At 35.4% G+C, this 116,827-nt stretch overlaps 1 protein-coding gene across 1 annotated transcript; it reads left to right on the top strand.

Annotated features, from left to right (window-relative positions):
- The first annotated feature begins 14,106 nt into the window (after positions 1-14,106).
- Positions 14,107-111,089, top strand: Bre1 (E3 ubiquitin-protein ligase Bre1). Its single transcript, XM_089086528.1, has 16 exons — positions 14,107-14,148; positions 31,506-31,675; positions 33,467-33,653; positions 38,494-38,685; positions 54,283-54,404; positions 58,873-59,106; positions 61,777-61,902; positions 70,104-70,277; positions 74,245-74,502; positions 80,665-80,808; positions 87,569-87,708; positions 90,816-91,083; positions 94,521-94,712; positions 97,164-97,356; positions 101,461-101,555; positions 106,749-111,089. Exons 2-16 carry the CDS (start codon positions 31,520-31,522, stop codon positions 107,025-107,027), a joined length of 2,760 nt encoding a protein of 919 aa, XP_088942654.1. The 5' UTR covers positions 14,107-14,148; positions 31,506-31,519; the 3' UTR covers positions 107,028-111,089.
- The last annotated feature ends 5,738 nt before the right edge of the window (positions 111,090-116,827 follow it).

The following is a 116,827-nucleotide window of genomic DNA, read 5'->3' as shown; positions in this document are numbered from 1 at the left end:
TCCAGCTTACAGTCCTAGAAATATGTATAAGCCAATAAAGAAGCTCATTTGCTATCTGATTTATCTATCTTTTTATGAAATTGAATAGTAAAAAATTTATGCAAGGAGAACTTAATGATATATAGCACAAAGTAAAACATATTCGCATAAATAAGATCTTCTATCTCCCATACATCCTGACGGCAAAATAAATCGGCTTTTAAAGCCCTCTTTATGAAACCCTTTTTTGACGGAGTAAGAAGTCCTGAAGGTAGTTTTTGGGTATGAAATCGATGTCAGTGCATTTCAATGGTGGGAAAGGGCTAAAATGGGATCTTTTTCTCTCCGTGAACATATCCTGTAAATATAAGCCGCTCTGAAGAGAGAATCAATTCACACAATGCTATTTGTCATATGTAGATGTAACCAGCATTCAAAATATTGTGTCTTTTTTATATCTATCAGTGACCAAACAAATTTTGAAACAGTTCCGGGTACTAAGAATCGATAAAGACAAAATTAGTTTCAATGGCGGTCACTTTTACTTAGAAGTTGCTGCAACAGAACGGGCATCTTCTAATCGTAGGCTTAAATCTATAGTCGAGGGTTTTCAACCTTAATTTAACAAGATTCTCCGTTAAATTCTTTGATATACTTTTTCCTCTCGCCTTTTCATATTTTAAAAGAAATAGAATTCTTTACATTTTTGAATCAATTCTCTTTTTTAGCTCATCCCTTGCTTAACGAACTTACTGCTCATACAAGCTCTTCATTTGTACGGCCTCTGCTCCTTGGCCAAGGAACCGCTTCATTAGTCAACTTAAATAAAGCAAAACCCAACCAAGAATTACTTTATTTTAACCTCATCAGAGGCAACGCTGTAACATTGCCTATAGTAAAGGCCGTAAGGCTCCAAAATTTTTTTTCCCAGAGGCACTTCGTATGGAAGAGGTGGTCCTAAAAACTTTGAAGGGGGCTCATTTGATCGGAAATTGGAATTTTTGGTGCACTTTTTAGATTCAAAAGGGATTGGAGGGCAACTAGTCCCCCCACCCCACGCCCTTACTTCCCAAATTTATCTGATAAAAATTTTGAGGTAGCCATTTTGTCCAAATATTTCAAAGATCAGATAGCAAAAACTCCAGGGTCGGCACAACACAACCCTCCAGGTCCCGGGAGCAAGTGTTGTATGTTTTGCCCTGGAAAAACATATGGTTTTTATGGAAAGGATGATCGCATAAACTTCAGATGGGGATTATTCGATTGAAAATCGGAAGTTCTAGTTCATTTTATAATATTCAAAAGTGATCGGAGGGCAACTAGCCCCCCAGTGACCCTTTTCCCCGAAATGTAGCTCAGCACAATTTTGATGTAGCCCTTTTATTCAAAATAATTCAAAGATGAAGTTACAAAACTCCGGAGTCAACAGCACCCCCCAGAGCCTGGGGGTAACTGTTGTAAATATTGCTCCGGGGGTATATATGGTTTTATGTAAGGGGTGGTAAACTTCGGAGGGGGCTCATTTGATTAAAAAGTCAAAGTTCTAGTTTACTTTTTAAGAGTCAAAAGGAACTGGAGGACAATTACCCCTCTACCTTCTTTCCCAAATCCGTCTGATCGGATCTTTTAGATAGCCATTTTGTTAAAATAAGTTCGAAAATCGGATAGCAAAACTCCGGAGTTGACAAAACCCTCAAATGCCCGGGGCAAGTGTTTCAGGTTATGCCCTGGGAGCATATCAGGTTTTTATGCGAGGGTTTTTAAAAGAATTTGAATATCAGAAAAACACGACCCCCACCCCCACTAAAAAAAATTATTATCGACATTTTTTCCAAAGCCTAAGGGAGTGGACCTCTGGCCCTCTCTCCATGCTCCACCCCCCTCCAAAAAAAAACAAAAAACAATCAAACTCATTGGCGATATTTTAGTCCCAAAATTATTGGAACTCACCTATGGCCCTCCATGGCCCGACCCCCCCCCTCCTAAAAAATTACTAATTATAGTTTATTCCAAAGCTTACTAAGCTGACCCCTGGCCCTCCATGGCCCGATCGTCCTCCCCCATCGCCTGAAAAACATCAATGATAAATCATGGGAGGTATCCTGTAGTCCTCCTTTCATGACCAGGCCTCCCGTCTCCTAAAAAAACAACTTGTTGACGATTCTTTATTCCAAATATCATGGGAGCTGACCCCTGGCCTTCTTCCATGGCCTGACATCCCAACCTAAAAAAACTTGTTAAATATATTTTATATTATAAGTCATGAGAGCTGGCATATGGCCCTCCTTGCATGGCTTGTCCCCCCGCCGCCCCCCAAAAAAATATTAAAGATATTTTATTCCAAAAATTATGGGAGCTGACCCCTGGCCCTCCTTCCAATGCCCTTTTCCCCCTCCTCCTTCAAAAAAAAATAACGATATCTTAATAAAAAGATCATGAGAATTCAGTTTTAATTTTATTAGCTCTTTCTAAGATTGTTCAAGACATCTATAGTTTTCTGTAAGAACAAGAATTCGGCTACTGGTCGTTTCCCTAACGGTAAAGCATAAAGTCTACTGCCTATTTGGCGCTTTACTAAAATGACTTATACTACACATGTTTTCTTTTGTACTTGTTACAACATTAAAAATAAAATGAAAATTGTGGTGATATAAAATCTTTAACTGATGAGCTTTAAGCAATTAATATCAATATATATCAAATATTCAATTTAATTTTAACAGTTCTTGTCAAGACTGTTTGAAGACACATATAGTTTTTTTTTAATTTACTTTGGAAAAAAGTATTATCCTAGAATAGGGAGTTTTAAGAAACTCGAAATTTTTTCAATAAAAAACGAACAGAAACTAATTAAAAAAAAAGTTTCCGAAAAAGAAGTTTTTGAAAGAAATTATAGGCTATATTAAACTTAAGATCAGAAGAAATAAAGACCTACAATAACTCAAACTCAAAACGACCACAAATTACTATTAAAGAATAAATGAAACCCAAAACGAACAGAAAACAAATGAACAATCATAGCAAAAAAATATACAACAGGTACTAATATACACCGGCGAATCTAGAGGAAAATCTTGGGGGGGGGCCGCGCCGGACACAGGGCGCCAAAAACTGATTATACAGGACTAATTTGATAGCTCTTTATTTATATGAAAACACTGCCAAATATGCTCATAAAGGTAAAACGTAACAAAAGAAAATAAAAACAGTACCACACTACACAACTAAACTCAATCGGCGAGCTTTTCTGAGAGCGAACATATCGATAGCATCGTCTGTTTTCGGCAGTTCGTCTCTGTAAGTCTGCATGAGTAGTAGAGCCTCCAACCTCTCTTCAGTCATCGTGCTTCGTATTGATGAACATGTCCTGTCAACCTTTGAAAACATTCGTTCTGCTTCACAGGTTGACACAGGAAGCGTCGTGAGAATTGTCAACAATGCGAAGATGTTGGGAAATACATTTTCCTGACAACTGTTCAGCGCTGAAATAGCTGTTTTCGGTTTTTGCACGGTTTCCTTAGACCAATACTTGTTCCAAATCTCGAACTCGGTTTTAACGTCTATCTCCGTACCCACGAGCAGCTCCTTGTACTTTTCGTACCCTGGCTGAACGTCCTCCCAGCGTTTGCCATTAACCACAGCCGGGATCAAAGCTGAAAGTTTTGCAGCATTCGTAAAATGGCAGCTGAACCGCTCCGTAAAATCAAGCAGCATGGCGTCCAGGGCTGGAATAAATGCCGCCATCCTATAATGACTTTCTGGATCCATCTTGGGTACCCCTGCCCGGTATGTAGAACGTGAAGCTATGCGTGGCTGCGTTACCTTGATGGTAGCATCAATCTTTTTGGCCATTTTCAGAAGATCTTCGTAAAGCAGTCTGAATTTGGTTTCGGCATGTGATCGCATATCTTCCAGCATTGCCTTCACGCTGCTAATGAGGGACAAGGCTCTCACGAGGTCACCATCCTTCTGTTGTAGTGACTCGGCCAAAGGTTTCATGATCGACGAAAACGAATTCAGGCAAACCAGTCCTACGAGTGTATCTGATTTTTCAATGCAGGATCGTAATGCATAAGCTCTGCTACTTGCCTCTCGATCGTGCCATCCTTCCATCTCCTGCAGAGCAGAAACGATCGACGGAAGGGAGTCCCAAAACCTGCTGATTGCTTCGTGTCTCTCTACAAATCTCGTGGTACAAAGACTGACGAGTGTCTCTGTTTTAGCTTTGTCCGCGATAAGATGCTTTTTTACAAGTCTTGTTCTCTTGGCACTTGAGCTGAAGTGAGAAATTGTGTCTCGAACAACGTCTTGGGCATTGCGCAGAATGGGAACTGAAACTATCTTTGAACATGAGAGATTTGTGGCATGGCTCACACAGTGGAAGTAATCTGCCAGTTCACACTGGCGTTTAACTTCAGCAGCAGCACCATTTGTCAAGCTTGCCATGCTAGCAGCTTTGTCGCATCCTTGACCAACGCACTTTGACAAATCCAGATTTGACTTCCAGACCTCACTCAACAGCAGCTTCCCGAGGCTCTTGCCGTCTAGCTTCTCTTCGATGCTTCTACCGTCGTCACTTTCCTCATCTCCAGCGAGTCTTGACAGGGTTTGAAAGGCATCGACAACTGCAAAAGGATCTTCTCGAATCACGTATCCCTGCTCGGTTTTACACACATAACGACAAACAATGACCATCAGCTCCCTGGTCTGCCTGTCTGTTGACTCGTCCGCAAGAAGACACCAAACCGTTGCTTTGTTTGCTTTTCTCACTACTTCGGTTTTTATCATTTCCCCAATTGTTCCAATCAGTTCATTCTGGATCTGTTTACTCGTATATTTGGCGTTGCTCGGTGCATTTTCAAGTAAATTTTTAAGTTGCGAGTCTCCACTCTGAATCCGATACCGAAGTAGGTGGCGGAAATTCCCGTCGTTTACTGCTGTAATGACATCAGAGTCTTGGATATCAAGTTTGCCATCATCACGGTGGCCACGAAGGGGGATATTCAGTGCCCCGCAAAGCTTGACAGTTTCAACAACGCTTCTCAAGAGTGCACGGTTCTGCTGTATTTGCTTGACCCTTTCACAGTCTAGAGCATTCCTGATATCTTGATCTTGACTACCGCGCTGAAACGTTGTTAGCAACGCGGCAGCTTTTTCCTGGCAGTGTTTGTGAAACTGTGCTTCAGCATGGTTTGTCAGCGCACCATCTTTCCCGGTAAGTTTCGAATAGTCTTTTAGCGGTTTCAAGACCAACTTTCCCATTTTTTGCCCTCCGCCGCCTCCAGATAAAGCCGACCATCCTCCTCCGCTTTCGTTGGTCCTCATCAAAACACAAACACTGCACCAAAGGCCTTCGTGGTCTGGATGACGACTCACTGCGAGCCAAGGATACCGGGCAAGATGTTCGGTATTCAAGCGAAGCTTGACTTCGCCACCTTTTCTCTTTTGTGTCGAGACTGGAAGATCAGATTGTTTCTTCGGCTTCCACCTTTCGTTCATAAAAAACATAATTTCGCCAGAAGACAACTGATTTCGCTCTTTCAGCGCTACTGCAATACCAAAGTCATTCGACGGCGTGAAGTCAGTTTCAGGCGAAAAAATAGCGCTTTGATTCTGCTGCGGGAGCGGGGACTGTGAAATCAGTGTTGGGCTATGTACCACCAAGGTTTGAGTACTGCTTCTTGATCCTTCAGTCAGCTGATCAGTGTGTGTCGTTTCGCCGAAGTTTGTTATGAAGGCCGTCTGTGAAGTGGACGGAGTTGTTGGTGACAGTTCGTTCTCCTGGCTGAATGCGTTTTTGTGCATTCCGACCGTCGACTCAGAGTGGGCATCAGAAGTTGCCGTCGTCTCAATATCTAACAAAAAAAGTTTCTCTTTTAAAGTTTGTACAAGACATTTATTGTAAACGTATATACACTTTGTATAATGGCTTGCTTTAGTAGATTTAACTCTCAACATGGTGAAGGCAGAATTGGAACTAAATTTGAAAATAAACTGAATCACCAACATTAACTTTAAACTCCCCCAACAATCTTGAACTTTCATACCCCAAAACTATTTCTAGGAAACCCGGACTTTAAATAAAATACCACCCTAAACATCACTAATTTAATCTGCAACCCCAAGAACCGATCCCCGACATATGCTAACAAATATTTTTCAAGAGCTGAAACCCGAAACAATTATCACCGAAGTTTACAAGGCTAAAGAGAGAGCTTTAACTGCAAGAATTTGAAAGATAATTTCAGAGCTGACACAGTGTGTCGGTAAAAATACTGCTTTAAGCCAATATCATAGCCGTCAGGCGAGACGAGTGGGTTGGTAAAAATCAGGTCAAACGCTTCGGACAAATTGCATACGAAGAACACTGTACAAGAGGGACCGTATGCAATATATAACAACAAAAGCAGCTGGTACGCGATGAAGCTTGACGAATGAGCCTTATCAGGAAAGCTCTCCGACAATGGACTAAAGCTAGAAATTAGAAGTGTTGATACCCACTTTAAACGACACTCCTTCCTTATTGTTCTATCTTTAAAAGCTTACCTTTAATCTGATCTTTCTTGGCAAAATAATCAGTGATGTCCCTAGATCCTTTACGGCTTTCCGCCATCATTCTTTGTTTCTTCTCTGTTCTATATTCATGCCCTGATTTTTTTTTTCCGATCCATTTTAAATGCGTTTCCGTCTAACTGGTCTAACACACGGAGCAAAATTACTCCGAAGGCAGTGGCAGGGTCGCTCACGCCTAGCCTCCCGCCGGTTGGATCTAACCACCCACGCAACTCCCCAAAGACATGCGTTTCTCGTAAGCATTCACAAAATGTTTTGCTCGTTTAGCACGTCCCAAAAATAAACCCAATAATCATGATTCGTGCAGTGTCGGATTTGAACTTTAGATAATGTGATAAAAAGAAAGTAAAAAATGACGGCGTATCCGATTTTTTTTTTAGCGTCGGCCTTAGTTGAATCATTCACAAAAAAGGGTCGTTTGCACGATGGATGAGAGGGCGCCAGAAAATCTCGGGGGGGGGGGGGGAGGGGGCCCCCCCCCCCCCCCCCCTGGATCCGCTGCTGCTAATATAACTGAATAAACAAACCTTAAAACGACTAAAGTTAAGTTGAATATACAAATCAAGCTTAAAACGAACAAAAATGTTTTGCTATTGGAGTAAAATGAAACCCAAAACGAACGAAAATCAAATAAACAAGTAGGAAACAAATTAAAACGTAAAAAAAACAAATAAATAAATCTCAAAATGAGTAAAGCTTAAACCGAATATGGAAATCAAGCTTAAGACAAAAAATATATTTTGCAATTGAAGCATAAATAAAACCCAAAACGAACAGAAGTTAAATAAGCAATAATAGCAAACAAAGAGACAATAGAATCGACGCTAATATAAATGAATGAATAAATCTTAAAACGAGTGAAACTTCAGTTGAATATACAAATCAAGCTTGAAGCGATCAACAATCACTATAAACCAAAGTTTGGATACTGTCTCCTTCTCTCACTGTAAAAGTCTAAAGCCTAATGTGCCATTGGCGCTTTACTGAAAACTATATATTATTGAACAGTCTTGGAAAATACAAATAAAATAAAACTGAATATTTGATATATAATGATATTAATTGCTAACAGATCATCAGTTTAAAGTTTTATTTCACTGTAATTTTTATTTTCATTTTCAGTGCTGTAATAACTGGAAATGAAAATATTTGTAATATAATTCGTTTTCAGTGAAGTGCCAATGACGCAGTAGGCTTTAGACTTTTAGAGCTAGGGAGGGAGAGAGTATCCTAGCCCTTGTTTGTTTTGGCACTAGTTTTGTTTTGAACAGTCTGGGAAAGAACTAATAAAATTGAATTGAATATTTGGTACATACTGGTTTTATTGCTGAAAGCTCGTCAGTTCAAAATTCAATTTTACTGTAATTTTTTTGTTTATTTTCAACGTTGTAACTTGTTTGCTACTGTAATTTTTATTCCATTCCAGTGGTTTTGAGCCCTACTCATATTAATTTATACTCCTTTTGGGTTTCATTTATTTATTGATGCTGATTTGTGGTAGTTTTACTCATGGTAGATTTTCTTATTTTATTTTTGAGCATTTTTGGTTTAATTTGTACTTTGCTGCAAGACATACAAAAGAATGTACATTGTCAATTTAATATACACCTACTGATATTTATTCCTATTTTTTTCTTAATCTAAAAAAAAACTAGAGCCTTTTCATGGGTATCTCTAGGTTTATTTAAGAAGGCCAGGGCAAATTTTCAATAAAGGAACCCTAGGACCGTTGGTTCGAAGGGATCACCTCTGAAAAAAAAAGAATAAATACGCTTTTTTTGCTTTTTTACCAAAAAATACAGAATTCACATTTTTATAGCTTTAGACCTCTATAGTAGGGTTCTCTGATATGCTGTGATCACTGATGGTGTAATCTTTAGTGAGGTTGCGATCTCGAACATCATGCAAATTTTCTCAGGCTTGTAGCTTTTGATGAGTACTATGAATACAATAAATTTTATATATTTGGAATCGGCATACAAATCGGATTCTTGTGATGTATCTATTGTTATCAATATTTTGTTTTTTAAAGTTTTGGTTACTATTAGCCCAACTCGATCCTTGCTTACTGTTCGTATACACGAACTCTTTGATATAATAGAATAATAATTATAAAATGACAAAAAATAACTCATTCCTTCAAAACACGAATAATCGATTGGCAAAAATGATGCCCTCTGCTTAAAAATGTCATTTTGTCTTCGTTAAAGAGCCAATGACAATAGCTATTTGGGGGAGTTGTGTGATAGTAGCAAGAATCATTTTTGTGGTCATTTTCTGTTTCTATTCGTGCTTGATTTCTTCATTCAGAGTTGTCTGCTCTTTTTGTGTTTGACAACTTAGAGGAGTTGATTTATGCTCCATGTAATGTGTAAAATATTGGTTTTTAGCGGTCCATTCCAGGGTTTTGAGCCCTACTCATGTTAATTTATGCTCGTTTCGGGTTTCATTTATTTATTGATGCTGATTTGTGGTAGTTTTACTCATGGTAGTTATTTTATTTTATTTTTGCTCATTTTGGTTTAACTTGTATTCCCTGAATACTGCTGAAGACTTTTGTATTGTGGGTTCTGAATTTTGGGGATTGAAACATCTAATTGTAGAGAAAACACCAATTTAATCATTTAAAATGCCTAATTGAATAATTATTAAGTACTTTAAAGCCTTTTTTTGTTTGACAGGTTTGTGCAAAATTATTTTTTGCCCTTCAAAAAATTGTAAGTTAAAAATTTATTTTTTAAATTTCTATATGATAGTAACTACTCCATGCGTAAGTGGTATTTTTGAACAATAACATAAAAGAGATCATATTCATAATTGAAATTATTGGAACAACTTCAAGGGGAAGTGACTGTAAAAAGAAACAACAGGCACCACAGGGTTGCAGTACCTGTTGATAAACTTCAGCCGGTATGCGGTGCCCATCAGCGGTTAGCTAAAAGGGTTATACCTTTTTTTTTTAATATGTACAGCAAAACCCAGGAGGTTTAATTAGTGTTTTTTTTTTTGCTAAATATTCAATTTTTAATGTGACTATGATGTGACTATGCTTGTATAATATGACTAATACTTTTTAATGAGACTATACCAAAGAAATTTGGCAGTGCCATGAAGATTTTGGTGAAAATAAAAGTTTGTCTATCCATATCTATCTGTCAAGAAACTAACTTTTCTCCCATGAGCTTTTGACGAGGTAATATGTTTAAAGTAGGTAAATTGACTGACAACACTAAGTATGCCGGGAAGTTAAATAAATTTACTCTTTTCTGTTTTTTTTAATTAAAAAAGTTGAAAAAAAGTTATTACTTTAGCCTCCCCTCTCTCTCCTAAACTTTCATGCATTGACTCCACTGCTGGGCTGTAAAAGTCGTTGTTTTAAAATCGCATCCTTACAAAATTTAAAATTTTCCTCTGAAAGTTATGATTCTCATGCTCCAAATGCACGATAAATTTCGAGACAGCCGATGGAAAATCAATCATGTCAAACTTTCTGCTGAAAATTTGATGATGGTTGGTGTAAGTGGAGGAATAACACAACTCTTTTTGTATTTCCAATCAAACGCTTGGGAAATATTTGTTTGACTCAACATAAAAAAAAATCTAAGCCGGTGCACATTTTCTGCTAGTGCAATAAATAAGCAAAGAATGTAAGAGAGGTCCTGGACTTAATGTTTGCCGCAAATCAACTATAACGAAAATCATTAAATCTTTCGTGTTAGATATATAAAGTATACCAACCATATCTGCTGTAAAGTCGGAAACAGGAGATGTGGAGATCATTGAAGGGTTTGGTTCCAGTTTAGTCTGTAGTCTTTCTAACTGTGCTAAAAAAAAAAAAAAAATGGGGAAAAGGATGTATCTAATCAAATTTGAGCTCCAAACCAAGCCGATTGAGGTCCTTAGCTTGGTTGCGGTTCAAACAAGATTAACGTGTCTGTATTCTTGCTGAAAAGTTTCGGGTAGGATGGTGTCAATTTGGCTGTTCTTGGACTGAGTACTGACATGATTTTCCCACCTGTCTTGCAGATGTGAAAGATTCTTATTAAAGTGTGACATACCTGTTCATGTTTCCCAGGACATAATTGCTTGCGAGTGATAATACCTTGTTAAAAAGAACGCACGTAGACCTTAACCCCCAGGGCAGGGATGACAATTAGTGAAGAAAGAAGACTAAAAAAATACCTTTTTCAAAATCTTAATTGGTGAATTGACATAATCGCTTCAAATTAGTGTTGAGAAGAGGCCATTTTGACAGCCTAGATGCATCTAGTGTCTTTTTATTTGGTTAATCCTCTCAGCATCTACTGAAATTTCCAAATTAATGTCCTCATCTGTTCATGAAATATTGTAAATGCGCCCATTTTAAATATTAAATGTATCAAGTGTTGCCTTTTTTTATTTAGTTTCTCCCCTCAATGTCTCCTGAAAGTTTCAACTTGATACCCTTAGCTGTTCCTGAGATATTGCACATAAGCCCTTTCGAAAGCCTCGACATACGAAATCTTTTTCATCTAGTTCAGTGTCTCTATCAGCTTTTCCTGAAAGTTTCTACTGAAGATAGTTTCTTCTTAAGATGCTAGAGATACACCTTTTTACAACCTGGATGCGAATAGCGTTTTTTTTTTATTTAAGTCTGCCTCCCCCCCCCAAAGAAGATAATACCTGAAAGGGACAGATTGATACCCTTAGATTTAATTTCTTTAACTAAGTCCCATCCGTCCATGAAGATTGTTTTGGGGGCTCTTCTCTCACCAGTTTGTTGATGTAACTCATGTATGAACCTCCATCCTCTGCCAGGCGGAAAAGGGGCGGTAAGTTAAGTGGCAAGAAGTTATATTGTAAAAGCGCCCATTTTAAATATTAAATGTATCAAGTGTTGCCTTTTTTTATTTAGTTTCTCCCCTGAAAGTTTCAACTTGATACCCTTAGCTGTTCCTGAGATATTGCACATAAGCCCTTTCGAAAGCCTCGATATACGAAATCTTTTTCATCTAGTTCAGTGTCTCTATCAGCTTTTCCTGAAAGTTTCTACTGAAGATAGTTTCTTTTTAAGATGCTAGAGATACACCTTTTTACAACCTGGATGCAAATAGTGTTTTTTTTTATTTAGGTCTGCCTCCCCCCCCCCCAAAGAAGATAATACCTGAAAGGGACAGATTGATACCCTTAGATTTAATTAATTTAACTAAGTCCCATCCGTCCATGAAGATTGTTTTGGGGGCTCTTCTTTCACCAGTTTGTTGATGTAACTCATGTATGAACCTCCATCCTCTGCCAGGCGGAAAAGGGGTGGTAAGTTAAGTGGCAAGAAGTTGTTCTTCTATCTCAGTGGGGGCGTCCTCCAGGTTGAGAACCATGCGCCCGCCCTTCAAAGCCTATCTTCAGTCGGGGGGGGGGGGGGAGTGTTTTTCGTACGTTGTATCTGTCCCAGCCATCTAAGCTGCAATGGTTTTATTCCGTTGAGGATGGTTATCTTGACTTTGAGATTGTGGAGAGGCTTGATGTAGGAGATTCTATCATGGCAAGAGATGCCGGCAATACGTCGTAGTGATTTTGTTTCAAAGGCAGCAAGACGGTACAGAGTCAAGAATTCACAGGCAGAAATGGTGACAAGGGTTATGTTGATCCACCTACAAAGTCTCGTCCTCTCTTCAGCATCTCTACTGATTTTTGCGAAATAAACTTGCATTATTGTAATATTGATAGATGATCCTTTCAGTTTCATCATAATAAGTCGTTCACATATGGGAGTTGTATTAATCAGAGATTTTCTAGTCTTCCTGGAAAGTAGAAAGCCGACTCCTTGTCAATATTTCTCAACATCAATTTAAAAAATAAACTTTCCGAAAAAGAAGTTTTCTAAAGAAAATTAAAGGACATACTAAATTTAAGATCTGAATATATAGAAACCTGCAATAACTGAAACTCAAAACAACCAGAAATCATAGGCATTGCGCTAGCGCTGCCTAAGTAAACAACGATGTGTGCACAATGTGTTGTTTTTTGGTTCTCCATACCCGGGCACTTCGTATCAAAGGAGTTGTCGTAGAAACTTCGAAAAGGGCACATTCGATTGGAAATTGGAGTGGCTAGTGCCCTTTTAAATAGTCGAAAGTGATTGGAGGGCAACTAGCCCCACCCCACGCCCATCATTCCCCCAAACACATTCAATCAAAATTTTGAGATAGCCATTTTGTTCAGCGTAGTTGATTTCCAGATAGAAAATATGTTTTTGAGGAGGACACTCCCCCACAACCCTCGGAGCAAGGGTTTTAAGTTATGCCCTGGGGGCATATAAGGTTTTTATAGAAGGCGTTGTCGTAGAAACTTAAAAAAAGGCTCATTCGATTGGGAAATTCAAAGGGCTAGTGCCCGTTTTAATTGTCGAAGTCGAAAGTGATTGGAGAGCAACTAGCCCCCACCCCCCCACGCCCATCAGTCCCTCAAATACATCCAATCAAATTTTGAGATAGCCATTTTGTTCAGCGTAGTTGATTTCTAGATAGAAAATGTGTTTTTGAGGAGGACACTCCCCTACACCCCAGGGGGCAAGGGTTGTAAGGTATGCTATGGGGGCATTTAAGGTTTTTATAGAAAGCGTTGTCGTAGAAACTTCAAAGAAAGGCTCATTCAATTGAAAATTCAAAGGGCTAGTGCCCTTTTTAATAGTTGAAAGTGATTGGAGGGCACCTAGCCCCCCCACGCCCATAAATCCCACAAACACATCCAATGAAAATTGTTAAATAGCTATTTTGTTCAGCGTAGTTGATTTCCAGGTAGAAAATATGTTTTTGAGGAGGACACTCCCCCACAACCCTCGGGGCAAGGGTTGTAAGCTATGCCCTGGGGTCATATAAGGTTTTTATAGAAGGTTTTGTCATAGAAACTTCAAAAAAGGCTCATTTGATTGGAAATTCAAAGGGCTAGTACCCTTTTTAATATTCGAAAGTGATTGGAGGGCAACTAAACCCTCTCTTACGCCCACCTTTTCCCCCAACACATCCGATCTAAATTTTGAGATAGCTATTTTGTTTAACGTAGTTGAAAGTTCTTTTGAGGATGACAACCCCCTCCCAGCCCTCAGGACAAGGATTGTATGTTATGCCCTGGGGGCATATAAAGTTTTTATTGAAAGTGTTGTCGTAGAAACTTCAAAAAGGGTTCATTCGATTAGAAACTGAAATGACTTGTGCCCTTTTTAAGTTATCAAAGTTCTGTCTATTCTTTTCGCCTACATTGGAAATTAAGGCCCTCATGCCGCAGTAATAAAGATGTAGTATCTCTGAGAAATAATGAATAAGGTTTTTGGCTCTTTATTATAAGTAATACTAGAGTGATGTCTGGCTTTATTTGCAGCATATAGTAGTTGTTCTTTTTTTTAAGTAGAGTAGTAACCAACTGTAATCCTGACCTTAAAAGTTTTTGTTTTTTTGTCACCAAGATTAACATCAGATTATTACAGTTATTTTCGAATCATTTTTTGATGATAGACATCTTTATATATCAACAACCGTTTTTGATAGGCTGCGCTTTCTGTACGGGAGACATCAGCAACCAAGGTTCAAATAAAATCCTTGTTAATTTCTGGAAGATCAGGTAGGACTTTTTCTGATGATCGAAGATACAGGGATAGTTATTGTAATATACAATTTTTGCTGTTTTTTAGCTTTAAATTGATCTAGAGGCTAAATTAGCGTACTTTTTTCCATTAAAATGTTTCCTTCAGAGGAGTCATAACTCCAATGTCTCACATCATAAAGTGGGGAATACACCATTTAGCCTACCCCTTGAAAAAGTTCTGACTTTTAATGAAATTAGAGAAAAATTGTTTTTTATAAAGGTTAAACTTCCATGAGTAAGCCTAGGTCTACAGTGCACATTTGATTAGGCTAACCCTCTAGGCCAATATTGAGCAGTCCACATGTCTGACATATGAATAAAGTAGACATGCTACTTGATGCTCTTTCTGAATATGAGCTGAACATAATAATTGCTTTTGGTGCTAATTCAGTTTTAACCAGTAAATATTTCACCATTCATATAGGCTAAGGCCTATTGACTTACAAATAAAGTGAACATACCACATGATGCCTTTTTTATGCTGTTTACAGGTATAATAATTGGTAAAGTTCTTCAAAATCATATTATTGAGTTAGGACTAAAGTGAATACATCATTCGATGCCTTTTTTTATGCTGATTACGAATATAATAAGCATTTCTATGGGAAATGAATATCAGCCCCCCCCCCTATATAGGCCAATTCAGGGTTAGGTTAGGTATGGCCTATATAGGGGGGCTGAAATTCATTTCTGATAGAAATGCTTATTATATTTGTAATCAGCAAAAAAAAAGGCATCAAATGTTGTATTCACTTTATTCCTAACTCAATAATATGATTTTGTAGAACTTTACCTAATAATAATTTGGTAAAATTCTGCTTTGGCTATCTTGGAAAGGGGTTAGGTTAGGAAAATAAAGCGCTAGGAAAAGTACTAAATTATGAAAGAGCATAAAAAAGTGTCAAATGATGTTTTCATTTTCATTGTAGCTAAATTATATGGCCTTCTGCAAATTTACCATGAACTATACCCCCATCACCCCCCCCCTCCCCGCACTGGGGAATTAAACTCAACTTTGCATGTGGAGATGTTCCCTAAGTGGGTAAATATCTACCAAATCATATTATTGAGTTAGGAATAAAGTGAATACACCATTCAATGCCTTTTTTCATGCTGATTACAAATATAATAAGCATTTCTATTGGAAATGAATTTCAGCCCCCCCCCCCCTATATATGCCAATTCAGGGGTAGGTTGGGTTAGGATAGGTATATATAGACGGGAGGGGACTGAAATTCATTTCTGATAGAGATGCTTATTATATTTGTAATCAGCATAAAAAAAAGGCATTGAATGGTGTATTCACTTTATTCCTAACTCAATAATATGATTTGGTAGAAATTTACCCCTAAGTGACTAAGGGGGTATCTAAGTGACTAAGGGGGTATCTAAAAATAATACTGCTGTGGTTAAGGTAGAAAATGTGGTTAGTAGTTGGTTTGGAATTAAATCAGGAGTTATATGGGATTGTGTTCTATTCCCATTTGTAAGGTTGTCTCTGATGGACTTTGTCTTAAGGTGAACAGGAAAGGCAATGGGAGAACATGTAATCAAATTGGGAAGTAAAATTTTCCTGGACTTGTATATGCTGATGATTTGAGCATCCTAGATGAAAATGTGAGCAAAATGAATGAACTTTTAGAGGTTTGCAAGTTCAGGGTGTTAGAATAGGTTTGAAAATTAATATTAAGAAGACTAAGTTGCTAAGGCTAGGAATAAGTGAAAATGAAATGGTTCACTTACCTTGGTGTTATTATTATTATTAAGACTACCAAGGAACTAACCAGAGAGGACTATGTGCATAACACTAGTATTACCACTACTACTCAGGTTAAGGTCATAGGGGTGAAACTTTCAGAGAATTTTGAGTGGGGTGCTATACCAAATCAAAATTCTATGTGCATGCAGTTTGTGAATAAGATATTTATCCTATCACAAGCCCCAAAAGGACTGAATTTGTATTTCAGAGTCATAAGAAACAATATAAGCAAAAAAAAAAAATCATAAAAAGCACAACAACTAAAAACCAGCAAACAATGCCACAACAACAATAGCAGAATGACAAACCATTCTTTAGTCAAAATAGAAAACTAAAAAAAGAATGAAAATAAAATATACATTAAAAAGGGTTTAAAAAGCACATATAAAAAGGGGGAGGGAACAAGACAAACAAAAAAACATAAAACTTGGGTATCACCAGTGCTAAATAATAATAAAAAAAAAATCTAGCTGTTTATTTTTCCACTAAGGAAGGGGACAAAGATTCTTTAATATCTGGAGGTAAAACAGACAAATGGGGGATCAGATTAAAGCAGGTTCAGATATAGTCTGTGGCAGACAGCATCCGGGTGGGGAGTCTCTTTTGGGGAAAACATTTTCTTGGCAAGGGTTTGTTATTGCATTTTATTTTCTTTTACAAAATGGAGGCACACCATGCCTCTCTTGTGCTCAAGTGTCTCCAACCTGGCCTTTTTTAAAAGGAGCACAAGATGTAGGTAGACAAAGGAAGTATAAATCCTTAAAGAATGGGAGGGAAGGATGCTAAACTTATTTGAGAGCTTAGCTCTCAAATAAGGAAGGAAATGGATGCATTAGCTCTATGGACAATATCTTTAACATGGATATCCCACATTAAATTAGAAGAAATTTTTAACCTCAAGTAATTTAAAGGATGACAGCTTTGAAGAAAAGGGATTAAGACAGTGATGAGGTTTTAAGAAAACATGTTGGCATTATCATAGATTTAGAGGAGTTTGCTCTCATGTCTAAGGCTGTTGTATTGTCTGCATATGGTTGCATATTAAGTTTCTGTAGCAGGTTTCAACAACCATTAGGTCATTTGCAAATTTCCACATCTCAAGAAATTCCTTAGCAGTGCTATTTATCATAACTGAAAACAGGAGGGGACCTAGGAGAGTACCTTGGTATACTCCATTGACGATGGGCAGGGGACTGGAATTATGATTCTGATTTTTGACTACCTTTGATATTTGATAAGAAGGAGGCAACCAATTTAACCTGGAAAGAATCAGTATGGAATTCAGTCACAAGTTTCTCAAGTAATTGTAGTTAAGTATCCTTGCTTTCAGCAAGGATGGAATTGTCTCAAAGGAATTTGACAGAGGGAGTACACTATATGTTAGATGAAATATCCAGGGAGGAATTTTATGTGAAGGAATGGGGATATATTTCATGGAAGGTGAGACAGCTTTACCAGTATTATATGAAAAACAATCAGAAATTAAATTAATAAAACAAAAATTTTTAACTGAAAGTAAAGAGCAACTTTACTTGGGGCATGTTATCTGTATGATGGAGGATAGACTTCCTAAAACTGTACTGGAATGGCAGCTGCAGGGATTGTGTAGAAGAGGATGGCTGAAAAATACACTTCATTACACCTACCAGCAGGACCTCAAACACATCAATAGGACAGTCCAGCCCCATTGGGAAGATATATGGGCAGCAGCACATATTAGGGAGGATTGGCAGGTCTTCCTGGATGCCCTGCCTGCCTCTGGTGGCACAGGAGGAATTAAGGTCTAAGGTAAAGAGCAACATTAAAACTCAAACTAAACAGAAGTTATTCTGTATATGAAGGGTTTCCCCCTCTTCAATGCAGCTATAGCATAAAGAGCAAGGTATTGGAAAGAGGGCAACCCTTCATATACAGAAAAATTTTTGCTCCTGATAATTCCACTATTTATGCTAATTAAATAAAAAAAAAGGTTTTTTTTAAACAGAAAGTAAGGAGCAACATTAAAACATAAAATGAACAGAAATTATTCTGTATATGAAGGGGGTTGCCTCCTCCTGAAAACTTTGCTCTTTACACTAAAGTTTTTTATTACTTTTAAATAAGTGTCTTATTGTTCTAACTAAGTGGCCCTTGTGTTTCAGCAGTCATTATTAAAGAATTGGGACAAAATTCAAACTTTAGCATAAAGAGCAAGGCATTGACTTGGGGGAAAGTAAGGAGCAACATTAAAGATTAAAACAAACAGAAATTGTTCTATATGTGAAAGGGGCTGTCTGCTCCTCAACACCTTGCTCTTTATGCTAAAGTTTCTATTGTTTTAAAAAGTAGAGTTGCAACAAAGAGTCAAACTTTAGCATAAAGAGCAAGGCATTGAGGAGGGGACAGCCCCTTTCATATATGGAATAATTTCTTTTTGTTTTTAAGTTTTAATGTTGCTCCTTACTTTCAGTTTAAAAAAATTATTTTTTTTGTTTAATAAAATCAAGCAGCCACAGATAAGTAAGACAAATAAAAGAAAGAATTCTTGAATAATCTTCCTGTATTTTAAAATACAGGTAGAATATAAGCTTTTGACTATTATATGATATATGTATTACTATTATAAGCTTATGTATAAGGTTTATTTTTATATTTTTATTCAATTTTTTGTTTGCGTTTTGGGGGGCTAGGGGTTGAGTTATCATAGCAGTATAATAAAAGCAGTGCCCCCTGAGGAAGTTATAGCATAGTAAATGACACAGCATTTGCACTATATTTTCATTAATGGATAATTCTTCTGGGCTTGATTTGCTGTGGTGGATGTTTTCAGGCTGGAAAACCTTCCTAGCTAATTTATCTACTATGGGTCATTCCCCTGTAGTTGCATCATGTTTGTCAGAATGAATATGTTATGAGTTACAGATAATAGGCTTGAGATTGTCTATGGAGGATTTCAACTCTTGTTGATGGAAGAGCATCACCAAGTACTGAAAACCGTTTTGTGGCAAAGATAGACCCAGGATTGCACAAAGCCTCCATTCAAGCTGGATGTCTTAGGGACTACATGCTATCTGTTTCTAATTTGACTTAAATGCTTCTGTGTAGACTTTAGAAGGTATGTTGGTTCCTATCCTGCACTGGTTCTGATACCATTGCATTCCATGAGGCCAAAATAATTTCAATGATTTAAAGAATATGAAAACTGCAACTTGGAATGTTACAACATTAAAAATAATTATCATAGCAACATTTTGATTGGCGAATTAAGATCCTTTGAACTGGACTTATTAGGAGTATCAGAACCTTATATCCCAGGGAGTAGGAAACATGAAATTAGGTGGTGTAGATTTTATTTACTCAGGCAGGAACAATGGCATACATAGACAGGGAGTAGGGCTCATGAATAAAGAAGCTGCTAAGCCCTTTTTAGGTTGGTAAGGTATTGATAATAGAATGCTAATTGTTCATTTTATTTACAACTGAAAAGTGCAGGGTACACTTCATAGTAGTGTGTGCCCCTGTGGCACCAACTGATGGAGATAGTAGTGACTCAGATGAATTTCACTTACAGTTACAGGAGCAAATAGACAGGGTCCCAGGTAGAAATATGATTTTTTTTTTATTAGATTTTAATGCCCAGGTTGGTATAAATAGTGATAGATGGTATCCTAACCTTGGTAAATTTGATGTTGGGAAAGAAAACAGTTATGGCTACGCACTGCTGCAAGTTAGTAGATATAACAATCTAGTTATAACCAATACAGTATATGGTCATAAAATGACCTATTATTTAACATGGTATTCATATGTTGTTAAGATGCTAATTTTATTGATTATTTTATTGTAAATGAAAGACTAACAGGATCAATACAAGATACTAGGGTATATACAAGTGCTGTTGCTAATAATAAAAGTAAAGGATGCCATCTAGTAGTCTGTAGGGTCAATTTAAAGCTGAAATTTTAGAAGGGTAACTACTTTCTGGGAAGATATGATGTTGGTAGACTCCAGTATGAGAATTTGTGAGAAACTTTTCAGAGAAAGTTGAATACTAAATTGGAGGGTATAATATTGGACAATGTTGAATATGAATGTAAAAATTTTAGAAGAATAATTTGTGAAGTTGTTAATAGTGTCTTAGGGAAGAAAGTTAGAAAAGTTGATAGGTTTTTTTGGGAAAATGCTTTATGTTTAATAGAGAGGAGGGGTCTGTACAAAAATTATCTAAGCAAGAGATCATATAAAAATAAGAGGATTTTAAAGAAAGTGGAGAATACATTAAAATGTGAACTAAAGAGGTACAAAGTGGAGGCCATGGATAAAACAGCCAAGAACCTTGAAGATGTAGCTAGATGGCATAGTAATAAAATATTGTACTGGTATATTAATAAATTGAGAGGGAGCAGTCAGTCTGGATTTGTCCCAAACAAAGATAGGAACAGGGCTGCAATTAGTGTTCAGAAAAGGTCTAAAGAGAGGTAGGCAGAGCTTTTTGAGAATTTGTTAAATCAGCGTAGAGTTACAGGAAAATGTACAGATGAAAATTAAAAAGTTTGTGACACCTTGAATGTGAAGGAAGATTTTATTTTGTGAGGAGAATTTGGTGACAGTACTAAAATTATTAATAAATAATAAAGCTCCAGGTGCAGATAGCATGGCAAATGAGTTTCTTAAATACTGGGATTATGAGGTTTGAAATAGACTTTCTGAAGTTACTGAGGATTGTGATATTTGAAAGTGGGTAAACACCTAGGGGCGTTTTAGGAAAACGCTAATTAAACCCTGTGTGAGAAAGGGGATAAAAGTGAGTATGGTAATTATAGAAGCATTAGCCCAATTTGTGTAGGTAGCAAATTACTTATTATGATGATACTTTTTAGACTTAGAGATCATGTAGACAAAGTTTTAAGAGAAGAACAGTGTGATTTTAGGAAAGGTAGGGGATGTGTTTACCAACATTTCACTTGTTGGTTAATAATTGAGAAGTGCCTGAGTCATCAAATACCTTTAGTCCTTAGTTTTGTAGATTATTAAATAAAAAAACAAGTGTTTTCAACTGAAAGTAAGGAGCAACATTAAAAATTAAAACAAACACAAATTATTATGTATGTGAGGGGGGTTGCCCCCTATTCAATACCTTGCTCTTTACGCTGAAGTTCAAATTTTGTTCACATCACAAATCCCTGAATCACCAAGGCCGTTTAATTAGAATAGATAGCTCTTTTGAAAGTACAAAAAAAAACTTTAGTGTAAAGAGCGAGGTATTGACTAGGGGGCCAACCCCCTCATATACTTAGTAAGTTTTGTTTGTTTTAAGTTTTAATGTTGCTCCTTACTTTAATCTGAGAGAACTTGTTTTTTTTTATTTAATTTCTGATCGTTTTTTAAATAATGCTGGGAAATCCAGCGCCCCCTTCATAGAATTGTCCCTTTCTCTGAGGAAACATCCTTGATGGAAAGATCCTCCCACGTAACCTCCGACCCCCGCCCACCACCAGAAAAATCCCTCCTGAAAACGTATATGTACTTTCCCAATAACCAATACTATATCATAGCCAGCGCGCCAGCGCTGCCTAAGTAAAGAACAATGTGGGCACAATGGTTTTTTTTCTCCATACCTGGGCACTTTGTATTAAAGGAGTTGTCGTAGAAACTTCGAAAAGGGCTCATTCGATTGGAAATTGGAGTGGCTAGTGTGCCCTTTTTAATGGTCAAAAGTGATTGGAGGGCAACTAGCCTCCCCCCTCCACAACCATCATTCCCCCAAACACATCCAATCAAAATTTTGAGATAGGTATTTTGTTCAGCATAGTTAATTTCCAGATAGAAAATATTTTTTTGAGGAGGACACTCCCCCACAACCCTTAGGGCAAGTGTTTTAAGTTATGCCCTGGGGGCATATAAGGTTCTTATAGAAGGCGTTGTCGTCGATACTTCAAAACAGGCTCATTTGATTGAAAATTCAAAGGGATAGTACCCTTTTTAATAGTCGAAAGTGATTGGAGGGCAACTAGCCCCCCCCACGCCCATCATTCCCTCAAACACATCCAATCAAAATTTTGAGATAGCCGATTTGTTCAGCATAGTTGATTTCCAGGTAGAAAATATGTTTTTGAGGAGGACACTCCCCATAACCCTCAGGGCAAGGGTTTTAAGTTATGCCCTGGGGGCATATAAGGTTTTTATAGGAGTTGTCATAGAAACTTCAAAACAGGCTCATTTGATTGGAAATTCAAAGGGCTAGTATCCTTTTTAGTAGTCGAAAATGATTGGAGGGCAACTAGCCCCCCATGCCCGTCATTCCCCCAAACTCATCCAATCAAATTTTTGAGATAACCATTTTGTTCAGCGTAGTTGATTTCCTCATAGAAAATATGTTTTTGAGGAGGACACTCCCCCACAATCCTCAGGGCAAGGGTTTTAAGTTATCCCCTGGGGGCATATAAGGTTTTTATAGAAGGCGAAGGGCTAGTGCCCTTTTTAATAGTCGAAAGTGATTGGAGGGCATCTAGCCCCCCCCCCACGCCCATCATTCCCCCAAACACATCCAATATAAATTTTGAGATAGCCATTTTATTCAGCGTAGGCTAGTTGATTTCCAGATAGAAAATATGTTTTGAGGAGGACGCTCCCCCACAACCCTCAGGGCAAGGGTTTTAAGGTATGCCCTGGGGGCATATAAGGTTTTTATAGAGGGCAATGTTATCAAAACAGGCTCATTCGATTGGAAATTCAAAGGGCTAGTGCCCTTTTTAATAGTTGAAAGTTATTGGAGGGCAACCAGGCCCCCCAAATGCCCATCATTCTCCCAAACACATCCAATCAAAATTTTGAGATAGCCATTTTGTTCAGCGTAGTTAATATCCAGATAGAAATATGTTTTTGAGGAGGACACTCCGACAGCCCTCAAGGCATGGGTTTTAAGTTATGCCCTGGGGGCATATAAGTTTTTTATAGAAGGCGTTGTCATTGAAACTTCAAAACAGGCTCATTCGATTGCAAATTCAAAGGACTAGTGCCCTTTTTAATAGCTGAAAGTGATTGGAGGGGAACTAGCCCCCCACCCCCCCCGCCCCTCATTCTCCCAAACACCTCCAATCAAAATTTTGAGATAGCCATTTTGTTCAGCGTAGGCTAGTTGATTTCCAGATAGAAAATATATTTTTGAGGAGGAAACTCCCCCCCCATGAATTTTGCCTATTGTTTACATCACAGTTTATAGAATTAGCAGTATGATCATTCCCTATCTCACCCATTATAAAAACCCGGACCCATATATATATATATATATATATATATATATATATATATATATATATATATATATATATATATATATATATATATATATATATATATATATATATATATATATATATATATATATATATATAGGGGGGCACCCCTCGCCCCCCTCCTATCACGGCATCACGACGCGAAAAAAAAAATGATAAACCATCCAATGGCGGATCCAGAGGGGGGGGCGAGGGTTGCCCCCCTATAGTAGTCTAAAGTAGCGTAGTTTACCTAATTAACGCAAGTTTGCATTAAACTTGCTCCTAACGTAAGTTTATCGAATCAACCTATTTTGCCCCCCCCCCCCTAAAAAATTCTTGATCCGCCCCTGAAACCATCACACCTATTCCATGAGTTATTAGAAGAAGAAAAATTCCTTATTTTTACAAATTTCATCAACCCCCCCCCCCCTTTTTTTATAAAAGCCTACATAGGCCAATCAGTTGAGTCTACTGTTTGTAAATAATAGATTAAGTCATAATTTGTATATAAATTAAGTCATACCTGTGAGATGGGACACTTGCAAACCACTTGGCTGGCTCACCAAGTTTTTTTCTGCTTTCACAATTATGAATGATACAATTTCGAACCATTTCTCATTGATTGACGCATACAGACTAACCCGCTAATCCATGAATAAGTGGGAGGAGGTTTTTGTTCGCACCGAGAATGAAGACCAGAAATGATCTGCGATAAACTTACTGGATAATTCTATAAACTGTGGTTTACATATTGATTAATTAAAAAAAACTTTTTCCACAAAATAAGTTTTGGAAAGAAAAGTAAAGAACTCCATTAAACAAAAAATGAGCAAAAATAAAATCAAATAATCTACCAAGCATGAAACTACCACAAATCAGCATCGATAAATAAATGAAACCCAAAACGAAAAGAAATTGCCATAAATAACCGAGTCAAACTCAAAACGAGCAGAAATTAACATAAGTTGGGCGCAAAAACCCTATGCCTTCCCAAGGCCAGAACAAAATTTGCACTTTACTGAAATAATACAAATGAATGTGCATTGTCAGTTTAATATACATATACTGATATTTAGTAATCAAAATGTCAATACTATTTGATTTATTAAATTTATACAAGTAAAAATATTTATATTTTTCGAAAATAAGGCAAAATTTTCCTGGCTCGTAACTTTTGATGGGTGAGACTAAATTTGATGAAACTTATATATTTGAAATCAGCATAAAATCCGATTCTTTTGATATATTTACCACAAACTGTTTGATTCAGCTGATATAAGAACCTTAGCAAAGGTCTTATCCTTGTGTGGTATAGCAGACAAACATGTTATGGCAATTAGTGCTATGTAAAAGAATAACATTGCTATGGTTAAGGTAGAAAATGTGGTTAGTTGCTGGTTTGGTATTAAATCAAGAGTTACGTGGTATTGTGTTCTGTTCCCATTTGTAAGGTTCTCTTTGATGGGTTTTGTCTTAAGATGCACAGTAAGGGCAATGGGAGAACATGGAATCAAATTAGGAAGTAAAGTTTTCCTGGACTTGATTATGCTGATGATTTGAGCATCCTAGATGAAAATGTGAGCAAAATGAATGAACTTTTAGAGGTTTGCAAGTTCAGGGTGTTAGAATAGGTTTGAAAATTAATATTAAGAAGACTAAGTTGCTAAGGCTAGGAATAAGTGAAAATGAAATGGTTCACTTACCTTGGTGTTATTATTATTATTAAGACTACCAAGGAGCTAACCAGAAAGGACTATGTGCATAACCCTAGTATTACCACTACTACTCAGGTTAAGGTCATAGGGGTGAAACTTTCAGAGAATTTTGAGTGGGATGTTATACTAAATCAAAATTCTATGTGCATGCGGCTTGTGATATAAGATATTTATCCTATCACAAGCCCCAAAGGGCTGAATTCGCATTTCAGAGTCATAAGAAACAATATAAGCAAAAAAAGCACAACAACAAAAAATTGGCAACAATGCCACAACAACAATATCAGAATAACAAACCATTCTTTAGTCAAAAATAGAAAACTATAAAAAAGAATGAAAATAAAATACACATTAAAAAGGGTTTATAAAGCACATATAAAAAGGGGGAGGGAACAAGACAAACAAACGAACATAAAACTTGGGTATCACCAGTACTAAATAAAAAAAAATCTAGCAGTTTGTTTTTCTAGTAAAGAAGAGGACGAAGATTTTTTAATATCTGCAGATAAAACAACAAATGGGGGACAAGATAGGAGCAGGTTCAGAAACAGTCTGTGGCAGACAGCGTCTGGGTGGAGAAGGCCTTTTGGGGAAGATATTTTCTTGGCAAGGGTTTGTCATTGGTTTTTTTTTTTTTTTTTTTTTTTTTTTTTTTTTTTTTTTTTACAAAACAGAGACACAACATACCTCTCCTGTGCCCAAGTGTTTCCAACCTAGCCTTTTTTAGAAGGAGCAAGTATAGAACCTTAGCTTCTTTCAAAATTAATCTCAGGGCTCTTTTTTGGATTCAATTATTGAAGAATGGGAGGGGGGATGCTAAACTTATTTAAGAGCTTAAGGAGGGAAATGGATGCATTAGCTCTATGGATTATATCTTTAACATGGATATCCCACATTAAATTAGAAGAAATTGTAACCCTAAGTAATTTAAAGGATGACAGGTTTTTAAGAAAAGGGATTAAGACAGTGATTAGTTTTAAGAAAACATGTTGTTATTATCATAGATTTAGAGAAGTTTGCTCTCATGTCTAAGTCTGTTGCGTTGTCAGCATGTGGTTTCGTATTAGGTTTCTGTAGGAGGTTTCAACAACCATTAGGTCATTCGCAAATTTCCATCTGTCAGGAAATTCCTTAGCAATACTATTTATCATAACTGAAAACAGGAGGGGACCTAGGAGAGTACCTTGGTGTACTCCATTGTGGATGGGCAGGGGTCTGGAATTATGACTCTGATTTTTTACTACCTTTGATCTACTTGTTAAGAAGGGGGCATTCAATGTAACCTGTAAAGAATCAATATGAAATTCAGTGACAAGTTTCTCAACTAATATATTGTAGTTAACAAGGTCAAATTTTAAGGGAAATTAAATTTAGCCAGCAATTAGGTTTTTGAGAATTTTCATTTAGTCATCAGACTGATAACTTTTTTGTTTTATTGAATTTCAAAATTTGCTTTAAATTGTATTAATTCAGTGCCTAGAACTTTATTAAGTTCATTGACCTTAAGTAATTAGAAAAGTTTCCCAATATTCTGTTAGGGATTAAAATATTAAGTGACCTTATTGTTATGGACTAATGCTTTGTTTGGATGTAATGATATGGTAACACCAACCGGTTGCGCCAACAAGATTTTAATTTCTGATATCCCTTCATTTGGACTAAGCTTGGATAAATGCTGTGGGGTGAGAGCCCCCTCGAATTGCAGAAAAAAAAATGTTTTTTATTTGTAAATGAAAGATTACATTCATATTCTTACTGGCACATAATATCAGGAGGGGGAGGGCATCATGAGTGCAGTCAGGAATTTCCAATGGGGAGAGATAAGTTTTTCCTGGAAATATGTCTTTATTGACGTTTAAATGGTAATATTGGATATTCTGATTATTCTTAAATGTTGAACAGTTTGTGGCTATGAACTGTAGGCTAGGTATGGAGCAACTTGTACTAATATTAATCAAAACTCTTCACAAAGGAGTTTTGGTGACAATATATACATTAAAAGAATAAGTGTTTTATGATGATTCCAATTAATAAAATTCATAATGTTTAAGGTACCTACAAAAAGTTAAGAGCCTGAGAAAATTTGCCCTGTTCTCGAAATAGAGGGAAAACACCATTCCCCCACTGGAGCAGATGATTTTGATTTTAGGTCACACAATTAAATTTGGCACATCAGATAGCATATCAGAATTTAATTTTTTTTTCTGAGAAGGATGATCATGTTTGTTATTTTTTTTTTAGTTCGTAATTTAGAAAATAATTTATTGGCGATTTTTCACCGAATTTGTTGCTAATTCAGTGACAGCCTGTGCAGAAGAGAGCGGGAACAAACACAAATACCAGCTGGATATTGTTCCTTAAACTACTGGGGAAAGGCGTTTTGGGTACTGGCACTTCCCACAGGTTTTGTTAAATGTGTTCGTTTTTTTTAGAAGATTTTAGTAGTTGATTATTATTCATCAGTATGTCATTACAAATTGTACACAGTACTCATTCACTCTCATTATTGGCCCCCAGACTCTCCTACCATGCTGAAGTTTCACTTCTCATTAATATTTTATCCTTATCTGGTCCTTTGACATATTCTTTTGTGTATCCTTTACTCTAATGGCTCTACATCTAAACTCTATATTGAATTTCCTCCAGTCAAATAGAATGCTGGATTTAGCTTTGCTGTCAAAAATTATGCTCTATTTTTTCGAGCTAGCTGCATTACGTGAAGAAAAATGGTACTTCTTGAACAAGTCTTTCGTGCATGAGTATCTCAAGTTACAAACAGCCAAAAAGACTCAGCAATTTCAGAAATATTGGAACTTCTAGCCGAATGTGACAGGAAAACATTCAGCTTCCAACCTTTGTAATCTCCCACCCTTGGAGTGTCCCACAAACTCCTGAAACAAATTTCTCTATTTTACTAGGAGAAATTCGTGACCTCAAAAGCTCAATGTTGGTGATAAAGTAATATACCACGGGTGTCAACCTGGCCTCTTCTTCATCAACAGCCACTGCTATACCAACAATGAGAGAGACTCCAACTTGCTCTGTAATCATAGAAGATGCTCCTTGCATGGACCCTTTGTCCAAACACCAGACATTTACTCAACTGCAATCCAGAGATGGGATCAAAGGGGTCAAGCAATTAAGAAACAACAAGCTACAAATCAAATTTAGTGATATTGTTAAAGCTAAAGTTTTTTGCAAGGAGGTCCCTACTGCTCTCTCTCTGCAAAATTCCTGAGTGGTAGCCCAAATAATATCAAATGCAAACTTAGAGAAGACAAACAAATTTGACATTGTACAAGGTCTTTGCATGTACATCAGATCAAGTTTACTGGCAGAAAACAACCCAAACCTCATGGAGAATGCCGTACGCCTTGGCCAAACCAAAACTGTCAAATTGACTTTTAAGAATAGGCAGTTATTGAACTTAGCAATTTCTAGCTTAATTAAATAGGGATATGATTTTTTCTGGGTGGTCAAGTACAAGCAGGCCCCACGAAGGTGCTGTTTTCAGGACAGGATTGCATTATCGCCATATCACTTCAGCAGGTCAAAACCGCTGTAAGAAAGCTCTGTCTAAAGCTAAGAATGGGATTAACGCTGACGGCCTTTCAATGATGCACTTTATAACTTCAATCAATCAACTGTAGACAATCAAGGCGTGTGTCCAGAAAATCTGATCATTTGCCCCTCATCTTTCTGGGTTGGGTTGACAATATATCCCAATCTTTGAAAACTTACCAGATAACTTCCATAGCTTCTGTTCTCATCTTCAACTTCTTTTCCAGATGTGCATCACCAGGATCGTTGTTCCCAATAGTTTCCTAAAAGGAATGATAACATCAATTGCAAAGAAAGGCAAAGACCCAATGATTATAAATCTTACAGACCTATTAGCGTATCCTGCATTGTGAGTAAAACGTTTGAATATTTTACTTTTCTCGAGCTAGACATCGGAATTTTCGGAGATAACCAGCTTGGATTCTGGGCTGGTTGCCCAGAGGCACATAGATTATTAGCAAATGTGCTAATGGATTTGGAGAGTAAAAGGTCACGTCTTTATGTGTGCACAGTTTATTTATCGAAAGCGTTCGATGGCATTAATCACATGCAATCTTTGGACGCCCTATTGCACAGCAGCGTAAGTGTGAGTATCATCAAAACTATAAAATTTTGGTACGCAAGTTCGACAGTGTCTGCCAAATAGAGAGGCACAGTTTCAGAACCAACTAAAGTCAAAAGAGGGGTGAGGCAAGGCAATGTTCTTAGTCCTGTCATTTTCAAACATGCAATCTCTTGGATTGTGAACCACATCTCTTCATCTATTCTACCTCACAGTACTGACTTATCTTATAGAGCTTATGCTGATGATGTTCTTCTTCTCAGCAGATCGAAGGCAGACTTGCAAGGAAACCTGAAAAGACTGCAAAGCAAATATCAGTCATTCAAACTTTTTATTAACATTCAGAAGGGCGAGTTTCCAACTTTCAATACAGCTAAGAGTGATAGTGTTTTCCTTGTAAATCATTCAGTCCTTGCTATGTCAGAATTGAAATACCTCGGGTTAATGATTTCTGAAACGCTCCATAAAACCAGGAAAACCATTGTGAAGCACACAACCGCCACCATTAAACGTGCTTACGGGACTGCTGTTCTAAATCAGGGGCGATACTCCAAGAAATCACTTGCTTCAATTTATCGTTCAGACTACCAACCTCACGTTATTTGCCTCGCCGGTGCGTCTAATCTACTTGCCGAGAGTGACATAAATAAAATAAATAAGTGCTATTTTAATATGCAGAGTTTATTGTTTATTCCTAACCGGCACCAAAATTCCCATCTCGAAAAGTTTGGAACTACGAATCCAGTCAAAGAGTGGCTGACAATCCGTAAGAAGTCTGGGAAACAAGCAACGACGTTTTTCTCCAATATTAACTTAAGTGTTTCTTTTTATTGGTGTATTTAGTTTTCTCCTTTTTATTTTTCCTTGCTCCACTATAATCTTTTTGTAGATGGCTGGTAAATAAATTGTTATTGCTATTATAGTTTCGAGAATATAGGAGTGAGAGAATTAGGACAAACACCTTCAAAACCAGGTTTTCTGTCTTTCTTTTTAAGGAGGTTACGAAGCCCTGTTTCCATTTTTGCGGAAATTTGCTAGACTCAGTAATCTCATTGAAAAGAACAGACAAGGGCTTTGAAAGGAAGTCGCTGAAAGCACTAATAAGACCAAATGGGATATCTAAAGGGCAAACGCTTGTTTTATTTGTTTCTCATTTCTTCTTTTGATCTCGGATGGAGACATATAGGGGAAAGAAGGTGAGAGATCATCTGTTGGTAATTGATAAGACAATACCAGAAGGCTCTTGACAATGGAATAAGACGTTTCAGCAATATTCCAGGAACAGCTTAGAGTGTTAAGCTGAAAATCTCAGAGTATGATGAGGGGAATGTTGAACTAGCCAAAAGGAACTATATGCATACTACTCTTGCCAATGTTACTACTACTGCTGATCTTACTAATACTATGATTACAACTCAGGGACTGATACAGAATTAATTTTTTAGGCATACAGATACAGAACATTGGTAAGTGTTTTCATGTAATTTAAGTAAATGAAAAGGCACTAGGTACATGCAGGTTGACAAGTAGGTGTATCAGTATTATCTTAGGAAAGGTGAGGATATTCAGTGAGGGTACTTCTACTACTAGTACTGCTGCGACTATTTATGGCTGCTACTGCGACTACATGCTACTGCTTGCAATGGCGACTTTGACTAATTGTGACTGCAAATACTCGCAACTGCAGCGTAATGTGACTCTGACTACTTGCGACTGCAACTCTGACTACTTGAGACTTTGACTATTGGAACTGCAATTATGACTACATGTGATCCAAGGGGTTAACCCCTTCCAAGATGCTGGTAGTCATTACTGGCTTTGATTCATTCCACAGAAGTTGTCACCACTACCCCAATCCAAAGACTATATAAACTGTGTACAAGTTAGAAGCATTTTCTTCCAATCTAAAGGTCTACATTGCAAGATTTTCGATCATTTTCCTGTGGTGACATGGTGAAATGGTAGTCCAAGTTTGCTAATGATTTAACAGATTATATCAGAAAAACCCCATTGGGAATATTTCTTTTATGTTTCTCTGCCCTGAAGAAGATTAAGGCTTCTATATTTAGGCATATTTTACAGGTTCTATCTTATTTGACATGGGTAAGCACAGCTAAAAAAAATTTGGAGGCATGGGAGGGGGAATAGATGAATTTTATCCCACTTCGACTCAATTTTATTGTTATTTTACTTTGAGTGAGAGGCTTTCTAAAGAAAATTTTTAAGAAAAAACTGCCAAGCTCTAAAAAGACTGCTAGCTTAGAGTATTTGATATATTTGTGGTAAGGGAGGGGACAGTCTCTTTTTGAATAGCTTCACATGCATCCCGTCCTTACCCATAAGAGAAATTTGAAAAGTTTCTCTCAACATGATATATTTTTTTTTCTGTACATTAAGGCTCTGACCCCCAAAATAATTCTCTTGATACCTTTATGCTAAAATGGTTGTTGAATAGCACATAAAGCAAAATTTTTTTACAGGATATATATCTGCGATGTCTCAGAAGAGACCAGTTGAAGACCAATCCAGTGCAGAGGAATCGCCTCCTGCAAAAAAGGTTCAATTTGAACCTGTCCAGATTGGCCAAGTATCTTCATTAGAAGAAATGGATATGAAAACGTTACAATTTCAAAACAAAAAGTTAAGCCAAGTAAGTTGCTTACTTGCAAATGCAGTCTCATTTATGTTGTTTTGCTATTTCCTGATATTTGTTGTTATAGCATTTCTATCTGTTATGTTAGTGATTGGTTGAAGCCAACTTTCCCCCCAATTTTGATTCTAATCCTGAATCTGCAATGTCTCAGAAGAGACCAGTTGATAACCAATCCAGTGCAGAGGAATCGCCTCCTGCAAAAAAGGTTCAATTTGAACCTGTCCAGATTGGCCAAGTATCTTCATTAGAAGAAATGGATATGAAAACGTTACAATTTCAAAACAAAAAGTTAAGCCAAGTAAGTTGCTTACCAACAAATGCAGTCTCATTAATGTTGTTTTGCTATTTCCTGATATTTGTTGTTATAACATTTCTATTTGTTATGTTAGTGATTTGTTGATACCAACTCCCCCCCCCCCCTCAATTTTGATTCTAATCCTGAATCCATCTCTGTCTTTGTTCTGATAAGATTTCTGCAGAGACTTTCGGTGGTTGCATTACCTAAAAAAGTTGGGTACAAACATGTTTCTTATGCAATAGATGAATATTAATTCTTTGCTGATTCTGAACTTCAGACTTCGAAATTAATCATGAAAATTTATCATAATATTCGAAAATAACTACTTAGGAACACTCAAAAATTAGTAATACTCAAAGGTTATTTGTTTGTCAGGAAGTTAAAATTCATCTTCATAAGTGGTTTAGCTAGGAAAAACAAAAAAAAGGGCTTTAAATAATATTATAGACTATATTTTTAATATTTATTTTATTTATTTATTATTTGTTTCATAAAACTAAACACAAAATAAACACTTCTATCATAGATACTTAATTGATCTAAATTATAATATGCATAAATGAAAAACGTCAGTGAGTTGGGGAAAACGAGCTAAAAAGACCAAGATGGATAAAGCCCTAATCGTTTGCGCTCTTCGTTTTCAAGTATATTCATAGATACTCACGAAAAAAAATCATTATTTTCGTCTTTTTAGTCTTCACTCAGACTAAAAATTATTTAGCCTTCTCTAAGACAGGAAATTGCCCTATCTAAGGATTTAAACTTCCGTTACCACAGCCACAGGCGAGTGGTATCTAGTCCTGTATAATAGTGTTTGTTTTGCACTTTTGCTCTACCCAATTACTCATTTGTGTTGTTTTGTTTTAACCAGTATACAAAAAGAGGAAATTTTAATGTTCTGTCATTGCACTGTCATCAGAATTGCATTTAATGGTAAAATTCGAAAGTAGTTTGACGTTCGAAAATGGCCACATCCAGACCCAAAACCTATTGGTTTTTTTTTATAATTATAATGTATTTCCTGTAACCAACAACTTATTGTTTAAGTAAGGCCCATAATTCAGAAGAATGCTCATAAGGCTCATATTTTGCTTGTTTACAATTTAAAAGCACACGTGGTTGTTTCCATTTCTGTGTAAAACAAAAGGAAAGCAAAAGTGCAGGATTTTTGGCTAAAAAGTGGACAAAGTATGGCATTTCAAGTTTGATGTGCCTTTTTTTTCTTTTTTTTTTTTTACTAATTTAATAAAAGTTACAGCCTGTAGTTGCGTCCAAGTTGGTCCCTATATGTTGTTATACAATTCCATTTTTTTGTTCTTCCATACTATAGTTTAGAATGCAGTTTCCTTGCTTTTGTCTTCGCTACTCGTTAACTATTATTTAGTTAATCTGGGATGTATAAAGGGCACTGGGACAATGTTGAGAAATGTGTATTTTCTTTTCAGTATTTCTAAGTTTTTAATATTTGCTAAAAAAAAAAAACATTCTAGAGATTAGAGCTGCGATTAAAGACCGAAGTTGAACTGAAACAAAGAATTGAACAGCTAGAGAAACGTCAAATTCAAGATGATACAGTATTAAATTTAGTTAATAGATATTGGAATATGTTCAACGAAGATGTACGCATCATTTTACAAAGATTTGATGCAGAAGTAGTCGAAGAAACGGACGCTAGTGGTAAGCATTTTTATTCATATTTTTCTCTGTCTTATTAGTTTTCCCACTTTTATCTAGCCTTGAAAGCGATTTTCTATCAGATGACGGTACATTTTCGAAGTGGAAACTACCAAGCAATGTTACTATGTGAATTATAGCTGGTATTTCCAATTGAAAGGGAAATTCTCTGAAGTTATCCTAGAAACTTTCTAGAGGAAAATAAACACTCATCTGAAAATTTCTCTAGAAAAACAGAACAATAGTACATTTACGAATAGTACATTTTACTGCTCCATAAATAAGAAACTATTAAAAAAAACACGATTTTATTGGCTGGGAAAAACGAACTGTCCAACTCTGATCCCAAACAGAAGCAAACCAACTGTTCAACAGTGCTAGGTTAATACCCCCCCCCCCTCCCAAGGAAAATTTCCTAGGAAAAATATCTTCTTCTCGGAAAATCCCTCAATCCAGGTAATTCCTCTCCGTGGAAAATTCCCCACATGTGAAATTGAGCCGCCTCTGAGCGAATTCGACAAATAGAAATAATGAAGAAAAAACGGGATTTTGGAATATTCTATCATTATTCTAAAATATAGGCAGAATATGTGGGGTAGAATGTAAGTATTTTGTTTTAATATCTTAATCTATTTTAATTCTTTTTTCGTGTTTTTGGGGGCTGAGTGATCATAGCAGGGTAAGATAAGTCTAAAATTGGGGCTATAGAGGTGATATCAACCCTGAACGCAAACATATTAGACATTTCGAAGTTTTTGAACAAAACAAGTATCTCATTTGATTCGATATCATAAGGGTTAGAGGAGGGCCGGATAGCAGAAAAGGAACCGGGAGGGAGGCTGATTGCCCTCCAATAGTTTACGACCTTTAAAAAGGACACACAAACTTTTTAATTTTGAATCGATTGATCCCCCTATCAAGTTTATAAAATAACCCTTTCCATTTGAAGTGGGTGGAAATTGTTTTTTGACAGTTTTCTGGCCCTTTTTTGGGCTGCATTATGAGGTAAGGCAACATTTTTTTTTCTATGGGGTCCTTTAGCCCAAAGCCTTATATAAGTTTTAGGCCAATCAGAAAAATTAAGCGCTTTTTGGAGCCCCTTTTGTGAGAGGAGGGACCAATTTCAAAGGGACGAATCGTTTGAATAAGTTTTTTTTATTAGTTTCCCTGGCCCAAGGACTTACGATTGGAAGTCTCAGATGGATCAGGAAAAAAGTTTTTGTGGCTCATTTCCAGGCTTCTAACTTCTTTCCCTTCCCACAGCCAAATGTTGATGATCGGTTTTACCAAAAAAAAGTCATTAAAGGTTCATGCCACTGGCCTCCCAAGATCAAATATACCCCACCCCCTCCTTTTCCCACTATAGAATATATCTGTAAAGAATTGACACTTTGTATTCCAGGGGCTCTGGGTGCTATGTCTTTCTTGTATGCTACTTAATTGATATTTTTAAATCTGAACAAAATGGAAACCTCAAAGTGTTGATCAGATGTTCTAAGGGATTACAAAAGGGCCAGATATGAAAAATGGTTGTGGGAAAGGGACTGGTTGTTCTCCAATCACTTTTGACTCAAAAAGCATCAGAGCTCTCATTTTCCGATACAACGAGCACCCTCCGAAGTTTCTACAACAACGGGGGGGGGAGAGGGTACAGCCTCTCATGTGAAATAAATTCTGCTTGTTTTAAGGTTTAATGTTACTCTTTACTTTCATCATAAAGGCCCAGAAATCAAGAGGCATTAAATACCATTTTTACCCCCCCTCCATAGAACTAATTCAATATATTTATTAAGGCCCGAGAAGAGTGCAGATGTCTTAGCATTAATATGCCCCCTCCCTCCGACTACAAAAGATCCACCTCCCTCCTTAATAATAACTGAAGCGCATTGACGCATCATTGCATATAATTAATGAAATATGAAGCAAATTAGTTTTGTTAAATGAAGTTTTCAAATAAATGTCAGAAATATTTTTCTGCAATAAGAAAGGAGGTATCACCCTGCAGGACCCTTATTCAGGCTTGGTCTAAATGAAGAAAGATTAAATTCTACAACCCCTCCCCCCCCCCCTCCACACACACACGCCTTCTTGTAAATACCTGAAGACTCTGGAGCTTTTGACAATTAGTGCATAGAAACGCGCTCTTTTAGGTATCTGACCCACCGCCCCTTTTCATTATTGCTGATGTACAATTGTATGCTTTTCTTCGTTCTTTTTATTTGTATTAATTCCCCTTTACTCGAGGACTCGAGGATAGGTGTAACGGTTTTTTATAGCTGTCAACGTGAAGACAAGGTGACAAGGTGATTGGATAGCCAGTAAAAAGAAAGTATATCGGTTGTGCCATTAAATAAGGTCAAATCCCATACGTTACGTGCTTTTTCGTAACAGTAATGTTCATTGATATCATCCTTTTTTTCTAAACCCTCAAGTTGCCTATATTTATTTTATTTATTTTTATTCTTTTGTCTATTGTCTTTCTTTGTTTATTCTGTTTGTTTATTCGTTTATTTATTTATTTTTCAATCTTTTGTTTCAAGTATCAATGAACGTTCAGCAAAAACTTGTTAGACTTTACTTTGAGTGAATAGAAAAAGAACAGTATTTGGAGTAGGTCCTAAGTGCTGTTGGCTTCTACCTCTACTGTACCCATCCTTCTTTTCGTCTTCTTCTCCAGGAGCCGTTCCCTATTCCTTGAAAATTCTGAGGAAATATTTGCCGATTCTCATGACATATCAGATTTGTTCCAATGAACATGGTTACCTAAATAACTTGTATTGTTTTAAGTTAACTTTATGTTGTTGTTTATGTTGTTTTATGCTAGTGCTCCAAATGTCATCAGTTGAGTAAACAGGGTCGAGTTTTAAGATTTATTTCAAAGAAGTGTTCGTCGTTTCACTCTAGAATCTCTGTCTATTATAATTGTTTATGGATATAATACCTTTCTAGATGTATATAGATCAGTTACAAAAGTTCAGAAGGGACGTTTTGATGCAGTTCCAAAGAATCTCGTTTCCTCAATCATATAGTTAAGGATTAACCTGTCAGCTTCTTGTTTTGATTAGTTTTTTCTATTAAAAAAGAAATCCCTATTTTAGGCAATTTTTTATGTAAATGAAGGGATTTTTGCTTACTTCTTTCGTAGCGTTAGTACTGTGTGCAGCAGAGAAATAATTGGGCATAGTTGCCTAAGTGAAGAGTCTCTGTCTCTTGTTTTCAGTGCAGCCATTAGTTGTTGTTCTGATCTTCATATTTAACAGCATGGCTTGGTTGAACTCTGAAAGCATTACTAGTATCAGGCTATATGCTAGACATTTTCAAAGTTTATTCAGAATCAACCTAAGTTAAAGCTACTAAAAGCCTACTTGAAGTCAAAATTACACTAAACGCACTAAAATGGTTTGGAAATAAAGAAAAAAATGGTACATGCGTATAAGTACGTATGGTCTCGTAAAATTTGAACAGACAGGACAGGTTTGGTAGACCTATGCTATCTAAGGAGAGCAGGAGGGAGGTTAAATGAAGCTTAATGTTGAAGATCAAACCAAATTCCAAAGAAAGAACGCGATCGGAAACGTGGAAAACGTGACGTGGAAACACTAACGTCTGCTGTTTTTCGCTGAAGGTCGGAAGGTCTAGTTCAGTCAGAAAACTGCCAACAATTTAAAGTTCAATTTTTTTATTATTACTTCGCTAATATAACCAAAAAACTATAGGTAAAGAGTCATCCTTGTCAAATATCCCAGCTTAACCGCCACATATTTCAAAATGTACATACTCTAAAATACAGGTAGATTACATGGTGTGGAATATCCTATTGTATTTGTTTTTATGTTTTTGTTTCCTTTAATTCTTATTTTTTTTTTGGGGGGGGGGGGGTAAGTTTGGGGTTGTGTGTTGAGTTACCATAGCAGGGTAAGATGAAGGTTTAAAGAACATAATTTACTTGCTCATTTTAGATGAGGAGTTCCGTACATTTTAAAATTTGCTTAGTTCTGACTTGGAGTTTTACTCCATGTTATTTAAATTAAATTAAAAGAAAAAAACTCCACTCAAAGGTACTTAAGACGGGAAATCTTCTGATATACGCCTTGTGGACGCGTTCTTGATCGCAAGAGGTGAACTGGCATCATGTACTATAGATGTCAGTGTCCGACCAAGTCCATGTGACGTAATTACTCGTACATCTTAGTCCCAGTCTGTACCTCGGTGCACCTCCATCATAGGGCACCCCTTCCACAGTTACCACTAAATTCATATTTCCAAATATGAAAGCAAGATCCTTCGATGCAATTTTTTTCGCATTTGAATTGTGTTCTTTATATGGTGAATGTATACCCGTAACTCATAAAAGAAATCAGGGAAAGAATCGAGACTATTTGAGGCTGTTAAAGAAGCAACGTATTCAGAAATTGTTCTGAAACAAATTGCGAGTGAAAACTATAGAATTGTGAAAATCAAATAATTGAAATTGAAAGTATTGAAATAAAATTGGTGATCATGTATATAAACACATATATGTATGTATTTATGTATGCTTGCTCGGAACGACCAAAATTTTGACAAAGACAAACATAAAAAAAACACACACAATTGCTAGAAAAGAATCTGACAAAATCTTAGAATTTTTAGGAAAATCTGCTGTAGTAAGATTTTCTAAACATCCAAACAACTCTTTAGAAGTCCAAAATAATAAAAAAAGGGAAAGCACTCAAGGAACTTATGACACCCCCCCCCCCCCAACTCAAAACAAGTTTAAGCATATATTTTGCACCGATGTAGAAGGAAGTGGTAAGATATACTAAAATAAAAACCAAATCAAAATGCCGTTTCTATCTTTCAGATGACGAGTCAACTAATTCTTTTCTTGCCCTGCTATCCACATGGGACAGGACGGAGCTTGATGAGAAGCTGGCTAGCCGTGTTCAAGTCTCGTCGTCTGCCGTAGCGAAAATTATTCGAGCCTTTGAGAGGCTTTTAGGAAGCAGAAATAAGTTGGCTTTGGCCCTGAAAGGGGAAAGCTTAAACGAAGGGGGTAAGATAAGTTTTGTAACCCGAGAAAGAATAATAATTATTATTATTATTATTATTTATTTGTAAACCACACTGTACAGAGGTACAGTATGTGGAGTATCACGAGGAAAAACACATAAAATGCAACACAAATCAATATATAAATCAAAGATTACCAATTACAGAGTAACACATAATAATTTAAAAGAAACTAAAACAAAAAAGAAATAACGGGAAAGGAGGGGAAAAAGAGGAAGAGAGAAAAAAAACTGACAACTTGCAGAGTCTAATAAGCAGTAATATGGAGAAATATGGACACAAGCTGTCATTATTATTATCATTATTTGATTTTTACTCACTCTTTACAATACTAAAAAATGTAGAATGACCAAACAGGGAAAAACAACTAAACAAATAAAAGAAAAATAACTTACGACTGAAAAAAACTGATAAGGTGATGGTGCGGAGAAAAACGGATACAAGCAATATTTGAAAAATTTCTGTGTAGTGCTTCCAGTTTTTCAGTAATATTAGGAACAAGAAATTTTTTAATAATTACCCCGTTTTTGGTCCAAGGTGGAAGAAACAACAAAAATTTACAAAATCTAAAATAATTAATCCGCATTCTTTTTAACTCATTTTTCTTAAGAAGGGGAAAAATTCCAGAAGCAAAAAGAATTGAATGGTCACAAAAAGTTGAGCAGAGCTTGGCCAACGTGAATTTATTATATTTACCTCTATTGGCAACAATCTTAACATATCCAAATTTAATTTTCATATTAATATCTGAGACTGTGCGCTGGCGCAAGCTCGGAAGACTATTAGTAATAGAAATACCGAGCCATCGAAGAGAATCTACGAGAGGGATAGTAAAGCCACTACAGCGAAGGGAAGTACTAGAAATGTTATTAAAAGAAAGAAATTTACATTTATGTACATTAAAAGAAAGGCCTATGTCTGAAAAAGAAGTGGAAACACAAGAAGCCATGATAGGTAAACCAGTTTTAGTACTGCTTATATGAAGCAGATCATTAGCGTAAGTCATGCATGAAACATCAGAAAAACTGGAGAGATATGTAACCGATATCTTTGCCAGAACTCCTGAAATACACAAATTAAAAAGGGTTGGACATAAAACTCCACCTTGCCTTAAACCTCTTTTCAATTTAATAATAGATGCTGGCAAAGATTTCAGCCGAAGAAAAGAATTAGAGCACCAGTATCGAAGAAGCAAAATAACCGATAGATTGACACCGCAAACACGAAGAGCAGAAAAAAGCTGACTATGACATACACTATCAAAAGTTTTTGATAGATCTAAAGTACAAAGATATATACTCCTTCCCTTAGAAGAATTTTCAAGGAGCAAAGAAGATAATACACGATGTGCGTGTTGACAACCTACTCCGGGCTTAAATCCAAACTGGTTATCTCTCTCAAGCATATTATTAGTTACAAAGGTAGTAATACATGCTCAAGAACTTTACTAAAAGTACAAGAGACAGTAACACATCTGGAGAAGTAGGTGTATATGGGCAATAAGGGGGGAGCAATCTAATAAAAGATGAAATCTAGATAGAACGTCATTATCAACATTATCTTATTTAAGTTTCATAATTGCTTCAACTATGAATGAAAGAGAAATGGGAACACAAAGACACTGAGATAGAGGAGTTATAAAAATAGCAGAAAGAGACGGAGTCTACAAAGAATGCATATAGTAATTAACGTTAGAAAAAATAGACGAGTAATGGCCATGCCAAGCAGATGCAGGAAGACAATCACTATTTGGTACATCACTTCCAATCGACTCAGAATTAATAACTTTTCGCCATTCTCTCTTCGTCACTGGAAAATCCATACCACGATAACGCATTGACTTAAGATATTTTTTATATTCACTACGCGTCTCACGCCTAAGGTCCGATGCACTTCTACAAGGTGGTCTATCATATTCATTCCAGACTTCTGACGAAAATTTTGCTTTATTTTTCAAACTCTTAAAATTAGGATCTAAAGACCAAATAGGTTTTTGAGTACCACGTCTAACATGTTGTAACGGCACTGCAACTGCCTCGGCATCTTTTAAACATTTAATTATTTGATTATAATAGCAATCCAGGTTCTTTTTGCAATTCACTTGTATAGAGCTCTGAAGCAGATGATAGGGAACTCGTATAGCAGACAGCAGGCTTGTTAGTGTAAACGCATAGAGAGGAACATCAGCTTTCTTCCAATTACTTTTTTCAAACCATTTTGAAGACCGGGGTACTTTACAAAAACTTGCAGGGTTTAAATTCAGCGTAAGAGTAAGTGAGTCTTGTTCTTCAGCATGTACAAACACTATTGATGTAGTAATACTAGGTGGGCAAATAATGTGATCAATATAAGATATATTGATCATAAGAATACGTATGATATATTGATATATAAGATATATATATATGATTTATAAGATATATTGAATATAAGAATACGGATGAGTTTTGGGTATAATATAAGATGGAAGGCAATCTAACAACAAATCACTTCTCACTGATGAGTTATTGATATCCGTATTGAAGTCACCAATGGTCATATAATCTAGAGAAATAGAAAGAATTTTTTCCACTAAAAACTTCAACATGTTACAAGCCTTAGCATGTCTAGCCATTGATCTGGATGGACGGTCATCACAAGGCAAGTAAGAATTAATGAAAACTATAGTGCCAATACGAACAGCCAAAAAAACTCATCTGAGTAAAACATCCCCGGCGAAACCAAATTGGGATTACGCTTAAAAACACTAACTAGCCTACCGGATGAATGGTCCCTTGTGGTTCTGGCAGTAGTAAAAAACACATCATGATAAGGGCTTTGACGTAAAACGTTAATGCTTAAATCTGTAAGAAGATTCCTCCTGTAGACAGACCAAATCAAAATCATTGTAGAGCTCATCAATAACGAAGTCCTTATCCTTTGTATCGTTGAAATACTATTGAAAACTCCAAAGTCATTGCAAAAAGTGGGAGCGCGACATTAGTTCCTTAGATACACGGCAGGACAAGCTATAAGAAGTATGATTCTTACCACAGTTAGGACTCTTGGGAGCAGCACTACAAGGACTATCCTTAGTGGAAAGATGTGGCCCAGCACATCTGGCACATTTCGGGACATTGCTGGTGCAAGCATTTTGAAAGTGATCGTATGATCGGCATTTGAAGCAGCATTTAGGTATTTCTTTAAATACGTGAATTTGAAAAAATTCATATCCAACTTTAATTCCTTCTTTGAAATAAGCAGACTGAGTGAAGGAGTCTTCAAATTCAGGTTTGACTGACATAGGCTGGGTCAGTCGATTTGCATCTATTATACCTTGTAGTCTATTAATAACTGAAAAGTCAACATCTAATGGAAAGCTTCTGAAAATCTCAAATAAGTCCGGACGTTATAAATCATCTGTTGCTCAAGCAATAAAGATTTGTTGCGATGTACAGAATTCTTCAGTTTCAGATGTTTCGATCTTGACATACTACCTCTCTTTAAAAGGTTTCGGGCTACAAACTAATTCATGCCCAGCTATTTGATCGAGAGCAGATTTGCGTTTAATCGGATCAGACAGATCCGAAGGCACTTTAGAGACAATAACTGTCGTATGAGTGTCAATTGCTGGGGTAGGTTTCGGAAGTGGAGATCAAGAGATCTTAACAGAGAAATAATGTCACTAAAATGATTAGAAAGTGCATTGTTCCCCTTACGTACTGGGCAATCCGATTCAGGTGCACTTATTTGCCACAGTAAACTTTTAGCTTCTTTGACTATGTTCACGTAGAAAAACTTCATACCATCTCTTTTAATAATATCCTCCTCAATTCCGCTTAGCACATTGCTTTGAATAAAATTCAGAACAGGAGAATATACAAGTTCAGGTGTTTCGTCAGAGCTTTTCATGGCTATAACAATCACCACACAAATTAAAAAGTCTCAATACTAATTCAAGAAAAAATACTGGATTAATAAATATCAAAATATATGTCAAATTAAAAGCAAAGTAGATTCCATTTTATAATCCTCTTAAAGTTAACTCAGGTCAACAACTCACTTGGAATAAATTATGACCTCACCAAAATAAATCCAGACAGGAATATCCAATTCAATTTTGGTGTTACCTCACTGAACTCTGAAACGAAACTGATGAGTAATCTGATGAGCAATTAGTATCTTCTGCTTTTCTTTTTGTTTATCCATGCTTTTGTTTTTTATTGTGTTTGTGGGCATACACTACTAGGTTCACATTCTGGTGCAAATCAGCAAGGGCGCAACGCAGGCAGGAAAAACGCTAGACGGCTATCAAAACGGACCGTTGTAATCGTAAAAAATGCATTCTTCTAAAAAGGAAACAACATCAAGTATAAAGCAAAAAAAAAAAAATATCAGTACCCTTTAAAGAGATGTTATTTGTATTTGTCGTAGATTATTATAGGTTTTTGTAACTTTTTTCCTAAAGATGCCATTTCTGAAAAGCCTATAGACAAACATTTTTGTTAATTTAAAACTGTGTTATATCATTTCTGCTACTCTTTTTTTGTCACAGAAAACAGCATAGGTTCTTTTATATTTTTTTGACAAAATTTTTATTAATTTAAAATGCGCTATTTGATTTAGGTGATGAACACCAGTCATTGTTAATATTGTTTTGGTCCCTGATATGGTTTCTCACCAGAGGCGGTTTTAGGGGAGGAACAGAGAGGGCACTTGCCCCAGGCTCAGAAATTTTAGAGTTGCAAAATGTCAAATAAATAATCTAACAGTGATTATCATTTTGTAATTTTATAAAATCTAATTTTTATTAAAATGAATTAGAGGGTGCAGTTAATATATGCCACGTAATTTTGGACCACACAGTTTTGGATCTGAGAATCAGAAAGTGAAGAACCAGGTGATATAAGAACCAGGCCAATAACTATTATTGGCCACCAGACTTAATTAAGGTAACACAATGATTGAAAATTAAATAAAAAATAGGTTAGAGTGGAGTTTGGCTCTTAAAGCTCATTTAGGTTAGACTTGTGTTGGATCAATTTCTAGACAGGACTTTTGCTATCTTGGGAAATAGCTAAGTTAGGTGAATAAAACTTACAGTAATTTTTCTAGAGCCTAAACATTGCCCTGTTAAGAGACTTTTTGAAAGAGGCCTGCTTACTGCCACCCCTTCGTCCCCCAAGAGGGCATTGGCCTTTCGGACTGTCCCTATTTTACTAAAGTGTGACACAATCCAAGTGTAGACCCAATCATCTCTCACTAGAGCCAGCCAAATGGGAATAATTTGTCATCCTTAATCCAATATGTGGTCTCTGTTTTGACAAGCAAGTGAAATGAAAAAGAATATGTAGGCTATTTAATACTAGTGATTTATAAAATAAAAATCAAGAAATAAAAGTTAAGAATCAGAAGACAATCAGCTTTTTGTTAATGTGTGAATAATACTGAAACACTAAAAATATATTTACATCAAAAGGGGATAGCCTAGGCTAATTGGTACCTAGGCTATTTCCAAAAAGAGGTCTTTCTAGATCTATCAATAAACTAATTGTTTTAAGTGAATGATCTTAAGAATAAAAATCAAAAAATAAAACTTTAGAATCATAAGACTATCAGCTTTTTGTTAATAGCCTATAGATCTGTCATGTAGTCAAATTTTAGGATCACCTAGAGGGAGAAGGAGTGGATGTAGGTACTTCAAAATACACTCCTGGGACATACTTTAGCCTGTAGACCCATCCCTGAAAGTTTCATTTTCCTAATCTAGGGTAAAAAACCAGTATCCAATTGAGTAAAATTGTGTAAAACTAAAACCCTCACATATTGTTACCAAAGAGGAATTGAGAAGGATTGGGTATATTAATGAATAGCTAAAAGTCTAAGCTAGCCTATGCATCAATATGGTTATTATTCAGATTATTTAAGATCAACCACTTGTTTTGTTTTTTAGTTGGTATAGTTTTAATATTCATAAATAAAAGGATCCTGATATAACTTAGATAGGCCTAGTCAGTGAGTTACACATATTTATAAGTAGTAGGTTAAATATGTCACTGAGTTATATATTTCTGTATATAACTTATATGCCTAGTCAGTGAGTTACACAAATTTATAAGCAGTAGGCTAAACATGTCACTCAGAGATATATTTCTGTATATAACTTAGATAGGCCTAGTCAGAGAGTTACACATATTTTAAGTAGTAGGATAAATATGTCATTCAGTTACATATTTCTCTATATAAATTAAATAAGCCTAGTCAGTGAGTTACATATATTTATAAGTAGTAGGTTAAATATGTCACTAAGTTATATATTTCTGTATATAACTTATATACCTAGTCAGTGAGTTACACATATTTATAAGCAGTAGGCTAAATATGTCACTCAGTAATACTTTTGTGTATGTAAATTAATTATGCCTATTCATTCAATTAGGCTATTCATTCATTTATTATGAGTATAAAAATTTAGATCAGTTATATAGCTCTGTATAATGATTAAATAGTCCAAGTCAGTGAATTACAAATAGTTGGATTGCGAAAGTTAAATTTGTCACTGAGTTATATATTTATGTATATAACTCATATGACTATTCATTGAGTTACACATATTTATAAGCAGTAGGCTAAATATGTCACTCAGTTATATATTTCTGTATATAACTTATATAGGCCTAGTCAGTGAGTTACACATATTTATAAATAATAGGCTAAATATGTCACTCAGTTATATATTTCTGTATATAACTTAGATAGGCCTAGTCAGTGAGTTACACATATTTATAAGTAGTATGCTAAATTTGTCACTGAGTTATATATTTCTGTATGTAAATTATATAGGCCTAGTCAGTGAGTTACACATATTTTAAGTAGTAGGCTAAATATGTCACTCAGTTATATAATTCTGTATATAACTTATATGCCTAGTCAGTCAGTTACACATATTTATAAGTAGTAGGCTAAATATGTCACTCAGTTATATATTTCTGTATATAACATATATAGGCCTAGTCTGTGAGTTACACATATTTATAAGTAGTAGGTTTAATGTGTCACTGAGTTATATATTTCTGTATATAACTTATTTAGGCCTAGTCAGTGAGTTATGTATATTTATAAGTAGTAGGTTAAATATGTCACTGAGTTATTGCCTTTGCAAAACAAAAGTGATCCGTTTATCTTGCCTCCCCCAGGCCATTCAGCATGTCCCCAGGTGGCGAAAGGGGAACGCTCTACAGATATGTAGGGTACCTCCATAGGAGGCATGGACCAAGGGGGGACCTTGTCCCTGGGGGTCCATAATAGAATCTGGGGCACACTTGCCCGGGGTCATAAATACAGGCGGAGGAGGAAGAAGGCCCCTCAAATGTACACTCAAAGGGCCCACTTGTTTATCCACAAGTTCCATGAGTTGCAAACCTTCTCCCAGCAATGGGTTAAATTGCATGGTGATGCAGAACACCATTGCGGGAGGATCCTCTATAGTAGGACAACTGCGGCAGGGCGGAAGATCCAGATCTATGGACAAAAGCCTCTGTTAACGGCTGCCTCGACCCTTTTGGGGTACCTGCAAGACTGGGGACCTTGAGGTCAACTCTATACCCACTTGAGGAGTGGCACCCCTCGAGGAAATTAGAGCCTGGTAAACGACACAGCATTCGCACGGGATTTTGACTAATGGACAATTCTTCTGGGATTGGTATGTTTTGATGGGCGTCTTTGGGCTGAAAAACCTCTTCCTAGCCAATTTATCTATTACGGGTTGCCTCCCCGTAGTAGCATAATATTTGTAGGCATGAATATATAATGAGTCGGAGGTAATAGGCTTGAGATTGTCTGTGCAGGATTTTGACTCTTGTTGATAGAAGAGCATCGCCAAGTGCTGAAAACCATGTTGTGACAAAGATGGGCCCAGGAATGCACAAAACCCCCCTTTATGGAGGCCCCAGGGACTTCTTGCTGTCTGGGTCTCAGCCTGCTTAAGCACTGTGGGGTCGACGTGAGACGAGATGTGATCCCTGTACTGAACTGGTCTACAGGATCAGTGCTTGTCCTTATACAGAACTAATTTTAATGATTTAAAGAACATGAAAATTGGAACTTGGAATGTAACGACATTAAAAAATGACTATCGTATTGAAATTTTGACTGACAAATTCATACGATTCGAACTGGATCTATTAAGAGTTTCAGAAACTCATATCCCAGGGGGAGGAAGCATGAAAATAGGTGATATATAATTTGTTTACTCAGGCAGGAAGGATGGGGTACATAGACAGGGAGTAGGGCTCATGATGAATAAGGAAGCTGCTAAGTCTTGTTTAGGCTGGGAAGGTATTAATAATAGAACACTAATTGCTCATTTTATGACTAGAAAGTTCAAGGTATCAGTTATAGTAGTATACGCCCCTGTAGAACCGACTGATGGAGATACTAGTGACTCAGATGAATTCTACTTACAGTTACAGGAGCAAATAGACAAGGTCCCACGTAGAAATATGATGTTATTGATGGGAGATTTTAACGCCCAGGTTGGTAGAAATAAGGATAGATGGTATCCCAGCTTAGGTAAATTTGGTGTAGGAAAAGAAAACAGTAATGGATACAGACTTTTGCAATTTTGTAGGTATAACAATCTAGTTATAACCAATACGGTGTTTGGTCATAAAATGGCTCATAAGCTAACATGGTATTCACGTGATGGTAAGACAGCAAACCTTATTGATTATGTTATAGTAAATCGAAGACTGGCTGGATCAATACAAGATACTAGGGTATATAGGAGTGCTGTTATTGATGTTAAAAGTAAAGATCACCATCTAGTAGTGTCAAGGGTTAATTTAAAGCTGAAATATCGGAAGGGTAATTACCTCCCGGGAAGTTATGATGTTAGTAGACTCCAGGATGAGAATTTGAGAGAAACTTTCCTGGAACAGTTGAATACTAAACTTGAGAGTTTAAAATTTGATAATGTGGATGATGGTTGGAATAATTTTAGAAAAATAATTTGTGAAGTTGCTGAAGGTGTATTAGGGAAGAAAGCGAGAACTGCAGCTAAGAATATTAGTGAAAAAGCTTTAAGTTTAATAGAAAGGAGAAAGGACGTGTACAAGAATTATCTGAGTGATAGATCACATGAAAACAAAAGAAATGTAAAGAAAGTGGAGAAAGCATTGAAATATGAACTAAGGAGGTGTGAATTGGAGGCCATGGATAAAATTGCCGAGGATTTAGAAGATGCAGCTAGACGGCATAATAGTAATATATTGTACTGGCACGTTAACAAATTGAGATGTAGTAGTCAATCCGGACTTGTCCAAGTTAAAGATAGGAATGGGGTGGCAATTAGCTATAAGACAAAAGATAAATCGAGATGGGCCGAACATTTTGAGAATTTGCTTAACCGAGATAGAGTTGCAGGAAAAAATATAGAGGAAAATGAAAAAGTTTGTGATACCTTGGATGTGAAGGAAGATTTGTTTTGTGAGGAGGAATTAGAAACAGTACTAAAAGGATTAAAGAATAATAAGGCTCCAGGTGCTGATAGGGTAGTAAATGAGTTTCTTAAATATGGTGGCTCTGAGGTTAGAAATAAGTTATTGGAGATTATGAATATGATTTTTGAAAAAGGGGAAGGACCTAATGATTTTAGGAAAACCTTAATTAAGCCACTTTATAAGAAAGGTGATAAAAGTGAGTGTGGTAATTATCGAGGCATTAGTCTGGTCTCTGTAGGTAGCAAATTGCTTAGTAATATGATACTTTTTAGACTGAGAGATGCCGTAGACAAAGTTTTAAGAGAAGAGCAGTGCGGTTTTAGAAAAGGTAGAGGATGTGTTGACCAAATGTTCACTCTTAGGTTAATAATTGAGAAGTGCCTAAGTTTTCAAACACCTTTGGTCATCAGTTTTATAGATTATGAGCAAGCGTTCGATTCCGTTTATAGTAGACCTTTAGTAAATGTTTAATCCTTGTATGTTATACGAAACAAATACATTAAATTTATTAGTGCTATGTACGAGCATGACACTGCTGCGGTTAAGGTTGGAAGTGAGGTTAGCAGCTGGTTTTGTATTGAATCAGGAATTAAGCAGGGTTGTGTTCTACCCCCCTTTATATGTATTATTTTGATTAGCTTTATCTTAAGGAGCACAGAAAAGGCAACGGGAGAGCGAATAATCAAAAAGAGAAGAATAAGTCTCCTGGGCTTAGATTATGCTAATGATTTAAGCATCCTAAATGAAAGTCTAAACACAATGAATGAAGTTTTAGAGGTTTTGCGAGTTCAGGGTGCTAGTATTGGTTTGAAAATTAATGTTAGGAAGACCAAGTCACTAAGGCTAGGAATAAGTGAAGATGAAAAGGTGACGTTGGGTAATGAAAAGATTGATCAGGTGGGCAGTTTCACTTACCTTTGTAGTATTATTAGTAAAGATGGTGGGAGCAGTGAAGATGTTAAAAATAGAATAGCCAAGGCTCAGGGTGTTTTTTCACAGTTAAAAAAAGTCTGGAAGAATAGGAGGATAAGTCTGCAAACCAAGATTAGAATATTAGAAGCTAAAGTGATGACAGTGGTCAAATATGGCTCTGAAGCATGGACGCTCCGAAAAGCGGATGAAGATTTGCTCGATGTTTTCCAGAGAAATTGCTTAAGGATTGTTCTGGGTACCCGGCTGACTGACCGTATTTCAAACAATAGGCTATACGAAAGATGTGGTTCAATACCGCTTTCTAGGTCTATAATGAAAGAAAGGTTGAGGTGGTTAGGGCATGTTGTTCGGATGAAGGATGACAGATTGCCGAAGATTGTTCTTTTCGGCCAACCATCTAGGGCTAAACGGACAGCAGGTCGTCCCCGTCTGGGTTGGGAGGACGTCATAAAGAAAGATTTAAAGGAAATGGGAACTTCGTGGGCGGGTGTAAAAAGGGAGGCTTTGAATAGATTGGGGTGGAGGAGGAGCGTGCGTAGCTGTGTTGGCCTCAGGCGGCTTGGTGCTGCGATGAGTTGTTAGTAGTAGTAGTAGTTAATATATGAAAATAATTGATAAATTGTTAATGAATAAAAAATAAATAATGTTAATTAAATAATAGTTATTTAAATACTTTGAGTAATGAATTAAAAAATACATTATTAATTAATTAGTAAACCGAAAATAATCCTGTTAATAAATGTAAATTTGGCCTAAAATTTTTTTGGGGAGACAGGGGGGGGCTTATCAAGATCTTGTCCCGGACACAAGAGAGGTCACATCTTCCACTGTTTCACACAACTTTTACTGGAAGATACCGTTTCTGATCAGCCTATAGAAAAACGATTAATTAATTTAAAACTTCAATGCTCAACTAAAAGATAGCAGAATCCAGGCGGTAAACTATCATGAACTAATGCTTAATATGCATGTTTTTATGATCGTAAAAATTCCGTTGCTCAGAGGTTGAGCATATGCAAAAAAAAGTTCTATTGGATCGAAAAGTGATATACTGCTTTATATGGGAAAAAATTGTGTTGAAAACTGTTTATCAACACTTCTGTTGGCTCCATTCAAATGATAATTTTATCCGCAATTGAAGATGGGATTTGTGAAGAGAAAATTCATAGCAAAACTAAAGACATAAACGTCAATAAACCTAGGATCAGTTTATAAGAAAAAAATAATACATTTCTTGTCTTTTACGCTCTGTTTTATATATTTTTTTTCAGCTATTTTTTATAATGTCTGTAATACGGATCTACTAGCAGGAAGTTTAAGGCGTGAATCCCTTCCCCCTCCAACCCGATTATTTGTCATATTCAATTGCTTAATGCATTGACCTTCTCCAAGGCCAAATTTAATTCAATGCCTGTTTCAACTAGAGCTCTCTTCATCCCTAGATCTGCGCAGAACGTCCCACGGGGATTCCCTGAGGAACACTGAGATAATGTTTACTCATTGAACCAAATGGAAACTTTACTAGAAATATTCTGTAAATAGTATGGAAGGGGGAAGGGCTTATACATTTATTTTGTATCAAGGGCTGCGCAAAGATGTAAGGGTATACGAAAGGGTTTAATGTACTTTTTATGTATTATATTTTATACATATAATATACTTAATATGTTATAGTTTTATATTGTATGTTATATAACATTATAGTATTTTAGTATATTATGCTGGTTATAATATAACACTAATAATTATTGTATTTTGTTATTTGTTTAATAAGTTATTTGTTTATTTTTATTTTGTTTTAACACTTTTAATCTGAAAGTGGCAAGAATGTATTACTTTCCATAATTTTTAGTAGCGTTGTAGACAAGTTTTTTTTCTGGTAATTTTTAGGAATGTTGTAGTTGGTATCATAGGAAAGTCACGATTTCTTGTTTTATTATTTCTTATTCCAATATGATCTTCATGAATCATAAATAGGTAGAATTTATTATTTATGAAGATCTCCCAATTATTACTTTTGGGTAAAAGAAGTTTGGTTAGATGGTGTTGTAAAAGCTCGAAAAAATCAGTGAACTGTCATGAAATTGTTGTTGGCGAATGTTTATTACCATTTCGGATTAATTGGTTTTTAACTAATGTTTTCTTTATTTTCAATTTTTAATTCTAATTAATCAGTTAATTTAAATTAATTTCTTAATTAATGGCTTTTTAATCTTGTATTGAATTAATTGGCTAGTATGGAATACTGGTATGATATGGAAATAGGAGTACACTTTTCCCTCAGTTGTTTTAACAATGTTTAGGTTAAACAGTCCATTGTTATATTTTTCTTTGTGTGAGTGTGCGAGAATTCAACTTAACGTTGACAAGTTAGTATCATACGTACTATAAAAAAAACTGTGCAATGTATTATGTAAAAAGAAATAAAAATGATCTGTAAACGAGGACTGTAAACGTTTCTTTATTCTGCCTTTTTATCGAATTGTAAAATTCTGTACTAGTTTATTTATGTATAGGTTTCAAATTGGTGCCCTACCTGCATCAGGCATGTGCAAATGAATTTTTTTTGGTGGGGGGAGCGGGAGGGGCTTATAATAGAAAAAACGATTTATTTTAATTTACGTAAAATGTCCATAGAAATTCAAGGACATTTAATATTTCGGGGCCTGGGCTCTAAGCTCTGCTCTCCCTTGCTTACGACCCTTACCTAAACATTGTTCATTGTATTTAGTACAAGTTTGAACTTTTAAAATACACGGAATTCTATAAAATTCAGGAGACTTAAGGACGTAACGACAAGATTTTTTTTTGGTCATATCAGACCTTCGCAAGAAGTTTTGTCCTGCACCAAAAAGGACTAGTGTTTAGCAAAGTATAATCATCTACTGATTAAGTACAGTCAAAACTCTCCAAAAGTGACCCCGCGTACCTCAGCGCCTCTAGATGGAAAATGTTGTACTACTTAATCGCTCCGAAAGAATAAATTAAATTTAATACAGCTTTTACGGAACAAGTATAATCACCTACGGAACTTGTGATTTACTCGCCAGGTTTACATAGATATGGAATCGTCTCCGGAGACAAAGGGTTACTTTTTTTGTGTGGAAAGGATAGGTTTTGTCAGTACTTGTTCAGTATGTGTTTGTACTTTGGTGTTTAGGTAGTAGCTATGGAGGATGAGTGCAGTAAGATACGGGTATCTTGGGTGACTGCCGAAATGTGAATGTAAGAGGAGTGCTTAAAAGTGAAGTTATGTAGATTTTTGTCGAGAATGAATTTGAATGGTTGTTAAGTCATAGGTGCAGCTATCCAGTACTTTGAGTCTTTTTTTGTTTGTTTGGTTTGGAGCGATTTTGGCGGTTCAAGGATACGAGGCGAGGACGAAGTTTGTATTGGGCCTTAGAAAATTTGCTTGATTTTTAAAAAAGGGGGAAACACCTCAAAAAGTTGAATGATCTTAAGGAAAATTATACTGTCAGCTTCAGCATATGTGAGCACCCTACTGTAGAGGTATCGCTATCTTCAAAAAATTTGCATATCTACAAAACAGATATCTATATAAAAAAAAATGTGGAATTTTGTAGTTTTTGCCAGAAAGAAGATCACGGATGCGTGTTTTTTTGTTTTTTTTTCAGGGGTGATCGTATCTAACCAACGGTCTTAGGAGATCGAGAGATGACTCATTTGAACGGAAATCAAAATTCTAGTGCCTTTTTAAGAGACTAAAAAGATTAAGGGGTAATTTGCTCCCCCTCCCATACTCCTTTTTTCACCAAACCTATCCGATCAAATTTTGAGATCACCGTTTTATTCACCATAGTTGGAGTATCCAATAACTATGCCTTTGGGGTTGACAAGACCCCATGTAGTCCCTAGGGAAAAGACTTGGAAGGAGAATGTGTTTAATGTGTATTTGTGCTGCTGTTTAATGTATATTTCATGAATTTTTGGTTTATTTTCTGTTATGGGTTCCATTACATACTCAGCTACGGGGAATTGAGGATGACATGCCTTTTTTCATGTTTTATGCCGTGTTTGCTTTATTTCATGTTTCAAATAAATTTTTTAGTATCTTTTTACTCATTCTGCAGTAGAATTCTTTGGTTGGAGTCGAACCTTTATAGCTCATCCCTCAGTACCATCAACAAGATGAAAAACGGATTTTATTTGACCGCATTTTTAAAAATGAACCAGTTGCATGCTTCTAAGGAGGAAAAGAATCAATAGGGTGTATCCTTCTCTGTGACACCTAGCTTTTGTTTTTCTGATTCGAAAATCCTTCAGTCTGCTTTTCCAGAACTACCGTCGACATTGCATCGATGTCATATGCAGTATATATATAAATATATATATATATATATATATATATATATATATATATATATATATATATATATATATATATATATATATATATATATATATATATATATATATATATATATATATATATATATATATATATATATATATATATATATATATATATATATATATATATATATATATATATATATGTATCGTATGACTTAATAGTAGCATTTCCCATTTAGAGGAAGATATAACGTGCTCATGATCTCTAGACATTTGTCTAGCCTATATGCCTAGATTAACTGTGCCCAAGATTTAAGCTCGTATGCTCATGTGACACTTCGTGGAACTTGCTCATGATTTCTAAACAAATGTGATCCGTCATTCCATATGCCTATATTTAAGCCCAGGTTTAAGCATGCTCAGATTAAGTAAAAAGGTATGATAACTTGAACGTATTTTTATTATTATTGTAATTTGTAGTCATTGAGTAATCTTTATCCATTGTAGTTTATTTGAAGGGTAACGCCATTTTTTTGTGTTTGAAAAGAAACTAGGTGAAAATCGTGTAGCTATTGAACATATTTTTAATACCAGAAATATGGGCACAGGGCGTATGGCACTGGAATCCTACCTCACCTCCCAACCGTGATTCCTGAGCCTGCCCATTGTTAATGCTATCTACATATGTAGTAAAAGCAGTACTCATTGATGCATGTTTTCGTACCTGAAACATTTATTATTTGAAGACGCATACGCCTATTAGATTTAGCCTTTTTTAATATATGTAAAGGTCCTCTTATCTTTATTATGAAAAGCTAAACCCAATGTGTGACTTATTTTTTCTCTTTTTTTAGATGAAGCCCCGCCACTAGAGGAAAGTGTCAAAGAAATGATAGTTGAACTTCAAGATGAAAACAAAAAACTTCATTCATTAAATTCCACACTACATGAGAAAAATCATACACTTGCTCTTAAGGTACGTTGGAACATAATTGGATCTAAGGGGGAGGAACAAGCGCCCCGGGCAGCACCCCCGGGTGGTGTCAAAACAAACTAAAGAGGTAAATTGTAAAAAAAAACTTTCCAAAAGAAAGAACTCGGTTTTTGAAATTATCTTAGTTGTTTTACCCAAATGTTTTGTCGGGCATAATTTACACGTTTTTAGTATCCTCTAGCATTTCCCTCCTGTTTTGCTTTAAGCGTTTATTTGTGCATTTGGAAGATAGAGCGATATAGTGGGCGTGGGTGAGGCATCAGCAGTTGTCTTTTGTCCAGCTAGGTAAGCTTCCTAGTTAGGTATGTCCCCCTGCTAAGAATTTTAAGAGTTTCTAAACGACACCAAATCTCAAAATTTAGGAAGGCAAAGATTTTTCTCCTTTTTTTATAATGAGGACAAAAAAAATATATATATATTTCGAAATCTGGGGATATAGCTGCTTTTTTCCAATGACAAAAAGAGTATTCCCCTGCGAATTTCTCCACGTTGCCCTTGAATCTTTCTGATTTAGGGGTTTCGACAAACCAACCCTCGATGGACTAGATTCAAGTATACTTGCTTAATGACAAAATAACAATTTTATTTCGTTTAATGTTTAATCATTTGCATTGCAACTCATACGTCATTGCTCCATGTTGAAACAGTTTTCAAACAAAAGTGTGAGACTTAAGCTACTGAAATTAGGATTAATGGTTCCCAAGCAACGTTAGCATATTCATAGCTTTACCTAAATTTTGTTTAGTTTACATTTAACATTTAAACGACTTAATGTCAGAGAAAGAGACGAATAAAAGTTTTCTAACAGTTGAAACTCCGCCTTAATTTGTGTAGTGGCGTGTCTTAATTGATGGATAACGATAATAACGATCCTTTATTTTTGGGCATTAACGCGAAGAAGGTGGATTTCGCTAATAATACTTAAGTAGAACACTGTTGTATTTTTCTTATTTATCTAAGATTTGATGTAATTCACGTTTACAGAAAGTATATTTTATAATTGTCTTTTAAAGAAAGGAGAGACAATACGGAGGAAAATAAAAACAAAAAATTAGAAAGAAAAGAGAGACAATTAGAATGCTAAGGAGACTTGGATATGACTATGGACTCTTCTAATCATCTTATACATGGATCAGAACAAGGTAGCATCTGCTCTTCATAATTTATGTACAAGTTTCTTAAGATATACAAGACGTATGAAATACAGAAAAGAAAGGATATAATAAATGAAAAATCAAATCAAATAGGTGAGAAAAACGAGGATTTTTATTTTATGTTTCATCTATTATATTCTTTTTTTTCTTTGTTTCACACGTCATGTATAGCCAGTGTGGTCTTAGCATGTATTTAAGTAACATATAGATACCTTATGACTCTTAAGAGCCAGGTGAAACCTAGCTCTTAAATGTGAGCATTGAAGAGCGAAAGTTTAAAGCAACTTAGTGTATTTGTAACCACCGGTGGCGTATGTCCGCACTTCTTTTTTCTTGCACTTCTGAGATAAAAAAAAGAGAAGAGAGAAATTTGGCTGAAACAAAAGCTAGAAAAATGGTACTCCAAACAGTTGAAATTAAGATCAAAATTTTATGACAAATTGATGAATTGGCAACATAATCTGCAACGCTAGTAGAAGTAAAAGTCACTGCCCTTTTTCGTTGCCACAGGGTGTTACGTGCGTACTAAATCTTTCTTGTGCTTCGGAAAAAAAAAATTAAATAAGAGATCAGATTTGCCAAAAGAAAATCTAGAAAAGTCTCATAATTTTCTGAAAGGAAAGCAAAAAACACAGTATTTCTAAATTAAAAAAAAAAAAAAAAATCAAATTTAAAAATTTTTGACTGTGTGTTAAGTATATTATTGTGTTTGGTACTATAATTGTACTATGTAAATATACATATCTGTATATATATATATATATATATATATATATATATATATATATATATATATATATATATATATATATATATATAATATATATATATATATATATATATATATATATATATATATATATATATATATATATATATATTACGCTTTACGTTCTACTATCCTAACTCACTAAAATTTAACAAGGGTAAGGCCTTTGACCATATTTGAGCGCGTAAAGTTCTTTTTAAATAAATATTTTCATTGTATTTTTCAAAAGTAGCAGAAATAAGTGAGTTGATAGGAGAGAGAGAGAGAGAGAGAGAGAGAGAGAGAGAGAGAGAGAGAGAGAGAGAGAGAGAGAGAGAGAGAGAGAGAGAGAGAGATTTATTATAAACAAACAAACAATTTAACATCAGTTTAGCGGCCATCCCAAGAAGTAAAATCTTGTCCAAGGAGGTGGCAAAAATACTCTAACATAACAAAACAAAAACGACCTATCTATATTACAGTCCCCAAACAGCACCACAAACCTTACACCTTAATATTTTCATTAGATTTAATATCATATTCATAATAATAATCATCACCTCCAGGAGCAATAAATAATTACCAATATATTAAAAAAAAAAAAATAAAAACCACTAAAATTCATGCTTACTAAAAATTCCTTTAATTACTATCTTAAACGAAGAAATATCACCTATATTTTTTATAGTTTGATCAAGATGGTTCCAACTTCTGATATAAAACTGGTACTTTTTAGAAAATGACTTATATAGTTATATGCAATAAATAAGTACCATCAACTGGACCATTCCCCCCCCCCCCCAAAAAAAAAACAACTAAATCCAGCACTGCGTTGGAATTTCTTCTCTTTTTTAGAATTGTCTTTTATTTAAGCGCTCTGTCATGTTGTCAGTAAGTTAGTTCAGTTTATTTTTGGTCTGAAGAGAGACTCCAGTATTATTCTTTCTTTTGTTCCAATGGGATAGATGTGAGGGGGAGGGGTTGCGGACAATCTACTCTTTTTACTATCTGTTTTAAAGCGCGTCTTTGTGTAGCAAATTTGTAAAAAAAAAAATTTAGCTGCTTAACTAACTTGTAGCGTCAATAAGTTCTCATTTAGCTAGTGTTGTTCACTGTAAATTATTCTCCCTTATATTTTCTTGAGAAGCAAACAATACACATTCATCAAAACTTCAACTAAGTATGTTGACTAAAGCAGTTAAGTATGTAAAGTATGTAACTAAAGTACTTGTTAACTCAACAAAGGAAGGGGGAATGAAAGGATAAGAAAATTTGGACGGATTGTATTTATCATTAAGGATATGTGTAATTGCCTAAGTCTGAAGCAGGAAAAGGGTTGGAATTGTAATTTTAATTAATTGGGTTATACGGGTCTAAGGAGAGAGTGGGGATTTTGGAACTTTGATTCTGTTTGGGATTGATTCTTGTTTTTATTTTTTTTTTTTTTTTTTTGCAAAAGCACCGATTCTTCTATTCTTTTTTTTAAACGCTCAAACGTTTTTTTCTTGAAGAGGCAGGAATGTCCATGGACACTATCATAGGCTCTATAATCCTTCATTTTGTCCTAATAAAGGGTAAACACCATATTCTGAATTTGGGGTGTCGGCTGGTCTTGAATGTCAAATTTATATTTTTAGACCGCAAGTCTTAAACCTTTCCTTTGACGTGGATGGGTAACTTTTCCTCTGTACTAATCTCAGTTGTCATCTCTAAGAACAAACAATTATTGACAGTATTAAATTGTAACAGCTTCGATGGCTAATCCTTGTCCACCGTGTGAGCCAGTCATGACTCCTATAGGTATTTTTAAAGGCTTGATACATGGTTTTCGCCCTTGGGGTTGTTTTACCACCATTAGCGCCTACTGAACGAAGCAGAGAAGCGTCAGGGCTACTGAAGGCATATCGAGGAAAGTAGGCTGGGGAAGGAGGGTGCCCCATGTAAATCAATAAAGTAGAAGTTTACTTCTTACCTCTTGCTTATTTACTTTCGGCGAGAACCAGACGAAGAACTCTCCTGCCCGACACCAGTGGATTTTGGACTTACATCCGACGGCCACTTTTATTTTTTGGCTGCAGCTTCCCTGGCAATCTTCAGTCAGTCACTTTCCCATCTCAAACCATGCCTCCGGAACCTTCCTTATGGTTCAAGGTCCTCTTTGAATCTTTGCCAAACGTTTTTTCTTCTGTCCTCCCGAGTAGAAGTACTGCTTGTCTCCGCTAGAAGTAACTCATGGCAAGCCACTAGCCTATTCCTGCCTTTGGGCATTTACAAGGTCGACTTGTCAAAAGGAATTCCCCGGCCTGGCACACTATGTCCCTGGTGACGACTGGTGATAAAATGATCAGCTGTGTCGTGTTTGTTATCTAGTTCTTGTTCGTAAACACTGTGTTTCAGGGATTGTGTCTTGATAAATTCCTGAAATTGTGCTTGTGTTGTATTTTTGAAAGTAAAAAGAAATTGTGCCTTACTTCGAAAGTTTTACTTTAAACTGTCTCGTTTTCTTAATGTTTTTTTTTTGTTTTTTTTTTTTTTTTTTTATAACAAGGAGCTCCAAGAGCAACTAACAGCAAGGGAAACAGAAACTGCCGAATTAAAAAATAGACTAGATGATATACAGTATGAGTTTGATAGAATTCGAAAATCGAACCACAATTTGGAGCATAATCTAGCTGATGCCTTGGAAAAACTAAAGCAGTACCAGGCTATAACTCCCTCTATTGGAGGTAGTGGGACTGAAGACAAGCCAATATCTAAACTTACCAATTACAATAAGGGAAAGGTATGGTATGATATTTATTGCAAAAAAAGACTCAATGGTTGTCGCCAGGGCCGTCACGTATGGGGAGAGGGGTGGTTCCCCTCCCAATGTTTTCGAGCAGTCGGTAAAACCGTGACGCGAAGCGCCACGACTTTTCCGACTGTGCTAAAAAAAAATTATTCGGTTAAATTTAGACCGTAAAAATACTGACATGTCATCTACAGAAATCTCGAACTCGGTCGGTAAACACAGCAGATTTTCCGAGTTCTGCCGTAATTATACAGGTGATGTCGTAATTTTCTATTTGGTTAAATAAAGAGCATGAAAATAGTGACGTGGAATTTACTTTTTACCGACTCGGGCAGTGATTTTACGCATCGTATTCAAAACGGACATTATGCTAATTATTGAAAAAAAACAGTCGGTAAAAATAACCAGCCAGTTGGTAAAATTCCGCCCCTCTCCCCAAAAATAACATTTTGGTTAGTAACGACCCTGGTTGTCACAACAAACAAAATAATTACAAATGACAAATAATTTTAATTCCTAAATTTTTATTTAAAAAAAAAACGGAAAAAAAAATTCGAAGAAAAGTATCAAAATAATGAAGAAACCAAGAAACAACGGTGATTTTCACCCAGTAGAAAAGAAAGCGAAAAGACCAATCAGATATTTTGGCAAGCACCTCCGCCATGCCGTCCTCAGTGCTCAACATAAAAAATAACACTAACCTTTTTAAGTAAACTCTAGCGAGACAGAGAAAATGCTGAAACAAAAGCCAAGCCAGAACAAATGAAAGACTATTCAACAATTAGATTGGCCATGAATTCTGTCTCTAGCTATTAACGCTGCCTGTCTACTAACCGAATTTTTGTTAATTCGGATAATTAATCATGGTTTAAAATGAGAAGTTGTATTTATGGATTCCCTTTGTATTAAATTATCGTCAAATGATGTTTACTAAAATATTAACATTTTAGATTTACATAAAAACTAGCGACAATTTCCAATGTGTTTTATACTTAACCTGAGGTCGGCTGATAGTATCTCAACATTCCCTCCCAGTTCCACTCATCAGCCACTCTCAACCATAATAACCAGGCTCAAATGTATTATCTCTTTCCCCGATGTTTCATACTCACCCATTAATTGAAACACTTTCTTTCACACACCCACATAATGGGAATTCAAGTCTCCTTATATTCTCAGTATTTGCTATTTTTCTTTAAGAGCCAAAGACTAATTCCTTAATTTGAAAGAATTCAGGCGGCGAGGAGATTTCTTTGATATATTTTAAGATAATGAATAATAATCCCAAATCTCTGAAGGCAATTTTTTTTTTATAGAAACAATGGTAGGCAAATGAAGATAGCCTTCCCTCTGATCCATCATGGAGGTTTTTGGAAACCTTCTGATGTATGTCCAGGAACCAACTTAAGATTGTAAAAGTTGTTTGTAGGCCGGATCATCGCTGATGAATTTATCACTAATTATCATTGCTTACTCTAATATATTCTTCTCTATTGGTTCTTTATATTATATATTATATTATTCTATATATTATATTGTATTATATTTATTTTAATAAATTATATTAATTTTCATTATATTATATATTATATTATTCTATATATTATATTGTATTATATTTATTTTAATATATTATATTAATTTTCATTATATTATATTATCATATTCTTTATTGGTTTTTAATAATATATTCTTCTCTATTGGTTTTTATGCTGCTTTGCTGTGTTCGACTTGATATTTCTGTCGTGGAATTTTGTTTTTATTCGAAATATATCTTCATTTGTGAATAGAAAAGGGGTGTTTCTGTCAAACTCCTCTATCGGCTCCCTTCTGAAACAGTTTTCTCTGTTATGTGTACCAGGCCACCTACAGTATCGTACACTGTACCAGAAAGTATGTTATCTTAAAAAACCTTCTCCAAAGTAGGAACATTAGCAGGGTCATCGTTTGGGGAGGGGGGGGAAGGGGTATTTGTCCCCCATCCTCCCCAATTATTTGGAGAGAAAAAATTATAATATAGCCCATCCCCCTTGACTATCCGGATATGAATCCCTCTTGTCCCCCCAATAAAAAGGCTGGAGCTACGCCTCTGAAAATTAATAATGGGAAAACTGAAGTGAACCTTAAAAAATGTTAAGCCAAAGGCTAAAATGTGTGAGGTTTAAAATATGTATTTCTTGTTTGTTTTCTTTTCTTTGTTTTCTCTTTTTTTTGCATAATGTTTTAGTAGTCTTAACAAATGTTTAGTTGTTCTAGTTAAAGTTTCTTTTGTTGTGTTTTTTTTTTCTTTTTTCCTTTATATATTTATGTGGTTCCCTAAAGATTCCTGTGGACCTCTGAATTTTCCACCCTATATCATGTGAGTGTACATTCTTTACAATTCAGGGTAGGCAAAATATTTTCCATTTTTACATCATAATTTCTTTGATTAAAACTAATGTCCATATTAATTGATCAACCAGCTGCTCATCATTTTACTAAAAGTAAGATGTGATATATCTTTTTTTTCAGATTTTAATTAAATTTTAGTTTTTTTTTTTTATTATATGAGTTTTGTTTCTGTTTTTTTTTTTATTGCCTAGAAAGGCTTCTGAAGTTGAACTAGAAAAATCAGATTTTTTTTTTTTATATATATATATTTCTACTTATATTTCCTTGAAGGTTGAAGAACTAGTTAGAGAACTCGAAGAGCAAAAGGAACTATCGGCGAACAGGCTTGCAGAATTGGATAAGCTTCATCAAGACTACAAATCTGTACTGCAGCAACTGGAACATCTTAAGATGGATGTGAGTAAAGTAACCTTTAAAATGTAGTACTATAACTAGTCATAGGACGACAAATCAGAGTCAGAAAGCGTCAGTTTTCAAAAGATCAGGATTGATTAAATTTTCCTGATAGTTGAAACGATTCTATTGTGTAATTCAATTTTTCGTAAAAAAGAAAATTAATATATCTTACTGAAATCAGAGATTCTCATCTGTTTGAAAAATAAAGATAAGCACGCGCATAGGGTTGGAGGACCTTTAGGCTTGCGCATTTCCTCAGAATCTTAAAATTTTAACAATTTTACTCATGAGAACTTAAACTTTTTATGTAATTTGTTTATATTTTTCTAACTTCAACTATTCCACAAAAAAAAATGCCAAAACGATGAAAAGAAAGGTGTATCAAAATTAGCGGTGGAATATTTAGTTGGAATCAAATATTGCGATAATCGGGGTGTTTGAATTAGACCCCGGTGCCGCGCCGGCGGATCGACCGAACGCCACCCCCGGCAGAGGCGGCGGCGTTCGGTCGACTTTAAATTAATTTTGCTGCAATTCTTTATTGCGTCAACCGCAAAGTCGGAGCTTTTCCTTCTCGTGTGGTTTAGTATTTCGATTTTCCTGATTAGAAATCAAGCAGGGCTTGCACTATCCCCGAATTCTCGGGTATATCCCCAAAAATCTATGCGTCACCCCGAAAAAAATTTGGTTCCCCGAATCCCTGAAAATCACGCAATCACGGTGCCACCCCTAGCGTTTTATCACCAGTGACTTTTTCTGCCAAATATTACTTTGCATACCATAATTCTTCACTGCTCTACTGTTCGTTAGTTTTCGTCTCTTTTGTTACTTTGCATAAAAACCAGACAGATGCAATATGCTATTGCAAATATTGCAATATACACACTTCTTCATATGTTGACAAAAAAAGTATCGTCTTTATGAAATGAGTAAATCATTTCGAATGCAGTTTCCGAATCGCTACTTCTTACATCATTCTTAGTCAAGAATTTTATTTTCAAGTTTAATAGAATTATAGAACGCATTCACTATTATACAGCTTCAGCCTTCAGTTGGATTTTGAAATTGACAGCTGACAGATTTTTTCTACAGCTGAATTGTAAGTTTGCAGAATTTTTTTTCTTTTGCGTTTTTTGGATAAGATTTTCTTAATGTTTAATACTCAACTGTTCAACGCCTGACAGAAAATACAATCTTCTTTCTGAAACATTTTTACCCCCCCCCCCCTTCTATTGAGACAAAATTTAGCTATAGACTAAGCTATGTACAAGATTGGGGAAATGAAGATTGAAACGGAAGTGACCCCAAAAATATGATTCATAAATAATTTGTAATTTTTGCCTATAGGGGGGGGGGTAGGGGGCTATCATTTTTTAAATGATAACACCTCATTTTTTTTATTGAAAGCAGGCATGCCAAAAAGATAATTATTTTTTTCATTTAAAGTGGAGACAGAAGAAAATGATATCAAATTCCCTGGGAAACCATTGAAATATTTTGATAGACCCAGGGCCTCCCATTGGGACTTGTTCATTGTCTTGGGTATTTTGTGAGTTCTCATTGGCTAGTGGCCAAATTTAGCTTTTGTGTCTACTCTCGTTTATTAGATTCTTTGGATGTTATTGAATGCCACGGCGAATCAATGACTCATTTTGCCAATAATTTGAGGTATATCTGAATAATTTTGACATTTTTGTTGTTGTCATTGTACCCCTTTACTCATACCCTCAATTTTTTTTCAAGGAACACTAATCTGTTTAACGTTATTTTGAGTGTTGTTTGAACCATATAGTGACCTAATTAGTTATAAAGTAATTTTTTTTTGTAATGTAAAGCTGAGACGGTATCCTATCAAGGTGGTATCCAGAGGGGGGGGGGAGGTAGGGAGGTATTACATCTAAATGATAATATCTCGATATTTTTTCAATGAAAGCAGGAATGTCAAAAAGTTAATTCTTTTTTAATTTAAAGCAGAGACGGCATCCTATCAAGGTGGTATCCAGAGGAAGGGGGGGGGGGTATTGAGCTATAATATTTAAATGATAATACCTCGATTTTTTTTAAAGCAGGGATGCCAATTATTATTTTTTTTATTTAAAGCAGAGACGGTATCCTATCAAGATGGTATCCAGAGGGGGGGGGGGCATAGGGCTTTATTATATTTAAGTGATAGTACCTTGATTTTTTTTTATTGAAAGCAGGGATGCCAAAAAGTTGAAAAGTTGACAAAAATTAACAAGATTGATACAGTACTTGTATAATTTTATCGTCCAAAGGGAAAGGAATATATGCGTCCAACCCGTTTTTTTTTCTTATTGATGAAACGTTTTTACTTTGAAAACATTCATTCATAAGTACCAGACAGATTCACACTAAAACGAACTGGTGTGACGAAAGCAGTATCGACATCCCTACCTAACGTTGCGGTCGAGTGACAATGGCGCCGGTCTAGTGCCCAAGTTACATTAAAAGGTCAGGTCATAATAAAAGCTTTCAATTTGGGAAGATCAAGGAGGAGTCTTTGTCAGTCTTATGACCTCAGTGTACTAGATGTTGCAACGTTCTTACGTATCTACAGTGGTTTAAAAATTTCGATCACCCCACAAATGATTACCAAAATATGCACAAATATAATAAATGTAACATTTGGAATATTATAACACTTTTCAAAGCTTTGAAGAAAAGCAAAAGGCTAAATACCCCTAACTACGCTTGAAACCTATTTTAAAAAGAAACTCTTTGGAGAATTCCATGGATATGACCATAGCAGAAGCTTGAGCCTGGGTGAGGATCAAAGAGGAGTATTTGAGTGTTTTGACCACAGGTAACTTATTGTTGCGACTTTCTTAAATTTGGTAATTTTTGTGAGCATTTGGAAAACAAAGCTTAAACTCAATAACTGATTCTAAGTGTCTTAACATTTTGCTTGGATTAAAAATGACAAATTAGGAAGAAAAGTTCAACATCTTCCTGGAGCTACTTCAGTCTGCATGTTATTTCATTTAATTACATTTAAAACGGACGAGCTTTTCATTTTTTACGTAAGAAAATAGCTGGCACTTCATTTTTCTTCATACCGAATAAACCATCAAGTGTTTTTTTTTTCATTGTGATTGAAGTGTTCTCATGGGAAGTGTTCATCATCTATTTTTTAATTTAATACAATTTACTCCTTTTAGATGCAGTTTATAATTTGACTGATATTAGGTATTTATGAGCTTATAATTTGGAATGGATCCCCAAAAGAAAAAATGAATAATATCCAAAAGAGCATCCAAAAGCAATAAAAAAAACAGCAGTTCAGCCTTATCTTAAATGTCATATATTCTATAAAGAAGCCAAAAAAACTTTAAAATGCATTTTTTTTAATTGTTATTAAAAACAATTTTTTAATATAAGAAAGGCTTCTTAGGAATTTAAAAGAGCAAAAAAAACAAAAAACAATCAATATCAAAGTCGCCCATTTCAACTTTTTTAAAGGTGACAAAACAGATATAGGCAAAGGGCATTATGAAAAAATTAAGCTTCTAAGTTCAAAGTTGTATTCAAAGTTTTTACCCAGATAACTGACGAAATTTGTGATAAGGTATATGAAGTTTCGTATGCAGCAATGCTCGATGAAAAAAAAACTACTAATTTTGATAATTGTTTATATTAAAAATACATAGCTAATAGATACTTCAACTACTCGTATTATGCAAGGGTTCTGAAACGCCACAGCCATTTCGTTTCTATCAGATTTCTACTTCTCTTGATGAATAACGAAGAAGACCAGTTTCCAGCCAGCGACTTGTGAATTTCTTAACTCAAGAATAGGCTCAAATCTGTTGTAAATTGAAGCTGTGATTTGAGAAAGCCTGATGAAAAAATTAATGTTTGCGGTCAACATTGATCGTGCCGGTGGCGCGCCGCCGACATCTTACCGGCGGTGCGGCGGCGGCGCGCTGTTTTGCCCCCCCCTTCCCCCCCACCGCCGCCGGTCTTCCCTCATCGGCGCTGCGCCGGGGTCTAGTTTAAATTACATCAAGAACCGAGATATTAAGAAATAAGTTGCAAAAAATAAACAGCAAATAAGCAACAAAAACAGATAAGTAACAATAAAGTTTATAATAGTAATAAAGTTTTAACTGAATCTTCTTAAGTAATATTGCTTGAAAAAAAGTAAACATATAATCCCAGTCCAGGTTGGATCGGAATTCTACCGAGAAGCGAGTTACTATTCCCAATTCTTGAAACAATTCCACTACTCAATTCAGCTCAATCATAAAAAAAAGTAATTATATATATATATATATATATATATATATATATATATATATATATATATATATATATATATATATATATATATATATATATATATATATAAACAATTGCTTGAAATTCCCTGACCATATTTGTTTTTTTTTCTTTAATTGATAACTTGAGATTACTTAAAAAAAAGTTCAGTTCCAGCTTTGATCTTTAGTACCTAGTCAATTGTAAATTTGAACCTTTTTTTTTTTTTTTTTTTTTTTTTTTTTTTTTTTTTTGTCTACATCTTTTTTGTTAAATTAAATTTAAAAAAAAACAATTTTTTCAGCTGAAAGTAAGGAGTAACATTAAAAAATAAAACGAACAGAAATTATTACGTATATGAGGGGGTACGCCCCCTCGTTAATACCTCGTTCTTTACGCTTGGTACTAAAAACTTTTTTTTTTATTATTTAATTTTGATTGTTTCTTAAATAATGCTGGGAAATCCGTGATCTTTCTTCTAACAAAACTCCACATTTTTCAGATAGGAGCTAGAAACATCTATAGTAAGGTTCTTTGTTACGTTGAATCTGATGATGTGATTTTCATTAAGATTATATGACTCTTAGGGGGTTTTTCACCCTTTTTTCAAAAATAAGGCAAATTTTTCCCAGGCTCGTAACTTTTGATGAGTAAGAATAAACTTGATCAAACTTGTATATTTGAAATCAGCATAAAAATCCAATTCTTTTGATGTATCTATTGGTGTCAAAATTCCGTTTTTTAGAGTTTTGGTTACTATTGAGCTGGGTCACTCCTTACTTACAGCTCTTTACCACGAACTGTTCGATAGAAAAAGAGACAAGCTATCCGAAAAACAGAAGATATAGAAATCTCAGTGTTCTTGGGGCCACGTACCTTCACTTCCCCTTTTTACGTTCTACTTAATATTAATTAACCTAATATAAATTTTGCTACGTTGTCAAATGAGCTATATTCACTACGGAATTTATTACGGAAAAATCGACCTTTTGCATATAAACAGTCAGTTGCTTTGGTGTTCTCATCGAAGCAACTCTATTAGCTTCTGTGACCTACAAGATCGACTGCGATAATTGTAGATTTTTTGGTTCTCTTTATTTCTTGGTTTTGGTTTTGGATTTTATTTGTTTTTAGGTTATTCTAGTTTCATATTTGTTTCATCAGCGTTGAAGATGCCTCGTTTTCATACAGGCGAGATATCCGCGTCGTGTCAGTTTTTATCTTCTTTTTTCTACTGGCCGTATTCCCGTTTGTCTGTTCTTTGTTGAGATTTCTCTCTTTGTTGTTCTTTATTCAAAGCCTTCCTCTAATACCCTTCCAGGAAGTTCCAATTTTTCTTTACGACATCCTCCCAACCCAACCGTGGACGACCTGCTTTCCGTTTAGCCCTAGACGGTTGGCCGAAAAAAAACAATCTTCGGCAATCTGTCATCCTTCATCCGCAGAAAGTACCCTAGCCACCTCAACCTTTCTCTCATTATAGCCCTAGAAAGCGGGATTGAACCACACTCTTCATACAGTATACTGTATGAAATTCGGTCAGTCAGCCGGGTACCCAAACTATGCGTAGGCAATTTCTCTGAAAATATCTAGGAAATCTTCGTCCGTTTTACGGAGTGTCCATGCTTCAGAACCATATTTGACCACTGACATCATTGTAGTTTCCAATATCCTAATCTTGGTTCGCAGAGTTATCTTTCCATTCTTCCAAACTTTTTTTAACTGTGAAAAAACACCCTGACCCTTGGCTATTCTACTTTTAACATCTTCACGGCACCCACCGTCTTTAATTATAATACTACGTAGGTAAGTCAAGCTATCCACTTCATCAATCTTTTCGTTTCCCCACTCCACGTTTTCATCTTCACTTATTCCTAGCCTTAGCGACTTAGTCTTCTCTACATTAACGTTCAAACCTCTTCTAGCACCCTGAACTCGGAAAACCTCTAGAAGTTCACTCAATTTGTACACACTTTTGTTTAATATTACTCTGTATTAAGATTCAAATTTTTGTGAAGGCAGAGAAGCCAGTGTGCTGAGTAATTTTGTATTTAGTTATCATACATAATGTCTTAAATTTGCCCAGTGTATCTGTTCAAAGCAAAGGCTTCAAGTTTGTTTTTTTTCAATGCTTTCCTAAGTAATTGTGGTAAGCTATGGACACTAAGGTAGTCTCACCAAAATCATCCCTGGTTTTCTTATCAGCGACTATAGTTCTTTTCCAGTTCGACTCTCTCTCTCTCTCTCTCTCTCTCTCTCTCTCTCTCTCTCTCTCTCTCTCTCTCTCTCTCTCTCCCTCTCTCTCTGTCTCTCTCTGTCTCTCTCTCTCTCTCTCTCTCTCTCTCTCTCTCTCTCTCTCTCTCTCTCTCTCTCTCTCTCTCTCTCTCTCTCTCTCTCTCTCTCTCTCTCTCTCTCTCTCTCTCTCTCTCTCTCTCTCTCTCTCTCTCTCTCTCTCTCTCTCTCTCTCTCTCTCTCTCTCTCTCTCTCTCTCTCTCTCTCTCTCTCTCTCTCTCTCTCTCTCTCTCTCTCTCTCTCTCTCTCTCTCTCTCTCTCTCTCTCTCTCTCTCTCTCTCTCTCTCTCTCTCTCTCTCTCTCTCTCTCTCTCTCTCTCTCTCTCTCTCTCTCTCTCTCTCTCTCTCTCTCTCTCTCTCTCTCTCTCTCTCTCTCTCTCTCTCTCTCTCTCTCTCTCTCTCTCTCTCTCTCTCTCTCTCTCTCTCTCTCTCTCTCTCTCTCTCTCTCTCTCTCTCTCTCTCTCTCTCTCTCTCTCTCTCTCTCTCTCTCTCTCTCTCTCTCTCTCTCTCTCTCTCTCTCTCTCTCTCTCTCTCTCTCTCTCTCTCTCTCTCTCTCTCTCTCTCTCTCTCTCTCTCTCTCTCTCTCTCTCTCTCTCTCTCTCTCTCTCTCTCTCTCTCTCTCTCTCTCTCTCTCTCTCTCTCTCTCTCGTCTCTCTCTGTCTCTCTCTGTCTCTCTCTCTCTCTCTCTCTCTCTCTCTCTCTCTCTCTCTCTCTCTCTCTCTCTTTATCTCTCTCTCTCTCTCTCTCTCTCTGTCTCTCTCTCTCTGTCTCCCTCTCTCTCTCTTTATATCACTCACTCTGTCTCTGTATCTCTCTCAATGTCTCTGTCACACACTCACATTCTTGATCATTATAACTCTCTCGCACAATAACTTGCTCTCTGACTAAGTCTGTCTCTCTCTCTCTCTTTCTCTCTCTCTCTCTCTATCTCTCTCTCTCTCTCTCTCTCTCTCTCTCTCTCTCTCTCTCTCTCTCTCTCTCTCTCTCTCTCTCTCTCATTCTCTGTTCCTCTCTTCCTTATATTATGCTACTTTTATATCTGGCTCGTCTGTACCTATACCAGTAATTGTAGTGTATTTAAGGCAAATAATCTGGCTGTTTTTAGGGCAAAAAGCTCTTCTCTAGTTCGACTCTCTCTCTCACTCACTCACTCACTCTCTCTCTATCGCTCTCTCTCTCTCTCTCTCTCTCTCTCTCTCTCTCTCTCTCTCTCTCTCTCTCTCTCTCTTTCTCTCTTTTTCTTACTCTCTCTCACTCACTCACTTAATATCTTACTCACACTTACTAATTGAAGTGTTTTTAACGCAAATAATCTGGCTGTTTTTAATAGTTCTTATCTAGTTCGACTCTATCTCTCTCTTTCTCTCCCTCTTTTTTTTCTCAGCCTAGGGTTTGCTATCCTGTAGACAAGAGGTGGTTGTCGGTCACGAAAAATCTAACGCTCATGTAGGAAATTACATTTTATTCAATGCTAAAGCTTAATATTTGCAATATATGTACGCACAAAAATAAAAATAAATTAATTAACTGCCTGAATCAGTAATTAATAAAAAAGACAGGTAGCTAGTATCAATTCATTTTTTTTTTTTTTTTTGCTAATCATATAATTTTGTTTATTTTTGACTATTATAGATCAAGCAGCTTCCAGAGTCTGTTATAGTTGAAACTACAGAGTACAAATGTCTTCAATCGCAGTTTTCTGTTCTTTATAACGAGTCAATGGCTTTAAAAACGCAGTTAGATGAAGCACGCATTCAATTAAATAGTGTTAAGAATACTCATCTCAGGCAAATCGAACAGATGGAGGTAACAACTGATACTTTTTTTTTTATTTTCTTCTTTTCAGTTTTCAATCAGAATTAGAGAGGTTTGACAGCTATATAAAAAGGTTTCTTACGAAATCTCTGGGTATACACGTAAATAGGAAGTGGGGAGGGGGGGGGCAAGTCTGCAGTATTTTTCAGAAGGGATGCGAAGATTTGACAAGGAGTTATACAGGGTCGTTCCCAAAAGTTCCGGTAATTTCGTTGTAAAGATTATTTATTTTGCATAACCATACAAATGAGCTAATAGTTTTCCAAATACTGTCTTCCAGCTCAATGCGCCTATAACAACAATTTACCCAGTCTTTGTAGGCTTCCGCGAAGGTGTCAACAGGGTCATCACGTAGACAGGTGGTCAAAGTTTTTTATCCCTTCCAGCGTCCCATGGTGATTTCCTTTGATGGATCTCTTTATTCTCGGAAATAAAAAGAAGTCTAGCAGGACTAAATGTGGGTTGTATGGCGGCTTGGGAAACGTAGCGACTAGCGACGCCTATTTTCTCTGGCAATTCGTAAACAATGATTGGGGTGTTACTCGGCGCGTTATCGTGATGTAAGATTCAGTCGTCACGATGTCTTTTTGGGACCGTCAAACCCTGTCCTTAGTTGTTTTAGCACTTCAAATTAATACCCGCTGTTGACAGCCTTTCCTTGCTGCACAAATTCTTTATGTACTAAACCTTCTTTGTCAAAAACACAATGAGCACGAGCTTTACCCTCGATTTGCTCGTTCTTGCTCTCTTTGATCGAGGATTTACATTGGTGTGCCACTCTGACGCTTAGATTCAGGATATTCGAAGATCCGTGTTTCGTCACGTGTGATGACTGTGTTTAAGAAGTCAGGATCAGTTTCGAAACGTTCAAGCAGGTTCTGAGACATCGTGATGCGCTGGGTCTTCATTCCGTCAGGAGTGTGGGTAAAAATGGGGACCATTTTTACCCACACTTTCCTCATGTTCGAATCTTTGTTCAAAGTTGGTGAACAACTCTTTTCGGCACTACTCATATCAGCTAACATCCGAGCCCTCAATCGTCGATCGCTATTTAATAGTTTTTGCACATTTGTCAGTTTTGGTTATTGAAGGGCATCCTGGGCAATCTCTCGTGCCACTTTAAGATTTGGATCTGGAACATCACGTCATCCCCATAAGCTTGCTGCAGCATCTCAAGCGTATATGCACCATTCTTACTCAGTTTGGCCCGAACAATCGCATAACGTTGCTCTGTTTTGTGTGCCATCACTGTTCCAACAATTTTTTTTCATGTTTCAAACATGCCCTTCACGCGATGAGAGCTCCTGCCTCAGCTGCAGCCCACGGGTGTTTGAGCAAAATCACTCACTTTTGCTGAAACCTGCTACCTTTGTTTTGCTGGGAGTCGTTGCGCTAGGGCGTTGGGGAGAATAAAGGCATTTACCACTACACCACTTAAATACCATAAAATCACTTTACCACAACTGGTGGCAGCGGAGGTATTAAATGATCCCACTGCTGCCACTAGTTGTGGTAAGGTGGTTTTTATGGTATTTAGGGTGGTGTAGTGATAGATGCCTTTATTCTCCCTTTATAGGGGAGGTAAACTATGGCCCTAAGGTAATTAAACTTTGGTAGCGTGCCTTAGGCTATGACCGGACTAATTAGGCGTACCAGCTGGGTATTTTCGAGGGACTAACTGTAGATTGTAGAGAGGTTGGCTATAATACAATACTTTTATTCAGTTAACATATATTGATACAAGGTTTGATAATATGTATATTTTCTACTTAGATGGGTTGTCCCATATAGACATCAAGTCCCAATAAACTTCACTAAGATATAATAAGATATTAAGGCCCTCACATTATTTTAATAATGTTCCGAAGTATTCCCAAACACGTAACAGACGGACATGGGTTTACCCTGAAAATCAAAGAGTCCCGACCTCAGTCTAAAAAATATGTGTATATTTATGAAAAACCGACCGAGTCCATCCGGTTAATTGACGCACTTAGCCGGGAAATTGGTTATTGAGCAAGTTCCCTCCAAGCTTACACATTCCAGGATGTGTATCTTTATCTTAATAAAAAGTGGTATCTCGACACTTTTGTATTTGCGTCTTAATATTTTTACTAAATTCCAAATTGACTTAATTAGAAAGCTTTACCTCAAAAATATGGGAAAAGGGAATTAATTTTAACAAAACTTTGTGCTCAAGTCAGTTATTTTAAAGTTTTGTCTATCAGTTTAGCTATTTCAAGATTTTCTCTTTGTCAGAAATTAGTATTCTGTAGATGGTAGTCCATATTATTCACATATGTATCATATGTGTGTCAAGAAGCATGTAAGTAACACTGGGTTTATTTAAAAATAAAATATACATCTTCGATTTCCTGAAGCAAACTTGTACGGGAGAAAATCCTCCAAATAAATCAATAAGCCAAAAAAAAAAAAAAATCATAATTAGAGCTTAACTGACCGGACCCGAAAACCACCGAACATCCAAACAGCACCTAACAAAATTATAGACATGTGTCTTATAGACCGTGATTGTTGCCTTGAGTCGTATAATTCCTTGCTCTGGTCTGGATTTGAATAAGCGATACTAAATTATCTTAATTACGGAGTATATTACTCCTTAAAATAAAAAATAAAAGTTTCTTTTTATAATAATTTCAGCTCAGTAAAGGTTTGCACTTTTTACTATGGAGAAAACACAAACGGAAGTGCCATTTTAAGCCATAATTCTCAATAGTGTAGTCTCAGGGATCTCTACCTCCGCCATCCCCTTTGTATAGAGGCGGAAGAGCGATACGCATGCTAGATTTGCAGTCCTCTGTGCTTCGTGTGGGGGCTCAAGCCCCGTTGTTGCCAATCATTTGACCTGGAGAAGGGTGTGTGCCTCTGCAAGGTCAGTCGCTGTGAGTCTGGGAAACTGATAGTTAAATGAATTCCCACGAACAGTTCGAATTTCAGATGCCAAGTGTGGCGGAAAACGCCAGGTCCTGCTGTAAGTTCAACAGATAAGCATTGATACATACGCAGGAGGGAGGGAAATCCTCTAGGCCTAGCTCGTCCCCCAAAATTGATATTTTTCAGGAAGTCTGACCCAATTGTTGTACCTCCTTTTTTTTATATTTTTTGGTTCATATTCTTTAGAAGAAAGGCATACCTCATGCTGAAGAGATCTAGAATTACGAACAAAAGAATAAATCTTGTTTGGTGTTCGTAAGGTATACGGCATTTCACTGCAGAGCTCATTACCAAGAGTTAGAGATGTGGCATTAGCGCTTGGAATATCAATATCTCTTTTGCCTTTGGTCTCTTGAATAAGGTTATATTTTATTTTGTTTCTCTCGCATTTTGCACGAGATTATCATATTAACCATTGTCGTCTGGTAATGAGCATTTCATGAAACGGCCTATAATATCTAAATTGGAATGTTCCTAACCTTTATTATTAGCCTGTCTATCAACTTTATTTCTTTTTTCTTTTATAATATAAGACCTTGTTCTAAAAAGAGATATAGCTCTAAAAGGAAAAAACAACAGCAAAAAAAGATGTATATCTTTTAGGCTTGAAACGGCAGAGGTTTTCTTTATTTGACCCTGGTTCCTTTCCATATAACTTTTTTTTTCTTCTTCAAGGCCTAAAAAAACTTTCTTCGCTGGCAGCCTTGAACAAAGGTCATAATTCTACGAACTCTTTACCATGCAAACTATTGCCCTCTGGTAATGGGCATTTAATATTTAGTAATGGGCTATGTAATATTGCCCTGGTAATTAGCATTTTTAATGAAACAACCTACAAAATACCCAAACGACAGGTCTTATTTTTCTTTTTTCTTGTAATTTTGGATCTTTTTCAGATAGGAGGAACGATTTTTGTGTTTGGACGCTAAAGTTTCTTGTTTATTTGATGTCTTGTTGCCTGGGTTCTGCTTTATTTTTGATATAACATCTTTTCTTCCACAAGGCAGAAGAACTTATTCGGCAGAAACAGCTAAGAACAGAGGTCATAACGTTAGAAGATATGCTCGCCCAAGTTCGTAAGGAGTATGAAATGCTTCGTATTGAGTTTGAGCAGCAATTGGCTGCTAATGAGCAGACGGGACCTATTAATAGAGAGATGCGTCATTTAATAACGTCACTCCAGAATCATAATCTCCAACTTAAAGGGGAAATTGGAAGATATAAGAGAAAGTACAGGGAAGTGGCTGTTGACCTTTCTAAGGTTTGTTTGTTTGTTATTTTGTGTGGTTCTTCTCATTTTTTTTCTTTTTTTAGTATATTAGATCCTTTTACAAGTTTCGCTTTGTGGATGAATTTATTATATGGCATGATCTGTGGAGTCGTATCTGTGCAAATGCAAGCTACACTTGTAGGCCGACAGGTCTGTAATGTTACAGCTTCTAACCTTTTTGCAACTGGGGGTGAGGAACAGTGGAGGTATACTGAAAGTATTTATCTTGCTTTAGCGGTTTCATCTTTTCCATTTCTGAAAATAGAACGGTGAACAAGGCTGAAATATATCAATTTTCTATACGGATAGGGCATGTGATTCTGGAAAATAATTAAATATTTAGCTCATCGTGTTAAGTAATGTTGATTTTTTTTTTTAAGCTAAAATGGATTTCATAGGAATAACACCAGAAAACCGATGAATTTACCTAGTGTCATCAAAACTTTTTTTTTCATATCATCTACGCTCTTTTAGGAGCAATGAATTATTATTCTATATATCCATTTATTCATCTGTTTCCATCATGTGTTATCCATCTATAACCAATCACACGAAACAAAAATGATTCTACTGTATAATCAAGTAAAAGGGTATATTTCGCATGTAGATGTTGGTAATATAACATCTAATCTCTAAACATTCTATTTTTAATTTTTGATAAACTTGAAAACACCCATTTTTTTCTATCAATCTTTGCGAAATCTTCTATCAATATTTCCCTGTCGGGAAATATTACAAATACGACTCCACATTTTATCACGGTAGTTGATTAAATGCGAAAAATATCACAAGAACTGTTTGGTAGGGAGTAAATCTACGTTTTTTTTGCTTTTGTTGAAGAATAAAAGTAAAAAAATATTTAGTCCCACTTTTATTAAAGCAGATTTAATGACTCCAATGTAATTCTAATGTTTAATGACTAATGTAAATCGTATTTATATATATATATATATATATATATATATATATATATATATATATATATATATATATATATATATATATATATATATATATATAGATCATCAAATAGGCTTTGATTGGATGCAAATGATCGCTTGACGTCACTTTCAATTGATCAGAGGCCTTTTCCGCTGACAAACCTACAAAATTAATGCGGGCAAAGTTAATGAAAGAGAAATTGGCATTTCATTGAAAAACATATGTTTGTTAATCTTTCAATAAATAGAGACACAGGCAATTTAAATATTGACCCAATTTATGATAGCCTTTTGAAAAATGAACCAATAGTCACGAAGGGAATTAAGATTGTACAAAATCACCAGGGGACGAGATTACCTACTAAACCAACAAGAATAGCTAACAAGAAGATTATTTCGCAACATAATAATTGACTTCATTTCAATTTTTACACTTTTTTACTTAGTTGCTTTGGTATTCTTATCGAGGTAGCTGTAACTCTAATAGCTTCTGTTCCCTAAGTGGATCGGTTGCGACAATGATATTTTATTAATATTGATGGTGGTTTTATTTGTTTTTATCTTTGTTTCTTTTATGCTGAGGACGCCTAGTTTACATACAGGCGAAACATCCGCGTTGATTTAGTCTTTCATCTTTTCGCACTCTCGCTTGTTGTCTGTTCATTGAGTTTTACCTCTCTTTGTTGAAATTTTTTATGTTAATAACCTGTATATCTTATGTATATCTTATTTTTTTATGTTAATAACCTCTATATCTTATTTTAAAAGATGTTATTTGGAGCCAATATAAGAGGAACTTTTATTTAAGTTTACGCTGTTCTGCATATGGATACAATGTGAAGTACCAGGGGACTGAGGTTCGCTTGATAAAAAGAAAGACTTTTTAATCTCTTTCGCAAAACGATCTTAATTTCATTTAATTCTATTCTCTTTTAGAAAGTAAAACCATTGGGGTATGGGTATGTGACGTCTGGTTATTTATAACGTCATTTGTATAAAAAATGTTTTCCAAAATAGATTAAGGCTCTAAGCGAATTTTCCCATTGTCGTTTATTTATCTAGATCGTTTTCTCATCACCAGAAAAAATTATCTTATTATCTTCTCTTTTCTTTGTTTCATACGACGTTAAAGTTTGATACTCCTCCTAATTGTGCCCAAGGCTTTCAACCTTCATGTGTCTCTAAGTTCAGTTAGCAGACGATTTATGAAATATTAATGCGGCTGAGAGGGGGAAACAAATTTTCCCGAAGGTGTGAGCTCTCTAGACCTTTTTTTTTTACGACGTAAAGCTTTCGGTTTCCGTTTGAATGAAACCTCTTTTGATCTTCTATGACCATTGGTTTAGTACCATCACCCCTGAAAAAAAAAAAAAAAAAAAAAAAACAGATAAAACTTTATCCTTAATCTTTTTTCTTGAACAAAATTTTAAACCCAAAATTTTTGCAGATGGGATCCTGAAACCACTACAATAAGGTTCTTTCTTTTCTGATATGCTGAATCTGATGGTGTGGTTTTTGTTAAGATCCCTGAACCTTTTTGAGGTATTTCCTCCCTTTTCAAAAATTGGGCAATTTTTTCAGGCACTTTGCTTTGATAGGTGAAATTAAACTTATTAAATTTTATATTTTTGGGATCAGCATAAAAAGTCTATTCTGTTGATATATCTGTTGCTATCAAAACTTTTTTTTTTTTTTTTTTTTTTTTTTGCGGTTACTATTGGGCCGAGTCGCTCGTCACAGTTTGTTACTACAAACTGTTTGATAATTATACTAGGTAAATACATATTTTATGAATGTTACGCTTTGCATTCGACTAACCTAACCCACTACCTTTCTACTAGGCACACCCTTTAGGCTATATTTGAAAGAATGAAGTACTTTTCAATCAGTAATATTATATATCTTTCAAAACTGGTCCAAATAAATTGTGAGTTGATAAAATCAACCCTTTTGATCAATAACATATCGCTTTGTGAAAGCAAGAATGCCGTAACTGACACCCCTAGTCAAAGTTAAGTTACGAACCCTACCAGAGTTAATTTTTGCGAGCTTTCTAATGGTGTAGTTCGTTTTGTTGCACGATGCCTCCCGGCTGAGTAAATCAAAAGTTCAACTTTATCGTAAGTGCGTAGTTTGTTCATCTAATGACCAAACTGCTGGATTTTCAGCAGGCCTCCAAGATCTATAAATACGCTAATGTTCCATTTTCCAAAGTTAAGCAACTTCAGTTTAAACAAGTCTACTCGAAAAGAGTCGGTTACAAACTGTCGTTTTTTGAAGAATCAGTCTCTGAAATAAACATTGCTTTGTAGGGTAAAACTAAGACAAGGAAAGACACTTCTTCGAAAAAAGTTGTTGAGTTTCTTGTTGTCCCAAAGCTGTTGGATTTCAAACCTGTTATTCCTATTGAAAAAATCAAAGATTTGCGATCACCCTACAGGTTGCAAAGATGCAACCTTTAGGCAAGACATGGAAAGATGCAACCAAGGAAAGACACTTCTTCCACAAAAGTTGTTGAGTTTCTTGTTGTCCCAAAGCTGTTGGATTTCAAACCTGTTGTCCCTATTGAAAAAATCAAAGATGTGCGATCAGCCTAAAGGTTGCAAAGATGCAACCTGATGGAACCTGCAAAGATGCATCCTACAGGTTGCAAAGATGCAACCTCTAAATCTAAATGTCGAGAACTACAAGTGTGTTTTTGCAAGCATGATTCAACACAACAACCAACCAACTACTACAGTACAGAGAGCATGCCCAGAAGAAGAAGATTCAACCCTCCTCCCCCCATAAAAAAAAATCTGAGAACGGGGACATGCAGTAAAAACAGACCCAAAAAGTTACCTTGCTTTTTTTTGTTTGTTTTTTACCAAGTAGTCGAAATTTCTGAAGTTGTGTTATAATTACTTTGTATTAAATTCAGTTTAAAAGACCAAAGTAGTACAAAAAGGTAGAACCGCCACGTCTAAGCTTTAAGATAAGCCTTGGCATTCCTCAGATAATATTGATGAAAGATGTCGTAACAAAGTGGAAAAGGAACCCAACCGCTGTCCTGCACTTTTGTTGTAACTACTTTACCGGCAAAAAAGGGCGGGCTAAAATGTCGTGTTTGTTGTTTGTTCGACCTTTTGACCTAGTAAATCTCATCCAACAGGACCAAAATTCTACAAAGAAGTTTCCCTTACTAGTGGCTTTAAATTGTCGTTTCATCCGTTTTTCTTGGAATTTTAAAAAGTGTGGTTACGACATTCTTGTTTTCACAAGGCGATATATGTAATAAATACATTCCAGTGCCGTTTTTTCCCATGAAATGCGTTCAACTTACACTCTAAACGAAAATTGTAATATTTATAGTATTGATGGTGCGGCAGGGGGTGGCAAAATCTGCATTTGATCCTCCTCCCCCCCCCCCCGTGAAAAAAACCTAGATCCAACTCCGGGATGGGGGGGGAGTTGGTGAGTTTTAAGGATTGACTATCATTTGTAACAGCTTCATCTGATATCTATTCCACCATATCCATTGGGCTACTTCTTAAACTTTTTAAACATGTTTCTAAGACAGTTAGATCATCAACAAGTTTCCATGCATCTGAGAAACCAATACCAAGGTTATTTATCATTACAAGAAATAAAATTTGGGATAAGAGGGATCCCCCGGGCACACCATTGTAAATTGGGAGGAGATCAGAATATACATTTGGGCTTTTGACAACTTTTGTTCTATTAGAGAGGAAAGACGCATTTACTCTAATTATGTAGTGGTTACTTTGAAATTCATTGGAAGTTTATCACTAATGTATTACGGTTGCTTCGATCGAAAACTTTTTGTAAGTTCACCGTTATAATATTAAACTTATTATAATTATATAATGTTGTTATTTACTATTTCAGAGGGTATAGTAATGATTGTTGTGTAAAAATCCTCCTCAGCTGTGTTCGGTGTTTCTTATCTGGTTAAATGCTTTAATTTGGATTGCTTAAGGCCCATTCACAATGAGATTTTGCTAGCCCTAATTTTAGCTAATCAGAATTTTCCCAAATTTTGTTGGCCAATCAGGAAATTTTAAGAAAAATGGTATTGGCTTAAATTAGCACTAGCTAAATCTCGATATTAATAAAACCTCATAGTGAATGGGCATTTATATATTTGGACCATCCATTCTGAAATAAAATGAGTTGGATTCTTAAGATTATAGTTGGAATCTAGTATTATAAAATTACAATAAAAAAATCCATCCTTGTTTTACACTATGAGCGGCAGTGTGCTAATATATGTGATTTTGTCTCTTTTGTATTGTAGCTATTGCTGGATTTTATTTTGTCAAGAAAATTTTAGTATGCAATGCATAGATACATACTTACGTGTTTTTAAAAACATGTGACCATATACTTAAAAATAAACCCGAAAACAGAAAGAAAAATAGTAATTCTCAATAAATTTAAGTCAGTGCCCTCCGGGCTTCCCGACCCCCCCCCCCCCCCCGAAATTTTTGTCTGACTCGAAAGAAACGTAACAAAAATGAATGGAAACAAAATCGTAATGCCTTTTTAAAAGTTATTTTGCAAAAAGTTATTTTGCCTTTTTAAAATAAATAACGAGGGTTGTATCCAAGATTTTTGTGTGAAGAGGGGGGGGGGGTTCCAGAATTAACTTTACAGAGCGGGGAAAAAATTGCTAATATGAATTTTCGTTACTTCTTGTACACATCAGACAAGAATTTCAGGGAGAGGGTCAAAATTACTCTGATTCGCGTATCCTTTTCCGACTCTCTGCATTTGCAATCAAAATATATTAATTAGCTTGATTATATAAATGCAGGATAAAGGATATCAGTAGAAAAAAATTCGGGAAAACAAACACAAAAACAAACAAAAAACAAAAAATTCACGGGCTTCCTCTGTAAAACATCTTAACGCGATAATTAGGTCTCACGAAATAGACCCGCAAATACCTTGAACAACTATACATCTTCTCGAAAAAAAATGTCAATTAAATTCACCAATAATGCATTGGTAATTTTTTCTTCAAGTCCCACGGAAGAGACTATATTGAGAATTATCTTTTTCAGTTGCGAGCTTAATGTCATGGATTTATGTTGACGTTTCAGAAATAAATCATATTTCATATGCTCAAAAAACACGAAAATTCATCTGGAATTCAGCATTTTTTTTTTTTGTTGAGTTTTATTTTAGTTGTGTCTCTTTGCCTTTTCAGACAAGAAAAGAAGCCGAAGAGACTCAAAACAAGATAACAACTTTGGAGCAGCAATTGTCCGCCAAAGAAGAAGAAATTCAAGCATCGATTATGAAAGAGGAGCGAAAAACGGAGATTAAAATTGAAGCAAACGATGACCCAGAGGTACTGCCATAGACGTAGCATAAGATATGATATTTATTTCAAAAATGTCATCACGTGCCCCGGAGTACCGAATTCAAATTTTCGGGTCAATAAATAAAAGCAGGACAAAAGAAAATGCAACGAAGGCTAAAAGACTGGCAAAAGAATGCCAAAGTTAAACATGTCAGAATGAAAATCCATTTATTAGTCATTATTTAAACTGAAAATGTTCATAACATGTTAAAAAAATAAAACAAGTAAAACTCGTTAAAACGATATAAAATAAAGAAATTTAAAGAGGCATTACAAAAATGAAGAGAAAAAACGAGAAAACAAATACCAAACATGTATTAATTTATGATGTAATAATTTATGGTAACTACACATAGTGTGTATTGCTATCTTGCGCTTTTGAAACAGTAAAGGTTTCCTAAGGCATTTAGAAAGTGATTTTTAAGTTGAAACCAGTTGAAAACTGATTTGAAAGCAGGCACAACTGGTTATATAAGTCTACTTTTCTAAACTGATTGATTTATTGCTACCACTCTTGTTAGATGTATGGTTGCCGTATTGCTATGCTTTTTATTTATTATCTTGCATCTATTCGGGTTATTAGTCTTTGAGTAATGTATTTTCTCTTTTTGTCTATGAATATTTATAGTGAAGGCTCTAATACCCAGTATGTGGACGGCTCAATTCCCACCATATTGGCCTATTTCCTTTCTCTTTTTCAGAATATTATGACAATCAGCTACTCAAATGCATATACTGTATCTTAACTATCCCGCGTAAAAATCGTATTTAATATTTTTACACTTATAATAATTGCCATGAAATATTCTATTGGCAAACTATCATTTTATGATATTATCAAAGGTTCCATGGTGTCACGACCAGGGTTTCCACTTGGACATTGTTATTCTCAATAGTGTCATAGGTTTTTACTTTGATTTTCGCAATGTTCAGTTTAAATGTAAAATTTTGCGATTTTACGCAAAAGTTTGTGTTTTGTGATATGCAGCAACATTTGTCCGATAAACAGCATTTTTCTTATGTAATTGATTGAAGTCAGATGTATAGGACCATCTAAATGCAGCAGACACAACGCAGTCATAAGATCAGTAAAAAAAAACGAATGAAAATTGAAGCAGCTTAGACATATATTAGGCTATATTTCTTATTTGTGACCAAAAAATATGATTTTTGTGTTTGTTTGTATTTCTAACAAAATTACAAACTTTATGCTCCGCAACATTAAACTGAAAAGTATTGGGGCAATTCATATATTTCCCCTAATATCTATTTGTCGGGGTGTATTTTTATGGTTTGTATTCTTTTTGTGTTGCGAAAGAAACACTTTGGCTCTGCCCTTTTTTGAGCTGCCAATTTTGGTTTATTGCATTTTAACGAAACTGTGAACCTCAGGCCTGATTGCTGAATGTTACGTGATCGAAAGCTGTTTATTTTTGGGGTCAAGGGGAGGTTTTTGCTGTTTCTTTAGAATTCTTGGATTTAGAATTCTTTGTCCGAGAGGGGGAGGGTTCGAATCCTAGTGCATCCAATTATTTTGTTTTGGGACGGGGGTCAGTGGCGTGACTCTGTAAGCTCAGCCAGAGTCGGCCCAGCTTTAAATGGGTACCAGCAGAAATCTGGAGAAGGTAAACAGGAAGGATTTGCGAAAGCACAGGATGGTTGGCCCCCATTCCCTCATTGCTCTTCCTGGCTGAAGGGCCAAGAAACGGAGATCAGCACCGTCGGTAGGGACTGTAAAGTCCAATGCTGTATTCTTTCCTCTTTTTTTTTTGTTTTTTTAGCCAGAGCCTACAGTATTTGTGCTGAAAAGGAGATATATGGTTTGTGTTGAGAGAACTATCAGAGGTTGTTACGCCAAGCAATTATGGGATAATTCCTTAGCGTCCCTTAATATCTTCTCATAATTATTTATAGAAAATTTAGAAACCCAAAAAGCAACATTATTCCCACAGGTCCAAAAGAACTGCCATATTTTGTTACTAGCCCTATTTAATCTTAATTCTGGTTGAATTTGTTATTTCATTTTCTGCGTTTGGGACTGAGGCATAGGAGTGGCATCAAATGTGCCTCATAAACCTTAATTGTTATCTTGTTCCAAAAGAAATTGAAGCTTTGCTGATGGAACCCTTGTTCTCTTGTACCTTTTGCTCCTTTGTTAGTAGTACTTTTTGAAAGTTGGCTCGCGGGTGGGAAAATCAGCCTTTAAAATCGAGAAAGACATATTTCTATTAGTATCAATCGCTATTCCTCGAAGAGTTTATCAACGAATATTGCATCACTTCTTTATTACAAACATTTATTCTCGGTATATTGAAGATGTATCAAAATGTTACTTTATTACAAACATTTATTCTCGGTATATTGAAGATGTATCAAAATGTTACTTTATTACAAACATTTATTCTCGGTATATTGAAGATGTATCAAAATGTTACTTTATTACAAACATTTATTCTCGGTATATTGAAGATGTATCAAAATGTTACTTTATTACAAACATTTATTCTCGGTATATTGAAGATGTATCAAAAATTTACTTTATTACAAACATTTATTCTCAGTATATTGAAGATGTATCAAAATGTTACTTTATTACAAACATTTATTCTCGGTATATTGAAGATGTTTCAAAATGTTACTTTATTACAAACATTTATTCTCGGTATATTGAAGATGTATCAAAATGTTACTTTATTACAAACATTTATTCTCGGTATATTGAAGATGTATCAAAATGTTACTTTATTACAAACATTTATTCTCGGTATATTGAAGATGTATCAAAATGTTACTTTATTACAAACATTTATTCTCGGTATATGGAAGATGTATCAAAATGTTACTTTATTACAAACATTTATTCTCGGTATATTGAAGATGTATCAAAATGTTACTTTATTACAAACATTTATTCTCGGTATATTGAAGATGTATCAAAATGTTACTTTATTACAAACATTTATTCTCGGTATATTGAAGATGTATCAAAATGTTACTTTATTACAAACATTTATTCTCGGTATATCAAAATGTGAAGATGTTGACAACTTTTGCTCTGATACGTATCGGAAGAAAATATATAAAGAAATGACTAAAAAATTACCAAAGTTAAGATTCTATGCAAACTAAGGCCTATCTAGATTCGGTGCAAGACGACCTGACTGGGTTTAAAACCGAGACCAGTCGAAGCTGCACTTAGGCTTTCCAATTTTTAATCTGTATGAGTGAAATGCAAAGTGGGCACATGATACCTCCTCCTCATCCCGCTCCTCTATCTCCCAACCCACTTTTTAGCAGAGTCATCCACATTACACCTTGCTTAACGTAGAGTTGTAAAATTAATTTCAAGGTACATAGTGTTACGTGCATAAGCTAGGACTTTGGCCGCTCCAACATCGTCTCTTAATGCCCTTTGGGTATGTTTGTATAAAAAGAAAGTTTGGTCTTAATGGTGTTAGATGAACCACTTTTTTCTTCTTCTTTGTGTTTCGGGCTTTCATTGCTTCTAGATTCAATCTAAAAATTAGGCAATTCCAATTGTTCCTAAAACAAGATAAATATGAAATTCCACTTAAATACCAAGTTTCTGGATGAACATTAAAATCAGCATTCTTAATTTATTTATAAGTTCATCAATTTTCTGAAAAGAAGATAATTAATAAACCTTTTTTATTAGTTTCTCTAATTACTCTGTGAAAATAAACGCTTTTATTCACTATTCGGCAAAATTACTATTCGGCTTTATGTAAGGGTGTGCGGGTAACTGAACCCCCGTATAACCGAACGCCTGTGCAACTGAAACCTCGTGTAACTGAACCACCGGGCAACTGAACCCCATTTAACTAAACCCTCGTGTAACTAAACCCTCGTGCAACTCAACCCCATTTAACTGAGCCCCCATGTAACTAAACCCTCCATGTAATTAGACCCCCGTGTAACTGAACCATCGTGCAACTGAACCACCGTGCAACTGAACCCTCATGTAACTGAACCACTGTGCAACTGAACCACTGAACTCAGATTTTCAGTTCTCTAAAAATACTAGGCAATATCATTGGGTAAAACACAAGTTAGAATTTTTACATTTTCAACCTTGTTGAAATTGTTTGTTTCTTAAGTTCATGATAGGAACGCCTGTCAAAAGTATTCACGAAAAAGCTTTGTTTTATTTTTGCAAAAGAAAAAGAAAATCCGATATCACAAACCATTAAAGCTGATTTATTACTCTGTTTCAGATGAATTAGACCTTTTGGACGTTAAGTAATAAACATCTGTGCTGACAATGTTTGACTTTGTGAATCTAGATAACGAATTTTGGTCAGATGTCTTTGAGGACATTGCAACTAAAAAGGATATGGGAGTGGGACTTGTTGCACTCCAGCCTTTTTTTCAACATTCCTTCAACTTGCCCTGTTCATGTTTAGTTTATTAATAAAAAATAGAACTTGACAAAATACATAGATATACATATATATATATATATATATATATATATATATATATATATATATATATATATATATATATATAATACATGAAAAAAAACAAGTCTTTCAACTAAATCTTCTAGCTTGCCCATGAACTTGCTATGGCAAGTTGTCTTAGGGGCATGCCAGGAATAGAAAAAAAGAGAAAATTTTAGTACTAATTTATAGCACAAATTAAGTATACCAGAAATACTGATAATATATAAAAAAAAAAAATATATATGTATATGTGTATAAATAAAATACATAATTCCTTGCTGAGTTGCTACTGGAGTCACCGTAACAAGAAAAAAAGGAAAAACTATCCAAATAATCCACCATACTCCTTCACATACCTCAAACAACAAAAGAAGAAGAAGAAGTTTTCCAAAGCATTTGATATCATTAATAATCATATTAATGCTAGTCCATAAATTTATAAGTAAAATAAAGCTTGTTGTGTCATTAATTGTCTTATCATTACTACTCCACCTTGTAGTAATGGCAATTGGGACAGACAGTGCCTTGCTTGTTTGAGTGTTATAATTGTGGCAATCAGACCTAACCTCAAACATGCCTGAGAAGCATAAAGGTAGATTATTATTATTATACTTGAACATAAATAACTGGTGATAAAAATCCCGGAAGCCAGCAGCTGGTAGAATTTTTGTCTTCCATACTCCAATCTCACAGAATCACTATAAGATTTATTTCAAAGTAACCTGAAAGTTTTAACTTCATATCCTCAGGTTTATACCCTTAGACACATTTATACCCTCTCGACACATTGCAGATACAACGTCTTTTAAAACTGGGTGCAAATTGTGCTTCTTGATTTAGTTGAAGATGCTCCTAAATATTTTCCAAACAATGTGATGGCTGATACCATCAGCCATTGTAAATGTTCCTGCTATTTCCTTTTCACAACCAATAAAGGAATAAATGCTTTTTGAATGTGTTTGGCATTCTTCTTGACATTTCCCTAAGGTTTGAACTTAATACTGCATGCTTTTTTTTATTTATTGGATCAAACATGCCATCTTTTCTTGATAAAAAAAAGTGTATATGTTAGCAAAAGGCAACTTGTATAACTTACAGCCCTTGCACCAGCGGCTGAGGGTTATGAACCATAGCTATTTAACTATGGTACAGTTATTTAACCTTTGAACTGTTTTAAATAAAATGGCTGTCTCAAAATTTAGATCGGATGTATTTAATTCTTTATTTATTTGAAGGCTCAATGAGAGCGGTAATGTTTTGGCATCAAAATGCGCCCTTTGAGGTATATCCCTCTCTTCCTAGCTACAAAACAATCAGATAGCCCCATTGCAGAAGTTTCAGTTCCTTTTTAAGTTTTTTTGATTTGTCTGTTGCTTACAGTATTTGTCATTGGGAAAAATACGAAAATTTTTGTTTGGTGGTTTTCTGGAGGATCTTTCATGAGAAGAAAGTATTTGCACGGAGGGGGGGAGGGGGCAAGATTTACACATAAATTATTTTTTCCACTTCCCTTAGAACTTCTCAATTAAACTAAAAAATAACACGACTCAAAGAAGATTTTTTAATTTTGAAAAGCATAATTTCAGCGAAGGGGGTATTTTCTTGGTGATGAGGTTTCCGTGGGGGAAGGAGGAGAAATTTCCCGCGGCGGAGAGGGGTAAACGCTTTGACCCGCGGAGAGTAATGAGGTGAAGGGAACTGCAATTAACAGACATAAAACAGTGAAAAATGTCTTGCTTGAAGAGATCATGATGGCCAATTTTTTTTGTTTATGTGACAAAATAATCAAGCATTTTTATAAATCATCTTGACAGTAATTTATATAAGGACTTCAAAAAGCAAACAATTCCAACAAGGTTGAACATGTAAAAATTCTAACTTGTATTTTACCCAATGGTAAGTACGGTGGTTGCACGAGGGCTCAGTTACACAAGGGTTCAGCTGCACGGTGGTTCAGTCTCACGGTGGTTTAGTTGTACGGTGGTTCACTTGCACGGGGGTTCAGTTACATGGTGGTTTAGTTAAATGGGGGTTTAGTTAAATGGGGTTAAGGTGCACGAGGGTTCAGTTAAAAAGGGTTCAGTAGCATGAGGGTTCAGTTGCACGGTGGTTCAGTTGCTCGGTGGTTCAGTTGCACGGTGGTTCAGTTTCAGGGGTTCAGTTGCTTGGGGCTCAGTTACACGGTGGTTCAGTTACAATGGAACCTTATATATAAGACAATTACTTCAGTAATTCTTATTACTCTTTGGCATCTGTCTAATAACGTTTAATTTTTTTTGCAGGCGTCAGAAGAGAAAGGCAAGATAGAGGATAAGCTTGAACTTGAACACTCAAGCGGCGATGAAGTCAAAAAGGAGACGAAAAATGAGAAGGTGGTTCCTGTCGAGTCAGAAATTGTTCGGGATCTAAAGTCTCAGCTGAAGTAAATACATTTGAACTTTAGGGCTTCTTTTGTTTCTAAATGTAATGTGTTGCCATATGTATGGTGTAATAGCTCCACTCAAAGAGGTAGGAGGGATGGGAGTATTTAAAGTTTGGTGAAAGGATAAAGGTAAGTGACAAAAGGGTCTCGCTATCCATCTGTGAGATAAAAGGTAAAAAATAAAAATTTAGTTTACGCTACATCTAGAATAGACGAAACATAATTTCTATGATTGTTCACTCATGATTTTTTTTTTTTTTTTTTTTTTTTTTTTTTTTTTTTTTTTTTTTTTTTTGTGAGAAAATGTTCCGACTTCACAGTCAAAAATACAGCAAGAGTTACAGCAAGAGTACTCTCTCCTATGAATTCTTTATAGCCGTCTTTCATGTAGCTTGATCGTTCCCTTGTATACTACTACAACTATTACTCACAACTCACCGCAGCACCAAGCCGCCTGATGCCAACACAGCTACGCAAGCTCCTCCTCCACCCGAATCTATTCAAAGTATCCTTCTTTAAACCCTCCCAGGAAGTTCCCACCCCAGCCGTGGACGACCTGTTTTCCGTTTAGCCTTAGATGGTTTGCCGAAAAGGACAATCGTTGGCAATCAGTCATCTGTCGTTCGCAAAACGTGCCCTAGTCACCTCAACCTTTCTCTCATTATAGCCCTAGAAAGCGGGATTGGACCTGTTCGAACATAGTGAAAGGATAGGTAAGGTTGAACATGTTTATAAAACGTCGTTCTTTAACCTAGGAAAAAGATAGTGCAGTTTGAGTAAGTGTTTAAAACAATGTTTTTGAACATAGTAAAAAGGTAGTGAAGGTTCAACAGATGTATAAAACATTGTTTTTTGAACATGGTAAAAGGTTAGTTCAATATCAGGTACTTAATTAGCCTCGTGATGCATATTAAATAAAAAAGAAAATAAAATTGAATAAGCCTTGCACAAGTTCATATTTATTTATGATGTCGGGGATGCCTTTAAGAAGAATTGAAATAGAAGTGGCAAGTTCTTTTAAAGAAAATGTTTCTACGTTTGTTTCCGCTTTTCACAGGGATGAATATTATGAAGAAGAAATAACCAAACTAGTTTTGTTTAAGTGCTTAGTAACATACAATTTAATAGTTAGCATAAGTAAAGCAACCATTGATATTTCATTGTGCTTCTATCTGGATTGCCCTTTTCTCTAAAATATTTGCTAAAATGACAATTCGTAGTAGTACAATATTAATCACAGATTTGCCTCCCGTATTAAACGAAAGGCAGTATAAGTGTGATATGTGTAAAAAAAAATCTTAGTCAGATTTCAAGTTTACATATGCATCAAAGAATTCACACATAGGGAAGACAAAATGAGTGTGATGTATGTAAAAAAAAGTTTACTCAGATTCTTCATTTGCATTTACATAAAAATAATTCACTTTTATCCAGCTCACCCTTATACAGCAATCTTAGTTCGTTAAGTTTTTAAGTAACTATAATAACATTGAAATTCAATATATAGGTTATAGTAAGTACTGTCAGTATCGATTAAGAAACATTAACTCGCCTACAAGAGTTATTTTTGCCTTCCTAAAAAAAGTGGCAGAATTGGGTTGTTGTTTTTTAGATAGTTTGGCCCATACGTAAATCCCTTATACTACTTATTTTATGTATTAAAACTCTGAACGCCGGTACACAATTAAAAAAAAGTGGCAGAATTGGGTTGTTGTTGTTTTTAGATAGTGTGGCCCATACGTAAATCCCTTATACTACTTATTTTATGTATTAAAACTCTGAACGCCGGTACACAATTAAAAAAAAGTGGCAGAATTGGGTTGTTGTTTTTTTTTAGATAGTATGGCCCATACGTAAATCCCTTATACTACTTATTGTATGTATTAAAACTCTGAACGCCGGTACACAATTAAAAAAAAGTGGCAGAATTGGGTTGTTGTTGTTTTTTAGATAGTATGGCCCATACGTAAATCCCTTATATTATTTATTTTTGTATTAAAACTCTGAACGCTGGTACACAATTAATTTGAAAAGAACTTTTCAAATTGAACAAATAAGGAACTTGAGAGAACAGACCCTATAGGATTTATTAAAGCAGCTTTCGTAATTAGGAATCTCATTACTAACTTTTTGCTATAATCTTTATTAAAAGCGAAGAAAATCCACAGGCTTGAGCAACTTCTAACTTTGATTAGGTTTTTCAAATCGTAGCCATAAAGAGCCACATCAGTAACAGTTGTTGCGCGACAAAACTGGCCAGGCATCGCAAATTTTGTCACGCAGCAACTTTGTCGCAGCAACTTTGTCGCAGCAACGCAAATTTTGTCGCGTAGCAAAAGCAGCTTCGCTTTTTGCGATGCTAAAAACGCAAAAAGCGATGCTGCTTTGCTTGACGCTGTGGAATCCTGTAAGGGTATACCCTTATTCAAGTGCACGTTTCTTGTAGTATCAGTGAAGAAAGTTTTCTTTTCGTTCATTTAATTAAAAAAAATTGCAATTTGACTGACATGTTTTTGTGTTCTCTTTTTTTTCTGTTACAGTGAATTTTTAAGGTTTTTTTTTCACCAAATCCTAATAATCACTTTCTATGGTATCTCCTGGGCTCAGATAGTTGTGTTTTCATGTGAATCGATGGTTTCAGTGTTATATTGCTGATACCATTCGTGTTTTTGAAAGCTCCTGCGCCATAACAGCTTGTGCCTGGGCCATGACAGTGCATGACAGATTTTGTTCATGCTTTTGGTCTTACTAGATTTTGAGAAAATGTGTCTGTCAATAAAAAAGAAGATAAATAAAAAAAAATCGAAAAATGTTATTTTACATGTGATTCTCTCCTGTTATATTATGTTAAAATTTGGGTTGGACTTTTCTTGCGGAGAAAATATTAAATCTATTTTTTTTTTTTTTTTTTTTATATATATATATATATATATATATATATATATATATATATATATATATATATACTTCCAATGTTGTTGTTTTGGCTGTTTGTGTTTTTACCGGAAATGGTGCAGCAGAACCATTATGCGTCAGAAAAAAGGGCATCTATGTGAATGATGGGGTAGAAACCGGAATATAAAGAATTAAATAATTTCTCTCTTTAGGAAAGCTCTTGCAGACCAACGCGAAATGAAGTTACTTCTAGATCTTCATAAAGGGGCAAGTAAAGATATGCGCGAGAAAGCCCAAATTTTAGCATCTGAAAAGAAACTTCGACAAGAAGTAGAAGATCTGAAAAATCAAATTAAAAAAATGCAGGATACAAAGAGAGAGGATAGAAAAAAGATGGCTGAAGAAGATGCACTAAAAAAGATCAAGCAGCTTGAAGATTTGACTCATACATTACAGAAACAAGTTGCTGCCCAGAAATTGGTAAGTTCATTGGTAAGTACGCCTTCACTCCCTCCTTCCGTCCCTAGGAGACAAATATTGGGCAAAGGGGGGGGTATTTTTCGTAATATTCCGGATCATTACTGTGTTAGCTTGAACATGTACCTATTATAGAAAAATTTACCATACCTTCTAAGTCTCCTGTATTAAATTTAGTATATTTTGAAATTCAACAAAGAATTTTTTTTTTTTTTTTTGACCAGGGCAATTCGTACAGAAGGAGTTGTCGTAAAAAAAAATCGAAAAGGGCTGAATCGATTGGAAATTGAAATGGCTAGTGGCATTTTTAGTTAGGTTGCACTTTACTGAAATTAAAACCAATTACTGTGGATTGTCAGTTTAATATACATATACTGATATTTGATCCTTAAAGTTTCAAGAATTTTTTATTTATTAAAGTAAAAAAAAGTGAAAACATTTAAAACTTATTCTGTTTTCAGTAAAGTGCAAATTATGTTCTGGTCTTGAGAAGGCATGGGGGTTTTTAACCCTACTCATGTTACTTTTTGCTCGTCTTCAGTTTTGACTCTGTTATTTATTGTAATTTTTGTTCGTTTCGGGTTTCTTTTATTTATTGATGGTGTTATGTGGTAGGTTTACGCTTGGAAGATTATTTGACCTTATTTCTGCTCATTTTTGTTTTAATGGAGCTCTCTACTTTGAAAAACTTGTTTTGTGAGAAAAGTTTTTTAAATTAATCAACCAATCAATTAAATCAAATCAATCAATAGTAAAAAACAATCAAGTCCCTGAACTTGGTTCCTGAAGTTTCTTATTAAGCTCCTTAATCAGTTAAGCTCGCAGACAACACTAAAACTTTTAGAAGAACATGTATTATTAGTTTTGACATTATGAGAATTTATTAATTTGCTAATTAATTAACTAATTATGAGAATCAGTAAGTTATTTTTCCAAACAAATCTTTTGAAACACAAAGTGTTAAAGATACCTTATTATTTTTATTATTTTATTAAGAAATGAGTAGGTGACATTAGATAAATTATGAGATATTTTTAAAGAAAATTTGAAGGTCACCGAGAGAAGAGGAGGTGGGATTAATTAAAAAAAAAAAAGGATAGCTTTTTGGCCCTATTTCTCACGTGCGGTTGTGGTCGTTAGCACAATAGGACTTTAATTAAAATATAGAATAGTAAATAAATTAGAACAAGTAAATGATGGTATTTTATCAACCATGGCTCTTCAGAAAGATAGCACTATCCTGTTTGTGCTTAGACGCTTAGAATCGAAATACATTGTTCAACAAAGAAATTGAGCAAAAAACGAAAAATTCGCCATCATATTTCTCCTCCCATCCCCTCCCCCCTCTCCACAACGCTTTATGGCAGAAAATACAGGGAGACTGATAAAATGCAAAACACACACACAAAAAAAGAATGGCGACCTGCTGTCCCTACTCCTACCCGTTGTAAACCATGCCAGAGTGAGGTGTCAAGCGCAATAAACATTGCCAACATTCTGTCCCAACATGGACGGAAGCCTCTACCCAAGAGGGAGAAGTGGGAGGGGAAATAGAACAATAGAAAAGAAAAGAAGAAAAGATTACTTAGAAGTCAAAAGCAAAATTTACAATGTTCTGAAGGTGCCAATCGAGTGACACTCATTATTTGACTCAGTCCGAGCATTCCGGGATATTTTAATCAATCAGAGGATTGAATAAAATATTTCTAATATAAAATTATATAAATTCATATTTAATATAAAACTATGTAATATGAAATAATAACAAATCAATAATAATAGCATAAATATAATAATAATATAACAAGATAATAATAAATAATAATATATTTTTGATTAATATAAAATGTGTATAGCTATTTCATAATGTCTACTCGTTCCTCCTTTTCAAACCACGCCAGAAAAATGTCCTCCGTCCATCCTTCTAGTTCTTCTCAAAAAATATGAAAGATGCTTATGATTGGCAGTATTTTCGAAATTGTTTTTAGGGGTTACCGGGGTCAGGTTTGGTGTAGCGTAAAAGGTGATTAGAGGAATTACTCTTGCGGTTCATCAAACTACTATTTAAAAATAACTTCTGACAGAAAACGATAAATTTTGTCCAAGGAAAATTACCAAGCAACCCGACGCCATCGTATGAATTTTGGCTGAAATGTCTGATTAGAGCGAAATTTTCGGAATCTTTCTAGAAATTTTTTCGGGAAAGAAACTATTTTTGTAGTATACTTGCTAAAAGGGCTTGTTTTATCAATATCTTTGGCTGGCAAAAAGGCTCGTTTCGTGGGATTTTGTCGCCTCCATCCGCTTGCTATGGTAGGCAGCTCAAATCTTCGGCCGCTTGTTGTTATGACCTCAAATTTTTGGCTCTTTGGATTTATTTAGTTTTGTTTCTAATTTATATTAATCTGATTATTGTAACCTAATTTACCCTTCTTCTGATTTTTTCCGTTTTACTTGCATAGTCGTATCTCTTAGTTAGAGGCCACCGTCTGATCAACAAACTTCAGTTTTATCAGCGTTAAAAACTGCCAAATCTCAGAACCCCTTCTTCTGGGTTAATTTCTCCCTCCAACCTTCACCCACCGCGCAAATCCAAGTCCCCATGAATCAAGGAATATAAAGACGAAAGATACAAGTTGATCTGCTCAGCTGCTAATGAGACACGACCCTTAAGGTGTTTCAACAGTTATTGGTAAACAAAAAAAAAATAACCGTATTGCTGCTGCTGCTGCTGCTTGTTTTTTTCCTGAGAATATGTAATCCAAAACCACCATGATCCGCCTTTTTTTTTCGCACTTATATTTTTGGGACTTTGATAGTCCATTTTGGCCCCTTTCGTTCCATAACTTCGTTGGTCTTTTGTGTATTAGTATCCCCTAGATAAAGCCCACCTTCTATTGGAAATTTTAGCTTTAATGGAGACAAAACTGTAATACCTTAGAAGCCTTCTCCCACACTACTTCTCTCCAGTATTTCCCCAACACATTAATTATAAGCCCCAATTATTTCAGTAATATATCCCAAAATATACAAGTCCATCGACCCAGCTGATACCTAGACCAAGCTTACGTTCGGGTATTTATTTATATATATTTTTTTGCACACAAGCTGTTTTGAATCTGGATGGTTGACGCTCTATAAGTTTAATTTAGAACGATCGTTTGAAAAAAGTTTTTTTTACACTTTTTTCTAAGCTATTGTGATTTATGCGAAGTACTAATAAATGAAACAAAATGCGTAAGAATGTAACGTCATTCACATGAAAAATCTTTCTCCAGAATTAAGGCTCTAAACGAGTGGTTCGCAACAGATTGGGGCCATGTCCCACCTCGGCATTTCTAAGACCCTGATGCCCTTTCCCCTCGTGATATTTAAATTTTGTTGTTCAAAATTTTACATGTGTTCATCTAAAGGAAGCTTAAAGTTTATTGTTTTGAAAGGAAGAGGAAGCGCTTCTAAACGAAATGGAAGTGACAGGACAAGCGTATGAAGATATGCAGGAGCAAAACTCTCGGTTGATCCAGCAATTGAGAGAGAAGGATGATGCCAACTTCAAACTCATGTCAGAAAGGATTAAATCGCAGCAAGTTCAAAAACTTCAGAGGGAAGAGAAGGTACTTCTAGAGGAACAGGTAAGAATTTTTAAAGTAAGACATCTTCTAGAAGAAGAAGCCTTTTTAGCTTCTAGAAGAACAGGCAAGACTTTTCTTTGCTTTTATTTCTTATGAAACAGCGAGCACAAAAATTTAACAATGGTGCCAAGTATAGAAGTTGTCAATTTTTCTTTATTTTTATTGCCTCCACAGTGATGTGTTGAATATAGCCATTCCTAGGTATTCCACTAATTCATTGTGGGCATTGTACAATCATATTAAGGCTAGATACAAAAATCAATCTACAGCATGGTGGGCTGCAGATAGATTCTGTGCCGACAGCGCGCCAAAAGCTATGCTTGCGGGACTGTGCCATTGAACAAGGACAACAAAGAGTAGAAAAATAATGGATAGAATGACTTACTTGACAAGTCCAATCCGTCCTCGAAGGTCGTCTTGGGGCCTTTTTCTTCGTAATGGCGTGGATATGCCTTCTGTATGCCTCGAGGTCTTCTGCTAGGCGAAGAAGGTCGGAAAGGCGATGACGCGCAAAGTTCTCCTTTCGCCTCTTTTGGGGGATGACCGCGTGGACGAGAACCGTGAATTTGGTCTTCAAAGATGATTGATTTGAGCCACCGAAATTGCTAGAGCTGGATCTTGGTGAGGAATGTTAATTGGATTTTAAAGCGCTCAAGGAGTTTGACGTTTGAGATTCGATCAAGGTCGGTAACACCGGCAATGTGGTGGAGACATTTAGTTTCAAACGCTGCATGTTGACACTGGTCGTCTGTCTTCAACGTCCATGTTTCACATGAGTATATTGTGATGGGGATAATTGAAGTATAAAATCGTGTCTTAAGTCGTAGTGACAAATCTGTGCTTTACCTATGGGCATGAGGGCTTTGATATCTTTTGAGTAGTTGTTGTCATTGGTGATTATACCGCCAAGGTAGAGGATTTCTTCGACCCGTTGGACTTTCTCCATTAAGTTTCGGGTCTGAGTTAATTGTATTCTGCAGCTTTCATTGAGCAGCACATAGCCTTCGTTTTCGATGTATTTATGATCATTCCAAAAGAGCTAGTCGCTTCAAGAACTTTGTTAGCAACGACTTGTAGGTCCTCAGGCGTTTGAGCAATTTCGTTGATGTCGTCGGCATAAGCTAGTTTGTTAGTCGGGACGCCCCCTGTATGTTTGCCACAATTTGTTTTCACCAGGGATGGAACTGCTGTAAGGAAAAGGCTGTAAGGAAACAGTTCTGGGGACAAGATGCATCCTTGAAGAACACATTAACTTGCTGATAAATGGGCTAGTCCCAATTTCAGCAAATATATATTTGATGAAATATTTTTTAAAGCACTTTGAAGGGAATTTAAGTTTTTTGTTTTGTTTTTTTTTTAGTAGGCGAAAAATAAGAAACTATTGCCTAGAGATGTTGCAATTTTTAGGATTAGAAATGAAAGTGTGGCTTTTTTTAACATATGAAAGACAAAGTTTTTGTCACAGTCTTCTCAGGCTTTCAATTTTATTATTAAATATTTAGATTTTTAACGGTAAAAAAAAATATTAGTTCTTCTGAGCTCTTCGGAATCATCTACAGAACAGTTAATATTTTTATCCTTGGAATATCCAAGGATTATTGGGGGGCTGGGATGTAATTTAACTGACAGTGAATGTCAAAATCGGTAATTTTTATGGAAGATTCAGCTTCTCAACTTGCTATCATAGTAGTTCAGTTTATCTCCTCTTCTGAACTATACTCTATAATAACAGAATTGTTACTTATTTTGATATATTTAATAAAAGCCAAGTTCCTTATTTGGCTACCAAAAATTTGTGTATATAATAAAATAATTAACTAAATACATGAATAATAAACAAATAATAATAAACACTAGCTCAGCATTTTACTTTTCAGCTCTTTTTTTGCCTAAGGTTTTTATTTTGTTTCAGTTTTTACCATTTCCCACCGAATTTTTGCAATTGTTTAAAAACAAAGTCTGGATGTTGCAATTTTACATCCACAAACTAAAATATGAGGCTGTATTGAAACCACGTTAAATTGAATGTGATTCTTGAAAAAATAGTTTTTTATTCTTTGATTTTGAGTTAAGTTAAAATCAATTAAGATAGAAAGTTGAAAATCTACCTTAGGAGTGCGTGAGTGCAGTGCAGTGAGTGCAGTGCAATGAGTGCGTGAGTGCAGTGCGGGATTTTTGGTCCACTCTGTATTTTAATTGCCGTTAAAATTTTGGTGGCTAAATCCTTTGATTTTAATCAAAAATCATTTAATAAAAACAGCTATCGTAGTTACCGCTAGTGCCGCAACTAATTTCCGCTACCTTTAACCACATCATAAACAGTAAATAGAATCTATGAGCCTAGTAAAAAAGGAACGAATGAATTAGTGAAAAGATTCATTCTGTAGTGCACTGGTTCAAGCTTGCTTCAAACGCCCCCTTTAAACACCACTCAAATATCCCACTTTACAGGTATCTACACTAGGACTTCAAGTGGAAGCTCAGAACCAGGTCATACGCCGTTTAGAAGAGAAAGAGCGAATCCTTCAGAATAGTTTAACTTTAGCAGAGCGGGAAGTAATGCTTAGGCAGCAGGCTTTGGAACTCCATAAACGAAAAGCAATTGAATCAGCGCAGTCAGCTAATGATTTAAAGCTCCATCTAGGTAAGGCATTTTTATACTTTGAATTTCTTGCACCCTCAGTCTTTATATGGTATCAGTTAATGAAGGAAAAACAATTTTATTTAATTTGTAAAAAAAAGGTACTTGTTAATTAAACGCGCTCAAGAATTGCACTTAGGTTAGATCTCAGAAAACCGGTTTTATAGCTTCAAAGACAAGTGATGGGTAATAGAATGCATTGGACTTTTACTATTTGGGCTGTGTGTTTGCACATTAAGGGGGAGGGGTTAGGTTAGGTGTGCTGTCCATATACTTTACCCCCTCCCCTAATGTGCAAATATATAGCCCAGATTATATCATTATATAAACCAAAGTTTATATTTTATTAGGATTAGCCTAACTTCACTTCTTGAATGCGTTTCGTTTAATTGACAAGCACAAAAAAATTGTGTTATTTAATTAATGGGCTAATATGCATTATCTCAAATTTCTAAGGGTGGGCTAGAATTTTTATTTAAAAAAAAAATTTTTATTTTATTTTCTCAGGGTCTTAGCTTTTGATGGGTATCATTATACTTAATGAATTTATATATTTGGAGTCAACTTAAAAGGCAATCCTTTTTGATGTACCAGTTTGAATCAAAATTTTTTTATTTAGAGTTTTGGATACTATTGGGCAGAGTCGCTCCTTACTTACAATTCGTTACCACCATCTGATTGATCCATTCTCAAGGATATTCCCTAAAAAGGAGGATTAGAGCACTGTACAAAAAAAAAAAAAAAAAAAAAAAAAAAAAAAAAAAATCTGTCCAATATTAAATAGCTGCCAGAAGCCAAGACTCAATCAATTCTAGAATGTAGTCAAGATTGTTTTTCACTCCACTAATTGTTATTCCTTTCTTACAAACCATGGTCTTTTTTCGTCTACTCGTCTTCTAATTTCGTTTAGTTTCTTCTACTCCTAATTTTTTCATATTAACTCCGAAGTCAACGAGTTGGACGTGTAACTGAAGTCTTCTGGGCTGTAGCGTCTTCTTTCACTGTTTCAAAAGCGCCCACGTGCGAACTAAAATCTGGCTGTTCCTCAGGAAATCCAGAGCCTTCTTGGTAAATATTTTAAATTTGTGGATGCTCAACAGAGAGAGTCCGTTAAAATATTAATATTAAATAGTATTTATAATAATCATTTATAATAATATTAATATTTATATTAATATTATTGTTTATAAATATATTAGTGTTAATAATATATATTATAATAATATTAATATTTATATTATTATTATTATTTATAAATATATTGATATTTGTAATATATTATAATAATATTTAAAATATTATATTATAAAAAATTAATAATAATTTAAATATTAAATACATGGATGCTCAACAGAGGGTCCGTTTTCCAAAGCGTCAAATAGAAGACAAAGTCAGATTGAATGAGATTGAACTTCTATAATGTCCATAATAACTAACTATAATAAATGTTATAATAGCTATAATAACTAGAATATGTATGACATCTATAATAAGCCTATATTGGAGATATTAAAACATATTGCATTCATCTCAGAACCTTACATAAGTAACAAAAAAGAAAGACAGAAACGCCCAAAATGAGTGTTAATCTAGGTAAATATCTTAGCTCAGCGGTTGTTACAAAATCCACCCGTGTTGAAATACGACTGTCTTTAGCTTGTCCAGCAGTTTTGGTGTTCCATGGTGCCTGGCATTTAATGATGTCATGGTGTTAGGCATTTCCATGGCGTTTTACAAAAAGATCCTAAGTCCACTTTTTTCAAAAAATGATTTAAGCATATGGTTCAAAGGAGCTTGAAGAGATATATCGATAGGTCTATTCAAAATGGGCTTATCTTTAATTCTGACCGAGTCATATTGTTCTAAAAGGGTGTAGAAATAGCGCAAGTCCCTAATCTTCTAAGTAAAGAACAATTTGGCAATTTGAATATTTCCAGCGAATTCCGATTCGAAAGTTATCTATGAATCAGTCTTTAAAGTTTCACGTTTCTTGTATTCTTATATGTGAGAAAGAAATTTTCATTGTGTTTTATTTTCATTTTTCTATCCTGTAAAATTAGGAAAAGTAGACTTTGCCCTTTTTGCAAAACACTACGGATATAATAATGTCACAGTGTCTGGCATATTATATAGGAGAAATTTTTTGCCTGAATTTCTCCGAATTAAATCATAAAGAAGTATTTTAAAACTCTAAAAAAAGTATTTAATATAAAAAAACAGGAATGACAATTTTCCCTCTTTTTTGTTTGTACTCGTTTCTTGCGTTTGCTGGATTGGCTTGAGTAGTTTCTGAATTTGTAGGTGTGAGCTGTATTTAAAAAAGCTGCTAGAAAGCTTATTTATTGTTAGTTTATACAATTAAATGATTTTAGTTTAGTTTCATTTTTTATTTATTTGATTTTAATTTAGTTTTTTTAAGACCTTAAAAGAAAAAAGGTTAGGATGAGATTCGTCATGGATTCCATTTACTCCTCTCATGAAAGAAATTTTGAAAAAACATTTGGAACCTAAGAGAATTTTAACTACAAATATACCTTTAAATATTGAATCCCCAGCTGTGTGAAAAACTTATAAGTATTCTAAGTGCGTTGTCTCTATGTGCCTGCCTAAGTACTTATACTTCTCAGTTTCAGATCCAGGGGGCGCCCCCCCCTAACGTCGTCTAAAGTAGTATAATTTACTTAATTAACGCGTGTTTGCCTTAATTAAAATTGCTCCTAATGCAAATTTATCGGATCAACCTATTTTGCCCCCCCCCCCCTTCCTAAAAGAAATCCTGGATCCGCCCCTGATACTACTTAAAAAAAAACATTACCAATGTCTTGTTTCGGATCTTTATGCACAGTTACTTATTTCCATGTACCTAAGACTGAATAAATGAAGGTGAACAGGTGATGTTGCATAGCGAGAATACCGGTCAAGTGGATAGCTTCAGTTACCTAAGTAGTCGTACTAGTATAGATGGTAGGCACAGAAAAGATGTTAAAAGCAGGGTAGCTCGGCCCAGGTTTTTTTGTAAAAATTTTTTGGAAGAATAGGAAGATAAGTCTGCAACTAAGACTAAAATATTAGAAGCTATAGTGATGACAGTGGTCAAATATTATTCTGTAACGTAGGTGCTTCGGAAGACGGAGGGGGATTTTTTATATGTTTTGCAGAGGAATTATTTTTGGATTACTTTGGGTACCCGTTTGACTGACCGTATTTCAAACAATAAGCTGTATGAAAAAAGGTGGTTCTATCCCGCTTTCTAGAGCTATAACGAGAGAAAGGTTGTCATAGCTGGGATACAGAGGATGTAGGATGGCATATTGGCCAAGATCATCCTTTTTGGGCAACCAAATAGGATCAAACAGAAAGCAGGTCGTCTCTGAATGGGGTGGGAAGGGGGTCATGAGAAAGGATCTAAAGGAAATCGGAACTTCTTGGGAGGGTCTAAAAAGAGGCTTTGGATTGATTGGGATGGAAAAGGTGTATGCGCAGCTGTGTCGGTCTCAGGCGCCTTGGGCTGCAGTGAGTTATTATTAGTAGTAGTAGTTTGCCAACGAAATGAGGATTTTAGAGAAAATTTGTTAAAATGAAAGTTAAAAAATATTATAATTTCATATACCCACTAATTACTATAATTGGGCTTATCAGACACTTCTTTGAATGATTGCGTCACTCATACGCACCGTTATCTTAATGGTGGCAATTAAAAAGACCTCACTATATCACATGAATTTTACAAAAAAAAAACTTTGGAAAAGTTCCAGAAAAACTTCAAAATACGTTTTGAGCCTATTGAGTGTTGCTGAAGACCAGTCGGGTTTTTTTTTTTTTTTTTTTTTTTTTTTTTTTTTTTTTGTGAGAAAAGCAGAAATAACCCATTTTTGAAAAAAAAACAGAAACTTGAAAATGCCCTGAAAACGAAACAAAATGATGTGATGATCTTTTTTTGGCTTTTATTTTTATTAAATACGTAAATGAGTATGCAATCCTTATTAAGATAAATCAATGGTAATTCGAGTGAAACCTCCCTCACTTTTGGGTTTTATAATTGGAATTGTATTAATCGAAGTGATTTTGAGAATATATTTAGGAGACTGAAGTATTCTTACGTTTCAGACAAATATCACGCACAAGTAAAAGAGGCTCAGCAGACTGTTGGAGAAAAAACTTCTGCTTTGGAAGCTGAAGCTTTCAAAACTAAACGTATACAAGTGGGTAACTACCAATAACTTCCAAAAAAACTCTTTTTTCTTTCATTCTCTTTTTATAGCCTATGTGTTCAACTCTCTCTCTCTCTCTCTCTCTCTCTCTCTCTCTCTCTCTCTCTCTCTCTCTCTCTCTCTCTCCTCTCTCTCTCTCTCTCTCTCTCTCTCTCTCTCTCTCTCTCTCTCTCTCTCTCTCTCTCTCTCTCTCTCTCTCTCTCTCTCTCTCTCTCTCTCTCTCTCTCTCTCTCTCTCTCTCTCTCTCTCTCTCTCTCTCTCTCTCTCTCTCTCTCTCTCTCTCTCTCTCTCTCTCTCTCTCTCTCTCTCTCTCTCTCTCTCTCTCTCTCTCTCTCTCTCTCTCTCTCTCTCTCTCTCTCTCTCTCTCTCTCTCTCTCTCTCTCCTTTCCTAATATTATTTTACCGAATTTTTCCTGTGTTCATTTTATTTTGTACCTCGAAGTCGTGACCGACGTTTATTCATTCGTCAGTTCAAAGGATTTTAAAGAGCTCTTTATTCAAGTGAATCATTTTGGCTTGACGATTTCAAGGTTCCAATTTCAGTGTGTACTGTTGCATTGACCGATCTCTTTCAGTAGTTACTGGAATAGTCTAAATATTCTTATTTCCTTTCATTGCAAAAATAGACGAAACATGTTTAGCCTTCTTTCGGTTGATTTTTTCCGGGCTTTTACTGGATGTTTATCATTCTTCTCGTTGCCAGGGTTTTTCTGCTCTTTATAAAAAAAAAAAAAAAAAAAAAAAAAAAAAAAAAAACAGCAACAAATAATGCGTGAAATTTTGTCGATTGAGCATATTTGAGCATATGGTTGTGATTTGTTTTAAAGTTAGTTTTTTTCCTTTCCTTCTTTTCTTCTTTGCTATCCGTGGTGTTCAGTATTTACTGTAGAAAGGTTCCTCTAAATAAATTACATTAAAAAAAATCAACTGAAAGTAAGGAGTAACATTAAAACTTAAAACGAACAGAAATTATTTCGAATATGCGGGAAGTTACCCCCTCCTCAATACTTCGCTCTTCACGCTAAACTTTTTAAGAACTTTAAGAAAAAAATAGGATTCTTCTAATTAACCAACCTTCTTTTTCGGGAATCGTTCTTGAAGGACTGGGACAAAAAGTCATAGTTTAACATAAAGAGCGAGGTATTGAGGAAGGGGCAATCTCCCTTATACGCGTAATAATTTATGTTCGTTTTAAGTTTTAATGTTACTCCTTGCTCTTAGTTGCAAAACTTGTTTGTTTTTTGTTTTGTTTTGTTGTTTTTTTATCGTTTTTAAAATACTGGGAAATCCGGCTCCTCGTCCATAGAAAAATCCTCTAGACAAATCAGTCCCGATGAAAATTTACCCTGGACAATCGCCTGTAACATCTCCACATGTAAAACTGAGCCGAAAAAGAGAAAGTAAGACAAATAAGAACATTTTTGTATAGGAATTCTGGGAAATTCCCTCAGTGCAAACTTTCCCTGAAAAGTTCATCCCCCGCGGAAAATTTACCCTCCGCCAATCCTTGGAGGGGTGGGGGGAGGCTTCTCAATTACAAATACTATACGTAAACAATGGGCAAATCTCATAACATAACTACCTTTCCCCAGAGGCTTTGGTGGGAGGGGTCATGTTATCTCTAAAGGCATAGTTATTGGATCTTTCAACTATGCTGAACACAATGGCTATCTCAAGATTTTGACCGAACTACTATGGCAAAAAGGAGGCGTGGGAAGGGGGCTATCTGCCCTCCAATCTTGTTGGTCACTTAAAGAGCGCACTAGAACTTTTAGTTTCCGTTCGAATGTGCCGTCTCCCGATATTCTAGAGCCACTGGTTCAATTCGATCACCCCTGGGGAAAACAAATATGCATCCTTGATCTTTCTTTTGGCAAAAAAAAAAAAAAATCAAAATTCCACGTTTTTGAAGATGGGAGCTTGAAACCTCTATAGTATGGTTCTCTGATGTGCTGAATCTGATGATGTGATTGTAATTAACATGCATTGACTTTTAGGAGGTGTTTCCCTCTTTTTTGGAAATCAGGCCAATTTTCTCAGGCTCCTAGCCTTCGATGTGTAAAACTAAATTTAATGAATCTTATGTATTTGGAGTCAGCATAATAAGTCGTTTCTTTCGATATATCCATTGATATCAAAATTCCGTTTTTTAAAGTTTCGTTTACTTTTGAGCTGCGTCGCTCCTTGCTTACAGTTCGTTACCACGAACTGTTTGATAACAATAATAAGTAAGAGTTAGGAAAAGATTAAGATGTTGTACTTGAAGACATTGCCGTGAAATATTCCTCGAATTATTGCTGGTGTCTGTGCTATTCCTAATAGGTGTAATGATAATAAACGAAAGTACTAAAGTTCTATATTAATATTAAATCTAAGCGTGCTTGAATTCATTAAATTATGTTCATTAATATCAAATTTAATATTTAAAGTTAATTGATATTATTTTAAGTTTGAAATATTAATATAAAAATGTAACTGATTTTAAAAGTTGCGAAAGCTTTTCCAAAAAGGGGGGCTCTAATAGGCCTTTCTTGAGTCTCACCCATTAGGAGAAAACGGTAACTCCCCTCCTCAACACTACCCCAAAAAAGGTTGAAATGACTACTATAGGCATAATAGAACGAAAAGTAAAAGAAATGAAAGTAATGAATGTAGCATACTGCGAAAATGAATAATATTCGATGACAAAAGAATTGAAGAATTGCTATTCCATTATTCCGTGAAAAAAAAAAATGATGAGAGGACATAAATACTACGAATATATTTACCATATTTGCCGAAAAATATTTTTTTTGGCAATTGTGATAATAATTTTGCGTAAAATGTCTGAAAAATCAAAAATGCCGCTATTGATCTATGCTAACATAGTGGTGAGGTTTAGTGAAAAATTTCAGTTTAACAAGTGCAGCACGCTATGCAACGACCCCTATGCTATCCCTTCATTCCATGAAAAGAGATAATAATAGGAGTACTTGTTTATCAAGAAGAAGCCGAAAAATAATTTTCTTGTTACAATAATTTACCATTTTATATTATCTCATTATTTACCATTTTTATATATGTAAATGTTTTACCCTATTTTACTAGTTTTACATGTTTTACCAGTGAGTGGGCTGGACTCTGCAAAATTGATAAAGATGGAAAAGCAAGGAAAGTGGTTGGATGCTCCTGCGTTCTTGTTAAGGATTGGGGCGAAGAGACACAAACTACACAATTTCTTCTCGACTACGTCAAGAAGCAGTAAAACCTCTGCTAAATTGTATATCTGACACAAGATGTACGATTTTAAGATACAATTTACAAATTTTATACATTCTTGTTATTATATTTTGTAGTTGTGTCTTAAAAAAAAAAAGAAAAAAAAATCTACTTTCCGACTCGGGGATCTAACACCAATACCGAAGAAAGGCAAGCTGTCCACATAGTGCTCATCCTTTCGTCCTATTACTGTCTCTACTACTCTGCAAGCTGTTCGAGTTGATTTTTATTGATGAATTGACGGAAAAATGTTGTCCGACTCCTAATCAGTCTGCTTCCAGCCTGGTGTGGGATGTACGGATGCTCTTGCAGATGTGGCTAATGTCCATACTCAAGCAAATAGAAGTGGAGACAGTCTAATAATAGCTGGACTTGACATACGCAAGGCTTTTGATTCCTTATTACACGCTGTAATGCTTCTTTTTTCAGCAAAAAGAGGGGTAACCGTGCTACTATCATGGCATTACATGATATGTGTTCGGGTATTATATTTCGGCTGAAATTGCCTCCAGAAAAATTTTCACCCCCTACACCACGTGAATGACTGATCCCGGTAAGAAAAGGAGCCAGACACGGAGCTGTAACATCCCCCACATTATTCGACAATTACGTCCTGGATGCTCAAGCGCAATGCCCATCATCATGTATTTTGCAGGCTATAAACTTGTCGTTGGTCTGCTACGCAGACGACATCCTGAATGTGAGTCGCACGCTGCAACGGATTCCAGAGATTTTTGGAGTGCTGGCCGAGGGCTATCCTAGGATTGGACTTGAATTTAATCCTGGAAAATCGGAAGTAGTATTGTTTTATTGGAAAGATAAAACCCAAAATCTTAGCATATCTCTCTTGACAGCACGCTAATCAAACCGTTTAAACACATAACCTACCTTGGACTCCCGATTGGCATTTCTATTAAACACACACGTCAGCTTCTACTTTCACATATACAACGCCGCATTTGCACTGCTTATGCGACATTTATCAAGGCCAAACTTCGTTTCAATAGATCCATCCTTGCCACATTATACAATGCGATTGCAACCCCTCACATTCTATACTGTACACCTTTTTGGAAAATATTTACTCAAACAGATAAAAATAAGATCCACGGCACTTTTTTCCGGTTTGCAAAATATTTGCTCAGACTCCCTGGACCTTGGACGAGGAATACAAAAATAATGAGGATTTACAATATCACGGATCCACTGAAAGCGGCAGAAGAGATTGTTAAATTCAATAATAATCGTTAAACTCATCAGTGGTGGCCCACGCTAACCCTGTAGTTTTCATCAGTAATGTGAATTTTCTTTTCTCTTTGTTAGGTTAAGTGTAAGTGTCTTCTTTCGTTTTTCTTTCTTTTTCATTATTGTTTCTGTTGAAGCGTCTTTTCCTTTTTCATTTTCTTATTTTCTTTTATTTTTGCTCCGTCTGTATTTCTTGTCTAAACTTGACGGGTTTACAATAAATTCATTCATTCATTCATTTCCGAAAAATAATTTTTCTTGTTACCATAATTTACCATGATTTACCATTTTTATATGCATCCCATTATTTACTATTTTTATCTTTTTACATGACCGAAAAATAATGTTTCTCGTTACCATTATTTACCATTTGTATATATTTAAATATTTTACCATATTTACCGAAAAAAAAAATTATATAATTTACCATGATTGACTATTTTTACACGTATCTCTTTATTTATATATATATATATATATATATATATATATATATATATATATATATATATATATATATATATATATATATGCATGTTTTTTATATATTAATATGTTTCACCATATTTACCGAAAAATAATTTTTCTTGTTACCATAATTTTTATATGTATCTCATTTTTTGCTATTTTCTTACATTTACATATTTTACCATTTTTACCGAAAAATAATTTTGCTTGTAGGAGGACCTGGCTCAACTCAAGAAACGAATGGAACGTCTCAAAAAAATTGAAGCTGCAGGGACTGCGGATGAAGTCCTTCGCGAGGAGTTGCGTGAATATAAAGAAACTCTGACGTGTCCTTCTTGTAAAGTCAAAAGGAAAGATGCTGTACTCACTAAATGTTTCCATGTGTTCTGCTTTGATTGTCTCCGTACACGTTACGAAACTCGTCAACGGAAGTGTCCCAAGTGCAATGCTGCTTTTGGGGCTAATGATTATCATAGACTTTACTTAGCATAGTTGTCTAGCTGATTATTTATGGTAGTAGAAGCGAGAGCTAGTCCGTATTTGTCATTTAATGTGAAATTTATTTAAGTACTTGTATATATGTTTTTTGGTGTGAAGGGGGGGGGGGGTCTAAAACTAAGGTAAATTTAATGGCATTAATTTTAATATATTCAGGAGTATTGTCAGCAAGGAAGTTAAGCCCTTCTAGACAGTGCTGGAAGGAGTGAATTCAATAGTATTTGCTATATAATGCTTTGTTAATGCTCATTTATAAGCTTTATTTTAGCATCTTAGCTCAAACTAATTGGGCCTGATTTGAATATTTCCTTAAATTTGAAAATTTGGAAAAGAAATTGATTGGGTCGGAAAAAAAACCTTACTTGGTGAAAAGTATTTCTCCCCTTGTGTGTCTCTGCTTTATTAGTAAGTTTAGGCCAGCAATACACTAGTTCAAAAAGCTCATGAATCGTCCTAAATGTTAGGGAAAAGCCGAAACACTATCAAACAACTTTACAACAATTCAGAAAAGATTCAAAAATGTCATCCTGATCTGTCAAAAATAACTTAGTGCTAATGCAGCTTCAGAGCATATACATTATCTTCGTATAAGACTTTTCTTTTTAAACCAAACAGGAGCACTTTTTCTGTTATTAGAGTCAAGGGGGTAGAGGAAAGGGGGTAAGTTCGTATAATAACCTTATGTTTTCATTAAATTAAACATAAAACCGTTGGTTATCAATATTATTTAAGGTAATGTTTAAATGTGTACTTTTTGAAAGGGATACTAAAAAGAATCTGAATACTATTTTGAATGGCGTGGTGAAAATACGTTTTAAGATTTTAAAAAAAAACACAAATTGTTACAAATTTGAACTTAGCGTAAAGAGCGAGGCATTGAGGAGGGGACAGCCCCTTTCATATACGGAATAATTTTTCGTATATGACAACATTTGGAATGCTGGTGGATGGGCTGAACCAAAAAACATACCTCTGCCGTTTAAGATGCTGAACATGGAACTAAACTTGTTTATTAGTTATAATTTCATTCACTGTCCTAGGCCAGACCGATTGTTATGCTGATGATAATGTTTTACTAGTATATTTAATCTTTATTTCCACTCTGAAACATACAGTGTGTAGAAAATTTCAACACATTGTGCAAGTTAATAGTGAAAAGCTATTAAAATAATGGTTTATAAAATAGCTATAAAAAGTTAATAAATAATAGTAAATAGTCAATAGCTATTACTTGCACCTAGACGTCAAGTCCAAATTTCGGTTTTGACATTGCCAAATAAATAAACGCAAAACGACATATTCGTGACATGAGAGTTTGTGATCGCGCAAAAGTTCATATTAAATAAATAATTAATTAAATCTATTATAAATAATATGTTATCAACTGGGGGTTATACCACTCGCCATCATGACTCTTAGCATTGCTTGCCTTTAAACATCAGTTGAATTAATCGTAATATCTTAATTAGCCTTAAATCCAGGAAAAGTTTTTCATTGATCTTCCAGTGACATACTTTGCAAGTGAATGATTCGTTTTAGATTGTCTTTCCTTTATGTATTAGAAATTTCATTAGTCCTATATAAAAATTCTTCTGAAATTTAATTTTAGCAAGTTGGCTAGTATTCAGAACTTTGTGATCACTAGAAACCTGACTGATGCTGTTGTAGATGGCATGTTGTAGATGGTTGTACTGTACACATAGTACAGTAGAGTCGTTTTGTTTACTAAAAATGAGAAGAGTTTGTTCTGTACGGACCATGCTTAGCCCCAACAACAAACACGCAACTGATACTCTCTTCATAATCTGGTTAACTGCCCAAACGATCATAATGATCACTCATCTTTCTGCGCACAAAATGTACACATAAAACCTATAAATGGACCTATATGGAATTTTTCATGAATTTCTATATGGAACTTCCATAAATTTCTATATAGAATTTCATCCAACTTACTTTGACAGCAAGTTGGCCAGTGTGCATAACTGGCTGATCATCAGAAACCTGGCTGATGTCGTTGCAGACGGAAAACGGAATTAAGAAACAGTACAGTCGGTTTTTACTAAAAAAAAGCTTGCTCTGTATGAACCATGTTTATCCTTAAAGACAAAAACGCAACTAATATGATCTTCAAAATCAGGTTAACTGTCGAAACGGTCATAATAATTCCTCGCCTTTTTGCGCATAGAAAATGACGGGTGTCTTACATAAAACCAGTAAATAGACAGTGAACTGAAGGGTTTATCAGCTTAAATTTGTAATGTTAAAAGCCTAAATGGTAATTTAAGAATAAAAAATTTACCCACCGATGCTATCGAGCAGGTTGTTGCCAAACCATTTTCACCGATTGAAATGTATTGCATAGTTACAACACTGTCCTTAATATAAAATTTTACAACGATAAATAAAAAGAAGGTTGGAAGCTTCCTATTCTGGAAATATCCCAATTCAGTACCTCTTGTGGCTAATAGCATAACTTGAAAAGAATAGCTTTCATTTCCTCTTCTAAGTTCCTAAAATGTTGGAAATGCTTACGCTACTCCAAGCAAAAGCTGCCTAAAATGCTTATAATAACTAGCTGGCTTGACATTTGAGTCTGTTCTATACATTTATTAAGGCCCCATTCACTATGAGATTTTACTAATACTGATATCTAACTAGCAATAATTTGAGCCAATCAAAATTATTTTTAGAGTTTTCCAACCAATCAGAAAATTACATGAAAATTCTGTTTGGCTCTAATTAGCGCTACCTAAATCTTGGCATTAGTAAAGCCTCATTGTGATTGGGCTATAAAACAAATTGCTCCTAATTTTGGGCTATCTGTTGTTTAAAAACAAAGATAATCAATTCTTGTCATCAATAGCAATTGAGCTTTGGAATAGACCCATAGTTTGCAAAAAAATCGATTAAATTCTGTTAAGCTCAATAATGTCTTAACAAGTTTAAAGTGAGTAGTCTGTCGCTAATAAATTCCTTCTAAAATAATTAGCCTCTAAATATGGTGAACTCAATTATAGGTTCCATTTCTAAAAAAAAAGCTTAGATAGTAGGAAAATCTTTTTGGTCTCTGAGAAGCTTTGAAGTGTGTGTGGTTGATTTAGGCGTAGAGGACATCATAAAGAGCCTCTTTCTCGGATGAGAAGAATATTTCATGTGCATAAATTGGCTTCATGCCAATGGCTAGGAAAAGAATAAGTTTATTTGTTAAATGTATTTAATTAACTGTTTCACTCTGAGAATATCTGAAAGAGAATTAATAAATTCCATTTGCTATGGTTTGTAGATAAAAGTTGGTTTCATTCGTTTTTTTTTATGATTTTAGAGGGGGATGTGTGTCTGTTAGGTTTATTTTCCAATTTCACATTCTCTTGATGGTTTTTTTTTATCATTTCTTAGTCCTGGATTATCGAAATTATGCTGGTTACTATAATTGTGGCCGGATTGGGCTAGTTCACCATAATAGTTTTCGTTTGGCTACGAAACTTGTCCAAAGCCTGCCACGGGTTACTAACCCAGATCCTAAGCCGAAACTTAGCTTTATTTTTAATGAATTTAAGTTCAGGGTTAAGTTTCGGGGCAAGAGATTTTCTAGGGTCTTATGTACCGTAAATACCAAAACGCATTGTCTTCATGTGCAACTTTTACCAGCGTTCTTGTTCTATGGTTTATGAATAATGCATTCTGAAACCCGATATCCCTAGATTAGAGGGAAAACTTGTCAAAAGGAAGATGTGATTGCTTCAAGGACTTCATCAATCGATTCAGCTGGGAAAATAATCGTCAACGGTTTGTTTAAATCAAAGCTATAGCAAGAGGAGGAAATGTGCTATGAAATGGCAATTTCGCTTTTGTCTAAGTGTAAATTTGATACAACTTAAAAAATGTTTGTGAATGTAGTATGGTTTTGGATTTTGAAAATAAAGATATGTGTATTGTTTTATTTATTCTTGTTTTGCTTTTTCTCATCTTTGCTTTGAAGTTTCTTCGTATTTTTATGTATTTGAATCTATAATATGTTATGTAACAGAAAATAATTTATAATTAAATTTCTTTCTTCAATTTTATTGTTCATGGATTGAAGCCGGTTCCTTGCAAGGAAGAAAATGAGTGGCATTCTCAATGCTTTTGGATGGCTTCCCCTGTCACATGCTCAAGGGGGAGTCAATGGAACAAATTCCCCTCTGAAGTCTAAAAAATGTCTATTTTTCACATAATTCACTTGTTTGTTGTGTTTTGAGAAACTTACGGCCCCAAAAATATAATCTTGCGCTAGAAATAATGAATGTGCATGTCCCCTCCCCCCCCCCTGTTGATAGAAAGAGGGAGATTAAAAAGGATAGGTTCAATAATCTAAAGAGTCAATACACATTTCTTTCTCAATCCCTTCTTATACCCTGGTCATTTTCGGTGATAACTGGTCAGCTGTAAATGCTGATGCCTTAGATGCCCTATTTATAGGTAGTCGGTAGTTATTGGTAATCGTTAGTGAAAAGCGTTGTATTTAACGCTTAAGCGACTCAGTGCCAGTTAAGGAGGTGAATAAAAGTTTTTCTAAAAGCTAAAAGTCCACTGCAGTTGATATTGTAGACTAGTCTTAATTGACGGACATCGGTCTTAACAATCCCATTTTTCGGGGACATTTACGTTAATAAGGCGAATATCACTGATAAATCTTTTCACTAAAAAATTCTTTTCGAATTGCCTCGCAATGGAAGGAGAAACAATAGAGAAAAAATAATAAAGAAAGATTAATAAGGAAGAGAAACGACAAGAATATTATGAAGAGGCGGGTATCATAATGGACTGTTGCAATTACATCATACATGAATTAAGACAAGGCGGGATCAATTCTTCGTAATTTGTGTGTGAGCTTCTTAAGATATGGATGCTTTATGACTTGTTGCACTATTTATGGCGAAGCTCAATCTAACTTTGTGCATTTAAATTAAAATGGAAAGTTTAAGGCAAATTGGTGAATTACTAAAATTCGCAACATAAAATGCAGCTCTAGTAGAAATATAAGCCTGCAACCATTTTGATACTGCCGAGGGTGTACATGCGTACTAAATTATTCTTGCACTTCAGAGATAAATATGAGGAGAGGAGGTTTGCTGGAACAAAAGTGGTATATTTTGTGTCCATATTCATTCCCCAAAGGAGCATTGAATTTGTAAAACAGAAAAATGCATTTCCAACTTTGGTATTTATGATTATTAGGGCCCAGATTCGTATGTATTTACATATTTTTACTAGAGTTAGATATCGTAATGCTCATAAGTTTAAAATACGTTTTAAGACATTCTGAATCATCCAGGCCCATTTTTATTTTACACATCTCACCAAGACACATATTTTCACATATTTTACCCATCCTTATACACATCCATCGTCTACGCTTCATTTCTTAAGTATCACGCTTCCAGTCAGTTTTTATCCAGTAGACACGAATACGTGGATGTTGAAATTTTGTTTCATCTGCCTGACTCATGTTGTTTGTCAGGAAAGATAATGCGTGGGTGACCGGAGAGGAATTATTCTCAGAAATTGACGAAGTGCGCAGAGACAGGAAGAAACAACCACCCTAGTCCGGTTGTTTCCACTCAATTATTCACAGTAAAACCTCAACATCCGTGCGCGGAGCTTGTTTGTCAGTGTTCTATCGTCAAAACAGCATTATACGTGCGTAGTGTCAAGTCTGTAGCGCAGAGATAAAAATGCCTAAAGTACCAACTAAAAATCGGACCGTGTGTAGAAGTATCTGCGGGAGTTTCCCCATGAAACATTTAAAAGCGATTCTTCCATATTATATTGTTCGTGCTGTGATACGGCGGTGTCTACTTCACAGGGTTTTCAAGTTATTCAACACATTGCTACAGCTACACATTAGGGGAACAAGGAAAGACGATCAAGCCCTCCACAGACTTTTATACCGGCTTCTTCATCTGGTGCAGCATTTGCGTCTTCATTTAATACAGAATTATGTCGCGCATTAATTAGGGCAGACATACCCTTTCAATAACTCACTAAGCCAGGTTTTAAGAGTTCTTTAGAACGCTATTCAGGCAAAAAAGTCCCTGATGAAAGCACATCAAGAAAAAATTATTTATATGGACAAGCTCTTGCTAAAATTTGTGGTAATGTTGAAGATGGCCCTATCTGGGTTTCAGTTGATAAAACAACTGATGCTGAAGGAAGATACATTGCCAATTTAATGGTTGGGAGACTAAGCGGTGATTCACTTTCATAACGGTTTTTTTAAACTCTGAAGTTTTGGAAAGTGTGTAACCAAACAACTGTTGCTCGTTTTTTCAATGATTCGATGAGTCCTCTTTGGCCAAACGGTGTGTCACACGAGTTTTTTTTTTTTTTTTTGCCAGACGCTGCTTTGTACATGGTGAAAGCGGGAAGGACATTGATGGTATTCTATCCGAATATGATCCATGTAACTTGCCTCGCACATACGCTCCACCAAGTTGCAGAAATTTTCAGACTTCAGTTTCCTGATGTTGATTCTTTAATATCAAATGTTATAAAGGTATGTTTGAAGAGTTTTATCCTGACCTATCCCTACCCCCTCAGCCAGTAATCACGAGATGGAGAACTTGGTTAGAAGCGGCAGACTACTATAACAAGAACTTTGGCTCAATTAAAAATGTTCTCTGAACTAGACTCATCCTCGGATATGGCAATAGAACAGGCTAAAGCCGTAATGGAGCAACCCACACTAAAGAATAATGTGGCTTAATAAACTCCATAATGAAGCTCGAATCTCAAAATATGTCCACAATGGATAGTGTTGCTACTGATAACAGTGCTATTGAGAAGCTGGAAGAAGTTCCTGGGGAATTTGGAACTACAATGTGGAAGAAACTGGAGGATGTGCTCAACAAAAACCCAGTATGGAGAAATATTGAACTCCTGGCCAAAATCAACAGTGGACAGGACGTTGAAGCAGACTTCAAATCCTTTGTAATGAAGTATGTTTAGGTCATGAAATCCCACAGGAGAAGAATTGTCAGCTTTGAAATTATATGAGAACCTCGAAGGATTCATTCAATGTGAAATTGAATGAAGACCTCGGAGGATTGAGTCAGTTTTGAGATGAATCTCAGTGAAGGTAGTTGTTTGGTGACTGGGACTGGATCAGGGCGCTAAGCTGTATCGTTCCATATCAGTTTATTTTATTATTATTTTCATTATATATTGTCAAAATTATCAATGAACATCCTAACAATAAATTAGTGGTTTGTCCGTTAACCTTGTTGAGCGAATAATGAGTATGGAGGGCTAGATAGGCGTTTGTCTTTCCCTGGTCTGTTGAGGCCAGGGACCACTTTTACTTGGTAGCCTTCTGAATTAGGGTAAGTGAGTAAGAATTACGGGGTTGTGAGGCATCAATCTCGAACCGCATGCTCGAAATCATGGTTGGAGAAACCAACCCATTACACCTTCACGCCATCAGACATTGAATGTTTCAAGTATGGACCCATTACGTCAGTTACAAGCCGTTACAAGTGCGTTCCTTTAGCCGTTACAAGGCAATTTTAAGATCAAACTGTCGATCTTTTGTATTTAATAATTTGAAGATGTATGTAGTTAGCACCAATTTCAAACAATGAATTAGCTACTTCAAAGTGATGTTTTTTTTTTTATTAATTCTCTGTTTTTATAACTGAACCAATGTATTTATCTTCGATTTTTTTCCAAATACCTTTCTTGCAATAAATATTGTATTTTTCTTAAGTTTTTTTTTTACATATTCGGCCTTTTTACTTACATATTGTTCAATAAATAATTACATATATATATGTACATATTTTATAATTTTTATCACATATAAATCTGGGCCCTAACAATTATATAACAGGTATATTGTTGCGTTTTATACCACTAAAGAAAACAAGTTTTTTTTCAGCTCAAGTAAGGAGCAATATTAAAAATTAAACGAATAGAAATTGTTCCGTAAATGAGGGGTCTTTCTCCTCCTCAGACCCTCCTTTTTGTGATATAGTTTTTTAGTATTTCAAAAAAGCTTCTTCCGATTAATCGCCCCGTGTGTATCAAGAGTCGTTCTTAAATAATTGAGACAAAAAGTCAAACTTTAGCGTGAAGAATGAGGGATTGACGAGGGAGCAGTCCCCTCATAAATGAAATAATTTTCGTTTGTTTTGAATTTATTATGTTGCTCCTTTCAGTTGAAAAAATGTTTTTTATTTAGTTTCTGGTTCTTTTTTTAAATAATGCCGGGAAACCTGCCTTCCCCTTCCACAGAAACCCTCTCACACAAAAAATTCTTCCATGAAAAATTCGTGCCGCATAAATCCCCCCCCCCCCGAAAAATTCCCTTCTCACTGAAAATTCTCCTTACTTTTATTTGAATTTTTTTTCAATTTCTAACTGTCTTTCAAATCATGCCTGGAACTTCCCACACCCCAATGAAAAGTTTTCTCACGTAGCAAGTTCACCAATAAAGAACTTCTACCATGGAAAATCCCCCTCCCCCCACGGAAAAATCTCCCCTGACCGTTCCAACCCCGCAGAAAATTTCCGTGGACAGTTTCCCCGGAACATCTCCACACGTAAAATTGAGTTTCTAAAGAGAGAGTAATGCCAATAAAACGAATTCCATTTATGAATTCTGGTAAATTACTTCCATGTAAAATTGCCTTCCCCCCCCCTCCCAATGGAAAATTATTCCCGTGGAAAATTGCCCCCCGCTGAATTCATCCCTAAAAATTTAAGTATATTTCTCAATAACAAATACTATATGTAGACAACAGGCAAATTTCATTTGCCCTTTCCCCAGGGACTGTAGGAGCTCATATCATCCCAGAGCCATAGTTGTTAGACTTTTTAACTATACTGAAAGATATGTCTATCTCAAAATTTTGATCGTATGTATTTGTGGTGGGAAAGGGGGTTAGTTGCCCAACAATGTTTTTAGCCGCTTAAAAGGGTACCAGAAATTTTAATTTCCGTACAAATGGCTATTGGTTTGGCTCCACTACCCCATACAAAAAATAAAAAAAACACGTATCCCCAACCTTTCTTCTGGCAAATCACACAAAATTCTACATTTTTGCAAATAGCTGCCTGAAACCTCTAAAGTAAAGTCCTCTAATATGCTTAATCTGATGGTGTGATTTTCATTAAGATTTTTTGGTTTTTCGAGATGCATCCCTCGTTTTCGGAACCAGGCAAATATCCTCAGACTGGTAGCTTCTGATGGGTAGCATTGAACTTAATAAATTTTATATATTTAGAATCAGCATAGAAAGCCAATTCTTTCAATCTATCTATTGCTGTTAAAATTCCATTTTTTTAGAGTTATGGTTACTATTAGGCCAAGTTGCTCCTCACTTATAGTTTTTACCTCGAAACTGTTTGACAATTGTACTAGGTAAATACATATTTCATGAATGTTACGGTATACATTCGATTCCCTAAACCCACTGAAATTTTATAAGGCTATATTTTATAAAGTGAAAGTCTTTTAAATAAATTAAATATTATTATATGTCTTCAAAAGTATATATATATATATATATATATATATATATATATATATATATATATATATATATATATATATATATATATATATATATATATATATATATATATATATATATATATATATATATATATATATATATATATATATATATATATATATATATATAGATAGAGATAGATAGATGTAGATGTAGATGTATATATATGTATATGTATATATATATATATGTATATGTATATATATATATATATATATATATATATATATATATATA

This window comes from Artemia sp. Qi Xiang Cuo, chromosome 3 (genome assembly GCF_049724085.1).
Source record: "Artemia sp. Qi Xiang Cuo chromosome 3, ASM4972408v1, whole genome shotgun sequence".
Classification (NCBI taxonomy): domain Eukaryota; kingdom Metazoa; phylum Arthropoda; class Branchiopoda; order Anostraca; family Artemiidae; genus Artemia; species Artemia sp. Qi Xiang Cuo.
This window is presented reverse-complemented; position numbering and strand designations above follow the sequence as displayed.

Coding starts and splice junctions, on each gene's coding strand:
- Bre1 (XM_089086528.1), top strand. CDS start 31,520: ATGTCTCAGAAGAGACCAGTTGAAGACCAATCCAGTGCAGAGGAATCG. Junction 87,709..90,815: donor GATCTAAAGTCTCAGCTGAA/GTAAATACATTT, acceptor TTCTCTCTTTAG/GAAAGCTCTTGCAGACCAAC. Junction 101,556..106,748: donor TCAAAACTAAACGTATACAA/GTGGGTAACTAC, acceptor TTTTGCTTGTAG/GAGGACCTGGCTCAACTCAA.